The sequence below is a fragment of the Hyalella azteca genome, unplaced genomic scaffold, assembly GCF_000764305.2.
Source record: "Hyalella azteca isolate HAZT.00-mixed unplaced genomic scaffold, Hazt_2.0.2 contig2480, whole genome shotgun sequence".
NCBI classification, from domain to species: Eukaryota; Metazoa; Arthropoda; class Malacostraca; order Amphipoda; family Hyalellidae; genus Hyalella; species Hyalella azteca.
The window spans coordinates 488961-623735 of record NW_025932753.1 but is presented as its reverse complement, the minus strand read 5'-3'; the positions used below and the strand labels follow the sequence as shown (position 1 = coordinate 623735).

Sequence of the window (134775 nt, the reverse complement as noted above, 5' to 3'; positions counted from 1 at the left end):
GTTGAACAGCTGTAAATACTTCCCACAAGTAAATTGCTTCTGAAAGCAAGTAAATGGTAACCCCTAAAATTTTGCTTTACTCATTCGATCTTCCGAATAATAGTCAAAGGATGAATAATCAAAATTCCTGGAATAAGTAAATGGAATTAATTAGAACGCATTCACTAGTTGTATCAAAATTAAAACTCAAATCTGGCAGCAGTTTATGGAAGGTAAGATTCATTAAGACGACAAAACGGTCACTGTCCAACCCTGACGCTTTATGAGCGTCTAGCAGATGTAGATTGAGATACGCGAAGCCATAAGGTTATAGTATAGAATAGAATAGAAGTGTCGGCGTTGAAGACATAGGCCCATGGCCTGTTGCCGATTCTTGAACTTTTCGTGACTTGATTCACAAGGGATCCGGCCTTTGGAACCCGATCTTTCCATAACTGACGATTGATTGAGATAGCTGTTTCATAATCTTTAATCTTTCCTCATAGGACTTGCCTTTCAAGCCCGGAACTATCCTTGTTGCGCGTCTTTGAACACTCTCTACTAAATTTTTGTCTAAATTACTAAATTTAATCTTAATAATTGTATAACGGACATGAGATTATCGAAGGTGGCCTCATCGACGAGCGCCTCGGTGAAGTGACGTTGTTGCACGCGACGTCGCCCTCAGTTGACGTCGTCTCGCTCTGAGCGCCCCACTTCTGCAGCTCAGCCTCGGTGGGTAAGGCAAATATCTTGGCCATGAAGTTGTAGGCGTGGCGGCTGTGGCGGTACAGTCCCAGGCTTATGTTATGCGACGCGACCAGCGCCGCAGGCCTGGCGACAGCGACGAGTTCACCGCCTGCGCCTCAATGAAGCTCAGCTGGTGCGGTAGAACGTACTTCCCGATCTAAAGGAGAACGAGTCATTCCTTACATTCAATATTAATAAAGGCGCCATCGTCTTACTAAGATAAATAATGCAATTTGAAAATCTGTCAGGCCTTCTTAAATGCCAACTTAGATAAAATATTTACCACGAAGTCTTACTAATACAAGGTCCCAGCATATTATCAACGTAAATCACTATTTTATTTTTATTGACTTTATCAGCTCAAGCGTATATAAAAATATATAAATCAAGATGAACTACTAATAAAAGTCTGTGACAAACTATACGCAAATTTAGTATAGTTTAGCGTTCCCTAGTTCATAAATCATCCACATATTTGTCAGAGTTTGTGAGTGTGTCTGGCACCTTGAGTTTCATGATTCATTGTCAAAGACGAATTGCATAATTTAAATAATTTTCAAAGCTAAGTAAACACAATCGCAAGCTCGGCTGCTCATCACGGCTGAGTATAATTTGAGAAGATCCAGAAAGCGAAATCATTAACTTGAAAGCTGTTAAATCAAAGCTTAAGGTTGAAGTTCGGCCAAAAAATTAATTTTCAGATTTTTTAGGCTGTTCCGAGCAATTTTGCCTTAACTAGCAACAACTTTGCCATATGGTTGACAATTTTTATACACGCCTTAACGTGCCATGCATAGATCCCGATAAAGTTAAAATGTCAATAAAGATGGGACTTGGGTTTAGCAAAATTGTATAATTTTCGTTCACTTTTGTGTTAACTCTGTAGATCTGAATTTTACGTTACAATTAAACATCACTACAACAGAAACAAAACAGTATAGCATTTCATCTACTTTCATCAAGTAATCTTGTGAAATTTGAAATTATTGGAGTTTACAAGCAGTGTCTCAAAAATGTTTCAAGGGCAAGATTACACGTATGATGGAACGAAAAACACTGAATTTTCGGAAATTGTACGAAATAACAATATTGCCAAGTATAACATCATCTATTAAAATTAAACTTAGGGAGCGCAGCCGTGGGTAACAAAACTGACTCGTAAACAGGCCCTGGGCCCAACGCCAACCATCAGCATGCAATATCAACACATAGCCTCAGATCATTGAGCTGTGGGTAACTCCTGCTAACAGTAAATCCGCTTTGCACAACACAGCCACTGCTTCACAGAGTCGGAGCACAACTGGCCGGAGCGCAACAGGCCCTACCGCAACAGAGGCGCAGGTTAGGTTAGGTTACGTTAGGAGTAGACTGTTGCGGTAGGGCCTGTTGCGCTCCGGCCAGTTAGAATAGAATAGAAGTGTCGGCGTTGAAGAAATAGGCCCATGGCCTGTTGCTGATTCTTGAACTTTTCGTGATTTGATTCGCAAGGGATCCGGCCTTTGGAACCCGATCTTTCCATAGCTGACGAAAGGCTGAGTGGCGATTGATTGAGATAGCTGCTGGACTTATTGCCTGGTCCGTAATTTGCTAGGCATTTTAAGACTGAACATATGCTCCAGCATAGCTTCGTCTGGACTTATTGCCTGGTCCGTAATTTGCTAGGCATTTTAAGACTGAACATATGCTCCAGCATAGCTTCGTCTAGTCAGTTTTTGAAGATGTTCATACTCGGAGCGTCAACGATGCTATCAGGGAGGCTGTTCCACATGTCGGTGACTCGAAGCGAGAAGAAATGTTGTCGCATGGATGTGTTCCAACGCTGTTTTTTAGTTTATAGCCGTGGACCCTGGTGTTGGTTCTTGTTTCAAATTCTAGTAATCCTTCTGGGACCTTGTATAAGTCATGAGTATACATGTATACTTCAATGAGGTCCCCACGCAGACGTCGATAACTGAGGCTTGGAAGCTTCATAATCTTTAATCTTTCCTCATAGGACTTGCATTTCGAGCCCTCAACGAATAGAATAGGCCCGAGAACGCTTCCTTGTGGCACGCCGCTGCGCACTGAAGCCCAGTCTGATACGGACCCATTAATACTGACACGTTGTCACCTCCCTACTAGAAAATCTCTGATCCATTTGAGTACATTACTCTCAATTCCCAAAGACTTCAATTTATGCTCCGGCCTGGTGGCTTGTGGCTTCAGTTGCTCCGGCTTCAGTTGTGCTCCGGCCTGTATGCGCTCCTGCCTGTGACTGAACGGCGCTGTTGCGGTGGGCGCTTTGTGCCGAAAGCCGTGAAGATGCCCGGCTGCGTTACGCTCGGGAAGGTATATGAATCGCACTGTGGACTTGGGCTATGCTGACCTCTAGCTATCCACCCGGCCGTTTGCCGTAGCCGTAGACTGATTCGACACACGGGACAGATACGGACGGCTCTGGCTCGCTCCGTCCGGGTGGGGTAAAATTTATTTGCGTATTGGCGGATGATGTGGGCCATTCTACGTCAGGCTACTTTTCTGTGGGCTGATTGATCTAATTCAATGGATGTGATTTGTCTGCAGTCTGGTGGCTTGCGGGCCTGCGGCTGATAATATTACAGGCAAAAAGTGTTGTAGGCTACGTTCTTGAGGGAAGGGATCATGAAGGTCCATTCGATGCACGGCAGTGGTGGTCTCTGAGACTCTGACAGGCATCCCGCGGGACGCCTGTCTGAGACCACTACTGCCGTGCATCGAATGGACTGTCATGATCCCTTCCCTGAAGAACGTAGCCTACAAAACTTCTTGACTGTAACAGTGTAACATTATCAGCCACAAGCCACCAGGCAGATCAAAACCATTGAATTTAATCAATCAGCCCACAGGAAAATGGCCTGACGGCGTATGGCCCAGTGTCGTCTGCCAAAATGCGAAAAAATTTTACACCATCCGGACGGAGCGCGTCGGAGCCGTCTGTATCTGTCCTGTGTGTCGAATCAGCCGGGACGCCTGTCGGAGACCACCACTGCCGTGCTTCGAATAGACTTTCATGATCCCTTCCCTGAAAAACCTAGCCTACACTTCTTGACTGTAACATTATCAGCCGCACGCCACCAGACAGATCACATCCATTGAATTAGACCAATCAGCCCTCAGTAAAATAGCCTTACGTCGTATGGCTCAGCGTCATCTGCCAATACGCGAAAAAATTTTACACCACCCGGACGGAGCGCTCCGGATCCGTCCGTATCTGTCCCGTGTGTCGAATAAGCCTACGGTCGGGACTCGGGATTCGGGAATCGGGATTCCATGGCCGGCGTTCATCGCGTAAGCATCTCTGGGACTCTGGTGTCGAATAAACTGTCAATTGTAAGCAAAGATCTGGTTGCGTGATCGGTAAGAAGAGGTCATCAAATTCGTAAGTAACGATCTCGAACCTTGTTGCTTAAGGTGGTTATTTCATTCTTTTTTCGAATATGGGACGAGGTGGGAGTAAACGTAGGAAAAACGAGAACAACTAGGCTAGCCTTTCATCTGGGACGTCTGACTCTGACCCCGAGGCGGAGATTGAATCTCCCGTTTCGGAGTCGGTACCGATGACAGCCTGACAGGGCTGCTTGAAGGTAGTGCAAATAAACTTGGGGACTCTCAAAATCAAAACATCAACAAATCTGATGACTTTCCAAGCCTAGTAAGATGTGAGAAGCAAGCTTCTAGACTAGACAGAATGCTGTAGACAAATTGGCAAATAAGGAACAGTTAAACTACAAAGAAAGGCTGGAAATGCAACATGATGGAATTGGGGCAAACTTTGAAGGGTTTTTGTCTTATTCTGATTCACTGGGACTGGGAGACTTGTCTGATTCTGATGTGGTTCTTACCTGTAGGCTGTGGGCTGTGGCTGTGGGCAGAAGCCAACCTCTCATGCTCTCTCTGTCTCTGGTGAAATTACTCACTGAAATATGTGACTCTGAAGTCTCTGATACTGTTCTTAGCCTTACCTGTGGACAGAAGCAAATTTCTGCTCTCTCAGCTGAAGTACACTGAGCAAATCACACCCGCCAACCCAGGCAACCCCTTAGTTGTGAATTGTGATTATTGAACCTATTACCTATACCTGTACCATGGTCAGGAAGATGTGCCAGGTGCGCGGAAATTTATATTGTCATTTTAACGACCTGCGCGGTGCGCCGTATTATGCCGGTAAAAAAAATGTGCCGTGCGCCAGTGCGCCGACAGCGCCGTACTTTTAGAAAGCTAAAATAGTTTAAATATGGACGCGCGGCAATGCAAATTACGTAATCACACTGACCGTACTGTAACCGTACACACAAACGTGTATCCGCACTGTGTTGTGGTTGGATACGAGTTAACTAGATTGCTACCGCATCAACTCAGGACTCAGGTTCTAAGAGTCAGGCTCAGTCAGCACAGTAATGAATATTCATTCATAGATCACAATTCAATCGGACATGAATTACAGAACTAAAGAAGGCAACATGGCTTTAGATGTGCCATCGGTGCCTTCTAATGAATGACTGGACTGGTTGCGGCAAGTAGGGTATGAACCTGTATGTCAACAGTACAATCCTGCATGCCAATGTTGTGACTACATTTACATTACCGACATAACATAATGATGTCGGCGCTGAAATGTAGGCCTGATGTGGCCTGTCGGCCGGCAAAATCGACATCCTCCCGGCCGGCAAAATCGACACGATCAATACCTATTAACAATGCGCGTAAGTGGACTAAACAAATTAGGTCAATATGGCATAATTACAGAGCGTAATTATGCTATGTGATACATAATATGAATATATATATTTGCAAGATAAGTCAATGGTCTGTTGTTTATTTTTGCTTCATTTGAGCCATAATGGTTTCCAAATCTGGGTGCGTTATGTTATGTCATGTGTACTTTGAATGTACAAAAATTATAACTATCATATGAAAATTGTTACGTGGGTTATCATAGCACGAATCACAATAGAGTATCAAGATTGCAGCTCTGCCAGACTGCCACCAGCCTTCATTGAATTATCCCGCCTTTTTTCTAAAATTCAATAATCTCTCTTCCAGCAAAGTTTGCGAAATTCATTAGCTGCATAAAATACTCTCTGCTGTGGTGTTCGAGTTCCGGTTGACATGAAAACTTGCGGTAAAGTTGCGGTTCCAAAAATGGCGGGAAAGCTCAAATCGCGCCGCTCTGAAGGCAATTCATATAAATAATAATATAATCCACGCCTACGCTGGACGAAGTTCAAACTTCAGGGCCAATTGTGCTTGCAATCCGACGCTTTGATCATTCATGCAGATAGCCTGCAGATAAATGAAATCAGGGTTGGAACTAAATGCAGTAAATTTGCAGTAAGTCAGAAAAATACCAGATTTGGGCATATATACCAGATCTAAAATATTCATACCAGACACCTTTCGAAAATACCAGATTTGTGAAATCTGGTATAGAAATATACCATCTGGCAATGCTGGTTCAGCGTTACTTGAAATCATCTACAGACGATGTTGCCATTCCATTCAGATGAAAACTGTGTCTAAATCAGAACTGTGTCAGACGGCTCCTCGGCCCGTGCAGAGTGCTGCGCGGCGCGGAATCGATGACCGTGATTTGCACGAACGTCTGCACGAAAAAAATTAATTAGATTGATTTACGCGAGAAAATTCCCCGTTTATATACATCTTCCTGAGTGTGGTAACCTGTAACCTGATGAACGTCCTATCACCAAATTTCTAGCAAATGATTTAGCTCTTAGCAAAGCCCTAGCCACATCATATTTTGGAACCATAGGGCATAGGGGTCAAGGGAGTTCAGAAAAATGTTGGAAAAAATCTTTTGATAGTAACAATTGACAACCAAGATTCTGAATGTCTCACTAAACTCCTCTCTACTAATCAAATAGGATCTTGGAAAGTCAAATGCCGACTCCCACTTAATCACACTGTGTCAGCTGGAGTAATAGGACCTTCTGGCGATGAGACCTTGGAGAAAGAGCTCACCCAGGAGTTACACCTGGCTGGATACAATGGTGCCTTAGCAGCTAGAATTTACAAAGGCAAGGATAAAGTAATGACAGCTATGTTCAAGGTACTTTTTGCATCAGATCATCTACCATCCTAGTGAGTCAGTGTGGAATTCTGTATAGGTAATATATTCTCATGTCAATATAAGAAAACGTATCAAAAAACCAACCCTACCAGGCTACCACCACATTACACCACCTTCCACTGCAATGAAAATTGATAAACTGAGCTCATTAGAAACTGCCGCACTTCCGAAATCGCGCGTGGTTTGACATCCAATCCTGTGTTGGCAACACCTCAATCAAGTTAACTAGTCGTCTATCTGTAGGGCATAGTGGCAAACCAGAGCTTTTTTGGAATCAGTTAATTTTTAATTTCCTCAATAACTCAAGATTTATACAAATTTCTTATGTATGAAAGTATGATAATGCAGGTATTGAGGATACTTTACTGCATAGTGACAAACCAGAGATTTTTTTAGAATCAATTCATTTTTAATTTCCTCATTTACTCAAGACTTAAACCAATTTCTTATGTAAGATAATACTGGTATCCATGATACTTTACTGGTCTACTTATAGGACTCAAAAATGAACTTGAGGGAGAGTCTAAAAAACTTTCTGCATTGCCACTATGCTGTAGGGTAGACTGGGTAGTAGACAAATTTTTGCAATGAATACGTTCTAAAATGAAAAAACACATCCACATTTGTAAAAATTCTCACGATTGGACAAGACAACAAAGTTTTCGATTTCACACAAAATTATGAGATAAACTTCTACTTTTTTTACTGCGTACATTCACATCATACTTCCTATGTTTATGCATTACAGGATGCCGTCACACACGCTTTTATTTTGGTTGTGTCGTGTTTGATTTCACAATAGATTTGATCATGGTGCCAATCCATAGGTTATTCAAAAGAACCTGTTCTTATGTCATTTTGAACCGATCAACGCTTCTTTACGGACTGATCATAAAACACACCTTCACCGGCAAAAGCTTTCACACTTCTGAAGAAGGTGAGCTCTGACAGCTACACTGGCCGTGGAGCGTGGGTGGACCTAATTTGAATTTGAATGCATGCATCAATTCAAAATCCTATAGACTTTTGGTACAAAACTTACAAAACAACGTTGAATTATTGATTGCTAATTTCTTGCATTAGGTAAATGTTTATGATTCAAATTGATCATAGAAGTAGTACCCATAGAAGTAAAATTACCCATAGAAGCTTCACATATTACAGATGCCAGCGCTAGCAGCGGCAAACAAATGAACTACTTTATTGTTAGTATCTTCAGTCTTCACTAATAATATAATAATATCGTATTCTGTTTAGGTCCGGTCTCTTATAGTGTTCCAGCAACATATTTTCCATTACTAATTTTTTAAATGTATTGACTTGTGTTGCAGTGAGATATTGAATTGTTCGAATTCTAAACAAAGGTGGCACGCCCATATTCAGATGCCAGCGCTAGCAGCGGCCATCAAATGAACTATTTTATTGTTAGTATCTTCACTAATAATTTATTAATATCGTATTCTGCTTAGGCACAGTCTCTCAAAATGTTCCAGAAAAACTTTTATATTACCAATTATTTACATTTATTTGTTTGTGGTGCAGCGAAATATTGCTTTTTTTGTCTCCACGTGTTTTTGTGTGTGACGTCACCGTGTGACGACATACATCACCGTTTGTGACATATGTAAACATATGGCTAGCGTGAAGATGGGAGTCCAGTTCGGCATTGAAATGGATGGTTATTTGTGAATAATATTTTCGATTGTGATATTATAACATATTTCTGATTGTGAAATAATTTTGATTGTGATATTGACACTTGACACATATTCAACATTTGAATATTGAATATCTAACATCATGAATTACGAGGTAAGAGTGTAAGGACTTACCAAAGCTAGAATCATGGCTGAGGCTTAACCAATGTCATTGTAATTTTTTACGTCATTGATATCATTGTGGAACCAACGTAAGTAACTAAGGAATTTCCCAGTTCAAATATTTATTGATTTATTACTATCAATTTCGAAACTCCACATATTTCTAAAGGGAGTTGTGATGAGACCATGGGGATGGGGTCGAACTGTTGAGTTTAGACCATTATAACTTGCAAGAGGGGCCCAAGGGCCAAGGGCATGGGGCCTTGCGAAGGGTTAAGACCGACGCACGGTGGTGGATCGATAAGTACTCACAATAATTCCCTGCCACCATGGATTTGATTCACATTCCATTCTGAGATTTAAATGATTGAAAGTTTTTTTGAACTATAAAAACCCATTTATACATTCCAGATTTGAATATTTCCATTTTTTGCCCTATTATTTTGAATTTATCTTGATAAATTCACTTCAAATTCTGACTGATTTTGTCTGCCATCACGTATTTTTGAACGTTTTGTATCTTTTAGAAAATGTTCATTGTTTAAAATAGGAAACAATTTCATTATAGTCAAATGGGGTAAGACAGGATCGCAGGCTTCATGGGGTAAGAAAGGACCAGCCCATGGCATGCATTCTAATTGCACTGAATTTAATTTGATAAAAGAATATGTTAGAGCAATCATTGCCTGTCATTTCAGTGTTTGTTTCAACCCTCTTCTGCAAATAATAAATTTCTGGCTAATTTTTAAAGAAAACCTATCTAAAGAAGGGTCACAAAATAGTTAACCCTGTTTGGGAAATAAGCTCTGTCTAATGACAAAAAAATTTTTGGCCAAGTTTGTGGATGTAGGCAGGTAACCTTAAGTAATAGGCAACTTTTGAGATATACTAGGCATTCCTACCTGCTACCATCACTGCCTGACATCTATTCTAAAATGGGGTAAAAAAGGACCGGACATGGGGTAAGATGGGACCACTAAATGATCCTGTTTTACCCCACAAGTGGTCCTATCTTACCCCACAAATGGTCCTGTCTTACCCCACAAATGGTCCTCTATTACCCTGCAGTTTATCAAAAATAGTTTTTAAATGAATATATTATTGTGTAGTACATGGAGTATTTTGGTCAAAATTTTTATCTTTTGCTCAAACTTCATTATAACTTGTTAGCTTTATTAATTAAAGAAATTTAGTGCACTATTTTAAATTGCATCAAAGGGATATGGAAAATAGGGATGTCTCTTCCCATTAGTGAGCTGCAGAACTAGTATGTGTAAGATTGGCTGGGGAAAAAATCATTGTGTGAAACATGAAAAATAATTATGATCACAACTCTGAGAGAGGGCATGAGCTATGTTTGAAGAAGTGCACCACAAATGCAGTTAGCTAGAAAACACATGATGCCTGACACTTAAGTTATTATCCATTGGTTTCATTACCAATTTGATAAATTTTCAGGCAATGACACTAATGGAATATACATGAAGCATTTAGCAGTGCTCTACAATGAACCAAAGCCAACCCACTATTACTATGCTTAACAAAGTTTTCTCATTACAAAAACTCCAATGTGACTGATATTAGAGTTGACTTCCCACAACACAAAACAGGAACAATTGGTTGTTTAATCAAATAATGTGTTTCTAGATTGATAATATTGAATATCAGATTTGTACGTTTATTAACCCATTTATGCCGAAGGTAAGAAAAAAAGCTTGAACAAGGAAAAACCTGATAAAATGGCTTCATTGAGACACAACTAAGTAATTTATCCAGTTTATTCATTAAAATCAGTTGGAAATAATAAAATATAAGGTGTCCTACATATAGGACGCTAGGCATTACAGAACAAAAATGGCACAAAATTTATTAAGCTCTACAACAGAAAGACTCTACAGTACATCTACTTTTCGTGGAAGTTTTTGAAACACTTGACGTGTAATCCTTTATCACACTTTTCACACCTAGTTGTAGTCTTCTGGTGAGTGTGCACAGCGCGTCTGCTTGTCTTGAGGAATGACAAAATGATTGACGTTGTCAAACTGTTGCTCTGTTCCTATATCAGCAGGATGGCCTTTGCAACCTGGCTGTGGAGGTCTTGCGTAGTGTTCAAGATAATAAGACACAACTCGTCTACGAAATGCTAGCAGATCGAGCTTCTCAGCATATTTATTCCTTCTATGAAGAAGCCACGCGTTGTTCATAGAAACATCGATGAGATATGACACAATGGACGAGTACCATTTTTTACCTCTTATTGACACTCTGTGCTTCGATATGTTCTCATCCATTCTATCTACACCACCCATTGACTTGTTGTAGAATTTTACGATTGCTGGCTGCTCTACTTGGATCCGTTGTCTTGTCTGCCTTGAAAAGTGCGTCGTCTGGGTTTGGGGGTAAATTCCAACAGCATTTGAACATAGAGATACCACACTATTGTCATTCCATCGACAGATTATGATATTGTATTTTTCGTCGACTCTGAAATTATGGAAGCCTCGTGGTTTTTCATTCATCTCCTTGACATCAATGAGAGGACACTTCTCGGTTCTATTTTCTCTGACTGTGCCAGTTCCTTTCAGTCCCATCTCTTTCAAGGCTGATATAAGACTCACACTAGTTGTGAGTCTAATTGTAACATTGTAAAATTTAACTCTTAGTGAATAACTTCAAAACAGAGACATTATGAGTTTATGAACTAAAGTCTGAATTAGTCTAAATTTGGCAGTGTGTTGAGAGTGCAAGTTAGACATTTTAGATAGAAGCAAATTATCTGACAAAACAAAATTCTACAAAATGTACCCATGAATGGCCCTCTGCAACTAAACAATGATTCCAAATAGTACATCTATACATCAATATGCATGAAAAAATATGTACATTTGGATATAAAGCAAAAAAATTCAGAAGGTTTTTCCAATAAATGGATGTACTGAATGAAGCTTCCTGTGACAACTAGGTTCGTTCAATGCCTAGCGACCTACATGTAGGACATGGTTGTTTAGTATTACCTCATGCCTCAGGTGTTGAATATTTTGATATATCTCTATTCTCTATCTAATAACAGGCTATTATACAAGAAGAATATGCACCACACGACACAAAACAGTTATTCCTACATTTGGCATAAGTTACTTTTTTGGTGACGCCATGCTTTTTCAGGTGAACTGACGAATGTACACAATTTGAGCGCTCCTGTGTGACAACCTTCGTGTGCAATCTCTAATCTGCAACTGAAACTAGTTTTGGGAAAGAGTACTGAATAACATGCAATCGGCAACAATTCGTATTTTAGTTATCTATCATCTGTAAGCAACAAAACACTTTTGATGGTTAGCTGACCTACATGTAGGACGCCAGGCATAAATGGGTTAAAAACCTTGTAACATAAGAATTGCCAGTTGGTCCTGTCTTACCCCATGCATGGTCCCATCTTACCCCAGTGGGGTAAAATGGGACCAGCTCACTTTTTTTAATCTGTACAGAAAACTATGTTAGATGCAAAACGTCTGAGTTGTAGCTTAGAAGCTCATTGCATATATACACCTTGTGATAGGTTTAGGGTTTTTAGTTATTCTTGGTATAGATGCTACAGGCTTGTTAGTGATTTCGGTCCTGTCTTACCCCATCTGACTATATATACAATAAATATGCATGTACCATATAGTGCATTAATAATACAATTTAATTTAATAAATATTAATTTTTAATTTACAAAATATAATCAGATTTTTAATTCAACATTTTTCTAATAGAATTTAATTCTACAGCATGTACCATCTAGTGTATTAAATAATAAAATTTGATTTAGTACAATTTAATTTTAATTAATTTTTTAATTTAATTTAATTCTACAGCTTCAATAGGTAAAAATGAGCATCATAGGAATGAAAGTAAAACTGTCATTCATACATCACAAATTGAATGGCATTGGATGGATTTGATAGGTATTATATTAATCCTGTTTATATATATAGGAACGGAAATGACTCTTCTATTTCAGAATGATAATGGAAATGTTCCTACTATTTCAGAAAATGCTAAATTAATGATCCATATTAGAATTCAATAGACGTTACGATTTCTGGCTTATCTTCAAAAGATTGTTTTCGTTCGTTTGATCAGAAGTTTTTGTTTGTTTGATCCTAAGTTTTCGTTCATTTGATCAGAAGTTTTTGTTCGTTTGATCAGAAGTTTTCATTCGTTTGATCAGAAGTTTTTGTTCGTTTGATCAGAAGTTTTTGTTAGTTTGATCAGAAACTGAAAAGGTTTTCGTTTGTTTGATTAGAAACAACATAATTATTCATTCTCTTGCACTAAGTATACGAGTGATTAGTTGGATTCGGTTACCGTCCGCATTGATCATTATTCTAGATTATGCACTGGGAGCGGGATGCGGGAAAGAAACTAGGTATTTAATTCAGTAGCACGTTAGCTCACAGGTTATGTAGTTCTGCTCGTCTGAACTCTGAATTGTGTGTTTAGTGTGCATGATGGAAAACTCTGCCTAATGATTACTTAATGAAGTTTAGTTCATTGCGGTCAACTTAAGAGACAAATTTTCAACTAATACTTTTTATAAGTCTAATTTTAATTGCTGAGTGAAAGGTGCAGGCATACAACTTCCAAGTGATTAGGTACTTTATAGAAACTGAGCAAGTTAGCGTACATATTTTAAGCCTTTAAAAAGATCATTTTTTGCCTCAAATAACAATGTTGGGTAGAAAAAGTGGTCTTGGTGGATCAAAATAATATATGAACCTTTGAAATTAGAATTCCATCCTGCCTCCTACCTCTATCTTGGTTACCAATGCTTCAAGGGGGAGGCATTTGTGAGTAAGCCTTGGCAGTGTTATAAATGTCGGGGATTCAATCATAATGCCAGCAACTGCAGAGGCCCCTCCCGATGTGTAGGTTGTGGGGGACCTCGTAGTGTAAAAGACTGCCCTACTTCCAGGAGTCAGACCCCAAAATGCTGCAACTGTGGTGGCACACTACTGCTAACTATGGGGGTTGCCCTTGAATGAAATTCGAAATGTTAGTTGAGAAGACTCGTTCTACAAAAAAGATGTCATATAGAGATGCCCTTAATCACGTAAAAGAGACTACAACTATCACCACAACCAGCAACACAGCTGGAAGCACATCCCTGAGTTCACCACTCAACCCTTCAGCAACTACCTCAGTACCTCGGGTCAATTGCATGATGAGTTTGAAAACACAAGCCAGCTCAGAAAAAATCTCAGTATCCACGCAAACTGATGAAAACATCCCACAGACTCACTCTCAAGAAAATTCAGTCTCTCAACTCATTGAACTGCTTTCAAAATTGATATGCCTATGCCAAAACTCTGATAACCCAAATATCTCTGATCAAATTACCCAGATAGTTGATGAAACTTTTACAGTACCAGCCCAGACAATGCAAAATCAACAATGTGGAACTAAACCTAAAACAGTCAATGTATCTGCCAATCTCCCCCACAACAACTTGCTTCCTAATTTCAACAATCAAACTTCAGCAGCAATAGAAGTTCACATGCAAGCTCCTGTTATTGATCCTGAGATACCTGACCAACCACTCAACAAGACACTTCTGCCAAACCAAAACAGCCCCTCAGTAAGGAGCAGACCACACAAAATATCAAAATTACACAGTCCTGGATCACAGATTATTCCAGCTCCTCTTACTCCAGAAGTTATTGAAGTGCCCTTCAACCCTTCACCAATAATTAGCAGAAACCCGGACAAGGACAAGCTGAATACCATCAAAGGTAAAGATGCTGCTTTCAACACAGCATCTAAGTCATCATGTGGCAAGACAAAAGATGCTAGAAATACCTATAAAAAACTGCCATCACAAAACTTTTCCACAAAATGCCTTCCCAAAAAGAAATAAAAATAGTCCAGTGGAATTGTAGAAGTCTAAGGAACAATTTAAGCAACTTTAAACTACATACATACACAACAAAACCTCATGTAATCTGCCTATGTGAAACATGGCTATCTGCAGGGCATGAACCAAGATTTATTAACTACACACCAATCTACAAACATTGGGAGGATGGGACCATGGGAGGGGGTCTGGCAATCTTCATTAGAAGTGATGTATCCTATCTGCCTTTTACACTGCAGCCCTTCTTGCCATCCTTGTTAGAGGTACAGGGAGTAAAAATACTTTTGAAAAACAATCCTCCAATCTCAATCAACTTGTATAATCCTAACAAAGCAATATCACTCCCAGAGTATGAACATTACCTAAATCAAGTAGCACCTTCATCATTAATAGTGGGGACTTTAATGCTCATTACCCACACCGGGAACCCGGGCACGCATCTAATGCTGCTGGTAGAAACTTGCATAACTTTTTACTACAGTACCCTAATTTTGCTCTACTGACCTCACCTGCACTACCTACATATTTCAATTTTTACCAAAACTCCTTTTCAACTCTAGAACTCACCATTATTACTACTGACATTCAGCCAATTTCTTCAATCTCAACCTTAGCAGATCTTGGGAGTGATCACTACCCAGTGCTAACCACAATAGGAGTAGAACCCACACACATACAGTACAAGAGACGACCCACCTGGAAATTTGAGTAGAGCTCCTGGCCAAAGTGGCAAGCAGCCATCAATCAAATTGGTATTAATCAGTCCCCTGACCTTGAAATAAGCATCAACAACTTCAATCATAACATCATATCAACCAGTTCTGCAGTTTTCCCCCAAACAAAGACAGTAATAACTCCAAAGTATAATAAAGCCTGGTGGACCCCAGAATGCATGACAGCTGTCCAAGAAAAGAAAAATGCCAAACAGCTTCTCCTCACACAACCCTCAAGAGAAAACCTCATAAAATATAAGTAAAGTGAAGCCAAAGTTAAGTGGGTAGTTAGGAAAGCCAAAAAAGAATCATGGGAAAAGTACTGCAACACTTTGACATCAGACACTCCAATCTGCCTCCTATGGAAATGCATCAAATGACTTCAGACCCCATTCCATCAAAAATTTCAGCCTTTCATAACCCATGATGCCATGATCTCTGATCCAGTTATGAAGGCAGATGCTATGGCCTCACACTACCATAGTATCTTGAATTCTCCTACTCCAGCTTCTATCTCAGAAGCAATACTGCTTCCTTTGGCTCTTTCACTTAGCTGTGATGATAATTCATCCATAAACCAGCCATTCACATTGCATGAGCTAGAAAATAGTATGCATAACCTTAAAAACTCATCCCCGGGGCTAGATTACATCCACATAAAGCACCTTGCAAACCTAACCTTGGAGTACAAACTTTGGCTTCTCAATATCTACAATGACAGTTTCTATTCTAACACAGTGCCCATAAAATGGAAAACTGCACTAATAATCCCAATTGCAAAACCAAACAAGCCTCTGACAAATGTATCTTCTTATTGCCCAATTTCACTGCTTTCATGCGTCGGCAAGTTGCTAAAATCCTTGATCAACAAATGCCTGACCTTTTTCCTGGAACAAAGGAAAGCATTCCGACCAAGTCAAGGAGGCTTCTGATCTCGCGTGTCTGCTGTTGATCAGGTGGCCAGACTGACTACAGCAGTGCGAAACATGCTAAACAGCAAAGGTGTCATGGTGGCAATATTCTGTGATTTTACTAGTGCGTTTGATACGGTATGGCACAATGGCATCCTATCCAAGCTTGCCAGATGTGGTGTACAGGGAGTAATGTTGAGATGGCTCAAAGTATACCTAGAAGACGGACACTTTCAAGTTTTCTTTGAGGGGGAACTTTCTTCAATGAGAAGGATAGGCTCAGGAGTACCCCAAGGAGCCATCCTTTCCCCCACACTCTTCAACATACTAATGCATGACATACCCTCCATCCCTGGAGTAAAATGTATTGAGTATGCGGATGATGTGGCATTTTTTGCTACAGATAAGGATATTGGATCTGCAACTGCAAGACTGCAGAATCAGTTAGATGAATTTGGTAACTGGGCTTGCCAGTGGGGCCTATCACTTAACATCAGCAAAACAAAGTGCATGTATTTCACCCATAAGAAAGTAAACCCTCCCTCCCTCTTGTGTAAAGGCCAACCAATTGAAGTTGTTTACCAGTTCCGTTATCTTGGAGTGACTTTAGATGCTCCGAGACTGTGCTGGGGAGCACACATAGAGGCTCTCAGAATTTCATGCATTCCTATTGTAAACTTGCTCAAATGTATAGCTCGCAGACAGTGGGGAGCAGATTGTATGTTGCTCCTAAAACTATATAAAATATTAGTCGTCTAGATTATGTGGCTCCCTTTTATGCTTGTGCTGCTCAAACACAGCTCTCAAAACTGAACATCATTCAAAACAACTGCTTTAGGACTGCCCTGGGGTGCAGAAAAATCACTCCAATTCGATCTCTTGAAGTTGAAGCTAACATCCCTCCCCTCTCAATTCATCGTAAAGAGCTTCTGTGTAAATACTACTACAGACTCTCAACACTTCCAATATGTTCCATAATTCATGATCTCTTCCATGCCTAGCAACAGGACACACACCCTCCTATATCTGTCTCACTTTTACCATCCTTTGCCACTCATGCAAGAAAAACCTTCTCTGAACACAATTTACCTCTCCCCAGACCGTTGCGACTTCCCTTTCTTTCTCCCCTTCCACCCTGGTTCAACATCCAGCAGCACATCCTAACAACATTCTCATAAACTCCTGTATCGGGCCTCACATCCAACTCAGCTTCACAAACCTTCCAACTTTCCAAGACCTCCTGCAGACAAACTTTGCCAACTTTACAGCAGCATACACAGATGGCTTACGAGTAACTGAGCCTGTAGTCTCGTCATCAGCAGCCATGGTGGTGCCTTCTAAAGGTGTTACACTCAATTGGAAACTGCGACCTGAGGTTTCAGTCCTAGAAGCTGAGCTATTTGCTCTCCAAGAGGCACTTGAGTGGGCCCAGAACAACCTCAGTCATTGTGAAAAGTTTGCCATCTTCACAGATTCTCTTAGTTCATTATATTTAATCAAAGATAGGAAACCTCAATCTTATGTGCACCTTGTTTTCCAGATCCAAGACAAGTTGCTGGTGCTGGCAACTCGACATGAAATCAAACTCCAGTTTGTTCCAGGGCACTGGGGCATTGCTGGGAATGAGGCAGCCGATCACACAACTTCAACAGCTCATGCCCCACGGTATCATACCATTACTCCAATGACGAAGGAAGAGACGGTAAGGAAATTCCATTCTGTTTTTGTTGAGGACTAGCAGCAAAAGTGGCTTGGTGACACTCATGACTCTGGAACAGGCTTATTCCTCCTCCAAATCAAAGACAAAATAGAGAATTGGCTATGGGCATCAAACAAAAGCAGACTAGTTGAGACAGCACTAGCTAGACTTCAGCTCGGACATGCTGGCGTGAGAGCACACATGGCTCGCTTTGGGATGCTAGACAATCCAATGTGTAACTGTGACCTGCATGCTGAAACTATTGATCACCTATTGCTTCATTGCCATCTGCATTCCCTACTCAGAACTAATCTAACTAACACACTAACCATACTGAATGTGAATTTAACAATAAAAAACTTGTTTGGAGGAGGACCATTCCCACTGGAGGTGCAGACTAGAATAATCAAAGCCACTTCTGATTACCTGACAGCAATTAATGCTCTGAAGCAAATGTAATTCTAGTTTAGGAACTTCTGGTGTAAGGTATTCTCAATTGTTGCCAATAGTAAATAGAATTTTGATTATTAGCTAAAACCTAAAAAGCATCTCCTTGTTGACTAACTGTGAATAACAATCTGTGGCACTAACCTTATCTCGAATCTTCAATAAACGCACCCACTGGTGCACCCAGCAGCTCAAGTAGGGGCGCTCTGTGCAGATCAATTGACTAATGTAATGACTGCATTTGTGAAGGGTGCCTTTATTTGTCTGTCATGTATCCTCATCATCCTTTGCCTCTTCAGAACTCTGCCCATAAGAGATCCATTTTGTTTGCACATTTAAATTAGATATTACTTGTACAAGGCCTATTGGCCTCAAGAGGCTCCAGGTTGAGCTGCCCAGGCTGGACCCTTATCTAGCTGACTGGTTCTCATATGTGGCACAAGGTAGGGCATCCCCTAGATACTAACTGGGTTACACTAGCATCAACATTTGAATGTTTTCTGTACCACTTTCAGTATAATAGAGTAACACTTGTTTATAATCATTATGTGATTTTGAAATATATTGACCCATGTAATGTCCTCAGCAAAATATTCCCTGATTGATGATACTGGAACATACACCCTCGTTTTGAAATTGTTGATTAGCTATTGTTGCAATGCTTGCATTGCTCTGTGCTGTCAATCCTCTTCATGTATCCACAGTTGCTGTGGCTTTGTCTGCAACATATTCCCATACAGTTGTGGAGCTACATGGACAAGTCTTCAAAGCTCCAATAATCACCAATCACCACCACCACCATTTGATACAACGTTCAGACTCAGTGGCGGTCTGGTGGATAACCAGTACCCGCTGGGATATTCGCTTCAAAATATGGTGGCGTAAAGCTCCTGATATTTAAAGCTGGGCTGGTTACCGACGGATGGCTTAGTCCGCGGCTGATTGGTGGTCTTGTAATGCTGCATATACCGTCAACCGGGGCTACTTGGAACAGTTTTGAGCGTTTTTTTAATAACTCTTGATAACTTCTTACGATTAAACATTTCATAAACAAGTTTAGGCTCATTTTATAGCTCTTTGCAAGGGCTATCAAATGGCATCTTAAAAAAAATTCCATATGCTATTTGTAAGGTGCCAGAGCCAGACGCAAAGTAAAACCATCCCAAATTACGCCTGGGAACAGGGTAATCCAGGACACTTAAAATAAAACTCAATTTTAAAATGTTTGCAGCATGCAGAGTGTACTCATCCATTACTAACAGTACTCTGAAGACCTCCTTTATCATTGTAGATGATGTAGATGTAGAATAAATGACATTTTCTGTGTTTTTTACTTGTTTATCCTTTATTGATATGAAATCACCATATTCATTCATTACTGTATTATTGATGTGATATTACCATATCCATAAACATGTCACTGAACATTGACAATGACCTTTTCCACTGCAAGCTTCATATCAGCAGCTGCACAGCATTTCTTCTGTATCTGTAAGCTTACAGGATGGCTTGTAATTTCACACCATTTTGATTGGGTCAAGTGAATTCACTATAACAAAAAATATCATAAAAACATACCTGAAACAGAAAGGAATATTCTAGTGACAACCATCATATTTTTTGGAGAAATAAATCATAGTTTAGGCTAATTACTTTTCATTCTATGTTGCCCAGTGCACAATTCTATTGATGACATTCTTTGCACAATTTGGTAATGACTGATGATACATTAATTGTTCGTTATTTGAATTTTTCGCTGGGTAGGTAAATTTGATCAAATTTTTTTGTTGTTAATTGATTTTTTTTGATTAACCATAGCCTTTGCTAATTGAGGTTTTAGTATAAATGGGTTTTTAGAGGTGTCCCTTATTACCCCGTCTTGCAAAAATAGCCGCTGTTTTTTTTACTGAAATTTGCAAATTCTGTCAAACATCTTTTTAGACAACACCTGTTTGCAGCTTTTATGCAAGTAAAATTTTTTAATATGGTGTATATTTTTTTTGCTGAAGACCATAGTCCAGGTAAGTACTCTTCCAAAATCTCACTTGTCACACATTTTCCAGTTATTTTTTTAGAGGTAGTAAATGTATGATTTCTTAACTCCCCTTGTGCTACATTGATAGTAAAAATGTTGAAATTTATGCCACTATTATTAGTTATACAATATTTTGATAAGTTTAGCTGCCACAACATTTCTACGAAATGTGGGATGACTGGCACAATTTACCCCTTCCGTCCCCTATTACCCCATTTGACGGTACTAAATTATAGTATCTAAGTCAATGTAGTCCATTCCATTTTAATTTTTCTAAATGTGTTTTTTCAAGGAATTATGATTTTAGTAAGTTGTATTTTTAAATTTAATTCCATTATTTTTTACCTTTCAGACCCTAGACTGACTTGAAGAATCTAAAACTCTCTCTTTCAACAAATTGAGATCTTTTAAACTTCAATTATCTTCGTCAATGCCTAATGAAACCTGAGCATTTTCCTGCTGGTTTTGGACAGCAGTAGAAATTTTCATAAGTATTGATCATATATATATTCACATTGATGAAAGTTGCATTTGCTTAAGTGAGATTGTAATAAAACTTCAAGATGCCTCTTCCTAGTCTGTCAGGCCACTTGCCACATAAAAGAATGGCTGGCTCAAGCTCTGCTTTGCTTCCTGCTGCTGATGCAGATGTAGAATTTTCTGAACTTGATCATAATTGTGAGGACCAGAAACCATTTATAGGTCATCAACTAAACCTCAACCCTGAAATTATGGGAGGGCAACTGAAGCTCTCAGATTCCGAGTTCGCAGAGGATGATGAAGATGATGTTATTGATGATGATTATGAAGGAGAAATATCAGAAGAGCAGCACCAAGAAATGAAAAACCTAAATTATGCCTACAGTAGATTTGATTCACAGAGATCTGCTATGCCTCTGAGTGAGTAGTGATCAAGCTAGGTCTGCAATGGTGATTTACAGAATTAATATTCCATGTTTATTTGTAGCTTGTTCCTACTCTAATAATTGAAAATTATTGCTGTCATTTTTTATATCAGTTGCTTATTGGCAGTTAGATTATTGCTGATAAAATTATCATATTTATGATGTGGCTTGTTTTCAGAAATGGAGATTCCTGAAACTTCATCTCTTGGAGAGATTGAGTTCTCTGGGAGATTGAAAAATTACCAAGAATTCAATCAAAGAAACTCTTCCTGTACATCAAGAGCAGACAGCCCCTTCATCCCTGTTCTGTCTTCTGGCCATGTGAGCATGGGTGATAGTCAGAGCACTCATACAAGTGATTTTTATCCATCTGGCATATTGGAAGATGGCAAAAGGCTGCTAGAGAAACTCAGTGGTGCTCCAGATTCTCTGGAGAAAGCCCTCATCATCAACCAGGCTCTACAGCACAGATTTTCCCTCAGCATAGAAAGACTGGAAGAAACCCTGAAGAGAAACCTCCGTAGGCAGGTGAAGTCTTGAATTGCAAAGATTTGAATTTAAGCAGAATTTTCTTTATGAAAGAGCAGTATGTATTGAACATGTGATGAACTGTACTGTCTTCAGTTGTGAAGTTGCTTGGTAAATATATATATATATATAATTGAATTAGTCAAAATTTCTTGAAAATATTCCTATTACCATGTATAATTTATATTTGATAGTACTCCTTTAATCGTTTGAATTTCTATTTATAATTAAATTTAATCTGTGTAATGAAAGAAATTCTGTACTGTTCACAGTTAATTTTTAAACCATGCTTGATTCCTGCAAAACAGGGTGACTTGGACCATGAACCAGGTGACTTTGACCATTTTTAGCTCCTACTTTTTTTGCGACATAAATAGTCACATAGTACATATATAAGATTTATATCTTTTTGCATTTGTAGGTTATCTCATGGTCCTTTAAGAGCCATCAATGCTTATACATTTTGAGTATAAGGTTTTCTTTTCTTAAACGTAAAAACAGTCCAAGTCATCCCCTCAATGGTCCAAGTCACTCTGTTTTATGGTATAACTTTTTTGCCCTCCTAATGTTTTAATTTCAATTTTCAGTTGCTTTTACATGACCAAGAAGACATGGAACGGCTCACAATTGAAGATGAAAAGCAAATGCGTGCCTCAGACTCGCGCTATTTTTTGAGGATCTCTTCTTTCTGTCGACCATATTTCAAAACAAAAATTGGCATGCCAGCTCCGATGAATGAAGATGCTAAGGAGAGATTGAAACTTGGTTATTTGGACATGTACCAAACTCGTCAACGTCCATGTGGGTCTCCTAACCATAACATACTTATATTATTGACTATTAAGTCCATAATAAAAGTCTAAGTCCATAATATAGGGATATAATACCTATATTATTATATAAAATACCTGAGTATATAATACCATAATATTGGTAAGTCCATAATATATATGAATGCTTAAATTTTTTATTTTGGAATTTCTTGATTTGACAGATGACTACTTCACAGAGAATAAATTTAATATTAGTCAGCATGTTTTTTATAAAATCTTTGTATTTTTTATTAAGTTATCCTAATAAGAGTTTTGTCACTTTTCAGGGTCAGCCAAAGAAGACCACAAACTGCAAGAAAGAGTGAAGTTTGAAGCCAAGCAAGAGAGAATCAAGCTACTGCAGCAGCATCTAAATGCCCTCAAGAGAGAAATGAAAAAACTTTCCAACTCAGAATCATTTCAAGTATGTCTATCTATTCTAAATTTACTTGCTTTGTTTTCTACCTACCTTAAACTATGTATAGATTTCATCAGGTCATGTTTTAAACTTAAAAAAATTGAAACATTATTAATTATCATTGTTTTGGGAACTTAGAAGGTTATTTCTTATAATTTTAAGTTAGTTTTCATGTGTTAACCTTGATTAAAAAAATACCTTTAGGTTGAATAACAGTTTTCTTGTGTTTAAAATCATTTCTATGTAAGCTCTAGTTTTCCAAAAAGTTAGCCAGTCAATATCAATGAATACCCTTGAATAGATAAACAGTTCTGCTTTGAAATGAAGTTCTTCCTAACCCATAATAATCAAACCTAAAATTATTGCGTTTGAATATATGTGGAAAGATATTTATCCTAAATATAATATTCTCTGTTAATTATTTCAGTGGTTGTCTGAGTCTGACTATCAGTGGCATAGTTCCCATTTAGGATAGAATAAAATAGAAGTGTTGGCACTGAAGAAAGAGGCCCATGGCCTGTTGCTGATTCTTGAATTTTTCCTGACTTGATTCACAAGGGATCCGGCCTTTGGAACCCGATCTTTCCATAACTGACGATTGATTGAGATAGCTGCTGGACTTCTTACATAGGTCCATAATTTAGTGGATTTGTTCTGTGTTCAGGACATAGAGTTGGCTACGTTGTCAGCTGAGATAGTCAAGTGTGAGGATGACAAGAAGGAGTTGCAGGGAACGCCTGTACGCAACATCTCTGTTCCCGCTCACCTCAAACTTGACTGGATCAGGATAGCTGCACAAACGGTGGGTACAAATTTACTACAAAACCAGTCAAATATTCTTCATTTTCATCTTGGAAAAAATTTTTATCATACAGATCTATCTTGTAAGTCGAGCACTCCTTTTTAAAGAGTTGAATGTTTTTTGGTGAAATTTATAAACTCTCTCAGGTCAATAGTATTATTTCATCTCAATTTAATTTAGAAAACTGTATTCTTTACATAGGCTTGAGGAACCCAATTCTTTAGAAGAAGAAAAGTTTCTTTTGTGTGCATACAAAAAAATTTTATAAATGTATCCGACTTTTACAAAAGGAATGTCTATATATGTTGAACTTTTTTGTGTGCATATTATAGTAATTTCTCAATTTTATAAAATTACTTGATGTGGTATTGTAGGAAATTTCTAGATGTGAGTGGTCCTTTTGTATGCATATGTGTGTGATTTATACGCGTGCGATTAACGACCATAGAATTCGTTGATTTAAATTATCAAATTATCGTTAATAAACTAAAACTACTTCCTGATATATGCTTTTCGATCTACCAACGTCATCTGAAGAATTGCCCGACTCTTTGATAATTTAAATCAACGAATTCTCTGGTCGTTAATCGCACGCGTATAAATCAACTAATTCTGCCATCCAAAACTAATATGTGTGTGAGTAAACACTTTTTTGTGTGCATATGATAGAAATGTAATGTGAGTAAACACTTTTTTGTGTGTCTATGATAGAGATGTAATGTGAGTAAACACTTTTTTTGTGTGCGTATGTTAGAAATGTAATGTGAGTAAACACTTTTTTGTGTGCGTATGATAGAAATGTAATGTGAGTAAACACTTTTTTTGTGTGTGTATGTTAGAAATGTAATGTGAGTAAACACTTTTTTTGTGTGTGTATGATAGAAATGTAATGTGAGTAAACACTTTTTTGTGTGTGTATGATAGAAATGTAATGTGAGTAAACACTTTTTTGTGTGCATATGGAAAGCATGACTGAGCTGTAGTTTGTTCCTCTGTACCAGCTCATTATTACATATCATAAGTGAATGTAAAATCACATGATGGGCAGAGTGATGGTCACCGCTCTGCTGATGAGTGTCAGCTCCGCTGGCAGGCTCTTCTCAGCCCCAACATCAGCCAAAAGGTGTTCTCAGAGGAAGACGATATTGCCATATCGGTCAGTTAACCTATACTGTAATTATGCCAATGGAATTTACTAAGGAAGATTTTATTGCCAGAATGTCATTACTTTGATATTGATTACACATTTTGCCTGTTATTAGTTCATTGACATCATTTGAAGAAACACTAGCATAGTTTTCTGTGTGCTCCTCTTCTTATAATGTTAATGTGTGAATATTATATTGCATATTATATGCTTAAAGGGGTGGCAGGTATGAATTATTCATATGCACACTTTCAAATACATTTTCAAATGAAAATAAATTGACATTCTTTTTGCCAATTGAGAATTTCATTTTTATTGCTGCCAAATTTATTTACTTATAAACAAATTAAAATTTGTTCCTTATGGGGGCTGCATTCATTGCAGTCCCCTTTGCTTCATGAATGTAAATTAAAAATTTTATTGTTGTTTAAAGTAGCTAAATCATGATTAGTAAATTCAGTTGCCATGCTCACTTAGGCTTGTGACCAATCAATCATTGAGGCGCTGGAAGCGATGAACTATGATGGATTCTATCTTTGGTATTTTAGAGACGGTTAGCAATCTCTGAGATATTGTTAGTCATGAAAGAGTTTGTCATGAGTTATTCTTCATTTTACTGTACGTCCTGTGTTGCTGAAATTCGTTAAATACTGGGAGAATTGTATAGTTCTTAGAATTGCCAAGCCACTTTTTTACTGTTAAAAACCTTTCTTATTACAGGCTGCTGTTTGCATCGTTAAATACTGAGAGAATTTTAAAGTTCTTAGAATAGCCAAGAAATTCATTTACTGTTTGAAATCCTTTCTCGTTCCAGGCTGCTGTTCGCAGCTACGGGACGTCTAAGCCGGACTGGCAAGCCATCGCCAATCAACTCAGTGAGCCTCGCTCAGCCTTCCAGGTATGATCACAACTTTTGGTAAAGGACTTTCTATCATAAATATTTTGCCTTGAACCTTGCATTACGGGTATTGTACCTTGAACATTGCACCATGAATATTGTACTTCGAAACTTGCAACACTATTATCTAGTTGGGATTTCATTTCATGAGCCATGATCCATATCACTTGCAGTGCTGTAATTATTCGTAAAGTAGCATGGAGTGCTCTAAGTGTCCCTCTTAGTTATACATCATGCTTTCAATGTAGGCAAATTTCGAAATTTCAAGCATAATATCAGAAGCGATTTTATTTCTTAGAGTTTAAAACATGAATTACTGCTTCTGCAGTTTCTGTATTCAGCGGTTCATAGGTCTGAAATTTCCTTTTTTGATCTTGCACCAGCATTCAGCAGTGTCAGTTCTTCATAGATCTGAAATTTCCTCGTGTTTATCTCTCTTAGATATCTCGTCATCGTCAATATCAGTTCTTCATTTATCTGAAAATTACTCCTGTTGATCTCAGGTATTCCCTTGTTATCAGTCTTTCATTTATCTTCAAATTACTCGTGTTGATCTTAGGTACCCCATTGTTATCAGTCTTTCATTTATCTTCAAATTACTCATGTTGATCTTAGGTCTCAAATTGTTATCAGTCTTTCATTTATCTGATAATTACTCGTGTTGATCTTAGGTATTCCATTGTTATCAGTCTTTCATTTATCTTCAAATTACTCGTGTTGATCTCAGGTATTCCGGCGATATCAGTTTTACATCTATCCAGCCCTGAATCCTCCCAAATTCACACCTGATAAATCCAATCAGCTGCTCAAGCTCGTACACAACCTCAAAGTTGGTGACTACATCCCCTGGTCACAGGTAATTCTCTAATAAAAATATGCAAAAATGTTTCAATTAATGATTAAATTTATCCTTGTCTGTGTATCCTTACATTTAATAGGAGTTCTAGGTACGTTTGAATAATGCCGGCTATGTTATGTCATCGTTTCCTCATCACACGAATTTATTTGTAGCTCTGATCTATACTTTCAAAAAAGTTAAGATATCGTAAGTTCATCCGCCAATCATTGACGGCCTTTCAAGCAAAATCCACCAATCATAGATAAGAAAATAGAGCGTAAGTACTTACGTTCACTTAGCGAGTTTTGAAAGTATGGGCCCTGATTTATAAATGTATTAAATAATTTTAGATTTTGTAAATTTAAATTTTGTTGTGTTCTGTTGTTTTAGGTGCACCAGCAAATGCCAGGTTTCACTAGAACTCAGCTGCAAGGGCTGTGGAAGAGACTGAACCCGAACCGTCGCAAAGGCCCGTTCAACAAACATGAAGATACACTCTTTGTTCGGGTACTAAAGCTTCTTTCATTTTGATCTGTGCTGCAAATTTTCATTTAACTGTTGCGAAAAGATCCCTTAAATTTAATTATTTCAGCACTGGCTCGTGATGGAGCCTACTAATCTTGGTTCATCATCAAATGATGTTACAATCAGTTAAGTTAAATATAAAATTTTCTCTATTTTTCATTTCATTAAAAGAAATTATCAGCACCTGACAATCATCTTGAACCTATAATAAAAGCAGCAAGTGAACAGCATTACTATATTTTAATCATGAGTTATTTGGCTTAGTTCACTAAATGGTGCTGCAAGATCTTTTTTATATATTAATGGAATAAGGAATTGATGCTATACCTTGCATGTAGCTTTATTGATGTTTATCAAATCAATGTATAAATCAATTTATAAACAGTTCACTACTCTTCTCAGGGCCTGCACAAGTACGGGCTAAACCTGCAGCAGATTGTGCAGTTCATGCCACAACGCAACTACGAACAGCTCAAAGATAGATTCCGACGCATCATTGTGCCAATATTCTTGTCTCAATGGACTCAGTGAGTAGTTGCGATTCATTAAATGATATGAAATTAATTATTGTATAAATGAGATTATATTGACAGTTCTGTAACATTGTCTTCATTCATGATGGAATGGATCAGTTGAGTTCCTAACAAAAATCTAATGCTTTAACACAAACCGACTTTGGCTTACTGGCCTTTCTTAGCTGTTATAAGTATTTGCTTTTTTTAACTGTATAGTTTGGTGTTTTTGAGAAATCATCCATATTCCTACGTTTAGGGTAAATTTTTGAAAAGATCTCTAGGAATTAAAGATGTCATTTAACTTTATGAAGCCAGCTACATTGGGCATTCAACTTTTTATGATGTAAATCATTTCCGAAAGATTTATCAGTTGTCCCATTTGTTGGAATGTATTTTGTTAACTACGAATATCCTGAATTGCACCCTCTCTGATCCAAACATTTACGTAGCCTTTTTTCTTATTACTTGGCAACAAGACTCTCCTGCATTTTTCAGTATCTAAATAACCTGCCGACATATTTCAGTCAGATCAATGAAGTATGTTTGTGCATTTTGCACCTGCTGAATGATATTCTGACAAATTTCAGTGACCTGGACGAAGAGTGTTTGTGCATTTTGCACCTGCTGTATGTTATTCTTACGAATTTCAGTGAGATGGACGAAAAGTGTTCAGGCATTTTCCACCTGCTGAATGATATTCTGACAAATTTCAGTGAGATGGACGAAGAATGTTCAGGCATTTTGCACCTGCTGAATAATATTCTAACAAATTTCAGTGAGATGGATAGAGAGCTGCTGTCACTCACCAAGGCCGTGGAGCGTGCGAGTCTCAGCACGAGCTTCTGGCGACGCCTGGCGTCCGTGCCCGGCTTTGCGGCGTCCGGCAAAGACGCTGCTATGCTCAGGATACGCTACCTCATCCTCAAGCTCTGGCAGGAGGTCTCACTCTCTGACGAGGTCTGACGCCTTTTTACCACTTTAATAATTCAAAAGAAAGTAAATTTAAAATATTTCAATTTTTACAGCAACATTAATATTCTTACTTATTATGCACTGAAGACTTTTTTTCACTCTCTGACGAGGTCTGACGCCTTCTTACCACTTTTATAATTTAAAATAAAGTAAAATTTAAAATATTTCATTTTTACAGGAATATTAATATTCTTACTTATTACGGTATGCATCTAACCACTTGAATAATTTAAAATAAAGTAAAATTTAAAATATTTCAATTTTTACAGCAACATTAATATTCTTACTTATTATGCACCGAAGACTTTTTGACATTTTCGATGTTTTGTCATATTTCATGATTAATGTTTGAATCATTATCTTATTACTTCATATAGAAACAAGAATAATTATAAAATGCACTGAATATTATGATCATCTCGAAAATCTTAATTGTCTTTCTTTCCATTTGTGAAGAAATGGTCGGCCTTGTATAAAGTTTGAATCACTTGTGTCATTTGCTTGAGTCAAGCATTACTGTCTGTCATTTGCTTCGATTTGAAATTCATTACAAATTTAAAATAAGAGCAAATTCCACAAAAATTATCATATCTTTATATGAAACTATCATTGCTTCAGTCAAGACGACCGGAAAATCCTGCTTAAATGAGCTCTCATGTCTGTCCTATTTTTAAATCAGTGTTAATATACAGATTAATCAAAGCCTTACAACCATCAGTCATACAAATGAATAAATTTTGAGGAGAGCGTCCAGGTTTTCCCTCACTAATTGAGTGTCTATGTTACAGACCACAATGCCGCCCCTGTTCCCCGTGTCCATCACTCGCTCCGAGGAGGACATCGCTCTCTTCAAGTCTTATTTCCTCAAGTCTGACTTTGTCGAAATGCGTGAAATTGTTGATAAAGTCAATGCTGGAAAACACATCGTACGTTGCTTATTGCCAATGAGTAGTTGTGTAATTAATCTTGATTATATTACCATTTAAATGGGCATGTCCATCATTATTGGACACGCCTGTTAATAATATGCTAACGTTTTCTCTGTTAGTATTTTGTTACTTATTGAAATTCATGCCTATTTAATCCTTGCCTACTCATGATTTTAAATCCTTAAATGTAGTATTCAAATGTCATCTGGACTGATTTTATGTGCTTGAGTTCTGAATTTCTATTCTTGTTCGTAATATTTATTCTTTTATTTTAGAAACTTGAAGATTCGTGTGAGATCTCTTACTGAAACTTTTAATTGACTGTGCAGAAAGTTGCAATGCATGAGCTTCAAAAGCGTCGTGCAAGGCTGCACAAGCAGCACGACCACCACATGCGTCCCGTCATAGCCAAGGAGAAGCCCGTCTGTGTGGGGCTCCGTATCAACCATCTGCACATGCATCATCTCCACCAGCTGGCCACCAAGGTAACCACCTGCACATGCATCATCTCCACCAGCTGGCCACCAAGGTAACCACCTGCACATGCACCACCTCCACCAGATGGCCACCAAGGAGTCTTTCCTAATAAACTTAAACTATTTCATCTAGCTTTCTTGCTAGTTTATCATATTGTTCTGCACTGTGTATCCAGAGTCACTAGTTCTCCCATTTACGAGTGATATTAAAACATTCTCTTCTCATTTAATCTCAATTTCTGTTCACTAGAAATATTAGGTCCGATTAGTGATATACTTGCATCAAGAACGTCTGTTTTTCTTCCTCGTCATTTTTTTCGTTTACTAGCATAAGCTAAAAAGCAATTAAGATAAGAAATGTAATAAATTATAGGTACTTATTGGATGGGAAGTGATTGATTTTCGTAAAGATACTTCTAGAGTATTTTGCTACGAAAATTTATTGTTATTTAACAACACTTCTGCTACTAAAATTTCGGATTATTTGACTGGCATTCTGCTTTTTGAATTGCCAATTTTCTGTATAAAATCCCATGCTATAACTGACAACTATTTAACAAGAATCTGAGAATTAAAATCCTTAATTCTTTTACCAGAAAAATTCGTTTGGAGGAAAGAATTCCAAGGCGATAGATGGACGTCGGATCATGATGCGTACGCCGTCGGCGCTGACGTGGCCAGAGCAGATCATCATGGACTTCTTCATGCCTGCAAGGCACATCAGCAACAGACCCGTCAACTTTGCTACTGGTAACAACTGCTATTGTAGCAATAATTGATGCTGTCTTATGCAGTATTAGATACTTGGTGCTTAGTTTCTTGTAACTGCTTTGTACCAGGCACTTCAGTGACTTAAAAGTCAACTTCGTTACTAGTCATCTACTTGACTTATTGTGCTTTTTATCAATTTCCGATGTTGTCTGGTCTATTATTAGATACTTGGTGCTTAGTTTCTTGTAACTGCTTGGTACCAGGCACTTCAGTGACTTAAAAGTCAACTTCGTTCCTAGTCAACTACTTGACTTATTGTGTTTTTTATCAATTTCCGATGTTGTCTAGTCTATTATTAGATACTTGGTACTTAGTTTCTGGTAATTGATGGTACTTGGTACTCGATTTACATTGGTTCTCATTCAAGTAAATGCTTTTCGTTTGACATAAATGTTTGTGCTGTTTCTTCATGTCCGTTCAATTCTCGAGTTACTTTTTGCCACGTCTAGTTGATTTAAAATAGGCACCGCGCTATAAATCGCGTTTGACTCTCATTCGTGAACATTAAATTAATAATTATAACAAAATTTCAGACATGGCTGCGGTATCATCACTGCAGCTGCTGCTGAAGGTGTTTCAGCTGCGTCCCATGGCGCCGCAGTCTTGCAATCTACCCGCTCTTTCTGACGACTACAATGTCACTGAAGCTGAGCTCGGCCTCGTCGACCTCACCATCAACCATCACACCTGCAAGACTGGCCGCCAGGAGGACGCTGCCACCGAATATCAGTGTTAGCTTTGGCAATATTTCTTAAAGCTTTATTATATTATCATTTGTGATAAATTGGCGCGTCGTTTTTTGTTTGTGTCATATTTAATTGAATTTCCTTGTCATTTATTTCGTCTATGGGAGATCGTCCAGTATTTCAGACCTGTTGTAAACTTGTTCACTGTGTTTACACTTAAATGAGAAAAGTGTAGAATGTTGACAAGTGACCATTTTATGCACAACGTTAATGAAGAAATGTTCCTTAAGTGTCAAATCAAACCTTGATTGTAAATATGGATTTTTTTTGGCATGCATGTTGTACCGTGTTTTGTGTGTGGTTTACCGTGTGTTGTGTAGGTAGTACCGTGTGTTGCGTACGTTGTACCGTGTGTTGTGTATGTTGTACCGTGTGTTGTGTATGTTGTACCGTGTGTTGTGCACGTTGTACCGTGTATTGTGTACGTTGTACCATGTGTTGTGTACGTTGTACCGTGTGTTGTGTACCTTGTACCGTATGTTTTACACTCATCTTTCACGCTTATATCATGACATGATCAGTGCCGTGCGTGTGGTGCTCTGAGGACGCTGTACCAGAAAGCATGCCGTTGCTGGCGCCGTGTGCCGCGACGGTAGGCGCGCTGCAGAGCCTCCTCATGCATAGGAAGACCCTGCGCATCATGGCCAACAACTCATTCGTGCTGCACAGGTTCTTTATTTATTTTAAATTAACCTTATGAATTGAAATTAATCTGCTGATTTTAGTTCTTTATTTATTTGAAATTAATCTTATGAACCAACCTTAGATTTACCTGTTGATTTTAAATTACTTAAGTTTTGAAGTAAATTCTCAAATGATCATTATTTATAATGACAATGCTTTGAATATGCCAGATGGCATACGCGTATTCATTTGAATTTACAGTAGTCAGGGAAACAATAGGTTTAAGTTTACTGATTACTAATTTTTACTTACCTAATGTGAGTAAATTTATTAGAGGTTTTAAGTTTCTGGCTTTAAATTTTGGGTCCATTATTATGATGATTTGTATGTACCGTATGTGTTAAAATCTTTGGAGCTCGTTGTTTAAAAACTGTGGCAATTCCTATTTCTCAATTCAATACATATTCGATGGAAGTTTCTTGCCTCTTTCCATTTTTACAAATTCATATTTTTCACTTTTTTGATAAAAAAAAAGTTTTTTGTAAGCTAAAAGTTTTCATCGAAGTTTAGTGTTACTTAGTGCATTTTATTTGCGTTCAGCTGGCAACTAATAGTCATTTTGTTCAGGTTCAAGGGCCCTGAGCTGTACACGCTGGGTGAGAAGCCTCGTTTGCTACGCAGCCTCTCGGGGGCCTTCGATGATTATGTGAGTTTTTCTTCAAATAAAACAAATTGGTACTGGCGTAATTTCGGGACAGAATTGTTCTTCATGTTGTGTACATAATTGGTTATGCATTAGTATTCATTATATTCCGTAACAAATATGAGATTTTTGCTTGACCATAAGAACCTCACTAAGCTGTAGCGGTGGGATAACGTTCTTCATGAATGTTATCTTTTATCGTTTTAAGAAATCGTCAAAGAATGTTTCACATTTTATACTATTGATATTATTACTAGGTATTAGCTCGAGATTTTCCCTGATATTTATGCTTCTTGAGCAGAACAAAGGTCGTCTGCCCATGCCTGGCTCCGTGGGAAAGATACACGTCACGTCCGTGAGTTCAAAAGCAATTCCTTCGATCAAATTTTATAGAATTATTTTTAAATTTTATATAATTATTTTTCACTTAATATATTATTGCAACTAATATCAATAATTTTTCGAATCTGCCTCAATTAATCACTCCAAAAAATCAAAATTTTCTTAACGAGATTGATGGTTTTGAGATTCCGCTTGTTGTTTATAGCAGAATTTAAAGCCTTGATAACTTGCCTTCAATTAATATGATTCAGCTTCACAGTTACAGTTATTGATCAGCTTCACAGTTACAGTTATCATTCAGCTTCACAGTTACAGTTGATAACTTGCTTGTAATTAATATCATCCAGCTTCACAGTTACAGTTATTATGTTTGTTGTATATACAAGGAAATTTTCCGCCGTTCAGGTGATGCCGTCTAACTTGTCCATCAAGAACCAACTGAAGCGACCTAGAGGAGCCAGACGCCGCAACGGCGGCCTCAACAACGTCAGGCTGAAGAAAAAGAAGAAGACTTGGGCCAAGCGCAGCATAATTGATCTTTACAAGTCATACAAGACTGGCAAGAATTTATCCAAGTACCAAGGTATAATTTTCTTATTCTTTGAGTAATAGTTTAGCAACACAATATTATATTTATTATAAATATAATATATTATATCATGTAATATTTGTATTCAAAGCTTAGGTCATTGCTGTACATATGTGCAAAAATGACACATTTTTTGCGACGGTAAGTTTTAATTATCTAAAGTGCGCTAATTTTGATGGCTGACTGAAGCATAGTACAGAAACACCGAATTATTTTCAATATTGCTATCAACGATTGACCGTTGTATTTACGTGGATATTGATATGGAAGCTTTGTAAGATTTTATTCATTGTACGAGCTAATTGCAGCGTTTACTACTCTGCTTTATCCTGTCATCAAAATTGCTTCTTTCTATTTTACCATTTCTAACTCAATCTTGGTACCGATGTTTCATTTTATGCAAAGCACGAACACTGAACATCAGCTAATTTAAAGCTTAGTAAATAGTATCGAGCAAAACACGGTATATGAATGGATTTAATTGCAGATTTAATATGTCAAAGCTATTTCTAATATGCCAAGAAATGTTTACAAATACTGAAGTGCGCTGTTGCACAAAGTTTAGCTATTACATACGTGAGGTCATTGACGAGCGAAGAATTCAGGATTGTGCTCCCTTACACATTCCAGTCAGCACCAAATTTTTTGTATGTAATTGAATACGTAATTAAAATTAAATAAGTGATAGAGCTAACCTAATCACTTTGTACAGGGAAGTGGCAGATATTTAACACTCATCAGGCTGCATTATTTTACGTTACTATCGTATCGAGTGAAGGTACATTTGCACCTATGAAGTGCGAAAAGTCTTCAATACGAATTTTATTTAAGAGACAATAGACGAAGTACTCCTATAGACTAAAAAAGGAATCATAATGTCAGATTTACGCCATTAAACGAATAACAGTTTCACCTATAGACTATTCAATGAATTACAATTTCACCCGTTGACTAATAGAGGAATTATAGTCTCACCTCTTCGTCATAAAACAAATTTTAGATTTCCTAAAGTTATGACTTAACTTTTCCTTAATCTTGGAAGCTGTTGAGAGGCTGGCTTAACGTCTGATTGCTCTCTCCATCAGATGGAAGGATTTACTTGTGTTATTATTGTTTGTGTTCTCTTCGACATCTGCTGTCGGGGAAGTTTCAAAAAGGTTCAATTAGCATCAGCATTTCATGTTTAGAATCACGCTTTTTTATATTACTGTAATTTGAAACCTCTTCTAAAGAGATGTCAACATTAATTTAACCGGATATTGTTGGCATTATACATATATACTCAAGCATTTAAGTTCCACCATTACTTGTTGGTAGATGACTATCTCTTATCAAGCTCGAGTTCAGTATGAAGCTTCTTTTAGCTATTTAAAATAATAATAATTTTCACTGTCAGTAATACCTTACACTTCACTTAGGTCCCAAGGGCAGCCTGACGCCCAACGCGTCGTTGACTGCTGTGAATACCGACTCTACGGACGGTGAATCTACCGCCGTCGCTTCAGCCAGCACCGAGCATTCCAATACTCCAGCCATCTCATCACCTTCTTATGATCAAAATTATCTGAAGACTTACAAGAAACCCGACCGTCCTCTTAAGAAGTATTCTCTAGAAAGTCCGACAAAATATCTACTGCCAAAATCAAAGCTCAAACATAATGAGTAAGCCACGTTCCATTTTATGTGTTGCTTTTGACGTCTAGTTTTGGCTCAGACGCTACGTTTGCTGCGCTGATTTTTCCTACAAAGGAAGAATGACGTGCAGTTCTCTTTTTTTTTTATCACAAAACTCGATGAATCTACGTATTTTAACGTAATACATTCAATTAAAAATAAATTTGGTCTCACTTTATTTTAGCAAAATGTTATCATGATTAATGCTATATTGATATATATTATGTTATATTTATTCTTGACCGCACGTATGTTCAGAGGACACGAGTCTTCGTCTGACTCAGAAGAAGACGCAGCCGAAGAGTCGAGGCTGACGACGGAGGAACAACGCGCCCGCTCTGAGGCCGACAATCTCCTGTGGCATCGCTTCCTTTCCATCTTCCTTCTGCCTGCAGCTATGAGCGTCGTCAGGTCAGGAACTGGGACTTTATTGTATTTTTTCTTATTGCTACAAGGGACTTTATGACTGTTTATCGTAGTTTATTTGTCAGTATGCTGAGAATGGTACTTTTATCCGGAATTTGTTCGTAGGTACCTCATGAATTGTGATTGTTTATTGTATTTCGTGAGGGATTGTGTGTATTTAGCTTAATTTGTTCATCTTTGCTCACTTTACTCATCTTCTCCCACTTCGCTCATCAATATTTGTGTCTAACATTTGCAAGAAATTTAATTACTGGTTTCCTGCCAATGTATTGTTCTAATTATTCTGTACAGTGTACAGATATTGAGAACTATGCAGCATCATTGAACTTGTATTTTGTCCACCTTACATTTGGCTAGAATATCTACTCTATTTGCGGACACGAATTCTTCTGGATCAGAGGCTGTACTATCAGAATAGTTGTGAGTTCGTAACTCCGCCAGCCAATTACCGACTGATTTCACGCTACATTCGACAATCTCAAACGATAAATCGGCCGCTGCGTGTACTTAGGCCACTACATAATCTTTGACCGCTATGTGTAGTTAATCCAGTTCTGATATTACGACCCCGGATGGCCGGGGTCGTACAGCAAAAAATTCATGTAATATTTATTACCTAAAGCGCGTTAATCCATGTATTTTTTATTGCCCAGGCCTACTGTGGCGCAAGAGATGAGCGTGCAGCGCCAGTACGCTGCTCAGCAGGCAGACTGGCAGGGATCGAGAGAAAACAATCACGACGTCGACGACGACGATGCCTCCAGTCAGCTGAGCATCTCTGGTGCCGCGACTGCCATACTTCAGGAGGTGCTGCTTGCTCCCTTCCGAATCAAACTTACTACGAATTTTACATGTCTTGTTCTTGCGCTCTTGGCGATCTTGTTAGAATTTTTTCTTGATTAAAGTGGCTTCATTTGTAGCTGCACTGTCAAGTACCCCTTAAAATTAAATTTTGGCGCAATTTAAACGCGTTCAACATAGTACAGTGAAAGGTCATGACGTAATTAACGAGAGTACAGTGAAAGGTCAAGACGTAATTAACGTGAGCCTATCCTATAAGACAAGACTTTATTGCGAGTGAAATGTATAGAATAGTGCAGCTTTTCATGACATCAAAATATTTTGTGCCCTGTTATGATCACAACTTGAAATATCTTGACTTCGTCCGGGACATTTAGTAACCACGAATGCATACTCAACTATATGGACAAAAACACTATATTGTCTTTCGGCGGCCTCATTTCTTGTAAATCGCACAAAATGTGATTGATCACAATATGCTACTAACAATTCTTAATTCCATTTCATTTTCTTTGCAGGTGGCGCCCATCAGAGAAAGGTATGGACTTCTCCACTCCTCCTCTCATCTCTACTTCCCCAACTGCAGCTATTTTAATCTGCATTGAATATTTTTAGATTTTCACCAAAAAATAACTTGTTGTAAATTGAGGGCTATTTATTAAATTTCTTGGTTTTGTCGAAAACTTTTTTCAATTTTGTAAATAGTTTTCAACATTTGTTCAGTAGCTTTTTCACTTAGAATTAATTTTCTATTTCTGTTTATAGAAAACGCAAGAGGGCAGCGTCTCCTGGCAGCGGAAGTGACGCGGCCAAGGCTGTGAAGGGAACTCCGCCGCCCACGCGCAGCAGCACGCGACTGGTGTGGCGTCTCTCATGTTTCTTGATTGTTAACTAATCCATTTAATATTTTTAGTATTGTCTTGTTCGTAGATGCAACCTTGTTCTTTATTATTATTATTAGCAAGAATGCTTATTTGATGTGCTGGTGAATTTATGAAATCTGTGTACACTTGTTAAAAATAATTCACTCTTTTATAGTTATAAATATAAAAGATAAGATAAATATATATTAAATATATTTATATAATATTTATAGTGTTACTATTTATAAATCTAAACGATAAATGTATTTATATATTATTTATATAATATTCATAAATAGTGTTACTATTTATAAACACAAAAGATAATTATATTTATTTATTTAACCCCCCGTGCCATCTCGTCCTTGTCGTGGGGGGGGGCTTGCGTGTCTCGATGAGACCCGAGGCTGTACGGCCTCAGATGCAATCATGGCCGGGTGGCTCGGGTGGAGAGTCCAGACTAACAGAGATGGCAAAACGCCCTTTTCGGAAACGGCCTGGCTCTCAAATGGACACGCTAGACGATACCTGATGGAATGCAACCTGCTGCCAGAGATTTAGCATGACCCCGTAACGCCACCGCCGGTCGGTCATATGCACTTGCACCACCGCCTTTAGCGAGACTATAATCGCACCATGCCATCACCTAGACCAAGCCTCACTAAACTTACGCCGGAGTTGATATATGAAGTCGGAGCGGACCCTCGCTCCATGAGCAGGGAATATACCGCCCAGCCCCTGCGCCTAAAATGGATCAGGCTATAAGCCTTGAAGACGGAAGAGACCAAACATCTTTGACGTAGCTGAAGACCTCACCTCCGGCGCGAAATAGATAGCTATCTGAAGCGCTAGTAAATCTTTTACTACTACTACTACTACTATTTATTTAATTTTGTTATGCCTCTCTTCATTTTTCAGAGGAAGACTCCTCAGCTCGACTGATGAACCGGCAGACCCTTCGACCGAGTTCAAGCAGCGACATAAGCGTCTACCTGAAGAGCTTGGAATTTTTTTACGTTTATGTTATAGATAGCTAATGATTTGTTTAATCTTTTACGGAATATTTGTAATTTCATCAAGTTTTTGTCTGATAACTTGAAGAATTATTATCGAAGAAGGTTATCCCTAAATTTTTTCTCAGAAGCGACACCATAAAGAAGTAATGCTATTTGAGTTTATCAAAAATCACTTTCTTGCCCGGAATCAAGCAAGTTCTGTAGTTGGAGTGAGGTTGAAAGAATGTGTAAAACTTGATTGACGTTTTGTATAATTTCTTCCACCTTGGATGTTTCATATTACCTTTTCGTTTATCCTTAATTCTGACCACATTCATTTAACTCATATTTATTATTTGCAGCGATTTTTGCGATATGGCATTACATCAGTGTCGAGTGCAAACCATTGGTCTTGAAATTTACAAACTTGATAGATGATTTCGAAAATTTATTTGTTCCTTATTCCTTAGCAAATACATGCACTTTTTTGTTCGTAGATGTATAGAATTTATTGATATCATTACTACGCTTTTTCTTAATGGATGATCTAAATAAGAAAGGTCGATCTAAGAGAAAATTTTTTTAATTGAATAACTTCGCAAGGTTAAATACATTACCATGAAAATCTATATATATTTAAAGTTGATATTCCAATTAATCTTTCAAGATCCGTCGCTACAGTACAAGTGTCATGAATCGTCATTAAACCTCTTTTTTTTTTTACTTGAATTGACTGATACCTTCTTAATACTGACGTCCATATCGAGATTAAATTTTAATTTTGGTTACTTAACTCAACTTTCCAAATTCTCACAATAGTTACTGTTTAGAAATTTTTTCATCTACCATTACCAGCAAGATGGTATTTAAATTGATTGTAGAAATTGAAATAGATTGTATTTCAAATTGTAGGACTAGAAATAGATTGTATTTACTTGTAGAAATCATCATCACTATCATCCTGATCATCGGATGGCGCGCTAACTTTGTCAGACTCGCTCTCTGTCTCGTGGCTCACCACAGCCTGGGGTGAAGCCGCTGCTTGGCTGACCGTCGCCCGAGGCGCCGTGCGCGTGGCAGCAAATGTCGACTGTGAAGTCGTTGGCTCCACGCCATTTGGTTCGTTTGCTGTGGAAAAGTTGTTGTTGCTCATGACGTGTGGAAACTAAAACTTACTAGTTGGTTTCATTAAATAATATTTCTTGGGACTAATATTAAGTTTTTTTATCCAGTTCGGGTAAATTCTTTGAAATTTTTCAAATTGGCGAAGCTAAAGTCGAACAATTCACGCACTTGCGAGTGTTCTCTTAAAACAGCTTTAGTTAAGCCTGTTTCAGGAAGACGCATTTATTACATCATTCAGGTTAGTTTTTGTAATCCTTATGTGGTGAGAACTGTTTCTTTGTGTTCACTTGCCTTTTTTATTATCTCTTGCTTTCATTGCCTCTTGTATCTTGGCTTCGACGCTGTCAGAGCTGCTGTCTTCGTCTCTGTTGGAAGACAAACTTTCAATAGCTGTCTCGTTTTTGACGTTTATTTACTACGAATAACTTGAATGACTTTTTTTAAATGTGTTTGATAGTAAACGGTAATTTATAGAAGTATTACTTTAATCAAGATTGCAGGGCTTATCAGGTCGTGGATTGGACACTGAACAGTGCACATTTCATTAGGTACCTTTTCGTCCATGTTTAGTTGAATTTCGATGATAGATCTCCTCACTATTTGAGTTTACCGTGCCATTATGAATTTATTTTCTTATTACGTAATTTTAATTTAATGCTTATAAACCAGCCGATGCAAATAATTCTGTTTGTATTTTAAGAGGAAAAGATTGGTGATTATATACGACAAAATTACTCACGTTTCTAGCGGGGGATGTCCTCCAAAGCCTCCCGTAGTAATCTTACTGGCGAAGGGTGCTGCTTCTGCCCACGAAATTCAATATTCTTTAAAATTCTGAAACATAAATACTTGGCTTTAGAATAATTATTTTTTTTAACTAATTTAATAATTCTTAATGAACTTTCACCTGATTTTGCTTCATTATCTCAATTGCGATCTATATTTTCTACAAGATCTGAGTTGGCACCGCGTGGCAGTTTGTATTCGAATTTTAGTCGAAAACCTGAATCATTTAAGCTTCCATCTAAATCTACATAGCAGTATTTTTGCAAGTTGTATGTGCATCCTGTGTTCTACTTTGGTTCTATAACATTTACGAGACTCACTTATCGGCGCGCTGAAATCATCGAAGTCATCATCGCTGTCGCTCCGCAGTATGAATGTTTCTGCCTCGTTCTTTGCTCCTATTGCTGTCTCTATTATTTTATTCTTTGTTTCGTGTTCTTGGGCTTCTTTACCGCCTCCTTCACTGCCATTCTTTGACTGCATTGATGTTGTGTTGACTGAATTACTTTTCGAAACGGTGCTGGCAGTTACTGGCGTTGAAATCATTTCAGTTGTGCCCCTTGCATTTACATTTGTCGTCGTATTAATGACTGCTCGTGATCTCTGAGCTGCTACCGGTTTTTCCATCATGTTCATAGTTTGTTCACCTCTTTTGTTGTCAGTTGATTTAGCAATGAAAGAATCACTCGATGACATCCTATTTTCTTGCTGCATTTTGAATTGTTCAGAACCTGCTGGACTTTGATGGTTTGCTTTTTCGTGTGAAAATGAGATCTGCGACGGTTTGTTATTAGTTTGAATACCGTGTTTATCACCGTGTGCAGTAGGCCCCTTTGCTGAAGAGGATCTCTCCTGCTGCGGTTGATTTAACGTCGTTGTAGGCGGATGGCTTGACTTATTATTTTCTACCAGTTGCTCGCCGTGAACTTCCAACTCATCTTCGCTCACCGACCGATCCTCGGAATTGTCGAAAGATGAACCGTCGTGACTCTCTTTATCGCCATTTTCCTTTTCAAATACAAGACCGTCATTTTGTTGAGGGCTTTGCAGCTTGGTTGAGTTTCCCATGGAAATTGCATCAGATGGCCGAATTGATGACCTACTTCTCAGAAATGAGTCTGGCGCTCTAAGACCTGAGTCACTATTCTGACTTGCAGTAATTATTCCATGAGATCTGTTGGCTTCTGTGAGGGCTACAGCACCGTCGACACTGGCAGTCGTTTGTGTTGATGGAATGTTACTGATGATTGCATTATCCTCCACGGTCTTATTAGTTGTAGCCTCTAGGAAACTTGATATCATGGTATTATCCCTATGCAAGTCCATGTCTGGCATATTGTTTCCTTGTGTATTTTGTTGGGTTGGCGAACTTGAACCGGGGCCGCCATCATGAAAATGTGGGGAAGTTTGCTGTAGATTATCAATAGCGTTGACACTCGGAGAAAGTGATCTAAGATTTGAGCTTATTTGCGCAACTGTAATATTTTCATCGATGTCGAATCCAGCAGGACTTGTTAAAAATTTCTGGAAGGACGTCGTTGAACTGTAGGCTCCTCTCGAGGGGAACAGATTGTTGAAAAGGGGTCCATCAGGTAATGCTGAAACAAATACATTTATTTAGACTGCTCATATCGGGGAAGTCAGACCTGCAGTTGGTTATAGAGATGCAAGTGAGTCGTAATCGTCCAATTTTGAAGTATTGTAATAATTGCTGGCATTCCAGGCGTACATTGAATGATAACCTTTATAACTTACGAGCAATATTTGTCAGGTGAGAAGTAGAGGTGCCCTGGTCATACGTGGTAGACTTGCCACGGAACAGATCTCTCTGTGAAAGTTGGGAAGTCCTTAGCAGTTATCTAGTGCAAATTTTAGCGCGGATGCCAAATGTATCCTTGCGTTATTATTACTGCTGATTGAACATAACCAGAAACTAAATTCTTTTCATCCACACGTTTCCTGTAGAAGTTAGACTATAAATCGCGTCCCAGAATTAGTCATTTTATTGATGTTCGGCTGGATGCGATGACATTGAATGTTTATTCTTCCCTGAAAAAAGCGCAATTTATTCCGGAAATTTTTTTACTTTTTTTTTTAAGGCTCGAGTAAAGTAGACGTTGTCTTTTCTAATTTCAAATGAAGTAATTAAGTTGCCCCATATTATAGTTTGTATGTATAATATGGTTCGGTTGGTAGGAAGTGCCTAATTACTCACTCTGAGTTTGGTTGAGGACTCGTGTTGCCTGAGGCATTCCTTCGTAATCCTGTCAGCGTTCCTGAGCACATCCTTCACCCTGGCTTCCTGCTGTAGCTGCTGGTCCCGCACCCGACACTGCATGCGGCGCACTTGCTGTAGCAACGCTCGGTACCTTATAAAGTAAATATAATATTCAAATTGTGTCATTTTGAATGTTTTGCTACCCTTGAGTTCCCAATGTTTTCCCTAAACTTTATGTTCATCGAGGTTCATCACTTAATTGGCTACTATCAATATGCTCTTAGAGAAAAGAACTTAAACATGGCCCAAAGTACTTAACTTTGGTCCAAAGTATTTAACTTGTACAATATGTGGCCAAATGTATCCTATATATAAAGTTATTTATGGTTTCAAATGTTTTCAACATTTTTTATTTAATTTCTTCACTGTATAGGTTTGCTTTTAGTTTTGCCGAGCTGAAGATGCAAAGCAAAGATACAATAATCTCTCCTTTACACCAACAATCTTTACTTACTCATTTGCAAATTTTTCCTGGGCAAGAAGATGCTCTTGTTCCAGGCGGAGACGCTGCATGTCCCTGGAATACATTCATTTTGATTAGCGAAATCCTTACCAACGTAGCTAGGTTACGGTGATCTCTCCTGATGAAGCGTAATCACTGAAGACTATTTTAAACTTTTACTAAACAGTTTGCTTGGATGAGGATATGAAATAAATTTTTACTATTGCACTTCTTTTTGGCTGTTATTACCTTTGATGTTGTTCATTTTCGGCTTCTGCGTAGATGTTCATTTCCTCGCAGAACTGAAATTCTATCAGTGTTGTTGGCAAATCCGTTGCCATGGTAACTAATGCGTTAGCTAACGCTTTCTCTACGTAAACATTCACAATACGATTTTGACAAGTTAAGGAATTGGAAAATTTAGTTACATCGTAAGTAAGCTCGCACTCCGATTGCCTTAAGAATTTGGAACTTCAAATGTGATCAACCCCGTGGCCAAGATCCTCCCATGCTCTAACTAAACAAAGTTAGCAATCATAAACACTCTGCTTCAAATAATTAATTAGAGTAAACGGTTATATCTTGGCTGTTGAATCAAATGAGTTATAAAATGAGCAAACGTACGGTTGTCACTTAGAGTAGGACATTTTCGCGGCCAGTTTTTCGATTTGCTGAAATAGGAAAATGTATCCTAAAACAAAGTTAATTTCTAGAAACTTTGCCCGTGAAATTTTAAAGCCCTTTCGCTTGTGTTCATGTTGTAATATTATCAGGATTTTATTTTTATTTGCGGTTTATTCAGCTATGCCGATTCTACCAATACAAAGGATTTCCAATGGGGAAAAAGTAACCGATTCGACACTTCAGCGAACTCGCGTGCGAACTCGCCTGCGAGCTCGAACTTCATTTTCAACTGTGGCACTCATAACTCCTTCAATTATGAACGGATTTTGTTTCAGTATTTTGTGGCATTAACAAAAAGTAATTGACGTAAAAATCTGAAAAAATACCCTCCGCAGCGTACTGATATTATCTACTTATATTTTGAATTTGAAGAAAATCCGTCCATTATTGACTGAGTTATGCGTGCCACAGTTGAAAATTAAGTTAGGTTTTCCGTATTAAAAAAAAAAATTAGTGATGAAAAAATTTGAAAAAAATACCCTCCGCAGCGTACTGATATTATCTACTTATATTTCAAATTTGAAGAAAATCCGTCCATTATTGACGGAGTTATGCGTGCCACAGTTGAAAATTAAGTTAGGTTTTCCATTCCAGCTCGCAGGCGAGTTCGCACGCGAGTTCGCTGAAGTGTCGGACCGGTGAAAAAGTAACCCAGCGATCTCTGACTGACCTTATAATAAAATTTCAAATTCTTTAGTGCGTGGTGAACGTTATTAGCTTTTAAATTTAATATATAATTTATAGACGCGCAAAGCAGTAAAATTTGTGAATAAGTCAGGATAAAAAAAAAATCACTCAATCCGACCATTTTGGGACGAATTTTTTAATAATGGCTTTGTCAAATTGTAGCTTATTTTAAACGAAATAATAAAAAAGCTAATTATTCACGATACGCTCCTACAAACGTAGTTAAAGATTCTTTCATGTCTTCTTCGTTTCCTGTAAGCAATGTCATTTATGTCTGCTCATATCATTCGTTGCACCAACAGATCAGGGATTGACTGCACAAAATATATTGACTAATAATATATTTTCTAATTTACTACACTTCATGCAAAAGTTTATCTATTCAATTGTTGCTTTCGTGAATTTTTGTTGGATTAAAATATGGAGTAATGCAATTTCAGAAAATATTACAATACTCTCAGGAAATTTTCTTTGGAGAACCATCTCATCAGTTCGTCGCGGCTGATCTTTCTTGGTTGTGGTCCTTCGTTAGATCAGGCCGCATCTTCATTCAAGAAAACGCGTTGTTGCGTTAGGAAATGGTGAGTCGATTATATTGTTTTATGGAGTATAAAGTTTATCTGTCAACTAAGTAACACTGCTAATATTCTATCAGACGTAGCGCCAGTCAGCGTTAATCCGTAATGAAGTCTCTATTTTAGAATAATTTCTTTGTTACTGAAGTGCTCAGCACGTTGGCACAGAAAGTTGAAGCTGAATCTCGAAGGTGCCTCCAACTCCACTCCAAGTCGTCCATTTTCCTTGATTTCCTACGTTATGCGTCTGTTAAACTCTGTTCTACGTCAACGTGTACATTTTTTATCAACCCGTGTGATTTTTTATGAAAATTTGAGCATGAGAAATGGTGTCGGCCAACTTGGCTTCCTAGAATCCTAGCTAGGTCCGTTTAACCGACGGTACCTAGTAACCTACTTGTTAAAGTTGACGGCTGACAAGTGACGGTGGTCGGTGGTCGCTGGTTCATGCATTTATTATTAAAAATTCTTTCAGCTTAATCATAAAATATTGCTGATGGTATGAGAAATTCAGATTAATATTTGTTGTTTGACTTGTTTGAAAGTTGTTTCCAAATACCTGTGCACTTGTATCAGAATAGCGGCAAAGTAGGAGCTTTTTAGACTCTCCCTCAAGTTCAATTTTGATTCCCATAGTATAAATAGTTACTAGATCAGTAAGTAAACTATCATACCTAGTCTTCATGGATACCAGCAATATCTTACATAGGATATTGGAATAAATGGGGAAAAAATAAGGAAATGCAAAATTAAGATTCTAATTGTTAGTTTGCTATGTATGCAGCAGCAGCTATTCAGTGTTATTATACACAAAATAATGGATTTAATCTTGAGTATAGGAGTAGGCTAAATTATAATTTAGAAATGTGCTGATTCTAGAGAATGTCGAGGTACCTAGTTTGCCAGTTGCCACAATGGTTACAGCAAAATCAAATACAGGGGAAGATGTGATTTTTTTTAAGTAAATTTATTTCCAAGTTCATGATCTAGCCTACCTCTATTTGCTATTATTTTATGTATGTTGGACTTGTTGGTGCTGGTATTAGCCTATCAGTGATAAACTATACCTAGTCTATGATAGTTATGGTGTGGGTGATGCTTTACCAGTTTACCTTGTTACTTGTTCTGTGGTCATTAGGAATTTGATTGTTTTAATAGAAATTGTCAATTTTTGCATTATCCCTCATCTACCGTATTGTTGGAAAAATTCAGAAACCTGTTGCCTAGATTTACTTGTATACTTATAAGTAGAGTGAAGATTACACGTGTTTTATTGAATTTTTGGTAATGAGTACTAACTCCTATGGGGTACATAAGGCAAAATTGGTTAGAATTTAAAAGCCACCCATAGGCCATAGACTTGACAGAAACTGCTGTAGGCTACTCGCATAAAATTGCCTTTTTTTCATATACATTGCCTCATTTCTTTCATGTGAAGTAAGAAAAACATCTTTGCCTGTTACCAGAAAATTCTGCCACATATACAAGATGAGCTATGGGACAGAACCAATTTGGAATAGTAGACTATAATTCTTGAATTGCAAGGAAAAATTTCCCCGGACTGTTTTATAAAATTGGGGCGAGAAGGCACCCCTTGCTCTGAAGAGATGAGGCCTGAGGGCAATAGAAATGAGTGAAATTGTGCATAAACTGACATTTTGTCTTTTACACGAATGGCTGCAGGCTGATGCCTGATTTTCTAGTTCATGGCTAGAATCTTTCAAATCAAATGAAAATAACTTGCCTCTCATTGCCAAATTTCCAAACTTGATATATACTAGTTGTCTTGAATTTTGTTGGACATGAGTGTTGAAATTATGATTGAAATATGCTTGTGTTCTATAGCATTGTAAAGTAAAAGCAATGTTGATATCAGAATGCTTTTAATAAGATGCAACCCAACTAGGTAATGCAGTAATGCTGTATGAGTAGATTTCATGTGTACATAGGTATATTGAAAAGAGCATGGACTATGGCTGGGTATGGCATAAATAAATGAATTTGCAACCCATTGACATAAATACTTGACAAAAACTTGTGAACCAGATTTCTTTATTGAAACTCTGATAGTTTAATCTCTTGCAAATGTAGTGAGATATATGCATGTTTGATGAATACCTAGGATTTAAAAATTTTTTTTTTTTTTTTTGTTATGGAGGTATATTTCTCCCTGAAGTGATGTATTGACAGACAAGCCATCTTCTAATGCCCTCTTCTTGACTCCCACGAAAATAAAGTTGATTGTACTTTATTGCACTGTAACCCTAGATGGAATTTTGTATTGCAAAAGTGTGTATAGAGCGCAGATCCAAAAAAAAACCACGTCAATTTGGGTTATAAAAATCTACCAGTTATACAAGGATTATGACTAGGTCCTATAACTTGCTCTCTAATCATTTGAGATTGTCACCATACAAATCAAGTCCACCAAATATTACCTACATACTACAGTGGATTTTGTGATTTTCAGGAGTTAGTCTGAATTTTTGGAGGTCAAATTCATGGTCATTTTCATCCAGCATTGTAGAAAATATGATCTGCATATTGGTATAAAGTAGCTGTTATGTTGGCTACATTCAAAGTCTAAAACATCATTTACAACTTCTGTGTGAATCTTATTTGCACATTGCTCTGGAGGTTAAACGTAGAAAAAAATTGGTCTTGTAAACTTCTATTTCTTGATGAAATTTATGTAATCAAAGTTTTTCTGGCTGTAACTTTATAATCAATGTTAATTTTTCTGTAGACCAATTTGAGTCATTTTGCTCGTGTGATATTGCTCAGTAGCAGGTGATTTATTTGTATCAGACTGCATTCAGTATCTCCATCCCTTCTTGCAAGGCTTGGTCGTTCGAATGCAAGATTAATTCCAGACTTTATCGTTAGGGGCCACTTTTACTGTCCCCTGGGTCGACCCTGGATACACTCTATTGCTACGCTACTAATCAAGATAGACGTCTCTTGTTCTGATTTTGTAGTAATATCTTCATTTTGTCGCTCTCGTCTTGTATCCTGTGAATTGCCTTTCTCTAGTTCAATTATTCGGCTATCAATAGTATTGTTATTTTTTTGCAGTCTCATCGTAAGTTCAGCGCGCCCCGTCATGGGTCCTTGGCCTTCCTGCCCAAGCGCCGTATAGCTCAGCACAGGCCCAAGATCAAGGCCTTCCCCAAGGATGACCGCAAAAAGCCTGTGCATCTCACCGCGTTCCCTGCGTACAAGGCTGGCATGACGCACGTCTTGCGCATATCTGACAAGCCGGGTTCCAGTGAGTTCTTTTTTCATTTTGCAATCTCAAGATAGTCTCGGTATAATATTTTCGTACCTCTAGAGGAATAATTTGACAACTAGCTGACGATAGATATGAGTAACGGTAATTCAGTTGCGAGATTTGTCACTCCGCCATTAAGATACTTGACGAAATGTCACATTTTGTTGGATGTAAGATTTGCTTGGCAAAAAATTTGTTTAAAATCAATTTTTGAATTGTCTAAAAATTTATTTACGGACTTCGAAGCATTAAATTGTTTATGGGAAGTCGTCAATCTACCATATATCCTTCCGATACCTATATTTTTAATCACTATGGATTTTTTAGCATTGCCCTAGACCTAGATACACGATGCTTATATGAAAGTGTTCAATCCTTCTAATTTTAAGACTGAAGTAATGATACCATTCAAATCTATTAACTAACATTGAGTTCATGTCAAACTCTTGTTATGAAGGCTGGAGGAATGTCCAAGTTTATTTTTTGAAAAGAAATTCATTCAATAAATGCAGATATTTAAGATTTTAGTCGCACTTCTAATTCTCCTTTTAGGCATTCCCATAAGGGAATATGTTACTTTATATTTTTTATTCTCTATGATGATTCCATCTACCGATTTAAGAGTGGAGATGCCTGCGTTTTGCATGGAGCTTCACCCATGATTATTACTCGAGGCATTTGTCTGATTTTCTTCAGTTGAAATTTGGGTCTGCTTGCTCATATCAGCACAATTAAGTGATTTTTTTTCTTTTCAGAGTCCCACAAGAAGGAGGTGCTCGAGCCCGTTACTATCCTCGAGACGCCACCCATTGTTATCGTTGGTATTGCTGGCTATGTGGAGACACCCACTGGCCTGCGCTGCCTCAAGACTATCTGGGCTGAGCATCTTGGAGAAGAGTGTCGTAGGAGATTCTACAGGAACTGGTGAGTTTTTCTGCCGTCTTGACTTGATAACTGACTAACTTATTGAAAGTAATTTTTTATAAACTCGTAAACCTCGTTGAGATATCTGAAACCCGAGTCAGGCCTCGGCTATCTATTGCAGTATTTATATCAGCTTGGCTATTTGATCTATTCACTTTGTTTACTTTTTGAGCAATTTATGTCGATTGTCTTGATGAAATTGACAATTGTTGTTGCTGGCCCAGTTGTTTGCTCCTCTGATGCTTGCGTCATGAGCACGGCTGTGGTTTATGGGCTTCTGAGGCTGTCGGTGTTGATCACCGTCTAGCTGACGGATGAACTCTTCCTCCAAGCTTCGTGCTTGTCGACAGAGATCCCAGTAGCATTTTCTTTACCCCTCTTTGTTCCGCACGACCATTGAAGGCACAAGTCGAAGAAGCGTGCTTTTGTGCACGCCACCAAGAAGTGGCAGGACCGTCTGGGTAAGCTCTGCATCAGGCGTGAACTTGCCAAAATGAAGAGATATTGCACCGTCATCAGGGTCCTTGCCCACACTCAGGTATTAGCATTTTCAAGTTTTCCAAAGTAGAACGGCCGTTTAAGTAGAAACAGATTTTTTATTTGAATTTAGATACGCCCGTTTCATTGTCATGTCAAGTCTGTTCTTCCTAATTTGCTTTACGTGTAAGATTTGTCCTGTTCACGAGCTCCTCTCAATTGAATGATGAATTATTGCGAAAGACAATTGTTCTACGCGATTATCGTGTAAAACAACTATGGTTAACACTTAAGCCTTTGACCTGATAAAAAGCTGTTTTAATGCGCTCGCTATTGTTGCATGTACTTTTTGTGAAAAAATCGTGTCATCTCCACAGCAAAAGCTGCTCATGAAGCGCCAGAAGAAGGCTGACCTTCTTGAGATCCAGCTGAACGGCGGTAGCGTTGAGGACAAGGTGAGGTGGGCTTTCCGCCACCTCGAGAAGCGCGTTCCTGTGGCCGATGTGTTCGCTATGGATGAAATGATCGATGTCATCGGCGCCACTAAGGGAAAAGGACGCAAAGGTGAGCTAAGTCTTAGAGGTATATCATATAGAAAAGACTATTGTCGGCGTGAGTGATAAAGTGCTCAAGATGCTCGGACTCGTTGCCATTCAAAATGTGAATATACTGATCTGTATTTTTATCCATCTCGTGTTGGACTCAACGCACCCACAATTGCATTAGAAGTTATTCACGAAAATTTTTTATTGCCAGGTGTGACGTCACGTTGGCACACAAAAAAGCTGCCTCGCAAAACGCACAAGGGTCTGCGTAAGGTTGCGTGTATCGGTGCCTGGCATCCTAGTCGCATCCAGTACTCAGTAGCCCGTGCTGGTCAGAAGGGTTACCACCACAGGACTCAGATAAACAAGAAGATCTACCGCGTCGGTGCCGCCATTAAGGCCAAGAATGGCAAGCTGGTGAAGAACAGCGGGTCTACCGACTACGATTTGACTGAGAAGACCATCACGCCAATGGGTGGTTTCCCCCATTATGGTGAAATTAACAATGATTTCATCATGATCAAGGGATCGTGCGCGGGATCCAAGAACAGGATCCTTGTCCTCAGAAAGGTGAGATACTGTTAGCAGTGTTGCAAACCTTGTATGAATATTAGCAGTGTTGCAAACCTTGTATGAATATTTTAAAAGTTGAAGTGGAGGAGTCACTAAATATAATGCGTAATTATCAACTTTCTATTATAATAACTGTAATATTGATGAAACCGGCATTTCCAGTCACTGATCCAACAAACGAAGCGATCGGCTCTGGAGAAGATCGATCTGCACTTCATCGATACCGCCAGCAAGATGGGTCACGGCAAGTTCCAGACCAGCGCTGAGAAACGCAGCTTCATGGGACCTCTCAAGAAGGATCGCATCAGGGCAGAAGCTGCTAAGGCTGCAACCGAGGCTGCCAAGAAGTAAACTTAATAAAATGTTTACTCTGATGCGATTTTTTCTCCCTGATGAAACAGTGTACTGGAACAATGGAGGTGAATTCGTAAGCGAGTAATTTAATGATAACCTGATATTTCGTCGTCCTGTTGGATTACATTATGTAACGTGGTATAACCTCGACTGGAATTGTTCAGATTATATAAATATAATATTTAAAAATAAGAATATGAAAATGAAATATTATGTATGTGAAGAGCTCACTACAGACGTCAAATGTGATTCGTAGGTTAGTTCGGAATTCTCGGTTTCGTACTCCCGACATTTACTGATTGCGTAACAAGAAGAAATTGTGGTCAGTTGCGTGAACTCTTGCGTATTAGGAAGTACTGGTGCTGTCTGCTGAGTTTGGCTTCGGGTCTTTCTAATCGTTCAGGGGGCGAAGAGTCAAGTTCTTTCTATTTTATAGCTCTTGTTTGTCCTGGAAATGGGAGGTAGCACGCGACGTGCGGAGTCAGGTTGCTCTGGGTAGTGAGGGCTTGGGGATCTTCGTTGCCCTGCTGCACTTTCTGGGGGAGTTCTCATAACCCTCGGACGAGAGCTGAAGATGGCAACGTACTCTTTCGCCCTGAAATGTGAATCATTGCTGTTGAATATCGGTATTTAAATGGCTTTAACTACGCTCTAGTATATCATTTTTTAAAGTTGTTACTAAGAGTTCATGCGTACTGAAGAAACGATTGAGTATAGGCTGATGATAGCTTGAAACGTGAATTCATAGTGTGTTCATGGTGTAAAATTATTCAAGATTATGCACTCGCTATTTTGGTATTGTTCAAGAATAATAGCAATGAATCTATAAAATAAGAAATTCTTGTCGTTAGTTTGTCTGAAAAGCTGACGTGTTGGCCGGTAGAGAGCGCAGTAGTGGATCGTTCTCTAGAGTGGACGTTCTTCGCTGCGTCTGGATGACGGTTCTTACGGCATTCCTGAGATTTTCTTCTACGTTACTTCTTTCGACATCTGCGGTAGAGTTTTTAATGCTTAATGATATTCTTTTAAAGCAGGGCATTAAAGTGCCGATTATTTAATTCAAAAGTAAGCCTTTCAATGCTATGCTGCCTTGCCTCTAGATTGAGGCTACAAATGCTTATTACTCAAATTCGCCACCGTCAGTGCGCGGGTCCACAACCTTCGTTTAAAATATTCCTTGGCAGTTATTTTTATCATTGTTCTCTCGTTGAGCATAGAATTTGGCGTAGTTTTATGCCATTACCTTCGGGATCGTCGTTGGCGTCACGAGGATACGAGTGCCTTATTCGACCGGGTTGCTGTAACGATATAATTCTATGATAAATTGATGATTATATGACCGAAAATATTTCCCTGTACTAGTTAGTCTATTGTATTGAGCTAGTGTATATTTGTATACAAGATTTAAAATTATGCCCACATAAACCTGCCAAGTCATCTTGAGTCCACGTACCTACTGACGCTAGAAACTTTCATTTAAATGAAGGTTAGAAAGCTTTTAAGCGGTAGTATTTGCTTTGAAGTGAGAAGTTACCCTCTAAACTACTTCAAAAGTAGCAATATCACAAAAATAATCTATTTCACACTAACCTGCTGCTTTTGCTGGCCAGAATCCGCAGATGGAAATGATGAACGAGCGCCGTTTTGTACGCTCATGTGAAGATCCTCTTCAATTCTTCGCTCCCGAACCTCGTCTGTGTCATGGATCGTAGCCATTTGGCTGTCTGATTGCCTAACGTTGTGATCATAGTCCATCTCACTCTGCCCATCGTAATACTTTATTTGGGAATCTTGTCTCTCGAGCGCTTGTGTTCCTCTGGGATCATCGACGTACCGAGGAACTCTCTCGGTGACTTGAACATCCCGGATAGGTTTCGTCTGTTCATACTCAACATAGTCATGAGTCAGAAGCCGCGTTTCACGCCTTATGTAATTTCCGTTTGAGCCTTCAGAACCATACTCATATTGAAGGTTTTCCGGTGACGTGTTCAAACGCAGGGCTGGGATTTGGCTTCGATTTTGCAGACGACGTGCAGCTTGCTGGACGGAATTTGTGCGTCGCAATCCACCGGCCTGAATTGCTTGGTTTTCCGACGCGTTTAGTTCAGCATAGTTGGGAGAAGAGTCTGGGTAAGAGGCGGAGTATTCTCTGTTGGAGTGGCATGGCTGCGAACTGGCTAGCGCAGCATAGGGTTCTTCTTGTTCTTCCGCTGCAGAAATGCATATTATGGAGGATAAGTCAAGAATGAAGATGCCCTACGCGAACAAAATTTTGGGAAACGCTTTTTCTTAAAAACATTACAAAAGCATTTTAATCTTGAACGCACATTACTTCCGAAGTATTTGTAACAATCTACAACCTGCTACTCACCTTCAAATTCTTAAACTTAAGAGAGCTACGACAATTTAAAAAACTATCATTATTATAGAACCTCCCTAAAGCGACACTAAATTTACGTGAGTCAATTAATTCTCACCGATTGGAACATTGCAGTCCGCTTTGTTGGGAGGCGTTATCTGAAGTGAGTGTCTGCGACTTGTATTGGCGGTGAAGTGGTTTTCAGATTCCGCTGAATACTTGGATGTATAAGAATTACTCTGAGCATTAGGTGAATATTGTGAAGTGTTGGAGGAATAATTCTGAAAATTGGGAGAGTTTGTTTGCGAATATGATGCAGAATTTTGGTCGTCCTTCGTTCTGTGGGAATCAGCTGCGTAATTATCTGCACTGGGCTCTAAATTTTGAGAATTGGATTCAAAATGTTGTGGATAATTGTGCGTATTGCGAGTATGATTCTGTACATTGGGGGCATAATTCTGTTCAATATGGTCATAATTCTGTGCATTGTGAGCATAATTCTGAGCATCGGGAGCATAACTCCGTGCATTGTGAGCATAATATTGAGCATTGGGAGCATAACTCTGGGGATTGGGAGCACAATTCTGTGCATTATCAGCATGCTGCGTTGCGGTAATATTGTCGAGCTGAGGTTGTTGCTGAGGTCCCGGGAGATGATTAGCTTCGGTAGTAATGCCTAATGCTGACGCATATCCAGGATACGGCTGCGTTGGATGGACATGACCGTCATGGGGGAGATGTTGGGTCTGGGAGTGATGTTGGGGCTGAGGGAGGTGTTGTGACGTCGTAGTAGGATAGGGCAAGACGGACGGGTGTTGTGATGTAGAGGGATGTTGCATCGCAATGGCTTGTTGAAAGTATTCCTGAGAAGGCCAAACTTCTTCACGTTGAGCATTCCTGCAAGATATCGTTCAATATTACGATGTTGCTTCCATATTATCTTCAATGCAAGGCAACACGATTTCAAAATGAAATATCAACAGTTATTTTTGCAATTACGAATGACACTAAAATAATTGAACAAGTGATGATGTTCACGGACGATAATCTAATCACTTATTGAGGAATCCGATGTAATCACACGCATCTGTTGAGTTTTAAGGTAAGCAAGATATTTAAAATGTTTTAACGACGCTCCAGTAAATCATTGTCTCATTTGTATTAGAATCACACTCGTTTAACGAGGTATGCAAGGTAACCACACGCACCTGTTGAGGTATGTGGAGGTATGCCAGGCTATCACTCACACACACCTGTTGAGGTATGTAAGGTAATACTTAATGAGGTATGTAAGGTAATACCGTCATACATACGCACCTGTTGATAGACGATCTCTCGTCACGTGGAGGGTAGCGCCAGTGGACGCTTCCAGCCGACGCTGACCAGCGCTGCAGCAGTGAACAAAAAAGTTGAAAATTAAATCGTCGTTCTGCCTGCGTTGGCAATATTGCTGTCAACTATAATTTAACGCAAATATTTCCATGCTGCTCGAGATATTACGGTTTCTCTGCGCATTATCATTTGAAAAGATACGTGTTCACTCATACTTATTTTTACATGTGCGCCAGAGGTTCAATATATTATATTATATTAAATCAAGGTTCAATATAAAATCAACAAAGAGAGACACGACAACTAGAAATATTAAATTATTAATCACGAAGGAGGATCATTGAGTAATTCTTACCGAAATATAGCCTGGAGGAGACTGACTGATCCTTTTAGAGGCTACCGCGTTAGGCAGAAAGCCTCCCTCAGACAGAGGGCGTGACCATCCCATGGGCGGAGTCCACGGGGTGACCATGTCGGGTCTGCTCGGCAGAGGTGCTGACCTGCGAATGAAACGGCAAAACATTTCAAATATTCACTCAGAAAAATGAATGTCGTATTTATCAAATCGTGACACACTTTCAAAACGTAGCACTGTTCCGTCATTTTGCCGGCCGGGCCAAACTGGGTCATAATACATATACAAGAGCAAAATCTGCATCACTATTTAGACAATCTCACTCACTTCTCTGAGTGCTCATCAAAAATGTGTTATGGTTTTCAAAAACAATCGAACTTTTCAGCGCCCTGCACACTCATCAATCAGGGTTACAAGGAGAATTGATTGATATTGATCACATTTGACTGCAATGGTGACATTTGACTGACTATTACAACACTTCTCTTTAACTTCACTTCTTGTTCGTCTGCTACAAATCTTATAATCAATATTTAACACATTTCTACCTGTCCAATTGATCAGAAAATTTGCACACTTGCGTAAAGTCGGAGACAATGCTTGAATCGATTGACAGAATAAATAATTTTATAAATTTTTATATGTTAAAAAATTTTATAAATATTTTTTTACATATTTAAAAATAAAATAAGAAATTCTTTGTACATGCGTAACATCAGAGACACCGGCCTCTTCAGAAGTGTTGTCTTTACAAAATAATTTTTAAACGCATATAATTTTTCATTTAATCACATTGAATTTATAGGATAAAATGTTTACGTACCGAGCCGTTCCTGCAGGATCCATGCTCAGGAAGCTCTCTGTTAAAAAAAAAAGATTATGCAGTTCTTATTTTCTAATGTAAATTAGACAAAAACTAGAATATATTTTACCTACTATTCATTGCGCAGATGATTGCAAAAAAAATGCGTCTGAACATAATTACTATACAAAGGAAAAGTTGCGAGAACAAAGAGCATAATAACATAGATCTGATACTTAGGCAGTGAAAACGCTTCATTATTCCAAAAATAATTGCACTAGAGCCGTGATACTCAAAATAAATGGAAATTATAAATTTTCGTGGGTAATGCAATGTTTTTAATTTAGTCCTATATACAAATAATGAAAACTTCTGTTGAAGAGGTAAACAAGCTTATCGCGGGATATAATATTTGTGATCAAAATAATTTTTGTGTTAAGAAGTATAACTAATAAGAAATGTAGAAGTATTTAAAAATTATTTCTTGTTGTAACGAATAAAAATAAATAAAATAGTAGAAATACTTTTCGTGTAAGTAGAAGTAGTAAAAATATATTTCTGATTATAACAAATGAAATTAATTATAGGTAGTATAAATACTAGAAGTATTAAAAATATTTAAAAAGTATAAAAAATGAAAGTATTTTTCCTGTAACGAATAAAAATGAATAAAAACAATAGAAATAGTTTTCGTGGTTGACGCACCGTGCGTGCGGTGGTCGGAGTACCGCCGCGACAGCAGCACCTCGCCAGTCAGCTCCCCAGGGGCGGCCTGCGTCAGGTCGTTTAACTCCAGCTCGTCATCCAGAAACTCCGGCACATCCTGCAAAAGCAATTTTATTAATTAATACTGGGAAAAGATTTAACAATAAATTAATAATCTCCCAACTTCATTTTATGTGCACATCTTTCATAGTTAATTTTATGTTTTGTAATTAATCAAAAATTTGAATTGCTGTGGCGCTTCTGCTGGCTTCTTAAAATCATTCAACAACTGTACAAATGGTGGAATTATTTGCCTTAATATTGGATAACAAAATTGATCTCTAACTGGCACTAAATTATTAAGTATGGATCTATTAATAATTCTAGTCATAGAGTAGCATATACTGTATTTATCATGGCAACTACATATTTATCATGGTAACAACATATTTTTAATGGAAACAACATATTTATCATGTCAACTACATATTTATCATGGTAACAACATATTTTTAATGGAAACAACATATTTATCACGGTAACAACATATTTATCACGGCAACAACATATTTATCACGGCAACAACATATTTATCACGGCAACAACATATTTATCACGGCAACAACATATTTATCACGGCAACAACATATTGATAATGTTTCAACAGTAGTACAATATTCTGTGCCAGGGTGCAAGGCCATACCTGTTGGTGCTTGGGGGAAGTGGGGGGAGATGTGGGGGGCGTGGAGGGTTCCTCCCTCTGCAGCTGCGCCACCAGGTGCTGCAGCTGCTGCTGGTACTGCTCGTCTTGTGACGACTGAACCTCAACAAATACATTCTTGTTAATTATATCTTATAAGAACCTAATAAGATATATAACAAGATAAGTAGCCCAAACGTAAATCTTCATCTAGGTGTTACTAATCGATAGCTTTTACGAATTGGTGTTTTAAGTTTATAGGTTAAATTTTAAGAGATATTTAGTGATTATTTAGCACGACGAATTTTAATGATGAATACAATTTGAAATCGTACATGCACCGAAATTGGTTCAGACAATGTGAGCCTGAATGTGTGAATTCAGGCTCACATTGTCAGGCACCTCGGTTATTCTTTACAAAAAATCACTGCAGGAATTTTCTGATTGAATTTGAATAAAAATTAATTCAGTTATTTATCATACGTTGTTCATGTGTTTACAATGAAATTCCTCCTTAGTTGGCTCCCTATGCGCTCAGATTTCATCTATAAGAAATTAAACAGAACTCAAAATACGTGCTAATATTTCTGCCTAAATGGCATTTCAACACTAACAATTTTCACTGTTATTCTTGAAATGAAATTTTTCTACTATCATAGACAAAATTTCAGCATATATCACAATTCACTTCCTAATTAAACTGTGAATGGAACTGTTCAGAATTAAACAATAACTTAGCTAACTTTGTTTTTTGTTCACCTGCGCGAGTTGCGTTAAAGTCACGTCAAGTTTGTACGCCAGCGCCTCGTGCCGGAAACGTGGTTCCGTCGCCAGGCTGAGAAGAGTTCCGCACAGACACGTAGACTGTAGTGAAGAACGCAAGTTATCAAAAAGATACCAACTTTTAACAGTTGCAATTAAAAATAACAATTTAGATTAGAATACCAAGTAGTGAAAAGCGCAGCTTATCAAAAAGATACCAACTTTTAACAGTTGCAATTGAAAATAACAATTTAGACTAGAATACCAGGTAAGAGAGGAGGTTATTAAAAAGATACTAACTTTTATCAGTTGCAATTAAAAATAACAATTTAGACTAGAATACCAGGTAAGAGAGGAGGTTATTAAAAAGATACTAACTTTTATCAGTTGTAATTAAAAATAACGATTTAGATTAGAATACCAGGTGTGAGATGCAGCTTCAATATGGATGTTTCAGGGGACTTTGGGGGGGGAAATGTTCTAGTAATTGACATCGAGTAATTGAATGACTCGGATGAGAATCAATAGACGCAGGTTCAACAAATCCACAGCGTCTTTTTAGCGCTTTTTCTCATTTATGGAAAAAGGCGATATTGTGCTCGTCATGTTCGTCCGTCCGTCCGTCCGTCCGTCTGTCCGTCCCTGACTTCACGTTTTCGTCGACGAGAAAATGCGTTCTCTGTCTTTCACTGCAGTGAGAACTGAGTTATACTTTTTCTAAATAATAACAATTTTGATATTATAACACTAAATTTTAATAATGTAAATAACGAATAACACAAATACATATTGTGTTTCGATATGGTGTCAAGATTACCAAGGTTGAGAACTAACTTAAGAAGGCAAGCGTTCACCATGAATATTAATAGAATTCACGAGATTTATCAGAACAATCAAAGGGAGAAATAAAATTTTGAAGACCTAGGCCAACAATAGAATCCAAGAAATTTGTTGCTACCAACTAATTAATATCTTAAACGCGCGCATACATCCATCATTCAGTGAGTGGTATATGGTGAACCGAGGACATACGGCAGGGTGTTTGTGCGCGAGTAGCTTGGCAGCGAGGGACACGAGAGGGGCAGTGATGGGCAGAACAGCAGCTCGCCCCTCAGATGTGAGGGTCAAGTTAAGCAGCAGAGCAGCACAATATTCCTGCGATGTGAGGGAGAGACAACCCTCGTCTAATGCCCTCACGGTCCACGCCACGCATCCGCCCTCAACCAACCGCTTCTGGACGTCGCCTCTGGAGAGATTTTATACTGTTATTTTTTTCTGGTATATTGAATAAATTATTAATAAGTTATCTAGGTTTGAAAGACAATTATAAGGAAAAATGCATTTTTCCTTGATCTATTCATTAAAAATATAATTTTTTAACGTTCAGCTCAACTGATAGTATTCTTTACTCCTCAGGGTTAAATTCAAGCTACAAGGAAATTAATAATTGTTTATAAAGAGATTGAACTTTAAACTTTGGCAATATCCCTCCTCACTCAATTTCTCATAATTTGTATGAACACATAACTGTTCATTTTTAGAGTTGATTTCACACGCATTCAAAAATCTAGTGTAAAAATTTATTTTCAGCTTATACTCTTATGCACGCCTACAAAAATGCAGCGGTTCTACATTACGAGCCGCTAGTGGTACACAATGCCCTTTTCGGTGGTGCGCGAACAATTTCGGTATCATGAAATATTTTTTGTTACTTATTTCTTACTTTGCAACAATTTTTAATGTGTAACACAAGATAATAAGTCATGGATTTGCAACCATTGCAAATCCATGCCGATGTTCACGAACTTAATGCCGTGATTATTTGCACATTAAGTAAAGTGAATAACAGGAAACGCTTATTAGTGGCTAATAGGTGAAATTAGTGATAACAATTGGTTTTTGATCTCAGAAAGTTTAGAAACTCCTGTCAGTTAAATTCTAAATTTGTTTGAATGCAGTTAAGCAAGCATAATTTTATTCGAAACAAACGGTAGTCGTAGCGTTGAACCTCCGCCAGCCAATGATAAATAGAATAATAAATTTATAAATTAATTTTCTCCAAAAATACGTTCCTCTATGACGTCAATTTACTACACAACTACCTCCCGAATAGGAGCGCCAAAAGGTTCTTTCAGTTATAATGGCTCAACATTGAGAATTTATTGATCAATCGGGAAGAATTCGTTCAATGCCAGTGCAGGGGAACATCGACACGGAACTCAATTGACACGAATGACTAGCATAAGAAGTGTTAGACTCAGCTTCTATAATTTTTTAATTTTTCTTCGAAGTAAAATTTCTAATTATTTTTTTCCAAATAAAGACTTTTTTATTTTTAAATTTTTCGAAATAAAAATTAGTGACGAAATTACGAATTGGGTTTCGATTTCGAGTGCAAATGACTAAAATACTTAAAAAAAACTTTTTAAAATACCACGTTTTTCTTGTGGACTAAAAAGTAGAAAATAAATTATGGTTCGCCCCAAAAAAACGTGTGTCGGGCAGATTTATGATTAAAGCGAAAAGCACACAACACACGAATTTTGGAAATTTAATGGTGAACGTACAGCCCGACCCACGTTTTTTTGGGGCGAGCCATAATTTATTTTCTACTTTTTAGTCCACAAGAAAAACGTGGTATTTTAAAAAGTTTTTTTAAGTATTTTATTTTATACTTTTTAGTCCACAAGAAAAACGATTAAGACTTGACTAAGTATGACTTGAGCTGCGTATCGATGATACGCAGCGTTAGCGCCTGCTCGTCTATGGCCCGTATGCTAAATGGGGCACTAGCACTACGAAGTAGCACTACGCACTACAAGCCGTAGTGCGGTACTAGTGCGACTTGGAACACTACGGTTGGCAAGCTAAATAGGGCACTAGCACTTTGAAGTAGCACTACGCACTACAAGCCATAGTGCGGCATGGAACACTACGGTTGGCATGCTAAATAGGGCACTAGTACTATGAAGTAGCACTACGCACTACAAGCCATAGTGCGGCATGGAACACTACGGTTGGTATGCTAAATAGGGCCAAAAGCATAACGCGCACTACAAAAATCTGAAGTGTCCTACACACCGCCCTTCACGACGACACTACGGTATATTTCACATTGTTTACTTCGTCAGCTGTGGATCTGTTTGGCTTACAGCAAAGGCATCATCGCGTAAAAACCTCAGGAACAGCATGCCATGAATATAAAAAAGTGTACCGCTTCAGTGAACAACATGTTATTCTTATGGCTGACATTTTCCTTGGCGAAACAGATGAACAGCGTAGAAGTAAAAAATACTTTTCTTGTTTTTGATACCATGTTTTGAATTTTATTTTTTTTTTCTGGAGTCATTTTGAATTCTTCTGCAAGAACTTTCCATGCTTTAATTTTGGTCTCTAATTGCTAGTTTTTATGATTGTATCTGAAATTGTTAGGCGAAAATAGCCTGCATGCCGAATTTCAGATCTCTAGAGCAATCAGAAGTGGGCTAATTTTCGTTGGCAATGTTAACAACAAACAAACAAACGCGAAGCTAAGTTAAGAAAAACGTGTTAAAAATAGTAACAAAATTACAGAGTGGGTTTCGATTTCAAGTGCAAAAGAAAAACAGTAACAAAATTGCGAATTGGGTTTCGATTTCGAGTCCGAATAAAAATTGTGACAAAATTACGAATTGGGTTCCGATTTAGAGTGCAAATGAAAAATAGTGAAAAAATACGAATTGAGTTCCGATATCGAGTCCAATAAGGTGGCACCTGACAGAAAGTTTCTGCAGGGCAGCGACGCAAAAGTCCTGCGTTGAGACGTCGCCGAGGTCCTCCAGCAGCATCTTCTTCAGGGCATCACAAACACCGGCATTTCTGTCGAAATATTTGAAGAGTTTTATTATTATTCTACTTTTCCGAATAGGAACAAGACTTTATCTACTTTATTCATAACAAAAATTGAGAAATTTACTTTATTTCATACCGAATTGGCTGATGTCGGCGACAGGCCACATCAGGCCTACTCTTTAGCGCCGACATCACTATGTTATGTTATGTTATGTATTCATCGAGCATAACATTGACATCAACGGTTACGATGGTATGTGAGTAGTATTCGCTAGTTACACTTTAATTACACAATTTATTTACCAATCTAACTTGAATGCTTCAGACCTGCCCAGGTATTGACGGCCCAGATGGAAGCTCGCCAGGGCGCTGAGCAGCCTGGCGACGCTGTTGCCCAGCAGGTTGCCTTCTGCACCCCACAAGCCCTGGTGCAGCCTGGCCCAGCTTCTACTCTCTGGAAGGTCCTCGAGCCCAGGCTCTGCTCATCCCATGTTCTCATATTAATTTCGGTTGACTCTGACAAATATTGCAGGAAATATTATCCATAACAAACCTGTTGACCACCGGCTTAGTAAATCATTGCTTCGATCTACATGAATGAAGCGTAAGTAATACTGATTTTAATTTAGATTCTAATATTAAACATAGCTTATGTAAGGTTGTGTAGAAGGGACCATGTTAGGGCTGTATTAAGCAATTACAGGCAGGATGTGACTTGACCGCAAAGTTGGGATAGAAAACCTTGAGGGCGAGTTTATTTATAGTTCAGAATGGCCGAGGGTATCAAAAGGGCTGACCCTTGTGCAACTCGAAACTGTCACGGCGTCCCTTGGTAGGCTCATGCTTACGCGGCGTCTGCCTATTTGAGGACTCTAAAATTCGCACCAAAAACTTGTTCTATTGTCCATCATGCTAATACAGTCTGCAGCTTTCTCTGTAGAGTAGGTGACGGCCCCAGCCGTGGGTTGTAGGCGTCAGAAATAACGACTGCGCGGTACTTTACGACATTCATAACAATACGACTCCGATTTAATAACGTCAGAAATCTACGAGTAACGCCTGCAACTTGGCTTATTTGTACGGCCAGTATTCAAGGCTACGGTTGTGAATTAGCCGTGAGACAACGCGAGGGACAACAAGGCCTTCAATGATTATAAAGCCGGCAATGAGAACCTTCAAGTACCGAACACTGCGTAGAAATTCTTATAGGTACGGTCATCAGCACAGTATGGCCATTTACTTCATCAGCAGCAGCATTACGGTCACATTCATCATAAGCACTAGTAGCATATAGCAACAAGTTTGGAGTAACACCATGGACGATGAAGATGGACGCCACCATTCAGAAGTACGGTCGTCATAAATAAAATCTACGGTTAAAGCGACCGTGATACAACTTATTAGCGGTGATACCTACTGCTACTCTGCTAGAAGATAGAGCGAGTGCGAAAGACGACCGTGGGAACGCGTGGAGACAGCTTCGATACGGTCGCTGTTAACAATACCTACGGTCGCGAAAATTTCGTATGAGGTACAGTCGTTTACGACAGTCGTACTACTCAAGGGAATTGTACAACGGAACAACGTTTTGGGTAAATAAGACGTTTGAGTGATTGAAACTGATAGTTTTCAACATTGATTGTGTTCGGATTATGCTTTTCCTGTGCTAAAGAATTTTGTCAACGTATGATGTTAATGTGAATTTCCTAGTTCAATATTGAATGTACCAGTGTTTCATTGCAATCCTCTCTCTAAACAATTTTTGCATTAACCTATTTCATACGAGTACTTATACGCGAATACTCCGAGTACAGCCTGAGACGATACGGTTGTAACCTGACCAAATTAAAACAATTGCCGACCAATAATAAAATTATAACAATTAAACCAATCGTAAAATTCTATAAATTAATCATACACTGCAAAGATATTTCTGCGAATACCATTCATGAAAACCACTTATCCACTGATTTGGTATATAATAATATTAGTTTCAATCGACACAAACATATATTTCTGAGAATATCGTCCATAAAAAACCTGTTGACCACCGACTATACAAATCTAAAAAAATATAACTCAGTACTCACTGCAGTGAGTGACAGAGCGCGCATTTCCTCGTCGACGAAAACGTGAAGTCACGGACGGACAGACGGACAGACGGACATGGCGAGCACAATAGCGCCTTTTTTCCATAAATGAGAAAATGCGCTAACAAATTCTTTGCAGTAATAAATAACGGCAATTAAAAATACAATAATACACGTGATCAGTTTTAGGAAATATCATGAGTAGGTATATAATAAGATGACTCACCCGTAGACCCCGCAGGCTGCGTCAGGCCCAGCACGTCGTTGCGTACGTAAGCGGCCACGACCGCCTGCCGCGCAGCGCCCTCCGTCACGCGCGTTATACGCTGCATGCAACAAAAATAAATATTTTATGGATTTTATGTGTTTTTGTACCTTATTTTACAGTTTTTGTGGGACATAGGATGCATTTTACGTGAAGAACGATTTTACGCGTTTTATGCGATCTTACAAACATTTATGCGTTTTGTGTGACTTTAAAAACATTTAACGCGTTTTATATGACCTTAAAAACATTTTACGCGTTTTGTGTGACTTTAAAAACATTTTACGCGTTTTGTGTGACTTTAAAAACATTTTACGCGTTTTGTGTGACTTTAAAAACATTTTACGCGTTTTGTGTGAGTTTAAACACATTTAACGCGTTTTATATGACCTTAAAAACATTTTACGCGTTTTGTGTGAACGAGAACGTACTTTAAAGAGTTTTGTGTGTGCTAGAACGCAACTCACAGGTTGCGTAGCGAGTACAAAATCTCAAATTACTCTGGCCCTTGATGAAAAATTTTAATTTAACTACCGTAAGTTGCATCAAATGCTGATCAGCATAATGGGCCGGCCATAACAAAATAAATTACATAAGACAAATTCAAATTAAAATCTAAGAAAATCAAGCAAAATCATCAAATTAAACCAGCAGTGGGAGAACATCTGTTCATTATTTAACTTCATCGTCGCGTCACTAATTTACAAATTAATACAAAATTTTTCGTTCTGTTTCAGTAAACTATTCTCTATGCGATTAAGTATCACTGTGACAGGACCTAAGGATCTCTAAGGACCTCAAGATGAAGTAACCTGCACGCAAGTATTGAATACTAACTGCCCTGACCTGCCTGAGGGCCTGCAGCAGCAGCAGGCAGTCGTGTAGATCACCGTCAGCAAGGCAGCCCCTGACAGCGCAGTAGTCTAGGGCTGACACATGCGTCCTAGTGACGCTCTGCTGACGGTTTCTGCTCATCGCTTCCAGTAAAATCGTCGTTGGTGGCGCCTGATGTATGCATCATATGAGACGCGTAACATAATTGCGTTATATTGATTACAATTATAAAATATTCAACACTTGTCAGACTTCATGGTTACATTCGGAACGATAATAACGTTGAGAAACCGTTGAACAAAATCAACACGTAATCAACGTTATTTCGACGCGACACTAACGTTCAATAGAGCACATATCATAATAAATACGAGCCGATTTCAGATAGATCTGTTCAAAAGGCCAGTCCTCAGATCTACAAGAGACAAGTCAAGAACAATACAAGAGTCGGCTACAGGCCGAACTTGGCCTATTCTTCAACGCTGATATTAATATACAATACAATACCATGCAATACAATATAATAATATTTTAAAGACGGAACTATTTCGTAGAGCCCATGAATCTAGTGCATAGTCATTTTATCCGTTCCCATCCTTTCTTCTGTCTATATATTTTTTACTTCTTATTACCATTATGTGTGACGTGCCCTCGAAGTTCATTTGAACTTGACGCCATGATAAATGTTTCGCAAAAAAGAATAATAATACCATACTATGCATCCCTATACCATACAATGCTCTATTATACAATACAATACCACAAAACAATACCATACAATACTATACAAAACAATACCATACAATACTATACAATACAATACCATACAATACCATACAATACGACCTGTGTGTCAGACAGTACAGGCAGTATGAGGTCAGGGTGCGTGTGTACGCACGCCCCGAGCGTCGCCTCCAGGTCCACCGTCTCGCCTGCCACCGTCCGCTGCAGTGCCGCCGTCACCTCCAGCGACACGCCTGCGCGCGGTGTTGTGAGTCAGACAATATTCAAGGTTTAAATGCAGGGGCTGAAGCTATAAATTCAGATGCTGAAAGTCTAAATGCGTGAACGAAGTTCTATAATGAAGTTGCTATAGGTTTATATGCAGTGGTTCTCACGCATTGTGTAAGAAGCCTAGGTCGAGAGTCAAACTTTTGAAACAATATGAAATGTTAAATGGTTTCACAAGCTGCAGTTGTATATGCATAAAACTGTTATTTTTTCTCGGAGGCCGTAATCTACTAATTTATGTACAGCGGTACTCCAAAAGTCGGAACACGACATAATCGGAAGGCGATGAAATTTTCAAATAAAATAACTTTTTCGGAAGTCGACCCGACCCATACTACTCATCAAACGCCACAGAGATTCTTTCACCCGCCACTTGTAGGAGATTCTATCATCCGCCACTTGTAGGGGATTCTATCACCCGCCACTTGTAGGGGATTCTATCACCTGCCACTTGTAGGGGATTCTATCACCCGCCACTTGTAGGGGATTCTATCATCCGCCACTTGTAGGGGATTCTATCACCTGCCACATGTAGGGGATTCTATCACCCGCCACTTGTAGGGGATTCTATCACCCGCCACTTGTAGGGGATTCTATCACCCGCCACTTGTAGGGGATTCTAACGTCGATGGGTTCCACAAAAGTTCACGTTCAGAACATATTTTTCAGACATTTCTCATGGGAAACAGTTTCGGAAAACGAACGTTTCAAAAGCTAACGCTTCACTTGTAACTGATCAACATCGAATTCTGCGATACTTTCATAATAGTAAAATTTTTCCCGATATTACTCTGAAGTCGAGATACTCAGTTTCAGATATAAAGATACATTAATTAATAAATTACATTTTGTATATACATAAATTATAATGTGCAATTTAAGATTATTACATTTTAATAGGGCGTTTTAAGCACGTAATTACCGAGCAGTCTGTTGTAGTGGTCCTGCAGTTTGTAGAGCTTGCGTGTGATGGCTCGGTGACTCCTGCGCGCCTCTGCCACAGCGCTACTCGCTCCCACAGCCACGGTGCCACTGCTGCTGCTGCGCCACACAAAATTAATAAACAATTGTGAACAACTTAAACATTATCTTATACTGAAGTATTAACATTTTATACTGAATAAAGCCCTTTCATACTGAAGTAAAGACATTTTATACTGAAGTGAAGACATTTTATACTGAAGTAAAAACATTGTATACTAAAGTAGAGACATTTAATACTGAAGTAAAGACATTGCATACTAAAGCAAATACATTTTATACAGGAGTAAAAACATTTTATACTGAAGTAAAGACATTGTATACTGAAATATGAACATTTAATACTGAAGCATTAAATAATGTTGAATCCGTAAAATGCGAACATTATCGGAGCCACTCGATAGTTGCCGTGACGCTGAGCTGTGAAAATATTCAAAATTTGAATAAGAAATAATTTAGTTAACTTGAATTTTACAGTTACAAAGCGGAGAAAATCATGCACGTCTTTCCACGTCACACACGTCGCTATGGTGACCGTCACCTCCTACGGGCTCTCCTGACGAGGGTGACGAGGGTGGGGGGCGGTGACAGGCACTCCTGCAGCCAGCCCTCTAGACGCGCCCTCACGCACATCACCCACGAGTCCTGGCACATTTATTTATTTATTTATAACCTCCCCCCGTATGATTTTTTTGTCACAGCATTTTCATAGCACATTTTTTGCACTCTCTCACGGTACATGCTTTTCTTCACTCAAAATATTTCAGTATGGATACATTTTTGCAAGGTATAAATAGTTTATGAGATATTATCTGCCCCGTATCATTTTTTTGCAAGTGTTTCAAGACACATTTTTTTCAATTATTTTATGGCAGTTGCTTTTTAGTTAAAAAAATTCAGCATGAATTCCTTTTTGCAAGGTATTTTTTGAGATGCTTTCCTCATAAATTTTTTCACACAATCTAAAAATTGAAAGTTGCCTTTATAAAATGGAAAAGATCTGTAAAACCACATAACTCCGATTTTTACTACAATTCAGTGGCACTAGGCTATATAATCCACGATTAAAATTATTGATATGAGTAAAGACGCAAGAGGTACTTAAATTTTGGGCTGAGTTTCCGTAGATTTAATGACAGTCTCTCGTCTTCATACTAATAGATTAGAAGTTTAGAGCAGACAATTTTATAGATTTAAAAATCGTCAAATGAACCGACTTTCATGCTATATTATTGCTTTGAAAACTAAACCGATATCATTCAGAATTAGAATCCGTTTATCACAAGAAAAACAAACCCGTGGAAAGCTTTCATCAAGTATACAAGGTTATTCTAGATGATGAACCCACTTTAATAAATTCCTATTTACTACCAGCAACTCTGTTTACGTCCCGCCTCTACCAGCAACTCTGTTTACGTCCCGCCTCTACCAGCAACTCTGTTTACGTCCCGTCCAGCAACTCTGTTTACATCCCGCCTCTACCAGCAACTCTGTTTACGTCCCGCCTCCACCAGCAACTCGGTTTACGTCCCGCCTCTCCCAGCAACTCTGGTTGATCTGAAGAACCGTATCACTGCTACGGTGCACTCAGTAACAGAAGATATGCTTTCTCGTGTGTGGGACGAGTTTGGCTGCCGTTTAGATGTTTGCCATGCAGCACAATTGGACATATTGAACATTTATAAATATGTAAAAAAATCGAAACTTTTTCTTTACATTGGTATATAAATTATTCATTTTGAATTTATATTCAAATGAAACGAATTTATTAAATTGCGTCCGTCATTTAGAATAACCATGCATTTTACTGGACAGCATCCTATGATAGACTCAAAATGAGTTATTTGACACCTTAATAAGTTTTATTTGAAGGCCAACACACAATCTTAGAAACGAATAAATTAATTTCAATTTCAAATTTTTCATTAAATAAAATAAGGATTAATGATCACTTGAAAGACGACAGCGACGCAGCGAGCCTGGCATGGTGATCAATTAATTAATTAAACCGAATTAAGAGTAATTATCAATCACTTGCAATAAAAAGTAAATACCAGTTAAGTTATGATCACTTGAAAGACTGGAAGGAAGGCAGCGTGCGTGGCATAGTGATCAATTAATTAAACCCAATTAAGAGTAATTACCAATCAATTGAAATAAAAAGCAAATATTACTATATCTCAGTCAATTCATTAAATAGAATAAGTAGTTATGATCACTTGAAAGACTGGAAGGAAGGCAGCGTGAGTGGCAGGCTGGGGCACGTATGGCAGGGCGTAGAAAGGCAGCAGTTCGGGCACGCTGCCCAGCAGAGGAGAGCACGCGTCCAGGTATTGCTTGAAGACCTTCATAGCGGCACCGTGGTCCTGGGGCATGGGGAAGTATGGGTGATGGGTGACCAGAGGGTGTGGGTGATAGGTTACCAGGGGGTGTGGGTGATGGGTGACCAGGGGGTGTGGGTGATGTGAGGGTATTTGGGGCGTGGGTGATGTGAGGGTATTTGGGGCGTGGGTGTTGTGAGGGTATTTGGGGCGTGGGTGTTGTGAGGGTATTTGGGGCGTGGGTGTTGTGAGGGTATTTGGGGCGTGGGTGATGTGAGGTTTAGAGGGAGGTATGGGTGTTTGTGTCCCCGGGGTGTCATGTGTGCATAAAAGGGAATGGGTATCACAGAGCCCTGCAGCGGGTGGCAGGAGAATACATGGGCATGCATATGTATGTGCATTGAAATTTTGTAATGCCCCGTACATTCCATGTAAGTTCCAGATGAATTTGTATACATAAAATTGCAATGGCATGAATTCAACAAGGAAAATTTTCGAGCTACTTACGATTCCGGATATTTCATCACGGAGATGAACAGAAAATGTTGCTGTCCGAAACATAAACCTTTAAACTCTTATAACCCCTGCAATATCCTTGCTTAGCTATTATTTTAAGGCCTGAGTATAGAAGGTGCACATGCGGAATTAAGAGTCCGCAGTCTCGTTATCATCGGCTGATGTGTACCATGTGCTTAATGAGCCCGGCTTAAAAGTTCAAGGCCGAATCCTTGAGGCTCTTTTTACAGGGTGAAGAAGCTTCATGCTTGACGTGACCTTACGATAGAAATTATCGACTGGGATCATCATAAAAGCGGGTAAAATTTGAGGTCATCCTCACTTGAAGGTTATAAGCCGTTATAGTCACGTACTGTTATGTCATTAACTATAATATTATTAGAGTCTATGAGGATCACGTGTCGGTGCTTGGCTGGTCGAATTTGTCATCATGAGTGGTGCGCAGGATTGACGTTTTGATGATATATGATTAAAATCACAAAAACGCAAGTTAACAAGGAATTTGAAATCAAAAACAATACCACAAAAATTCACCATATCTTTATAAGAGAAAACGTTTCGGAGTCCAGCTCCATCGTCAGTTCACAAAACAAACTTTACTTCAGAAGAAGTTCCGTCCTAGAAACACAAATACAATCAATTAGTAAAGTAAAATCCACGGTCAGATATTAAAACGTAAATAAGCAAATGAGACATGAAATAAACGCTAGTAAACGATCCTATCTATTCAATATTTCAATAGGATAAGAGCTAAAAGCGGCATTTAGACTATGTGTAAAACGCTGTTCGTTTTGTTGAGTTTTGGTTTGACGTAAGTCCGCGTTTTTTAGGATAACCACGGTTTCAACAACAAATATCCCGTTTATTGGATTAAAAAGTTGTATCTGTAAGAACAAACAAATATATTAGCCCTATAAACTTCATTGTATGTTTATAATATTCAAATATAACAAATAATCAGAACAATAAACAACTTATATGAAGACATAAATCAACGCACCGAAATATTGTGGGCAGTTTTGACGCGGGCTACGAACTGAGCTAACATGAAACTATTGATACGTTGATCAACTATACGTTGATCTATTGATACGTTGATCTACACACTCTAAAGGTCGGATAAACAAGTAAATCATAGGAGCGCATAAAAAAATAGACTTAAAACTAAGCTAACAAAAGGTTCGCTAAAAATATTTACACTAGGCTTCTGGTTGAATATAGGCAGGGATTGTGAAATTCGTAGATCAGTAACACCGGATGTGGAAGCTAGAAGTTTAAAATAACAGATAGTGGTTGTAAAAATTTATTTGTACAAGTTTGCAAGAGAGGAAGAAAAATCATTAAAATTAAACCAATCATTTAACATTACAGGAAATAACTAAATAAAGTTATACTTTATGATCAATTTATCAATTCATGATCATAAATGAATATGAACGCCATTGTCTTCACTCCCCCGTTATAACTCGGCCACAGCGACCTTGTCTTCGTTGGATACGAGGCCATTTAATGCACGTCCTTGTGACTCATTTGTTGATTTATGTCCACCTAATGCTTCATAGCATACTTGAATTACGTTTACCCATTAACACTGGCATTGTCGCGACCATTACCGAGATAATTACGTGTTCATGTAGAATTTAGAGCGTCTAAAATTTCCGAGATTAAGAAATATATATTCATACATGTAGCGTGCGCACTGCGCAATTATCATCCAGTGGTCGGGATACGTGCACAGAGATTCTGCATTTCTATTCATTAACATATTTGCGTTCATTCTCTTATTTAGAGAAGAGCCTGAAAATCTGAGTACATGTAGCCACGATGAAATATTTATCAGACATATGTAGCATATAGCTGGCGAGGTCAACGGTTAGCAATAGTGACTTCGGAATGTAATGCGAGCCGATCAGAGTTCCGCAATTCGCCTCGGTAGTCCTACAAGTGTAGTTAGTTCATTCAATCATAACTAGGTCGAAGACATCTATATTTCTGTGATTTAACTGAGAATCTAAATGGATGTTCAGTTCTCCCTCAAATTACCTCCACGCAATCCAGTTGCGTTCAGCAACGACCGAGATAGGGTTCACCTCAGGCAGTGGTAATGGACAACACGCAGCGGTAGTGTTCATCACTGGCAGCGGTAATGTTCTTCAATGGCAGCGGCTCTAGGTCAATACCAGCTGCAGTTATCGCCAGAACGTCGGCACTTATTGCCAATAGCAGTGACACTTGCAACCGATATCACTGGCATGCGTACAGAGACAAGGCCTGCAGTCATAAATGGCTGTGCTCATCACTAGAAGTAACCGTAGCTTTTATAGCCAATTGCGCTAAAATTTTCGGCCAATATCTGCTGCACTTTTGTCAATGGCACAAGAGTTGTAGCAAAGCAGAGACATTTATTACAAATAACACCAACAGTTACAGCTAGTCGCAGCGGCAGATAGCGCCAGTTGCAATGGCATTCATCAGTAATGGCTGTTATCGACTATTGGCAAGTCCATTAAAGCCAAAAAACAGCAGCGACTATCAAGGACAACTATCACCTTAGCCATGACACGCACTCGGTATCACCAACTCAGCCACCTTCAGAGGCCTGGGGCCGCACTATCAAAAATAGGTACGAATTCGTAACTCTGTCAGCCAATCACTGAAGATTTTTCAAGTAAATTCACCAATTGCCGACGGGAAGTTGGCCGCTACGTGTACTTAGGCCGCTACGTGTACTTAGGCCGCAATGTGTACTTACGCCGCTACGTGTACTTAGGCCGCTACGTGTACTTAGGCCGCAATGTGAACTTAGGCCGCTACGTGTACTTAGGCCGCTACGTGTACTTAGGCCGCTACGTGTACTTAGGCCGCTACGTGTACTTAGGCCACTANGGCCGCTACGTGTACCTAGGCTGCTACGTGTACATAGGCCGCTACGTGTACCTAGGCTGCTACGTGTACATAGGCCGCTACGTGTACTTAATTAGGCCGCTACGTGTATCTATGACGCTACGTGTATCTAGGACGCTTCGTGTACTTAAGCAGCTATATGTTCATATAAGAGTTTTGAATTTAAGTGCGGCCTCATTAAGTAAGGGACAAAATCTCATTGGCCTCATTTAGTATAGAGTTGTAAGAACATCACGCAATAATATTGAGCCGAAATCGTGGATTAAAGAGACTTGAACATAACAGCTGCGCAAAAATATTTCAACAAAGCAGTTGACTTATTTCGCATGCATTTCAGGTTATTAAGAAAAACAGTTTTGCTAGCGCAAACAGAACCTAGTCTCATTCAAATTTCATTCAAGGACGCTTGATTCCTTGAGTGAATTAATCACAAATCTGCCTCACTCTGAACAATTTAAATATATAAGTCGTTTTTTATACCTTAGGGTGAATATATATTTGTTCACCAATCATAGTCCCCGTTTATAATTCGCCCGCTAATTAAGATTTGTACTCTAAATTTCGGCTCATCGTTGAGCTTTTAATTAAGTTAAAAAATCCGCGTTCATAATTTTTGATCCTATTTAAAATTTGTACTCTAAATTTATGTCAATCGAAGAGCTTTTAATTAATTTAAAGATAAAACTAGAGCTGACCTCGCAGTTGCCAGCGCGTAGAGGCGAGGTAGCGAAGTAGACGTGCAGGTGAAACTGCAGCGTCAGCAGCGTCAGGTCCTCATCAGCCCCGGGCTGACTCTGCCACACCTGCTGCAGGAGCTGGGGCACCAAACTGAACACTCAGAAATATTTTTAGCGCATTTTCTCATTTATGGAAAAAAGACTCTATTGTGCTCGTCATGTCCGTCCGTCCGTGACTTCACGGTCGGACGAGGAAATACGCTCTCTGTCACTCACTGCAGTGAGTCCTGATATAATTTTGTAGGTCTTTCAAATCATTGAGTAGGCAGGATAGAAGTTAGACAGATGATGTTTCTATTTTGTAACGAGCCGTTTATAGCCAATGAAGTAATAGCCAAACAAAGGTAGTAATGAGCTCAATGAGTTCGCTCCAAATTGTGATAAGGATAAAGACAAATAACACTTTCATACCATTTGAAAACAGCTTTGTTTCTATGTGGTATACCCATGTACCATATAGAATATACGTGTTATATATCCATAAAGAATGTCTTACATGGTAAAATCATCACCTGGAAGAATGCCTCGCCGTCAGCCCGGTCAAAGAGCTGCAGCAGAAGGGCCACGGCTTCAGGAAGCGCGAGTTCTGCCGAGCCTCCCCCAGGCGTCTCGAGGTGCAGGGGCGTCGTCCGTCGTGGGGCTCCGGGCAGGGCAGGTACAGGAGCCCCGAGTGTCCTGCACGCCTCTTGCAGGACCTCACACGCCTTCTTCAGCCCGCACCAGTCCAGGAACTGCGTAAAGTTTGCTTATATTACAAACCCATCGAGTTCCGTTAGAAATACTGAGTTAACTAATTGAAATTTAAATCGTTAGTGGAAAAATATGCGCTTTGTGCGCCTCTGGTGGGCGATCGTACGCCTCCTGCAACACGGCGCCAGTCCAGGAACTGATTACTAATAAAAGTTCGCTGATATTACTTTTTTATGTAATTGGTTTCAAGACTTGTGGTGTCATAAGCACCTTCCAGCCTGATTCCTGTCGCTGATACTACGCACACTGGAAGAACTTTAGAGTTTCATGGTCCGTTGGAAAGGTGAAGTTGGCTAATTGAACTTCACCACTGTAATAGAAAATTTATGACATTCTTAGCGTGCCTTTACTACTAATAACATTGAATCTTTTGCAGAATAATTTATAAAATTAACAATTAACAACAAGTAAGAGTTTTATATTTCTTTGGCGAGTGAAACTAGTCCAATAAGTTGAACCAAATGATGCTAATTTCTTATAGCCATTTCGTGTTAAAATTTCACTTGATTTATCACTAAATACTGTAAAATCTTATACTTTTCATGGTTCAGAGCAGCCATAAATTCAAAAAGATTAGGAAATGCAGCCCAATTCCAAAAAACCTGCAATTAAAATCGAAGTATCTAAAATAACTCCATAGAACTCTCGTTATATTCGGCTTGAGCTCGTTACCTGTCCTCGAATATCGGAGAACACAGTCACGCAGTAGCATCGAATACTTCCGACCACGAAATTTACATCCATCGATTGGCGTGGTCGATGCGAATGTAGATCACGCGACCGATAAGCACAAATCCCAGTCAAGCTTTAAGCAAATAAACATCATAATCATAGTAAATTTACTCTTAGAAGAGAAATCAGGGAGACTTTGTCCGTGTAGCGATGCATGGTTTGCCCGGATGTGGGTCATCCTGACCCAGTTTCATCCAGGGTAAAGGACGTATCAGTGATGTGCAGGACGACTCAGAGACGGAGGACGACGAAGGCGGCGCATCAGCGTGACTGGGGACTATGAAGTCCCAAACTCAACATAAGGTCATAAGGAGAAAGTGTGCCACTATTTGGACAACATGATTCACTTATTTAATGAGTGTTCAGAACCTAATGGACCCAAAAATAAATAATTGCATCTCCATGCAGAAAGCATGCTCATAGTGGTATGTTTCATACATTATACATAGCCATAAATACGATTGTTTTTTTTCCTTTCTATTGCAATTGAGCTGCATTAATAATAATATGATTTATTACGCTGTCATTGAACCAAGGTTCAAACTGCTTGCCACTAATTTTCCTCGGTTATTTCTGCCGACTCCCTTCCATTGATGGAAAAATGTACGGCAACAGATAACCTAAATCGCCAGGCTACTTCAACTCCCATGTTTAAATCCTGTTATTATCATTGGGAAGGAACTTGACTCGAGATAATTAGAATGCTCATTGTCGTAACGCTACCATGTTTTGCTATGACCAGATGAGTACAGTGGATGAAGGGAGACAGGAAGAAAGGGAAGGTGTCACTCAGCGTGAATAAGAAGGCAGCCTCAGAGAACCAGGATATTGATCACTCATGGTGTACTCATCTAGCCCGGCCCTACCCACCTCACCTCCCCCCGTGGGTACTGATAACCCACCGGGCCAGTCACGCTTCATCTGATCCGTAGTCTTGTGACTTACATTTTAATAATTCGCAGGCAATTATTAAGGCTATATGCATATGGTATGCGTCATTGTTAAATGGATCTTGCGATGGATTTATAATATATTCGAAACTAAATTTTTTCGCTAGTAGTTCATTGATTTATTATCATAAACCTATTCAGCTTGAATCAAAAAAATTATTACAACACTACTTTTTGAAGAAATGGCGGTGTATGCAGAATAAAAAACGCGTATTGAGGGAGCGTAGCTGCTCAATTTTGTTTATTATTTATTGATAGTTTCGAAATTTCAAATGTCTATTATAATTTACACCATTCACGCACACAGTTCGATGGTCACACAGGATCTATTTAGACATTAAATTTCATTAAACACGATAATTCACTACTGTAATTTTCAGCACAAAATACTAGAAGTTTAAGAGAGCCAGAATTTTCCAGGAGCGATTAACGAGATAGCGAGTCTCACGCGATACGAACGTTCACTAGAACGAAGTCCAGTGAACACAACTCAGAACATTTCCATTAACTTAAAGGAATTATCATAGGGAAGAATTTTATTAATTAAAAACAACAGCGGGAGAAGTTTTTAAGTGAGGTAGCACAACGATCATTAGTGATTAGGTTCTTTTTAGCGCATTTTCTCATTTATGGAAAAAAATTATAACTCAGTACTCACTGCAGTGAGTGACAGAGAGCGCATTTTCTCGTCGATGAAAACGTGGTCACGGACGGACAGACAGACGGACAGACGGACGGACATGACGAGCACGATAGCGCCTTCTTAGCGCATTTTCTGAATTATGAAAAAAAGGCGCTATTGTGCTTGTCATGTCCGTCCGTCTGTCTGTCTGCCCGTCCGTCCGTCCGCGACTTCACGTTTTCATCGACGAGAAAATGCGCTCTCTGTCACTCACTGCAGTGAGTACCTACTGATCTAATTTTTTAAGCGTTGCACTAATGCCGCAATCACTCGAGACAATTAAGTCTCACGTATATATAATATGAAGCCGAAGTCCTAAAAATTTTCCAACCTATATATTCCAAATAGAACGGATTCATTCCTTTGTGCATTTTATTCTAAATTATAGACAATTTCAAGGCACTAGCTTCTCTCTTGGTGTTAACCATTAAGTTCAAAAAACACATATACTATCAGAAACCAACTAATACGAATAAAGTTCTTGTATTGTCATCCTATCACCTATACATATACTGAGAGAAGAAAACGTTCCGAGCATGCATCTCAGCTGAAGTGAAATTTTATACCAACGAAAATCCTAACTCTCACCTCCAGAATCATTTCGTTGATATCAGTAATTTCCTTTGTTACAGTCACAGTTGCATTTTCGGAAGTTCTACTTTCTTCAGTAACATGTTCTTTCTGATCGTTCCCACTCTCAGTTATATTTGAATTATCATTTGTAACCTCCAATGTTTCCGATGGGGTGCACTCAGCAACTGGACATGCACCCGACTCTTCCTTATTCTTATCAATTTTTATTGAAGCTCCAAAAGGTTTTTCACGTAAGCTTCTGCTAGATTTTGGTTTTTCGGTGTTGTCTTTCGCTGATTCATCTTCAACTTTTTCCATTTCGCCAACTCCACTTTCTTCGTCTCCCATCATGCTATGTTCCAGATAAAAAAAAAGTTTTAAATTGAATTTGTATTCAGCATTTGTCAGTATGCCTGAACCTGCTTATCATAATGTCAGGGAAACACTTTCATCGGCATTTGAGCATCACTTTCATTCCAGGAGTATCATCAGCCATACTGCGGCTACATTACAAAGGAAAACACTTTCACCTTACTTCGTACAAGATCAGTCGTACGAATCATGTCCGTGCACGGCTTCCAATGAACAAAGCTTCTCAATTCCATAATTTTCGACGGTCGTTGATCGCTGAAAAACTTCGCAACTTATTATTCACGTAAAAAAACAAAACAACCTACCAATGCTAAATGCCTATTAAATATTTTAAACTTCGGGGCAGTTTATCATAATAATAAAAAATAATATTATGAACTTATAACACTAGTCACTGGAATAAACCTTCCTATTTAACTTTTCCCGGATGAAACTGATGACAGTAACTCGAATTTCCCACACGGCTAAGAACTTTACCACTTTATTTTATCAGCGAACCATGAGCAAATTGAAACTCACGCCGTTGGTGTGGTGGGAAAGTTTAGGAAGAAATAAGCTAGCACCGTTTCAAAGAGATTTTTATCGAGAAAAAGAGCCTAATTGTTGAATTTTAAAAGCTAGAATTTATAAGTACCAAGTATTTTGTTTTGCGACTGACTGAATAATCCGCCACGTAGTTGATACCCAACCCAACCTTAACCTTCACAAGCTTCATTCCACATCGTCATCAAATATATCTTCAGTGACAAAAATTTTGCAGTAAGCGTTAAATGATCCAAAGATTTTAATTATGTAAATATTGGTGAGGAAATATCCAGTATTCTCAATTTAAGATTAAATCACGCTATATATAAATAAAGGCACTCTAATAACATTTCATAACATACCTACTCTCATAACATACGTTCAAACTAAATTTCAAAAAGGCATCGTCATATTGTATCCTAACAGACATAAAATTGTTTCAAGTGATCATTTTGAAGAAAGAATTCGTGATAAAGCAACGAATTTTTCAAACATCTTGATGAGAAAAGGAAATTATGATAGAACACAACAGTTACAGTTACAGAGTAGGTATAAGTCATCGAATTCAGTCATTTGGCTTCTTTCAAATTACTCTGCTCTGCTACTCAATCTTTCAATACTACCTACCACTCTGTAAATATTACTCTGGTCGAGTAGTGTAAGTTATTATTATTATTATTATTCCACGAAGAGATTGTCGTGGCGTCTCGTTCAGATCGAACTTCGAGGGCACGTTACAAGCGGCTAAAACACACAAGATGATAAAAACAGATGACATCTATGCTAAAACAGAGGACATATGCCAAGACTGATGACGTCTATACTAGAACAAATAACACCTATGCTAAACCAGTAATATCCATGATAAATTAGATAACGGCTAGGCCTAAGATTCAAAGGCTCTACGGAAAAGTTCTGTTTTTAGGCGTCGACGAAACACCGTCAGCGAAGAAGCAGATGTCACCGATGCTGGACGACGTGAGGACGGGACGACGAGGTCAGCCTTCGACGAGGAACGCAGTCGCCTTCTAGAAGGCAGATCCGACACGCGCTGTAGGCCTTCAGCGAGATAAGGTGGTGCTAAATCATGGAGGCAGCGAAACGTCAGAACAGCGACTTTAAACTGCGTGCGCTGCTGGATGCGCAACCAGTGAAGGTCGCGCAAAATCGGCGTCACGTGGTCGAATTTCCGCCGGGCACAAACGAGTCGCGCGGCAGCGTTCATTACGAATTGCAGTTTGTTCAGAGCCGTGATGGGAATCGAGGCGCGACATTCGTCGTCAAACCACGGGTCGGAGGCTCGCTGGGGGACACGAACAGTTCGTGCAGGAATGAGGTCGTCGAGCAAAGATGTCAATTCGATATCGTAGAGTTTTGCTTCTTAACTTAAACTGTTATTAGAAAATCATTGAGACCATTCTGATAAACAGCATACGAACATGAAAAATCATGCATATCAGGGCAGGAAAGTTATAGAATTATATTTGTGCTTTTTAGTGGCAAGCTTTATTTTGGCGGACACCTAAGTTGGCTCTAGCTTTTCATTACCGTTACAAAGATTGGTGGTAAGAAGAGTTTCAAACTTGAATGAGTTCGGGTTACGTATACGTATCTGACTTACGTTTGGAAAAATTTAATGAAAATGTAGTCGGGTAGTAATGTTTAACACTAACTTCCTCTCTCGACTCAGGAATATTGCCATTGAACAAACGGAAATTTCTTTCACAGCTGGAGCCCAGGAAATACTCGTTTCGAATGGCGTAATTACATCAGGGAATCAGACAAGTCACAGTCTGAGGCAATGGATGATAGAGATCCATATAAAAAGTTACAGCAAATCGGCAATCATGATCAAGAATCAGGAGGAGAGATGATCTGAATTGCGTAATAGGATTGGGAGGAGAGATTCTCGATGGTTTTGTTATGACAGGCTAAAAATCCCTACACTGATTGTTATGAATAAAATCGTTAGTTGAGCATAAATTAAGACGCTATAAGTTTCCTCTTTACCGTTAAGTTTAAGCCTCCGCATTGGATTTACTCCACAAAAATTTGCTCTAATTTGCGATTAAAAATTTCATTGAGAGTTCGTTTGCTGTTACTTGAAAGTCAATAAACACAAAATATTGCAAGTTCAGGAGTGAGCAAACTGACACCGACACGTATTCAACAGTTTATATTCACTTTTTCACCCTTGTAAGTTGTAATTCCTCTTCATTAGAAATGGTAAATTAATTTATTGACCGTCTATTATTTATTTATTGACCGTCTTACTCGATTGCTTCGTGAATCAGGAAGAAAGTTACATTGGTAAAACATATATTTCTACAAATACAGGTTCTTAGGTACAATGAAGTCACTTAAGCTAATTTTCCGCCACTGCGAGACGCGCGCTTTTCAATGCTGTGACCCATTGCCAGTAAAACTAAGCGCCATAAACTTGTATTACTTCATACGCCAATAACTAAAAGAAATTTGAGGTAAAAACCTCAATTCGATCAAATTTTTTACTTTTATGGTAGTAATTCAAATAACACATGAGTTTTAATCATCCTCCCTTTCCTGAAGTAATCCAGTCTGGATTACTGTGCGTTCTTCAGTTCATGGTTGCATGGTAACGGATTAGGTAAAAATTTCAATACAATAAAGACTGTATTAAAAAATAAAACAGTACTTAAACCACAATAGGGATAAGAATGATATAATTCATGCTTAATATTGCGGGTATTGAAAATTTATCGTCTTCAAGTTCTATGAATCTCTTAGTATGGAAGGGCGACAACCAGACACATGACATCACGACCACATCTGCCGACCCACTAACTGGCTCAATATCGTTGGAGGCACTTGGAGCTGCAGCACTGCTAACAGCATGCGAGATGATCAACAGGTAGTGGTAAATAAATATTGCAGACTTGATACTGGCACCATGAGCAAATGACGAATTTTCGCCAATTGCCTTTAAGGCGGGCTTATTAATTGGGGTATTTTCGAGTAGTAAAAGAGCCTGGACAATACATCCTTCAGTTATTGCGTTGTCAGTTGAACGTTCTGTAAAAAGCAGTCAACTGACAGAACGATCAATCAATTCACTTGAAGTTCATGTTAACCCGCGTAAGCAAAGCAAGCTGTGAATATTAGCAAGATAACTATTAACACTGGTGTTAAATGGTAAAATAAATGGAGATGAAAGAGAAGAGTTTAAAAAATAGTAAGAAGCATGTGTACGAACAGAAAACAAATGCGCATGGTGAGATGAGCAACTGCATAACAAAGAAGATAGGAGGGGGACATGAGTGCCAGAGTGGTCTCATTGAATAGCCCTCCACTTTTCCATATCCCTTGCATGCAAGTCGTAAAATATATTTAAAATATGCATTACAAACTACATCAATATTAAAATTTGGTTCTCTCGTTTATTTATTTGACCAAAGCCGTTCGGTTGTATGTACATGCTTAAGAATAATTCCGTAATTAGCGATATAAATAAACTTGCGAATTAAAATTTAAACATGGAGTTTCAACACGACAACATTTTCACACTTTCTTGAAGTGTTTGATGATGAGAAATATTGTAAGAAAGCTAACAATACGAGAGGTCATATGTAGCTGCAACGAGAACACGTTGAACGCGATGATAAAAAAAATCGACAATGATAGAAGATTTGGGAGTTTATGTCGACAAGGAGTTGAAATTTTCTAACCCTATTGATATCCAAGTTTATAAAACCAATTGACTGCTTGGACTGATCAGATCATGGATCAGACTCTCTTGCGTGTACCTTGATGCAGTATCGATAAAGCTGTTTTTGTCGCTCTTGTGCACCTGTATACCATGAGATTGGAAACGCCATGTGGTCGCCAAAAGCTAAAAAAGAAAAAAAATTGCCCGAAAGCTTTAAAAGGCGTGCAATGAGGATAATTTTAGGCTCTAAGAGCAAGCTTTATAAAGAAAGTCATCCATGGCTTTGTTATCGACGCCTGAGTGGCGACCCAATTGAAGTGTACAAAGATACTCATCGTTTATGCAAAATTCTGAAAGGATTTCAAGATTTTGAATCAAGAACCAACACAAGGGACCACGGCAACAAACCGAAAAATATTTCGGCGCGACTCATCTATGCGATAACACTTTTTTTCGCTTCAAGTCACCGACATGTGGAATAAACTCACTGCTAAACGATCAAACGGCTTGAGTCAAACGACTGCCTCGCCTTTCAATCTACCTCAATCAGGTCATCGATCGTTTAATCGAAATGTCTCCCTCATGAAAAATGGGATCAGTGCACACGTGTTGTCAGTTCGCTAGTGATTGTTTTTTTAATTGCTACGTCGATTTTGGTGGCGAGCAATACCGAATCGACACTTCAGCGAGCTCGCAAAACTGATTTGACCGTCTTCTTCCCGAAATATGCGTAACTTCCCTTCAATCAATCAAACCTTCCATCAATAGCTGAGTGCAAACCTTCCATCGTCTAACGAGTGCATACATGGTCAATCACGCTGAATTCAATCGATTGACTCAAGCTTTTGATCAAGCCGCTTGATCGTTTAGGAGCTCGTAAGAAAGGATGTTTAAAGAGGAAGGTATTATTTGCTATAATATACTGATGATACCGTGATTATGAACGCTTAGGAGCTATAGAGTATGCTCTGCCGTATAACGGAGTACTAATCATATAGCCATGATTTTAATGTACATTTTGGAATTGAAAATTTCCTGTTGTGAACTTGGACAATAATACTTGTAGAATTTTTGAAGGCAATAATGAGTTGATTAACAGCTACACGCTTCAAGTAGCCTGTCACTGAAATCTGTAAGAGCATCTTGCTCTAAACTTCAATTTCCACATGCCTTTTTTTAAACTTCACGAACCGATATCTTCAGACGAACTTCTGTCAAAACCATTGTAGATCAAGTGCACAGAGATGTAAACAAAGCGATCTACGACTTTGAGCGCTTGACGAAAGACGCAGGTTTTTCTATATTTAATTATCTCAAATTGAATTATGATGAGTTAGCCCTATATATTGTTGTTGCCGGTATGATATAAGATGCTGATTCAAGGTTATTTCTTTATATTAATTAGCTATTATACATCAACTTGGTTCTTTTCTTCGTATTGCCTTGCCAAGTTGCCAGCTGCCCACCTTACTTTGGTCTAGACTAGGAGTAGGAGTATGCGACACCGCGCCAGTGCCCGCCAGCCCCGCCACAACGTCTACCGTCTACGTCTACCGTCAGGCTGCCTGCGCGGCTGCGCCTGGGTATCTGGGTTATACACTAAAAAAAAAACAATATAAACGCTAAAATACACTAAATATATCTAGATTAGCTTAGCAAAATGTACCAAAACTTTCTACATTGATGGGAATTGAGAGAATTTCATGAGAATTAATCAATTCCGTGGCAAGATATAGATATTCCTTCTAAATCAGTTGCTGTATGCTAAAGCAGAAAGCCCAATTCCATTTCATGTACTGAAATTACTATGTTTGCCTGGGAAGTGAATCTACAGTTGGGAGGGGAGGGGTGGCTGTTGGCTAATTTTCCAGAAATAATAGTAATGCCACTAATGGGCTTATGAAGGAAGATTGACACTTCTTGTCTGCAATTTAAAAGAAAAAAGCTATTTTAGCTTGCAATTTTGCTTAAATTCTGCCTGATAATTCCAGATTGGCTAACTTAGGGGATACATGCTCATTTTTTGTGTAATGAATTGATTGAATTCATTATTACAAGCTTTGCAAATTAACTTGTTTTACTGTGAACTCATTTGCAAACACATTGGTTCTAAGTCTAACCATTAATGTAACTCAATGGTACAATTAAAAAATTAATAAACACTTTAGGAATAAATTTTGCAGGTTTTCACATGAACATTGACATTCAGCCATTTTTGTTGAAGTTTCATTGATGTTGGTAAATGGTCTGACATGATTTTAAACCAGAGCAAAGTTTAACGTGTGTCATACTTTGTCCAGCTCTATTTATTTTTGTCTTTCAGATATGCTACTGAATTCATAACTAGTGTCATTCTTGTTTCATTTTCTGTTCATATTATTCATCATGGCTCAAGTACCTACATCTAATTCTCTCAGTATTTTGGTTTCTGATGAAGGTGTCAGAATCCCAATTGCTCTTCAAAGTAAAAATAATAGAAAAACTTTTGAAACTGTGCAAACACAAGCTGTAGATTCCATCAAAGGAATGACTTTGAGTAAAGTTGAAAACCACAGTTTAGACTCTAATAATTCTTATATTATTTCAAACTCATCTACAAGAAGTGAGGAATCAATGGATTTGATGAGCTCATATGCAGGAGAATTGGCCACTGTCCAAATTGTTTGTGGAGATAAACACCAACCTGGATTTCCTGCCTCACAAACCATCATCATGACTGATGGCCAAGCATTTGCATCTAATAATCATACTTCTTCTAATGCTGGCTGTCCAATAAGCATAGCCAATGATGTCCAACACCATGGCTTAAAGATTGAAACACAATCAAGATCAGCAAACTCACATACAGACCTATCAGTTCATGGTTCTCTTGAGTCACATGAAAACATGGGTGGTGGCAGTGTTAGCATCACAGAAGCTGAAGAAGAACCAGGGCTGGAAGATGTTGCCATTACAGAAGTGTGCTCTGATGGAGTGCCATATGACCCCACCAAAGATCTTTATGATCCTGCTGAAGTTTTAGTTCCACTTTCAAATACATCAGATGCTAGCTCTGCATATGTGTAAGTAGTTTCTATATTTATTTTGATTTATATTGTAAACTTGCAGCATTTTTACATAACTTTGAGTGTTACGGTACTTTTGTTTTAAGTTTTAACTGAAAATGTTTGGCAAAATTTTTCCATTATTATTGATGGAATTTATTTCAAATTTTAACTTTTAACAAAACTCTGAAAACCTTTGTAAATTAGTCTTTATGTTCATTCTTATTCTTCGGAGAATTAAGCTTGATTAATTGGTTTTATTTTCAGATCAGATAGTGTACTGAATCAAGCCAATATACAAAAATTTATGAAGACTCATGGTTATGAAGGTGAGTTCTTCTGATGTACTATATAAATAATTTTAAGGAAAAATATCTACTTGTTTTTTTTTTACTCATTTCATTATGGCATTAATATGAAATTGCAGTACAATAGTATCTACCTGTGTTAAATAAATTTGTTATATCCTTGTGTTCAATGTTGTTGTTAAATTAATTTTTTCATGTTAAATTGTATTAAGTGTTTTTAAGTATTATTTAGTATTATTTCTTTAGTGCTTTTTTCTAAAGCTTCAGTTAACATGTGTAATAACATCTCGCGATGCAAACTAACCATTATTTCAATCATCTTATTGGGATTTTTGTTCAGATGTTTTAATGGAAGTAAGTGGAGAACGATACCAGGCTTACTGCCGGGCCTGTGAAGTTGTGGTAAATGTCAAGTGCTTGCTGGAGCTAGAAAGGCATGTGAACACCATCCGGCACCAAACCAAAGTTGGTGAGTTGCATTACTGGGATATTGATGTTCAGTCTTCAGTGCAAGTTCAGTTGATCTTCCAGTGCTGTATTATTCTTTACTGAACTGATGGCATCTTTTTTAATGCAAGTAAAAGAGAAATTTCAGTGATGGAATGGAGGTTTTAATTTTAATCTTTTGTTGTGAATTTTAGCTATCATATTGTTGCTTACTAGATAATGATTCTTAATGATTCATTTTTATTCCTGATTGAGTAATTGCCTTTCACAGTACTGAAGTTTTACCATAAGTTCTTTTGTGTAATAAACTCTACTGGAAATTCAACCTTTTTTTTCAATTCCTGTAGAAATTTGTAAAAAAAATTCCAGTACGGTACTCATTTTAACCTCAAGCACTTCTTTGTATGGTTCCAAGTATTTGATGTGGTAATAAAACAATTTTGTTTAGAAAATTCACTAACATGTTAATGATACAGTGAGGTTTTGCAGTGCAACAAGAGATGTCGCCATCAAATAATCAGTGGTCAGAAGACTCCTGTCGAGCACTCATTATGGCTGTTAAGAAGCACCACCACCGATTCCTGGAGCGGCAAGCACCACGGTCACCCATATGGGCTGACATACTGCAGGAGATGCATGAGAACACCACGTGTCAAGTTGACGTCAACCAATGCAGACACAGATGGCTGACGCTTAAGGTCAGTTATTCATGAGTCATTTGTTGCGGCTTCTGATGAGTTACCAAAATTATGTGATTACATGTTGCTTGTTCTCTTCTATAGTTCACTTGATCAGGATCTTATTACTTATTAATAATTTTAGGTATGTATATTGTCATGTAATATCAAGTTGATTTAAAATTATACAATGATCATGTGCTTTTTGATGTTTATTGCTCAAATTATAATGTCGTTTAAGTTCAGTTTATCTAAAGGACATTTCTTCATAACTATGGACTAAATTGTACTTATTACAATTACACAATCTCAATCAGACACTTCAGAGAGATAGAACTGCTAAGCTTGTGTTATAAAAGGTTTTGACATACATTTCTTGATAATTTATGTATGTAAGTTTGGATAGTAGTTACGTATTTACGGATAATATATGTATATGATATCTAGAGCAACTATGAGGAACTCGCCAACAACATCAAGGCCACATTACTTGAAAATTTATGTATGTAAGTTTGGATAGTATTTATGTATTTATGGATAATATACGTATATGATATCTAGGGCAACTATGAGGAACTCATCAACAACATCAAGGAAACATCTCTTGATACAGTGATTTAGGTATGTAAGTTTGGATAGTATTTACGTATTTATGGATAATATACGTATATGATATCTAGGGCAACTATGAGGAACTCACCAACAACATCAAGGCCACATTACTTGATAATTTATGTATGTAAGTTTGGATAGTATTTACGTATTTATGGATAATATACGTATATTATATCTAGGGCAACTATGAGGAACTCATCAACAACATCAAGGCCGAGAGTGATGGTGCTGACTCCACAATTAGTATTGCTGCCAAAATAGAAGATTGGCCTGAGCTCATGCAGCTCATGCACGAGGTTCTTGCCCCTGTTGCTGATGACGATGATGACAAATTGAATGAGTGAGACTTGGAATATTTTAATTTGTTTAATTAATTTTAAGTCAATAAGAATTGTCCCTCGGTTTTTCGGTATTGAATATTTAATCTTTCTCATGCATGTAAATTTGATTTTTTTTATCTTGCATTATATTGACTAATTGAAAATCACAGCTTTGGTCCAAAATGAAAAGATTTCTTATTTGTGGTGCGGGATTAAAACTGAATGGACTCAGAATAAATGCAACATAATATTATTATTTATATTTGATTTGTGTTAGAAATTGGATTTTCATGTACCTGTTATTACCACAACCATTGCTGTGCAGGAGTGGTGCTGTGACATCTTCCTTGTTGGACTATCAGGAACTTATTGAGGATGGTAAGTAATGCAATTCAGATATTCATATATGTTGATCTAATTATGTTTAATGCTGCCGAAAATGATGACGAATCATATTGGGTGATGATTTGGTTTACCTCATAATAGAGATTTCCATTTCACTTCTTATTGCAGTAAAGGCTGCAGATTATCAACAAATTTTTTATTTTCAAGGCAACTTTTTTTCATGTCCCAGGAATTATTTTTGTTTAGTGTTAAACTTTCATGGGCATCCCATTTTCTTAGTTTTTTTGTGAAAGTTTGATTACTCTATATTTATCTTCAAACTCATTTATTTTTCTCTCAAATTGTTCTTGGCAATTTGATTGCCATTAAAGCCTTTTATTTTTTGGTGTGCTTTGTTAATTTGAACGTCATTTGACTGAATAACTTGTTAACAGGAGACTTCAAGTGGACAGAAGAATCGGAGGAGGCGCTGCTGTCGCTCCTGGAGACCAACTCGTCGGTCATCACAGACACTGGCAGCGTTGATGGTGCTGGATGGGCGGTGAGCAATGCCTACAGATGGGCCAAAAATGTGTGAGGAGACTGAGAAGTCTGTGACTTCTAAAATGTGTGATGAGGTCGAGAAATCTGAGACTTCTAAAATGTGTGATGAGACAGAGAAATCTGAGAGTTCTAAAATGTGTGATGAGACGGAGAAATCTGAGACTTCTAAAATGTGTGATGAGACGGAGAAATTTGAGAGTTCTAAAATGTGTGATGAGATGGAGAAATCTGAGACTTCTAAAATGTGTGATGAGACAGAGAAATTTGAGAGTTCTAAAATGTGTGATGAGACGGAGAAATCTAAGACTTCTAAAATGTGTGATGAGACAGAGAAATTTGAGAGTTCTAAAATGTGTGATGAGACGGAGAAATCTGAGACTTCTAAAAAGTGTGATGAGACGGAGAAATCTGAGACTTCTAAAATATGTGACGAGACGGAGAAATCTGAGACTTCTAAAATGTGTGATTAGACGGAGAAGTCTGAGACTTCTAAAATGTGTGATGAGACTGAGAAGTCTGTGACTTCTAAAATGTGTGATCACGGAGAAATGTGAGACTTCAAAAATGTGTTATGAGACTATCAATTTAGATTGAGAAGTCCAAAGTGCTAGTGTTGCCATATTGTAAACCTAAACGCTAGTACGGAAGGATACCACAGAGGGGCAAATACTTGAAGTATTTTATATTCTCCAACATGGAATATGATACTTCAGTTGAAACAGGTGCTGAAAACTGAACTCAAAAACTTGTTAGCCATTTCTAAATAAAATGTAACTGATTAGCTAACGAGCTTATATTGAAATTCAACAATATACTATATTTCCTGTTGTAAAAGTCTCAATGTAAATAAAAACTACAAAAAATGTAAACTCTGCATTTTGAATTGATTCATTGTTTCATTGAATAAATGAACAAAAAATCTTTTATTTATTTACGTTCTAAAAATAACCTCCTTATCTCCTCTCATCAGTCATTCTAAATGACTCATTTTCAGGCGTTGAAGGAGGCTCTTGCAGACCAAGGATTTGAGCTGTCAACAAGTCAACTACAACGCAAATGGGACAACCTGCGCACCGGCCACTGCCACTACGACCAGCTGGCGCGGCGTCACGGCGCTACCATCGTGTGGCAGCACTACAGCAGACTGGACAACCTCCTGCACCACGTCGACCTCGTGCAGGAGCAGGGCCAAGGTCAGCATGCTCATGAGAACGTGTTCTGCAGGAGCAGGGATAAGGTTAGCATGCTTATGAGAACGTGTTCTGCAGGAGCAGGGACAAGGTCAGCATGCTTATGAGAACGTGTTCTGCAGGAGCAGGGACAAGGTTAGCATGCTTATGAGAACGTGTTCTGCAGGAGCAGGGACAAGGTTAGCATGCTTATGAGAACGTGTTCTGCAGGAGCAGGGACAAGGCTAGGACGCGCGAATAGGGTTATACATAGGATGTGTTGTGCAGGAGCAAGATCACGGTTAGGGAAATTTGATGATATTTTCAGCCGCAGCATCACGGTTAGGGAAATTTGATGATATTTTCAGCCGCAGCAAACGTATGTTAAGGATATTTTGACGTAAATTTTGCTGCAGCCACACGGACGGAGAAAATGGCGTCTGCCTACGTAGTAAACTATTTGCAAAGTTTTATTTCACAAGCCTTACAACTTTGGTGTAAAAAATATGTACCGTCTAGCAGTGTAGCTCTCTAATTATATATGATAAAGTGTAGAACAAATCTGGTTATGTTATGGTGAATTATTATTAAACACTAAGCTTACTGCTGTCAGACCATTCAATAGCAAGTTAAATAACATGCAATTAAATAATTAATGAAGATTTGTACTTGCTGTGATCTATTCTTCGTGTCAACTACTTCAAGCTTTAGTACTGCATGTTGTAATGGAAGCCCCGATACTTTTTTTAATCAGATAGCGATGAAGACTTCGACCCCACGCGCGCGGGAGTTGATCGAGGTTCAGGTTCGTACCGTCGATACAGAGGCCGAGGTCGCGGTAGAGGGAGAGGCAGAGGCCGACGAGGGCGACACCGCAGATACGCTCTTGATTCTTCACCTCCTCCTTCGGCGTTACGAAGAATACCAACGGGCAGTGCGCAGTCTGGTTCTGGTCGTCAGCGGCCGCAGCGTTCCACTGCCGGCCGGCATTATAAATACGAGAGCGATTCTGCCGAACACGAGCTCGATGAAGCTGAGGATAACGAAGACACTAAAGACGTGCTGTCTCGCATCAAAGAGCGACAGGTGAAAACCTCTCCAAATCACACAACCGAGGAAAAAGTTATGGTTGTGGAAGAGAGTTTTATAGAACAGCTTATTGAACGTAAGGTAAATGAACGATTAGAACAAGCTTGGAATTTTAGAATGAGTCATTTAGAGCAGCGTATTGCTGATTTAGAAAATAAAATAATTGGCGTGCGAGTAGAGGATGTCACTGAAGATAATTTTGCGGAAATCGACGCTGAATCTATGCCTCTTGAAGGAAGTTATACTGATAGCACCCACAGCGTCACTCTCCCTCACGTCCATGTCAACTCCAACGTCATAACCTTACCCTCAGACGGTAATATCACCTCTTTACCACACGTCATGAATGACTCTTCTTCAACCGAATCCCAAGTGCAAGTGACCGCTTTGAGTGACGATCGACACGCAGGTGAGGCCTTCACGTCGGACAGCATCGTGATCTCCGCACCTCAGCAAGCCTTAATGGGATCACACAACACTCGCGTTCACGGTTTTATTCCTGGGCACAACTCTGCGGGTACCCACACTGTCATTTACGCCCCGTCGTCCCTTACAGAGACCGGACAGACCGTTAGCGTGCCCTTCAATGGGCAACAGCACATCACACTCTCCATAGGCAACAGTCTCGCTCAGTCCCTTCAGAACTCTTTAGATCAGACCAGCTCTGCCTTATCTAACCATGCTGGTACTAGAAGCATATTCCTGGCGACACAAAGTAATGGGGCAGCCGTCCCTGCCACTCACGCCTTATCTCCTCTAATTCCTGCCTCTAAAGCCATCGATGGTTCCTCACTTGGCATGGCGCAGGGGCAACAGAAGAGGCAACTCGTCAGTCTCCAACAATCTCCACAACAGCTGCCCAGAAAAAAAGGACGTGTTAAATAGATGAATCTCTTTAAATAGTTGTTAAGGTTAATCATTCTAAATAGTTGTGTAAATTCCTCGGCATTTTGTACGATATACTTTAAATATTGTGTTATTTCTTCATTTAAGTGCATGATCCGAGTTTTAGGCCGTCGTTATAAAATTGTCGAGAAATCATTTTTTCCCAGAATAGAATAATGTCTCAAGGTGTTTCGAAAGATCAGAACTTACTCAAATATTGCTACTATGACCACGCTATGCTAGGTTTGGACCTTGGTCGCAGTACATTTTTTTCTGATGTACACATTTTTTTCTAGGTAGACTCATGCACGGACCAATTTATAAGCATGAGTCATTATTAGATATTGAAATTTAATAGAATGGTTCGTTTAATTGACTTGATTGTTGTTTCATCATGGTTTGAAATTGTTTAGCTGGTTATCTGTTAAAATAGTTCTATTCTGTTTGATGATCGTTATCTAACCACAGGAGACGGCGTCTTCGAAAGTACAAGAGAAGTAATTATAGTTAATCCTCGCTGTGAATATCTGCTTCACGCGTACGGAGACAAATGTATATTATATAGTACATTTTTATGCAGTTACTACACATTTTTATGAAGCATCCTTGAACCGAAGAAATTTGATTATATATTTATCGTTATAGAGGAGCATTTCTTTTGATGGATGACAGCGTTTTTTCAATGCTTATCACACCAATGCTACTGATGAGAAGGATGAGTCACCAAATCTTCGCTTCATTTTAACTTTGGCACCTATCTTGAGTATCGTGCATTAGCCCATGAATGAAAATCCTTTCAACTTCATGCCATTTCATAATCTGACATAGTTAAATATTGAGCAATTTTTCTTTAATATAGAATCGACTTGAAGATCCTAATTTTATTTCGCCTGAAGATTCCACAATCAATTGATTTACAGTAACAAGTCGCTTAATATTGTTGATACTTTATTGCGAAAATTTACGTCGAGCCTGTCTGAGAATTACTCGTCTTCGCCAAAAAAGTTGATAATTTTTATCATTTCTTCCTCTTCTTTCAGTTACCGAACACAATTACCTTGCACTTTTTTTGCGTTAGAAATTTGTATGCAAAAGACTACGGTCAGTATCCGCTATTCGGGAAAAATCAGTATCCGCTATTCGGGAAAAATCAGCACTTACTTCGCCGCTCGTCAATAAACACCGTACAATACTGGGTCAAAGCTACGAGTTTTGAGGTTCGATAACTATAAGTTGACAACAAAGCTGTTTCGAATACGCTAGAAAGACGTGGTTCAGTTTTATTAATTGTATAGATCGTTTCTATAGTAGACCGGCGACTTGAGTGATGTGGCGACGTTAGTGGCAATGGCGGAGAGGTCGCTTCCACAGGGGGCAGAGAAGGCTCTGCTTGGGGCTCAGGTGTCACTCCCCTGGCTTCCCTGGACCAAGTATGGGTAACTCGTTTATCCAAAGTCTCCTCAATGTACTTATTCAGATTAATAATTCGATTAAACTTTTTTTCTAACATAACTGAGAGTGGTGCCACTAGGTTGAAAGGACAGAAAAATAAGTACACTAAGATTTATGATCACACTAGAGTTAATAATGACTGGTTTTATGATTATTTATTTAAACTTATATTTAAGCCAGAATATTTAGTGTTTGTCGGCATTTTTGGTACAAAAAAATATGTAAATAAATTATTTAGGGGGCTGAAGCTCCCAAAAATAGGCCTAATGACGTCACTGCAACAAGACTTTGTTCCCATGAAATTTGAGCTGAAACTTTTCAGCCTCGAAGTAATAGTGTGATTCAGCTTTCACATCTCTTGCTGATGAATCATTTTGGATTTTTGATGGCCGATGGGGTTTGTTAAACGCTGTTAAAACTTTAATTTTTCATGTTTCACATTTAATGAGATGTAATGTTGCTCTTTCTGCACTTTAACCCTCTACCGCCTGACATGAGTAACCGGAGCAATATGCCTACTTCCCAAAAAGGATCCGTTCCAGTGAGCGCCAAATGACTTGCACCTGACGGTTGTTGCCACGTACGACAACTTTAAAATGTTCTCTGTTGTGTACAAACGTTCTCAGGTTGCTACACTCAATAGTTTACGTATAATTCAAGTTGAAAGTTATGTTCTCAGAGAGTGACATACGGCGCGGTAGAGAGTTAACACGTTGAATGCGATTCGACCCACCGGAGGGCCGGCCGTGTCGTGTTAAATTATGTTCGACGCTAGATTTGTCTTTACATTAGAACTTAGGCCCTATGTTGGCCAAACTGGGTCAAGATGACCCACACAGGGGCAAAAAGTGCATAGGTATTTGGACAAAGTCTCACTCATGTTACCGAGTGTTTCTTTCACAGAGTGACAGACACTGCGACGGTGACTAGATCCTGTCAATCGCCAATTAGTGACTCTTCAATCCCAGTGACATTTTTTGATCATTAAGACTTCAATTTTAAGCCCCAATGTGAATTAAATGCCGTAAACTAAATTTTGATTGGCGCTCACAATGCTTACGTCAATAAAACGTTTTCGTGCCTATAAGAAGTAGTAGTAGAATGGTTTGCTAACGCTCCAGCTATCAAGCTATTTCGCACCGGAGGTCAAAAGATAACATCGCCAACAAGATGGAAGGCCTCAATTATGAAGCAATCAATTATGAAATGAATCAAATCTCAAATTCAAATGAAGGGGGCGGAAAATCTCAATTGTACAGCTGCCTGAAGCTGGCTCGAGAGAAACAGCGTTAGCACCTCAAAGAGACGAAGTGACAAGGAGGGACAGGGGAAAAGCGACAGAAACGAAGATAATCGAAAAAGAAGTCGCTTACACGGGACGTCGGCCGCCTGCACAAGAGAGACAGAGAAGAGAAATGTAAAGAATCCTACCTACATAATAACTTTAACCCCTGCACAACTGAGATCTGCAGTCAGACACCGCGCTCTCAGCGGTGGGGCGCTCAGGAACAATCCCCCTGGGAGCGCGAAATCTCATAGGACTTCTGACGAACACAGACACGCGTCAGAATTCTCCCCTGAGGGAGCGTGCCTATAAGCTATACCCATTATGTTGCAACGTAGAAGATGGTGCAATAAGTCTGTGAATTGAAGAATTTCATGTCAATTTCAGTTTTTATGCAGATTTTAAGTCCGATTGTTCGTGGAGAGTGTAGGCGACCGTCATCTCGTTATCAGTTCCTCGGATGACGCGGCTACAGGCTCCGCCTCTGAGCTCTGCTCTCCGGGTGAGTTCTCATTTGAAATACAGTTAGGCTATGACTAGCTGAATTTACAAATTTAAAAGCTGACATTTAAACTCATGTATGCCTGTCTAGCTGTCAAATTTTTACATTTAAAAGCTGAGACTTCATTATTCTTCAGGATTGACTTTCGTGTCTAGTTTTCCGTAGAAAATCGCATGTACAAATACAATTTAAAGCAGTGGTTCCCAAAGTGGGCGATGGAAAGATTTTGGGGGGCGGTAAGGAAGAAGAGGGCGATTGGGGGGCGACAATCCGAAGTCAGAAGTTCGAAAGTTTGTTTGACGATTTGTACACAACACGTGCAGCGCATGACTCTCAGCGATTGTTTTTACCCAGATCTGTTTTTAACCTCTCCTGGGTTTACGTCTCGGACAAATTAACGGCCGGACTCGCGGCCGGTCTCACGGCCCAAATTCAATGATCAAGGAATATTTCTCAAACTAATGAAATTAACTCGATGAAACTTAGTACACGTATTCATTAGGACCTAACAAATGTTTAGCTCGTGAAAATTGCTTGAATTTTGCCATCGTTTGTTTTTGTCATAGTTATATGGCAATACGGGCCGAAATTCACAGTGATCACGTAATTTCTTCGAAACTACCGAACAGATTCGAACGAAATTTTGAATTTGCAGTCCTAACTGCCGAACGGTAATGTTTAGCTCGTGAAAATTTTTTCGGTTGCGCTTTCGTTCGCGAGTTTTTTTTACCTTTATGCGTGATTTAAACAGCAATACGTGTTTATTTAAATTCGCAATAATCTAGAAATTTTTTCCAAACTGCTAAACAGATTTGAACGAAACTTAGTATTTAAATACCTAACTTCAGCAACGGTGATGTTTAGCTCGTAAAATTTTTTCGTTTTGCCTTCGTTTGCCAGTTATACGGCCTTATACGGCTCTTGGTTAAACCGGCCGGTAGAAAAGCCGGTCGTACCTCCAATATCTGCATAACTCGCGAACGAAAGCAAAAAAGAAATCGTCAGAGCTAAACATCACCGTTGAGAGGTTAGGTATTTATATACTAAGTTTCATTGAAATTTGTTCTGTAGTTTGGAAGAAATTTCTTGATCGCCTCGAATTTAAGTGACGAATTACTCGGCGATACGGGCCGAATATAGGGAAGTGTGAAATCAAGAATGACGGTAAAAAAAAAATTTCGCAAACAAAAGTAAAATCTTAAAAAAAGTATAAGCTAAAAAATAACCGTTTGGTATTTAGGAATGTATATTCAAAATTTCGTTCAAATCTGTTCAATAGTTTGGAAGAAATTCTTTGATCACTGCGAATTTCGGCCTGTTTCGCAATATACGCGTAACTCACGAATGGAAGGGACATTTAAAATAAATTACAAGCTAAATAACACCTTTAGGTTCTGATGAATACATGTTCCAAGTTTCATAGAGCTGCGTTCATTAGTTTTGGAGATACTACTTGAAAATTGAATTTGGAGATTGGTCGTGCGACGGGCCACGACTCCGGCTGTAAATTCGCCCGAGACGTCCTAGGTTTCTAGTGCTGAAACAGTTAAAACAGCTGAAAAACATATTGGTTCAGTAAATGGAGTTCTATTTGTGAAATACACATTTGTGTTTAACCTTTCTCTTTTAAAATTGAAGCGTACTAAATTTCAAGAAAGAGGCGTATGTCTGTAGGGGGCGCTAGAAATTCACTAGGGAGCCAAAGGGGGCGCCAGCCTGAAAAAGTTTGGGAACCACTGATTTAAAGTAAACATTTTACAGGAACTACAGCGTACGGGCGTGCAGTGCGACGTGGAGGTGCAGTTCGGTGCAGCTCGAGCGGCGCTGCATCGCTGCGTTCTGCTGGCGCGTGCAGCGGCCGTAGCGCGCGTCGAACTAAACACCCTCACAAAAACAGTCATCACGCTGGCTCCTTATGAAGAGTCCATACACGGTACATTACGTTCGATATTTAATTATGTGAAATTTATGATGAGATCTCTGCTGATGAGATTTAAGATTAGATAGTTGCAAGTGAAATACATCGCTACTGATATGAAATTTGTAACTTTCCTTGAAAATAATGGTGGTTTGTTTTCTTTAGAGCATGTGTGCTTAGTTTACTTTTAATAGCGTTTATTATCATTTTACAGACGTTGCACGTCAAAATGAAGTTCTCGAGAATTTCGTCGACTTCATTTACGGTCTTGAAGTTTCACTATCCGACGATGAGCTGCCGTTACTGAAAACATTCTTGGAGAGCGTGGGGTGTCTGGACTGCTTTGGACGGGGCCTAACCGAGCATGGAGGAAACTTGATCAATTATGGAGGAAAAGTTTCAAAAGAAAATGAATGGGAATCTCTCACTACCGAAGTATCAAATTTCAATGAATTCGATCGTGGAAAATTAGGAAATGGTGAAGTGATTCGAGATCGGGAAAAAGGCGAAACCGTGTTACCGAAGAAAGATAGATGCAAAATTGCGAAGCCACCTTTTAATAAATCATGTGAAAATAATGCCTTGAATTCATGGAACAACAAAAAACATAAATTTAATACAAACAAAAGAGTTAAAACTAAGAAACCATTAACGACTGGAACTTTCAGTTCAATCAAAAGCTCTCCTGGGCACTCCCGAACAACTAGGTCTGTTAAAGTTTCCCGAACCAGCACTGATGTTGAAGAAAATAAAGATGTTGTGATGGTCACAGATGTATCTGAACTTGGTAAACCTACTTCATCTGACGAAAATATTTCCTTAGACAAAAAAACCACTTTTGACTATAATAATTTGCCAAACTTGTTATCGCAGCTCCCTCATTCATTAATTAAGTTTGATAACTCCGAATATTTAGAGCAAAATAGCAAAGTTCATTGTGCTAATTATTTTGCTGATTCGAAAGAAAAGAATTCATTTCATGCTGCACCTCCAGAGGAAGAGCATCGAAATTCAACTAATTTTCACGATATTCCCGATTTCGCTGTGGTATTCTTAGATGCCTTAAAATTTTCTTCACTTTTAAATAACAACGAATGCAGAAATTCAATTCGTGTAGAGTCACCAGCCAGAAGCGAATTATCTACAACTGCCCCATATTTTGAAGAATTTACGAAAGATATTCCGCCTATTGTTGTGTTGGATATTGAACCGGACGGTGAATTTTCTACACTGGATAATGGAATTTCAAAGGGACTCGTGGCAGAGTTCCCGGCAGCTCCGTATTCTTCGGAGTCGCAAGTTGATGAAGAGAACCTAAGTTTATCCTGTAGAGAGAGATTAAATCAACGATCTTTTGTAAATACAGACGCATCCAAAACCCAGATGCTTTCATTTTTTAGCGACGCTCGTACTCCTAAAAACACTCTTTACATTACTGGAAATTTACCAGCAACATTCGTCTCACCAAACAACATTCCTACTAATGAAGGCAAGATGCTCACATCAGTGGACTGTGACGTTGACAGTGACGTACCGGAGACCTATGACGTACCGGAGACCTATGGCGGTGTGTCGTCTTCGGCGCAGGGGAGCCTGCAGTGCAACGAGTGTAACGTCTCTTTCAGGAAGTGCTTGGATCTGGTCAAACATGTCCTTGCTTACAATCACTTCTCGGTCATTTGTCCCATTTGCCTCGTTAAGGTTAGTTCGGGAACCTTGCTCACCTATGTTTATTTTCCAATCCTCTCATTTATAAGCGAAATTTGAAAAGCAAGCGCTTCTTTAGTGCAATGGTTTTTAAAGTGATGACGTTGATCCATTGTTGATATCGGAAAATTCCTGAATTTTTTGCAGAACTTTATATGATAATACTTACATTTGAATGATTTAGACTTTATATTACGTTTATTACCTAATTTCTAAACCAAAATTGTAGTCATGAAAGTCACAATATCGGCATGGACGGTTTACTGCAGCACCAAATTACACAGAAGCATGTGCATAAGCTCGTATATAATTATCAGATTCCTGGTTGATATTATCAGTACTCCGTCCTCGCGTGTTCTTCTTCCTTACCAATCCAGGCTTCGGACCGTGAAGATCAGCGCCAGCATTTCGTCCTGCACGACTCGCCGCTGCCGTTTTTCTGCCAAAGCTGCGACCTGCGTTTCCGGACGCGAGCTCACCTCGCCATGCACGCACCCAAACACTCCAACGCGAAGCCGTGAGTTCCTACCCAAGCAGCCATGCTATTGAAAGTTACGTGTTTTTAACTCAGTCAACCAGTCACTGACGGCTTTTCAATCTAAACTGACCAGTCACAGAGAAGAAATCGGCCGCTACGTGCACTCAGACTGCAACCTAAGCGAGTTGTCATAGTACGGCTCCCAGGTTCTTGGTGTCAAGTCTTTGGGCAGACAATAATAAAGTGGACTTTTGATCTTTAGATAAATTAAAGATCAATTTTGGATCAATTAAATTTGGATCTTTAAAGAATAATCTTTAATTGCTCTGTTATGTTTTGTTGGAGGATAGGTTCAGCGTAAGCATGGTGGCCAGTTTTCGTGTCCGGAATGTTGGTGGCAGTTTTTCATGCGAGGAATGTTTGTTGCAGGTTTTCATGCCCGGAATGCAGTCGTGCGTTCAAATGGCGTCACGCGCTACAGGCGCACATGCTCACACACCGCGCCATGGGACATCTTCTGTGCGACGTGTGCGGGTTCTCGTCTAACTACATCACGACGTTCAAGGCGCACCTGCAGCAGCACTCGGGCGAGGCGTTCTCGTGTACCCAGCCAGGCTGTAGCTTCAAGGCGTTCAGGAAAGACAACCTCAAAGCCCACCTTGCCACGCATTCAAACGTGAGTGCTAAGTGACACATTTGATTTTTTTATGAATCTATGACGGGAATCATATTTTGTACTACTTAATTGCATTTATTCTGTCATTTTGTGGATACGAGTAGTCATTGATATCAGGTATTCAGTATGGAGTTTCCAGCTCCCTTGTATTAATATAAAAATTCCGAGCTTTAATATATAGCAGTCTGAGTTGTTGGTCACGGTTATTATTCGAGTTGCTGGTGGACAATTTTACTCATGGTATTTGCGTCAATCATGAAGAATTAATTGTAAAGTAATTCGGGTAAAAGTGGAAGATAACTGTTTCTACACTTTGACTTGAGTCATGTCGGTTAAATTAAAGGGCTTTAGGAAAGTATTAGTTCATCGCACTATTATAGAAAATAATGCGATGATTATAAAATGAGTATATAAGTAGAGGGTATCAAATAATAGAAACTACGAAAACTCGTCAAATATGTGATTATTAATTAAACTTCAAAATCGATACATCAGATCAACGATAATTCTATCCGGTGACAAATAATAAAACGGATCTATCTTCTTTATTTAGCATGCATTTCCGATAGTGGCTATTTTACATGCAGGTTCGACCTCATCAGTGCGAGGTGTGCGGAACTTCGTTCTCGCTCGCCCGCAATCTTCGTCGGCACATGAAAGTGCACTCGTCTCTTCGTCTGCAGTGCTCGTCCTGTCCATTCACGACCACGCGCGACGACAAACTTAGATGTCACGTCACCACCAAACATTGTGTTGTCAACGATGCGTCGGAGTCTCGAACAAAAGCTACGCTCAACTTTGACCTTGAGCCCACTCTGAATTCTGTTCAGAGTGACTCTTTTTCCGCCTTAAGCCAGTTTCAATTACCAAGTAATTCCATAGCCCTAAAAAAGCGCAGTCTAAAAACTAGGCGGAAAATCAATGCCGTTCTCAGAAGTGCTCCGGTAAAACTAAGTAGGACCAATCACTTTTTGCCCTCTGGCAAACGAAAGCTGCGACCTATTTTTCCGAAGCCACAGACACTCTCGGTCGATTCTATGGCTATTGTTACGCAAAATAATGACAGCTTAGGAACAGGAAACATCGTTTTCGTGGAGAAAAATGTAGATCTGGTCTAATCCTCGTGTTCTTATAGGCATTAATACAACGCTTTGTTGATCTTAAAGGTGTCTAAAATAATTGATATGAAAAACCAAAATGTTCACAATGTATTCTCTTTTATTATTTTATTTCACTTCCTTTTTGCGGCGGAGATGCGGACTCATCCGTTTAACTCCGCGCAATTTAGTTTTCTCAAAAATTTGTTTCTGATGTTTCTTCATGAGAAATTGTGTGATATGTAAATTTTTTCCTCAGTCATTCATCATTTTTTGATGATTTTATAATGTGTACAATAGACACCATCAGCTACCACCTGCTGGGATATCTTTGCTCTCTAAACCACAATAAAATATCAATCAATTAATACTTTTATTTTAAGTTTGTGTTTCATGCTATCGGGTAATCATGGCGCACCCAAATAAAATTGATTAACAGCTGCTCTTGTAAAGGAAATGTGACGAGAAAATGTTTCCTTCGTCGTCCTCTTACTTAAAAAATAATTGAGGTACAAGTATTAATCAGTGGATCACTACAATTTTGATAATAAATTTTTTTCCAACGCTTAGTTCGTTCCTAGCAATGACTGCCATGACAACGTGGGTAAAAGAAATATATTAATTATCTTCACTCATTTCCATCAAGTTATCTTTAAAATTGTTAAAGATCAACTTTGATTTCTGTTACAAGCGAAAACTTAGAGCAAGAAGATATCATAATTTTATGTCATTGTCTCATGACCTTGAAGACGATCCTTATCTTGCTGTTTCAATACGAGAAACAGCAAGCTAGAAAACACTAAATATACTACCGCGGAGATGTTTATGAAATGTCTTTAAGAAATTTCAAGAGTCAAGATAAGGAAAGACCTCTACATGTGTCGGTATTTGTGTGTTCTGTCACTAATGAATTATGTCATCAAATACTGCTTGAAAAGTGATCATTGACAAGCGACGTTAGACTAGAAATGTTTCAATGTATTATATTCATCTGAGAGGCCGCAGAATTGTTTCGATTTTTGAACGATGTCAAAGAAACTGACAATGTGAAGTGTGGAAATGAATGAGATATTCGTTAAAAATTGTGCATACGTGCATAGTATTCAACTGACCATCGGGGCTTCACCGATGCTAATTCTTCATACTGGCCTTGGAATTGGTCTCTCTCGTGTTACGGTCAAAAAGTTCCGGTTCTCAAGCTCTAACATTTAGGCTCTTTACAGCATAACTGGCTCAAACTGGCTGGTGATAAAAAGTATAATTTAAAACAGATTCCCTCTACGAAATGCAGGAGAATTCCCCCGCAATAATGACATGGCATCGGGAGGAGCTGCAGCCTCTGCTCTATGATTGACATTGCTGCTGAGTCCCGGTGTATCTGCGTTCATATTCACGCTGTGTTCGAACTACGACGCAAGCTTAGAAACCCCATACCAAATGAATGCCCGCATTATTCAAAGACAAGCTACGACCTAGCAAGTAAGTACCTCAGTTTCTTTCGTACAAGTGCCAGGAAAGAATTCGGTTTTTGAAGAGGTTTTTGTCTTTGACACTGTAAACTTAAATGCATGGACGGTATCGCCAGAGCTCCATGCCAACCGTCAATCAACTGCGACGCGCCTCCGGTGCTGCAGGATGGGCCGAGATTCGCCGCTGAATTGATTGCTTCCTCGACGACTACAGCGCATCAAACGTACATGCGTATTGCACGCTGTAGTTAAATATATATGACTGCGTTTGTTCAGAATTTCAATATAAACAACAACCTGGAGTTCCTAACCTAACCATAGTATCCACCAGGTATTAAAAGCGCCGTTTCAAATACGCTGCGTTTTGCTTCTCTGTTTGTTGTTTTTGCAACGGTGTCGCCACGAGCGCTGTTTCCAAGTGAAATTGCGTTCGGCGGACCAAAAACCGTGTTAAATTTTATGTAGCATTATAATGTGCATTTCTTTAATTGTATTGAAAATTTCAGTGTTTCGGGTTAAATTGCATTGGGTGTAGAAACTGCGCATAATACAAGCTATCGACAGACACAGCCTACTTGTTTGGATGCCCGCTCTCAATTTCGCATTTTCTTAATTAATACCGTAGCACATTTGCAGCTATCGCTATTTGGCGTGAAAGGATTCAATATAGTTAAATTGATGTACTAATTAATATAACAAAGGATGCGATTAGCTTCTGCGTATCGCTGAATACCGCGACGCAGAATGTAATTATAGTCAGCCACTATCTTTGTGCAGAAAATATGAAGACAGGATTATCTTCTGCAAACTAAGACTTAGAAGACGATATTTATGTTGACTTAAAGACATTACTTTAATCTCGCAGCTCAATGCTTACCTGTATGGAAAACCTCAAGTCAGCCGCTAATTGGGCTCTTAATTCATGCTTATCGTCATTCCGTCAGGCGGGCTGTCTAACTGGTAATTACTGAGTGGTTGTTGAAAGGTATTTTCCGTCCGACTTCGCTCGGTACACTCAAAGAAATGAGTGAGAATTGTCCAAATAACGAATCACTTTTTCTACATTTTGTGGATCATTAATTCTGACCCAGTTTGACCCAGCAAAAAGGTGTATCAGTGCGATTTGCAGAAAATGTGTCACTTTCTGGACAATATAACGCATTCATTTTTCTCAGTGCATTAGGTAGCGCCAACACTATGCATGTGACCGCATGCCTTCCTCCATTCCTTCACTCATAATAACTTGTGGAGTAAAGCTGATTTGAAAATGGTTTCATAATTAGGCTCGACTGGGCAACGTGAGGCATGTAAATTAAAATAATTACGTAATGATCGCAAGAAGTAAGTTATAATGTAACGAATTGAATACTTAGAAAAGCTTATTTAGTCTCGCATTTTTTTTAGCGTCCAAACTGGTTGAGCGATTGTCATTGTTATTTTTGATAACAATAGCTATGTATCAATGTTTTCAGTCGCTGATAAAACAATTGACAAATTTTCGCTGTACAGAACACGAGTTTATCTCAACGCAAGGCTTCAACATGCAAGTTTAATGACCTCGTTCATTTGCACGTGTCATCTAAAACAGACTATCTCGATATTCATAGCCTCATAGGACACGAAGCTCGTGAAGGAACCCGCCTTTTATAGTTGGATAATTGCCTTGTCCTGCGCACAGAGTGTGGATAACCGCGAGAACCGCCCACCAATCACAACACTGCTATCGCATGCCGCCCCTCACACGCCCCTAGCTATGCACCAATCACAGATAATCAAGGATAATACTGATATGACACTAATTAAAATTTAGTTCATTAAATCACATTAACTATTGAATTGAAAAACACGTTTAAACGACAATAGATAGAGCAGGCAGTGGCTATACGTTTATGTATAACATAAATTAATTTGGTAATAGTTTCACTTTCGGTTCTTGGTGATGGCAATTTGTATAAAAAACGAAACGAAATAAAATAGACCTTATGGGAATAATTTGGAATAATTTAAATAGTAAATTTCATCGATAACGGGAAGCACAAGGTACATAGAGAAGATATTTCTGAAATCCCTTCAGTAAATCTGCGTCCCAAACATAAGTGCTTTTACAATGTTTCGAATATCAAAGACCGGACGGAAAATTGTCCATGAACACAAGACCTGCAACCTGATGCTCATTACCATACATATTGCTCCCAGGTCGACTCTGATTCATCACTATTCGTCCGAAGTAGCAATTGATGTTCATAAACAAATCAGTTGCCGGTCACCGATAGGATCTAATACTCTAGCACAAAAACTCTTTACCAGCCAAACCTCTTCGTGATGTAACTATTTCTACTCGTGCGCCAATTAAGAGGCCCATACAGTTGGTATCACTGCTACGCCCATCGTGCGGAGAGTGGTTAGGTTACTGGTTAATCTCAAGCTGCGTCCACAACGAACCTTGTAACCTGTGGTATCTGTTAGAATATAATAGAAGTGTCGGCACTGAAGAAATAGGCCCATGGCCTGTTGCCGATTCTTGTACTTTTCGTGACTTGATTCACAAGGGTGATTCACGTGACCTTCTGAAACCCGATCTTTCCATAACAGAGGATTGATTGAGATAGCTGCTGGACTTAGTTGTCTAACCTTTGTATGGTTATTTTCAGGATTTCCGTGAGTTCGTTCCTTGTAAATGTTGTGCAACATTTTTCCTCATGTTTGTCTACAAGTGCGTCGGTTTGAATTTACGCTTTAAATGGAATTGAGCTGATCTTTGGTTGAGTCAGCTGATAAGCGGTCATTTTCGGAATGAAATATAACGGTGTCTGAATTTGTGACGCTAGAGGCTAGACCATTGGCTGTTGTCATGTGGATCTTTGGGATCCCTGGCTGCCGCAACTCTTGAGGCCGTGGCACCTCTGCGGCTCATGCAACCCGTAAATTTGAGACATCCTACAAGATATATTGCTATAAATTTCACACAAATTTAAACTGTAAATTTTTATTCTTGCGTAACTAGGGTGCAGCCTCATAGGTCACTGCTCTAATATCAAAGGAACATGCGTCAAGTTCATTTAAATTCCACAGCATGATTGACGTCCTTTGTAAGCATTCATCGCATTCATTCTTTTTATTCATCACGAATTGTAATTCTCTTGCCACGACATCCGGCCGCGGCCTATAATTTCTTTGGTCTTTCAGCCACGCCAGCCGCTGTTTAGAGGATACCAAATGACCGAGCTGCGTCGAGTCTGGCATCAGTCATACGCATATAAAAACACGTTGAGTTATAGACGAGCAATGACCATCAAAAATCTGTAGGTCATTTCAAGTTTAAATGTACAACTTGGTTACGGTAAAGCGTACAGTCTCATCTACGGTAAAGTTTAAGAGTACTGAGTACCTAAGGTTTCAACGCATCAAAAGTTGAAACGTACGGTTACGGTACAGTTGTACTTTTTTCTTTGTTGTAAGTGTGACAAATCTTGTTGAATCAGCTATCCATACGCCAGTGATATTACAGGCTTTAAACTTTTAATCGAAGTTTGCAAGAACATTTTACCTGATATTGTGATGATTTTTGTCAGAAAGGTGCACCGCTGCACCGCGATCATCATGAATGTTTCCGCAATTCTTTCATTCATAATACATACTAGTTGCAACAAAGGAGGCGAGCGCAGATGCCTTCCTTATTTCGCCCTCTTGAAGGGCGACTCATACATTCTGTGCGGGCGACCTTGATTGTCGCATTGCATATACTCAGTCCATACTTACCCAGCCTGAGCATGGATATTCCTTTGTATACTTCTGCGGTAATACGTACCCCATGGCAGAAATTTTATAAATTAATGTCATTTCCAGCTGTTGACTATTATAGAACGTGCCGATTTTCTTTAAAACTGGAAGTAAAATTTCACACGTTAATAATATACAATAATTTTTATCTGATATACACTTCAGGTTGATTTTTGAATTTCATCATAAAAAAGTAATAGCCTTCATTGGCGCTTCCTAAAGAAATAGAGTGCAGTCTTACTTCCACTCATCCACATGCTATAAGCCATTGACGTCATACTGTAAGTGAACTTTAAATGTCGGCGAAGTACCTTGGTTATTCATTACATGTTTTTAATAGAATAGAAGTGTCGGCGTTGAAGAAATAGGCCCATGGCATACCTGTCATTATTTTCGCGGTGTGTTTATTTTTGATTTTAATTCTTGTATGCATTTATGAACTGTATTCTTAAGTAACCCCTAAACCTAAACGATCACGTAGGCTTGTTGGCAAGCCCCTTTAAAAAGCACTTATAAAACATTTAAATATTCATTGTTATTATGACGTGCGTTGGAAGGCGCACCCATCTTTTAACTGTATGCATGAGCTGTAACTTTACCTAATTTGTTTTTGTACATGGCGAAATTCTTGTTCCTGATGACGTCACCCAGCGATGGCAACGCACAATCCTCGCTCAATCGCGATGCTCCCCGGCCATTGCAAAAAAATAAATCCACGTACCTACATGAGTAATATTGAATTTACGTACGTGTCGCCAATCTCGCTGCTTTTATCCTTGGAAATTCAGTATTGGCTGGATCATTCTGCCTCAAGTTTAAAGCACAGATTGAAATGTCATGGGTAGCTTGCGGTAAACAACGATACCTGGATCAGTTAGAGAAGGTCTGTATTCTTATAAAACAGGGTACGAGTTGGCGATATCTCGTGTCGTTTGCTGGCCGTTCTGCCGGAGAGACCACGCGCGATCACGCTTCTTCCTACGCTTTTGCTTCATAGAAATAGAAGTTGTATGAAACGTAATTTAGTCGAACAAGTGTTTGAATCGAGTGAGTTCGACCTTTTTCTCTGATAATTATAAAGAAGAAACTAATCAATTCAAACTGGTTTGAAGACTCATTGTTCGACCGACGAAAAACGCAATGAGCGCTAAAGTAAGTCTTAGAAACGAATTGTATTTTTTAGAAATTATATTAGTTATATGGTGACTGAATGCAGAAATTTTAAAAACTAGCCCTCAAAGAGTGGCGTTGAAGCAAAAATTACACAATACAATGACTGCACGTTTATAGCCATTAATATCATAATCACTCGAATATTATTGTTGATTTTTAACTCAATATGATATACAAATACAGAATGTAGTGGCGCTTATTCTATAACTACTCTCATGCATTATCAAAACGTCCGCAATTCAGTTAGTTTCATAATATAGTTCTAACCTGAGATACTATTTGTATTAAGGGTTGGTCTTCGGTTTTCTTTCAAAATTTCCTTGATTTTGAGAACGTCGAGTCTTTAAATTTGCATATTAGGAAATTTCATTTATATTTTTAAAAAGTTACTATAAATATGACGACTTTTCAGGTTTGGGTTTACTTAGCAGTGCTGTGCGCCGCCTTCGTGTCAGGAGTGCTAGCTGCGCCCCATCGCCTTGATGACAGAACTCATGACCACGCAGACGATCATACGAAACTGCTGAGCCATGACGGTCTGAAAGAAATGGACGTTAAGGAAGGCTCAGATATTGCTCATGAACATCCAGCCAACGACCAAGGAGATACTGTAAACAATGATCAAGAAGATTTAACTAACAATGAAGACCGAGCCAATGGCCAAGACGTTATTACTGAAGGTCAGGAGAAGCCAGCCAAGAGTCAAGACGTAATTGCTGGTAGCCAGGACGAGTCAGCCAAGAGTCAAGATGCCATTGCTGGCGGCCATGACAAGCCAGCCAAGAGTCAGGACGTAACAGCTGGTGGACAAGACAAGTCAGCCAAGAGCCAAGATGCTATTATTGAAGGTCAGGACAAGCCAGCCAAGAGTCAAGACGTAATTGCTAATGACCAGGAAAAGCAAGCCAAGAGTCAAGAAGTAATTGCTGGTGGCCAAGGCGAGTCAGCCAAGAGTCAAGACGTAATTGTTAGCGGTCAGCAAAAGCCTGCCAAGAGTCAAGACGTAATTGCTGATGGCCGAGAGAAGCAAGCTAAGAGTCATGACTTAACTGCTGGTGGCCAAGACAAGCCAGCCAAGAGTCAAGACGTAATTGTTGGTGGTCAAGACAAGCCAGCCAAGAGTCAAGACGTAATTGTTGGTGGTCAAGACAAGCCAGCCAAGAGTCAAGACGTAATTGCTGGTGCTCAAGACGAGTCAGCCAAGAGTCAAGGCGTAATTGTTGGTGGCCAAGACAAACCAGCCAAGAGTCGAGACGTAATTGCTGATGACCAGAAGTCAGCCAAGATTCAAGACGTAATTGTTGGTGGGCAAAACAAGCCAGCCAAGAGTCATGAGGTAATTGCTGGTGGCCAAGACGAGTCAGCCAAGAGTCAAGACGTAATTGTTGGTGGTCAGGACGAGTCAGCCAAGAGTCAAGACGTAATTGTTAGTGGTCAGCAAAAGCCAGCCAAGACTCAAGACGTAATTGTTGGTCGGGAAAAGCCAGCCAAGAGTCAAGACGTAATTGTCGGTGGTCAGGACGAGTCAGCCAAGAGTCAAGACATAATTACTGGTCAGGACAAGCCATCCAACGGTAAAGACAAGATTCTTGTTTCCAGTCATGAAGGTCCCGTTCTCGACCATGACGACCACACTCGCGCGCACCAGTTGCACGGTACCAATAACATCGGCCTTGACAAGCCCGACGCAGCAAGCGGAGCTGCCGAGGAAGTTTCAGCGTCCGAAAAGAAGCGCGCTGGAAAGAAGGAATCTATTGCAACTGACAGCGACGTCATTTCCAAAAGCCTCCACGATACCGAAAGAGACGACCACTCTCCTTGCTCCAGGCGGTGCTTCGGTGCTGATGGAAGTGGCTCGAGCTGCTGCGATTCCAATCTCGGGCATTAGTTTTTTTCTGGTTTGATGAAACGAGACGAATCCATTACGGAACCCTAAAATTAAATGGTTCATGAAACCTTGAAAACTATGTAGGCTTCCTAAATTTTGGTGACTAAAACCGTTAGGAATTAGAATACAATAAATATCTCAGCTCGCTAGTGAACATTATGGGACACTTGCCTCAATTTCTTTTCCTGACTCGAGACTGCGTTGTCTTAGAGTCTTCTTTGTTTCTCATGTGACTTATTTTTGTATTGCATGTCAGCGACTGAGGAGCAATACTATTAATTCGATTACCCTTAGTAATCATTTAAAATAAAAAATTTAAGTTAATAATGGACTCTTCTATAACTCGTAAAACCTTAATAATTAATAGTTCTTTCCCGCTGTTTCTGTAAAATTGTCATTCTTCATGTGAGATATTTTGCCTTCGGTTACCATGCCGGCTAAATTAATCATGAGGAATAAATTACACTGAAATGGTGAACATATTCCAGCATTGTCCAGCCAAACATGTACAAGTTCTAAGTATCTCATGCTTTTTGTGATTCATGTCAACATTTTTTCTATTCAAATTAATTTTCGTGGAATTTAAAAATTCAGAATTTCTTGAAAACATTACCAACCATCGATGCTAAAGTTCGTCTGTACCCTGTCTCTCTTGACTGAATTTCATCGCAAGACTCAAAAATAATGTCATACTGCCGAGTGCCGACATTCATATTTAGTGTACTAAAACGTACCAGCAAATTCTGTATCTATAGGCTTATCAGTGACCCGCCAGAATATTAATTATCTTCTTTTAAGTGTTATCAGGTGAGGGCCCAGCTGATAATAGGCCCATACCTCGACAATGACACTCACTGTGCTGTGAACGCTTCAAATCTATCAAAGTCTTTCATAAATACAACATTAAATGAAACTTATGTGGCTTCAGAGCATGAAAGATGCGTTTGCCGCACCTAGACTGAATTTTTGACACGGAAAGATTAATAAATTGATGAATATAAACGACAGACACTTTCTTCAGCATTGTTTTCCACAAATATCGATATTCTCATCACAATTCCGTTCGCGTATTACACGGGTTGAAATCCAAATATAATAAATGTTATATTCATTAAATTAGAACGGGTGGTCATATTATTTTAGAACATTTATTGACATTTAAATACCAGCAGCAATCGTGTGACAAGAAATTATTTGAACCCGAAATAAAATCAGAAAAATAATCGTATATTTGAGCTCAATATATCATGTGTCGCAACTGATTGTGATTTAGAAGGCTTTATTATTTGATGAGCACGATTTAAGTCCCGTTGACATAGGTCATTATAGGTTATGATTGAGGAGCTATACCTATGTTCGATCATTCCATATTTTTCAGTAAAAAGGCACACGTGCATATGTGATGAAATTTGTGAACGTTGTCTTCAGTTTGCGCATGTATCTAATTCATCTCTCTAAATAATTTGTACATATTTCTATCAGAGCTTCGATCGTTTAACTCTGACGCTGACTTGAGACGTCCCCTGTTGTGGCCCGATTACCCGATCGAATGGAGGAGGGCCATAGCCCCTGTAGTGCCAGGGTTATCATGTCATATTGTACTCGTCCAAATTGTCTGAACTTCGAATAGTGAATTGAATATAAACCCAGATTATGTATGAACTGCAGCTAGAGATTGGCTTGAATGCATGACTCGCAGCTAGAGATTATACTTGAAATATCACACAGGTTAAAAACGATACGTTTTCATGGAGTCACTGTTACATCCCAAAAAATACAATTTTGTCACAATTATTCTACCCATTCTCGTACGCACGTGTACTCATAAGAAGGTCAACTGTCAGAAGAGCAAGCCCAATTTAATCGCTTCAATTCGCATGTTGCCAAACGTTTGCTACGCCACAAATAGACTGGCGCAATATTGTCTTTTGCTTTCATTGCGCCAAGAAGTCTCGTATGGCAACTGCACGTTGCTCCAAAGTCCAAGCAGCAACAAATGTAATTTTTATACCTTATATTAATTAATTAAAAAAGGAAATGACTTTTCCATCTCTTCTTATTATATTTTAGATAAAACGCGAGCTGACGCTTTTTTTTAATTCTCAGCCCATGATATATTATGGAAGAAGAGTTCAAGTTTCATTTACGATGACGCTCATTAAAATGCGTTATTATTTATCTTATTCCTTGGTGATAACTGCATGAAAATTACAAAGTTAATTGCTACCACTCTAGTTAGATGGTATCTCATCACGTCCCAGTTAACTCACTTGACCTATCCTTATCAACGCGTTTCGTCAGCGCCTATTTTGGCTTCTGATTATTTCCCTGATGAAATCAACTCTTATCGGTAGTGGACAGGCTCTCTAAACGCCGAAATAATTCGAGATATATTCTGTGTGTCACCAATTTGGTTCCTATGCTCAAGGAGAAGTATTATGAGTATTTAAAACAAACATATTTGTAATATGTCATTTTCAACAGCTTACATAAGATTTTTTATTTTCGATATGCATTATGTATCTTAACAAACTTGTCTAATTGAAAGGCTCTACCCTAACTATGCTAATTATGTATATTGTAAATAAAGGTACAAAAAATTCTGTTTTAGATCTTTTATTCACAGCAGCCTTGAGCTTCAAGTGCCGCGCAGATGCCAAGTAGTGTTTTCATATTTTAAATTCACACAAATCTGTTACGACCACACAGGGCGACCTAGATTATCTATTTGCTTCACATGATTAATTGATGGCCGAAAACACATAATCAAGATGAGGTAAAGAGAAAAAATATGAATCATTTTGCATTTGCACGGTCATGACAGTGTCAGTTGTTCCGGGCAGTCACAATACGATACGCGACTTTCGATTACAGTTATTAGTCTTAAAATTATTATAAATTTAAAACCAAAGAGGATTCCACAGAAATTCGCCATAGATTTCGGAAATACCATATCTTCGACAGAATTGTGGCGAATTTCTGTGGAACTTTCTTTATAAAAAATTTCTAGTGAATTCGCGATTCAAGCAAACGAGCGACATTAATGTGTACTATAATCATTAGACTTACAATCATTAGTTGACCTACGACCATCATTGAACTGAAGATAATCATGAGAACATGTCCGACTCTTACAGCAGTTTACAAGACCGTCGAGTTTTTGTATCCGAATTGAAGATTTCGGGCCTTCTCAATTACCCGTATATTTCCCTTTTTAACAACGCGATACATTATAATTAATTTTTTAAACATCACGGAATAATATTAAAGAATAATTACGGGTAAATAATTTATTCTTGTCTTTATTATTTTTCATACCACACTGCTATTAATTTAATTTAGTGTTAATGTTTTAGTTACTCAGTGTTGTAATTTGTGTGATAATTTACACGGGCTTTTTCGTATCCATGATATTCAGTCCGTCTTGGCACGTAAGTAACTTTGGACTCGTGCACCTTCTCGCCTGCTGCAGCACGTATAGCAGCTCGCCTGCTGCAGCACGTATAGCAGCCCGCCTGCTGCAGCACAGATAGCAGCCCGCCTGTGCAGCACGTATAGCAGCTCGCCTGCTGCAGCACGTATAGCATCCCGCCTGCTGCAGCACGTATAGCAGCTCGCCTGCTGCAGCACGTATAGCAGCCCGCCTGCTGCACCACGTATAGCAGCCCGCCTGCTGCACCACGTATAGCATCTCGCTTGCAGAAGGTATAACAAGCACGTATACCAGCTCGCCTGTAGAACGTATAGCATCTCGCCTGCAGAACGTATAGCAAGCACGCATACCAGCTCGCCTGCATAACATATAGCAAGCTCGTATATATTATCTCGCCTCACATCTCACCACAAATGCTGCTCGTCCCACCGACCTTCTCGCCGCTCGACTGCACGCGAGAGAGAACAAGCGCTTCCCTGCACGTGGGCACCGCGTGCGCACCTCTGATGCGCGGAATTTCTTGTGTTGTCATAATAATAATTGTCATTGATAATAATATTGTTTTTATGGTTACTAAGAGTAATTAACTGGAGTAGGTATTGAAAATAACACTGGGAATAAGCTTGTAAGTTTGTCATCGCAATAATAGCTTTGTGCCGAAGTCAAATATGTTTGACTTTGGCATAATAGTCAAAGTCAAAATATGTTTGATTTGTGTCCGCGTGTTTTATTATTCTAATCCTGTTTTCAAAATCAATTTAATTATAACATGAAGCAATAATAAATGTAAGAAGATATGTGCAATTATATTCTGCTGGTATGAGTGTTAGCACACAAACGATAAATATTTATCTATCAAAAATATTCTTTTACATGCTTTACGAATTTCCTAGTCTATCAAAATAGAAAATCTACGAGTTTTCTGCGTCCAATGAGATATCTTATCTAAACGTACAGTTTCAGACCTCAATGTCTAAACACACAAGCCTCTGTCCAAATGTAAGTGGGTTTCAATAAAATCAAAGTATTGCCTTGAAAATGTGCGCATTTTTGAAGCTCTCGCTTAGCAGCTAAATGCGTGTTTTTGACATTTTGTTTTTGTTACGAATATAAAGAGAGAGAGAGTTAAGAGAGAAAAAATTTTGTTTAATTTGAGGTGCATTTATCTTTGTTCATTAATGTTTAATTTGGCTTTTTTGAGGAGAACAATTATGATTTACTTCTGCAATTTTTTCTCTTATAGTCATCATTATATAATATTGTTAATTTTGAATTTCCGTTGGAAAGGCAGCAATTTCAGACAGTTCAACAGCGTAATTTTTATTAGTTCTTCTAACGCGATTTATTACCATTAATATGATACTAATTCACTGGCTTTTATTCTTTCTATATCAAAACTTTGTACCCAGAATGCAGGAAAATAAAATTCTGGTATGGTATAATCAAATATTTACGCGAAATATGTATGGAGGCACTCAAGGAACAAGTATATTATTACATATACAGAAAAATATTACAGTCCATGCGCTAATCTATTCAATATACTTGTATAAAAAGCATACAGGATATGCCCTCGATGGTATGCTCTTCCTCATCACCTTGACTGGCGGACCACCGCGACCTACAGACGAGCCTGCAGTTGCCTGCATCGTTCTGGCTCATGTAAACAAACGTTCATATGGAGCCGTGCTAACAAACGTTCATATGGAGCCGTGCTAACAAACGTTCATATGGAGCCGTGCTAACAAACGTTCATATGGAGCCGTGCTAACAAACGTTCATATGGAGCCGTGCTTACAAAAATAGCTACGAGTTTGTAGCTCCGTCAGCCAATCACAGTCGACTTTTCAAGCTGAACCCACCAATCACAGACGAAATATTGGTCGGTACTTGCAATTGGGTCGCTACGTGTACGTGTACTGAGGCCGCTGTCTCATCAATGGATGCACTCACGGACTTTATATTAACGATACATAGTTGAGTATTCATGATTCATATGAGTACATTCAGGATTCATATTCATGATTCATGTTGAGTATTCATGATTCATATGAGTACATTCAGGATTCATATTCATGATTAATTTTTGAGTTGCTTTCCGTCTTTAACTAATACCCCCATTTATTGCCTGAATTCATCAAAACTTTCATGCGGCTCGTCTAGAAAGTTAGCAATGTTTAATATTATTATACATGAGACGAGGAGCTTTATATTACTTAGCAATAATAGCAATGGTCTTATCATGTGCACGGTTTTTTAATTACAATCCTATTTATAGAATCATAAAATTGTATAATAGAACTGTAAAAAAATCCAAATGACCTTCAGTTAACTTCCAAAATAAATACAGCGAAGCTCGAGTTTTTTTGTGAGGATTCTTTTGTGCATTCTTATTCGTGACCAGATTCGTAAATCCTTTCATGCACGCTGCGTGACGTGAAAGTCCTACACAATAACGAATTATGCTCCGAATTTCATTGTTAACAAACTACAGCGGAAGCAGTGCAGTGCCGCGCAACTTCCTTCACTTGTGCTGTGAAGGAAGGCGTTGTGACATCAGGTACACTCAGAGAAATGGGTGTGTCTTTGTCCAAATAGCGATGTTCTAATAATAGTATAATAATAATAATATAATATATATAATAATATATTATGTATATAATATAATTTATAATATTTAATATAATAATAATAATTGTTCTTTGGCTCATACTGACCGAGTACTCTAAGGCAAAAGGTCGCATCAGGTCCACGTGCAGAAACTGTGTCACTATTTGACGATAATATAACTCATTCATTTTGTGTGAATGTAGACGTTGTGAAATCAATTACGTTGTTGTCTGTTTTGAACTGGATTACGCCACAATGAAAATAAATTTTTTATGTTAAATTATTTTTTTCATTGTTGTCTGTGAGCCTCGATCCATGATGCGTCATGTTTTGGAGAAGCTGAGAATTAATGGACAAGCAATAAAAATTTCATCATGATATTCTTACAACACAAACACAATTTCTTACTTAGAGTTATTTTTATAACCTTGCAGCACTCGAACCCAAAGAAAAAGTTCTCTAGTAAAATAACATTATTATTATTTGGACAATAATTTGATGATATTTTTACTCAAACGCAAAGAAAAAAGTTCTCTAATATAATAACATTATTCAAATTTGGACAATAATTTGATGACATTTTTTATACTATTTATCAAATCACACTCCCGATCAAATTATTTAATTTATAATATACAAAATCTTTTAGTTTAATGCAAATTATTTAATTTATAATATACAAAATCTTTTAATTTAATGCAATAACTTATAATCACTGGTGACTGCATCGCTCATCACGTGATCACAGCGTGCAAGGATGATACGCCGATCGTCACGTTGTCCCGACGCGATACCAAAATAACCAAGAACTTTACTTCTTTCTTATAAATTGCTAACTTCTCTCAATATATCATAACAATTTATACTACAATAGAGCCTATATTGTATACCAGTATAATGTTGACTAACACATCATATGTTGCGAAGACACATATACTAAACTATGTCAATGTAATATGTTGTCATGACTGGCAGCGACTTATCACACATAAAAAAACATCGCTCAATATTTTCGTCTCTTAGAGAACGTCTATTGAGGTCACTTCTAACCTTAGAAAAAAATGTATGCTGAACGCTGAACTTTTGTATGAACTTCCTTCTATTATATTGTTGTTGAGCTCATCGAAGTTGTTATGCTGCATGATGTCGTAATGTCGTAAATGTTGTTATGCTGCATGATGTGAAAATGTCGTAATTCGTATCGTACTATAAAAAATATAATTGGAAGTGTCAAGGTTCAGTAAAATTGTAAGTCTCTTTTACCAATTATATAATATAAATATAATTCTCGTCATCTTTACACGCTCAAACACTAGCATTTCATTTCTATATAATTGATATCCTTATCGGCAACGCATTGCATTTTTTACTCAAGTTCTAAATGCCGTTAAAATTTCTCCCGATTAGTAGACTTTTGTGAATCTGAATGTTATTAGATTCGTTGCGGTGACAGCATCTCGACTTATTAATTGCTTAAATTTTAAATTGCTTAAATTTTTAAATTTTAATTGCGAGTGCGTGGCTATACATAACTGATCAGGACGAAATATCAGACAGAGGCTTCTATAACTAACAACATATTTACATGTCTATGGCACGAGTTCAAACGAGTTCAGAATCGAATTTTTATAATTTGCTTTTTCATAATGACATTTATTTGAATGAAATATGAATTTTAGTATTATTTTTTATTTTCAATATCATTTTTAATTTTAAGCTTTTTGTTTATAGTAATATTAGTATTTGTTTTATTATTTGTTTATCAAGAATATAGATTTTAAAATCATTAATATTTTATAAATTGGTGACAAATTAGATTCCAGTAATATTCTATGCATTTCCCTCCAATTTTTCAGAAATTTTTCGTACAACTTCTTGCTATTTTCAATCATTATTCATACATTTTTCATGCATTCCACTTTCACTGCCTTTTTATTTTCAACCAATTTTTTCATCTAGACTCAATACAATTTTTAGATTATTTTTTATGTACGTTTATTTCTTTTTATTTAAAGCTTATACCTGCAACTAAAGCTAGTTTTCATTTGTAGCGCTCTTGTAATAAATTTTCCTCTTATTATGTTCATAGAACTAATTTCTATACACATTATGTATGATGCGTGGTACTGGAAAATCAAACATACTCATCAGAGAAGGAGCTTTACATTACTCAGTATCGTCGGTCAGTATTATCAGTCGGTCATGGTGAATGTTCCCTTGACAATCAATATATCATCAAGATGATAAATTTTATATCTGATGGACCTATATTCGCCCAAAAAGTATGTCAGATACGGATAAACAATTCAAATAGAGCAAAGAACTTCCAAACGCTTTTCTCTATTCTACTATAACATGCAGATTATATTGCGCAGAAACTTGAATCACCTTAGGTATTGTCTATATCCATAATAATCACTAATCTATTCATATTAGATTTGAACAATAATTACTCAAAATTTATATATTTTACATTGTTGACCAAAAACCGCGACGGGATTTCACGTGTTAGTGCGAGTCGTTGACTCGGGCAGGTATCAGTCGTGTTCAACAAGTGAAAAATTAACGAAAATTAACATTAATTAACGTTCTTTACAATTTACTCAGGGCAAGTTCGAAAAAAAGTTCATATATAGCTCACCAGCATGAGACTTAGCATAAGATAGACTACATCATGCTAACTAATTTGAATGTCGTTCATAATTAATACGAACGTCAAACAAATTAGTTTGCCAAATTTGGGGCATATATTAACTGCGTCGCCCTGTGGTGAATGGAAAAACAAGTTTTGGATCTGTTTTTTGTGGACGTAGCAGCTCGGGGCCAGCTGGCGAGCTAGAGCTGAAACTGGTTCTACTGACCAGTTGTCTTCAATGAGTACCTATGGATTTTTTATGTATGTTTTAGTCCTTCCATTGCTACCAAAATATCTTGGAAACTTCCTTTGATTTGAGCCTATGGGGCCAAACTTGAACCGGGCCATACAGATTCTAACCCAAATTGCATACATTAAAAATTTTTGCAAAGGTTTTTACAAAAATTCCATTCTTATTTATCATATAAGTAACTGTACACTTCATTCCTAATTTCAAAAGGAAAATTAATATCCTCCATACCGTTTCAGTGCCCAATTAAGTACGTAGGTTAGTTTAGTTTAGGTTCGTTTATTATGATGCAATAACAAATTTAGCGCAGTCGATTTTGAACAAAATATCCTGCATAAGAGGGCTCCCTGCGCATTAAATTCTTATATTCTCCTTTCTTGACTTAATTTGGATACTGCAATCTTTCTCCTCTCGTGAATAGGCGAAAATAATGAGATAAGGTAATTACATGTTCCATTATTTGTTTGAATAATATTTTAACCTCGAATGACCATCAGACCACAATAAAAATAGAAAGTTTTGCGTACATGAATAATATGAGCAACACAATTGTATTCGAGTGCGTGATTCGCGAAATTATGGGAGATTTCGAGTCAAGTGTTACCTTGTTGTATCATATACGAGCCAGAGTCTAACCTTTTTACTGTAGTGCTACATGTAGCGTATAGGAAAAGGTGAAAAATGTATTTTTTTGACGGGTGATTTGGTACGGTTCACTCAGACATGTCCATTCTAGGGCATTTTTTCACAAAATTCCACTCGAAAGTCGTTGATTCTTCGAACTGGTTTATGATCGTAATAGCCAAAATCGCGCATGCCGAGTGAAGTAACTAAAGTGTAGCATGGTATTTCTCGGAATTTTCCCAAGCGCATCAATCAAGTGCATTGTCAGAAGCAGTTGGAAGGCGAAAAACAACAGTTGCCAAGTTTCGACTCATGCCAAGTTATCTGCGAACCCTTGAATTTTTCGTTGCGCAGTGCCTTCGAGCATGTAACGCTAAAGAGAAAAAGAGAGCTTTCGTTTTATTACGCATGCTCTCGTCTAGCTCTTCGTTCGCGTCACACGACTCTTATGCGCATGCTCGAATGTGACGTCACACACCGCAGTGGCTTATAAAATGCTGAGTTTGGTCGATAGCGACATCACATCAGGCAGGCTGCGTCAGCGGGTGGACGTAGCATAAGTTGTTCCTTGTAAGGTGCAGTGTTTCATAGCAAACGTCGCAGTTTATCCATGGTCATCAAGCTCTAACTGCACGGTCAAGGTCTCATTGAAGAATTAAAATCAGTAAGTCTGAGATTTATTTTCAGGAGGAAAGTACCGTGTTTATTAGTGAGCTTTGCCGATTATAGTGTTCGAAACAAGAACTAAATTGTCTGCCAAAAAACTCGGCGATAGCGTTATAAACTAAAGCATGAGCTCACAAAGTAGCCAGTGGTCGAAGTAAGGTTAATGCCTCACGGAAAATATTCTATTGCAATCTTAACTATAAATGCTCCACTCTTTATACCCGGAAGAGTGCATGCTCTGTCATGTGAAAATAATTATCGTGAAAATTTGCTATTCCTTCATTAATGGTTATTCGAAGATCAGAGCGACGAGTCTGGGCTTGTGTCGCAGTTCTCTCATTTAGGCCTAGGTATAATCGAACGTTTTGTTACCTGAAAGACATCGGCGTGGGTCATAAGAAAACGAAAAAATGACGGAAATAGTTCGTTCTTACGTCCTAGCACAAGCCTGTTTTCGTTGTTTAGGCTGCCACAAAATTTGTTAAGCCATAGCTGTGATTCCGAACCCAATATGCGAGGTTAATTAAAATTGAATATCTGTAAAATATAATATGATGGTACTTGCGATAAGTATTCGAAGCTAGACCTTTGGTTAACATAGGGTGAGGTGAATTTGCCGTTTCATATTTCATTGATCAATTCCGTGTTAATCTCGCAAACTGCACAACGTCGATCTCGTTTACGTCTTTGAAATGTAAACTGAAATCTCACTTGGATACTCAGAACATAAAGCCTGTACTATAAAGTTATCTAGATTCCTTCCGAAATTTTATACAGATAACACCCACGTACGCATGTCATTTATGGTCGTGATTTATCTAGTGGTCAAGGAACTCCGTTGTGCCAACTGTTCCATGTCGCTAACGTCCTTATCTTATCGTTCATGAGGCCGCTCTTCGCCGTGTCAAACTATCTTTGTTATCGTCAGGTCGTATTTTATCATGTCTATTAGAGTAATATTATCACTACTTTTATATGCCGTGAGTAAGCCTTAGCCCAACATTTTTGGAGATCTTTTTTTTTTATGAAAGCGAATGGTTTTGAAATGGTACGTACTACGTCCGCCGTTCCGGACCAAGTCATTCAAAAACTATATATATACTGCAGATTGTTTTTCTGTAAAATTGAAATTGCTGCGCTAATACTGTGCTTTGGAGCTGTTGAATTTGTTTCCAATAAATTCGTACAGGATATAGAATAATTGTCGATTTGACTCTTTTTTGATTGGTCATCTCGCATAATATTGTGTGCTGTAGGGCTCTAATAACGTAAAGTTATCTCAATTCAGTTATGGAATATTATACAAGTGAAATGTTTGTCAGTATTTTATTTTACGATGTGCTACTGAAAAGTGCTAAATTCTTCGTGTGATACCCGCGCAAGTCCTGTCATATAGTGTGGTAGAGCTGTGGTCGAAGAAAGCCTCAAAGGATTAATTTTTAGTGCAATCTCGAATTAGAAGTATTAAACTCTGAAAAATATTCGCGCATTATCGAATTCTTGAAAGCCAGTAGACCAAAACGAGCCATGTCTGATAATGAAGAGCCTAGATATCTATCAAAATATGCACAGTGAAATCGTGTGTTGGTTCCAGAGATAACGACAAGAGGTAGTAACCAGACGAACTTTTGTATCTATTCACGCACAATCAGTTACGATAACGGTAATTGACAAAGAGTGGCGTTTGACGACAGCTCTGGAAGTCAAATCTGTCGAGAGTAGGTTCGTTCCGATATTCTACATTTGATTCTCCCAGGAGAATCGAGTGTCGTCAAATTTTTGCTGCACACGTAGCCGTAAAGCAGTCTTCCAATCATCGTAATGTCCCATTTCTAATTAACTGCGTATATAAAGTCTACGGTTCAATTTTTTATGGTTAATGGTATTGACTAAAGATAATTCGAATACAAGACGATCGTGTAGAATTTGTATTAAATCTGTGCCTATATGAAAGCCGTAACGAAGAACGTATATTAATGTACTAGTACACGCTAACACACTGCGTCATGGGTACAATTATTCCATCCACTTCGCAGATTAGTTGCTAACAGAATTAAAGTCCAACGGAATCTTGAAACAATGATTTCTTATCTAGCCTTGCGAGATATCAAATTGTTCCAAGTTGCACCGTTCGGTTTGACAGGAAACCAAACTTCTTTAAAATTGGACGATAAAAATTAAATTGCATCAAGGTTTTTCAAAGTCCGCATTAAATGTTTTTCTTGTTCTATCTAAATAAGATTTATTAAATGTTGTAAATATCGGTGTTCACTTCAAAGCTAGAGGCATGTTTTAGCTCACCGTCTGGTCTATTACAGAAGTCAAGATGGCATCGACGTTAACGAACAAAACCATGCTGGACCGCTACATGCGGTTGCCCATCCCAGACGAGAAGTGCCAAGTCATGTACGTCTGGATTGACGGTAGTGGCGAGGGCCTGAGGTCCAAGACCAGGACTGTCAACTTCATTCCTAAGACACCATCAGGTGAGAATGCTTATTTTAAATTCATTTAGTTTATTGCATGGATAGATTTAAATGTTTGTTTAAAGAACATGATATAAATCGCACTTGTTTGTAAAAATTCGATTGTTGGGTATCTAACAAAGCAATGTTTTTATAAATGCCCAAACCTTACTTCATTTAAAATTTGGAAATTATCCCAAAATATTTTCCTTTTTTTTTAAACGTTTAATTTCTCCTGCAGAGCTCCCCATCTGGAACTTTGATGGATCTTCCACTGGACAAGCTGAAGGAAGCAATAGTGACGTATACCTTCACCCCGTTGCCCTCTACAAAGATCCCTTCCGCCTCGGCAACAACAAGCTCGTCATGTGTGAAACTTACAAGCATAACAAGAAACCGACTGAGACCAACCATCGCCACAAATGCCTCGATGCCATGAACCGAGCTCGTGACCAACATCCCTGGTTCGGCATGGAGCAAGAGTACACCCTCCTCGATATAGACAACCATCCGTTCGGGTGGCCGAAGAACGGCTTCCCTGGACCTCAGGGGCCATATTACTGTGGAGTTGGGGCGACCCGAGTCTTCGGTCGAGACATTGTTGAAGCTCACTACCGCGCCTGCTTGTACTCTGGCATTAACATTTCCGGAGAAAACGCCGAAGTCATGCCTGCACAGTGGGAATTCCAAGTAGGGCCTTGTGAAGGTATCGCTATGGGTGACGATCTCTGGATGGCGCGGTATTTCTTGCACAGAGTTGCCGAAGATTTCAACGTAGTGGTATCCCTGGATCCCAAGCCCATTCCCGGGGACTGGAATGGTGCTGGCATGCACAGCAACTTCTCTACCAAAACCATGAGAGAACCCAACGGTATCGTGGAGATCGAGAAGGCCATTGACAAGCTATCGAGACACCATATTCGTCACATCAAGGCATACGATCCAAAGGAAGGAAAAGACAACGAGAGGCGTCTCACCGGACTTCACGAGACCTCTTCAATCCACGATTTCTCTGCCGGGGTTGCCAACAGAGGCTGCTCCATCAGGATACCCAGGGAGTGCGCTGAAACGAAGATGGGATACTTGGAAGACAGGCGACCTTCGTCCAACGCTGACCCCTACATGGTGTCTGAAGTTCTCGTCAGGACCATTTGTCTGGACGAATAGACATCGTGTCGGAAAAGCAGGAAGATGCCGTTAGTTTAGCAGGAGAAAATACATGTCCTTAAATTACAGTACCCAAGATGCATTTCGTTGGTGAATGAACATGAAATACTTTCAGGCATGATGACGAAGGTAGAAATTTGTCCATAATGAATGCGAAGGCGCCGCTTGGTAGCTAATGACGCGTATTATTTCTTGAAGCGGTTAGGCCTGCGATGCACGAACTACAAATGTTGAGCCAATCGGCCAGAGTTTAGTTTGATAAGATTTATATCTTGTAATTTTAAATTTGAACGGAAGAGAGTTGACGTTTATTAATTATAAAACTATTGCGAACACAAGTGTGTGAGATTGGGTGCCAGCACCCCTAGATCCGAATGTACTGACTCGCCCAATTAATATAGATTACTGGCCTCTAAATATTATGGATATTGTTATCTGTTAATTATGTCATTTGATCCATTAACTGTCTGAAGATTTATACTCAGATTTGTGTTTCCAATCATTGACTGGTTTCCGTAAATTTTAGAGTAGCCTTTTTTTCTATACACTGCAAGTTTAGCTTTGAATTGTTTTTCTCTGAATCATAGACGATTCTTCAAAATATTGTTTGTAAGGCTCGTAGTATTGGACTGGTTGACAGTTTCTGACACGGATGGGAACCTGAAGATTAATTTTATCGTCTGATAAGTTTTATTTAAACATTATTACCATACCATTAATTTGAATTTTAAAAAACAATAGCCGTAAGCTCGTGACGCTGATTATTTATCAAGCACACTTTTAAATTTTTTTATTCCAGCATTATACCTGAAGTATTATTCCAGATTGATATTTTTGCCACGTTATATGCCTGTGCAAAGGGTTGATTAGAGAGCGATAATTATACAAAAGCATTAATTATTCGATTTCCTAGGACTCTGAATTTCTTCTAATGGTAACCTCTGAATTTTGGTCCCCAACCCTGAAGCGCATCAAACTCTATTCTGTATTGCGCGCAAAATATTCCAAGTTAACTTGTGTACACAAAGTGTCTCGAGTATCAGGAACTTCCTGAAATCCTTGATTACGTGGAAGAAGCAAACGCACAACCTTTCTAGTTACGTCCATTTCGCAGCCGAGTTATTGTTAAATTATTCAATTTCATTTTTGTACTATCGGTTCCCATTGCCAGATCTGAGATGAACTTTCCAGACTCGTCCAGTCTAAATTGTTACGTGAACTGAAATACTTCTGTGCCGCACTGCTGCCGTCTGTCTGTAGTCTCTTGTACGATTGTGTTAGTGCACCTGTGATGATGTACACTAATTATAACAGAGTGAACGACAAATTCTCTAGCATTTTTACTGAATAATGAAAAGACTTTAAATCTATCTAAATGTGAACCACAATGTATTTTATTTTCCTGATAAATTTGAATTTTTCACAACACCGTGACCACAATGGAAGAAATAAATCTCTGCGTGGACCAATAGTTGCTAAGGTCATCAATTTCTCCGACATCAGGAGTAAAAGCAACTCATTAGCTCCAGCAATTTGCGCCTTGAGTAACTCATTTGTGTTAATCGGATCCTAATGGCATGAAGGACTTGCTTAATAGCATGAATAGTGTAATAATTGCAAGCCTGTAACGATTACTTTAACACATTACCCGTCAGCAATAATTATCGTTGACGTATTATTCCATTATCGTATTCCAATAATATAATGAATGGCCGCACATATAATGCTTGAAAGGTACAGAGCGCCTGCCCTAGACTTGACCACTTGCTCATTCAACTTAAAAAATCTATTGCTTGAAATGGTAAAAGCGCTGCTAGTTTTTTTTTTTACCTGAGTGCCACGGATGGAAGACTGAATTTTGAACCTGCGTGCCACGGATGGAAGGCTGAATTTTGAACCTGAGTGCCACGGATGGAAGGCAGAATTTTGAACCTGAGTGCCACGGATGGAAGGCTGAATTTTGAACCTGAGTGCCACGGATGGAAGGCAGAATTTTGAACCTGAGTGCCACGGATGGAAGGCTGAATTTTAAACCTGCGTGCTACGGATGGAAGGCTGAATTTTGAACCTTAGTGCTACGGATGGAAGGCTGAATTTTGAACCTGAGTGCCACGGATGGAAGGCACGACTCTGTTCTTGGCTTTGTGTACACAAGTAACCATGGCATGAAATACATAGAAGAAGCTATTATCACTTCTCTAAGTCGAAAAGCCCACGGCAATGAGCTGGACTTAGATCGTGCGTTCTTGTACAAGGCCAGTTTTCAGATGGTTCAAGATTTTTTTTCCGAGCTCTGAGTGTAAATACTCTACATGTCTACAAGTTTTTATCTACAAAAGTGAAGAAGGAGTAATGTTGAATTGAAAAGAGTTCGAAGTTTGGTTAAATGAAATCGTGTCATAATTAGAACGTATATGCCTAGAGTAACGTGATTAAAATCTTTCATTTATTCTGGCTAAGTTATGAGCTGTAAATCCGCAATTACAATGATACGATACTAGGAAAACTAACTACGCATGGTACGTGACCGTACGTCACACTCACGCTCAAGAATTCGTTCCTCATCCTTGCCATTACTCATCACATGGCACATGAGTGTAGTGCATAACTTTAGATTTGCGACAGTGAATAATCGTGATTTGAAAACCAAGAGGGTAATATCTTCGCTCCCGCCGTATATAAGCTAGTATGGGATTGAGAACGCCAACGAGACTTGCTGTGACTCTTGTTAAGGAAACACACGCAAACTGTCGACCCTGTTGGCGGGTTGGTAGTGCTGGATTGACAGTGGATTCACTCTGAAGTTTAAATAATCTGCTAACATGGTGAGTCTGCTTGGCTACATCTCTACATGTACACCAATGATGTGAGAATATTCGGTGGGCAAAAATTTCGCTCTCCGATTGAGCCATTTGTTACTTTCAAATTTTACAGGGAAATTTCAATTCTTCATTTTATTATGTTTAAAATAATAATCGGAATCTGCCACAAATACAGAAGCGACACTGTGTTCAATTTAAACTATATATCAGTGCTACCAATTGACTAAAAAAAGTATGAATCACACTCGTGCATTAAATTGATTTAACATGTAAATGTTTTCTCAGTATGGAAATATATGCGCTATGTTCTAGCGTCGTGTGGCACCGCACCAGTAAAACTTTTGCGAATATTCTTATTCAAATAAAAAACTAATAGAGCTTCTATAATCTTGCTTTTTAAGTTACCAAGGCAATTATACAAATCATGTAAGAGGATTTTTTCACGACTCTCTTTTGGTTCGCTGCCCAGTCACCTATGAACACGACCAGCGCGGCGACCAACAAGACGATGTTGGACCGCTACATGAGGCTCCCGACACCCGAGAACAAATGTCAGGTCATGTACGTCTGGATTGACGGCATCCCGTCACCATGTATCCCGACCCCTTCCGTCTGGGTAACAATAAGATCGTCTTGTGTGAAACCTACAAACACAACAAAATGCCTGCCGATACTAACCGACGTAAAAGCTGTTTAGAGGTGATGACACAAGCGAAGAATTTCCACCCATGGTTCGGATTGGAGCAAGAATATACTCTCTTGGACGTTGACAATCACCCCTTCGGCTGGCCCAAGAATGGTTACCCAGGTCCGCAAGGTCCATATGCCTGTGGAGTAGGAGCAGACAAGGCATTTGGGCGTGACGTCGAAGCGTGTCATTACCAAGCGTGCCTATATTCTGGTATCAACATTTTTGGAACTAATGCCGAGGCCATGCCAGCTCAATGGGAGTTCTCAATTGGAACAAGTGAGGGAATTGAGATTGCAGATGATCTGTGGATGGGCCGTTACTTCTTGCACCGCGTGGCTGAAGGCTTCAATGTAGTTGCCAGCTTGGATCCTAAACCCATCAGTGGAGACTGGAATGGTGCAGGACTACATTGCAACTTTTCCACCGAAGATATGAGGAAGCCAGGTGGCATGAAATACATAGAAGAAGCTATTGAAAAGTTATCAAAAGTACATGTGGCTCACATCAGAGCCTACGACCCTAACGAGGGCGCAGACAACGCGCGTCGGCTCACCGGACTTCACGAAACATCTTACATACACGACTTCTCGGTTGGAGTCGCCAACAGAGGTGCGTCTATTAGGATTCCTCGCCAGTGCTCAGAGGATGGCTTCGGCTACCTGGAGGATAGAAGACCTTCATCTAACGCCGATCCCTACGCTGTGACCGAGATCATCTTGAGGACAACTTGTCTTTAGGTAATGAACTTGTACTGAATAATTTGAGTTTTTTTAAATCGGGTTCAGTACAGTATATCTAAAATGTTACGGCAAATATCCCCACGAAGAATTTTTACTGTCACATCATTCATTTGAGCATGAGTCGCTGAATAGCATTTACATTTCCTGGTGTTACCAACTTAGTTGCACGTAGCATCAACTGATGTACCGAAGATATGAAAACAAACTTAGGACTTGGTGGCTGAAACGTTCATGTGACGATCGCGAGAAATTGAAAGTATTCGTGAGTACTCTTAAGTTTGATTTAGGATTTCAAATAAAATTCGTCAAACACAAAATTTGTATTTGTTTGTCTGTCTGCTTAGCCTTGAGAAGCGCTGAGTCGAAAAAGGGGGTTGTCGACAGAGGGATTTTCAAAAGAGAGGTTGTTGAAAAAGGTGTTTTTGAAAAAGGGTTTTTTGAAATAGTGGTGTTTGAAAGAGGGGTTGTTGAAAGACGAGTTGTTGAAAGAAGGTTGTAGGAGAGATGTTGAAAGAGGGGTTGTTGAAAGAATGGTTGTTGACAGGGCAACTGCTCACCTCGAAAGCCTCAACCAAAACACTCTTGTTTCGTGAACGTCAAGAGACTTATCGATCAAAATTTTATATCCCATAAGTACTATATGTTAATATTGATAGATTCTAAGGAGATTCGTGTTTTGAATTCTTGAGTAAAGGTTACCAAGAACAAAATTTGTGTATGATATGATTCGCATTTTTAAGCTCACAATTCAGTGTCTATTGGGATGATCAGTAAAAAATAAAAGTATCGTAAAGTTTCATGCTTCGATCCTAGCCCAGACGAGCTGAAGTTATTAACGTGTTGTAGGCCGATATTGAAGCAAGTAACACTCACAGGAATCACATCTGTGCGTCGGTTCATGATCACATCGATCTTACTTTTGAACAATCAAACGAAAATTAATGCACTACAATCAATGAATATTCATTCTAATATCGAAGCGTATTTTCCAATTAAAATTTGCATCTTTTTCACGTTTAATGCAAAGAAAAATATTTCCTGCAACTTACGATATTTTATTCTTAATTGTAAAGAAATAACTAATCTATCTAAATTTCGTGTCAGTCCAAGCGTACAAGTGGACATTAAAATAGGCCCGTTGTATGTACCCACGTTATTATGATGATCAATAAATTTTTAATTCGTTCACAAACTGTGAGTTCAAAGTATAGTTTCCATGCTATACATGTACATAGGATGAATTTCTTCAATGACTTGAGATTCATTTTCATTCATTTATTAACTTCTAATTCTATTTAATTCTATTTCTATTCTAATTTAACTTCAGATTCTAATTTTTTCTTATGGCAAAGTAAAAATCGCCCAAGGATTCTTACACTAACGTGTTTTTATTTCTTGAACGCTACACTTCAAACCAATTTATTTAAATATGAGTCTTCAGCTCGAACATCAAGTATTCTACACGATACGGTGGAGATAATATTTAGCGATGATATTCTACATCAAGTATTCAACACGATTCGGCGATTAGTATTCTACGAGCGATATCAAGTATTCTACGTGATTCGGTGCAGTTAAATTTAACGATAATATGTCCCAGCAAATATCTTATTGCACCAGTCACATGATTGATAAGATCCGCACATCTATAATTCGTTGACGATAATAAATAATAATAGTCTTATTTCTTTGACTGCATTTCCAAATTATTTCTTCAGTATGTATGAAAAGTTCCATTCGTTAAACAAATTAAATGAGAGTTAATTATTTTAATCAAATTTATTTACGCGTCTTTTCGTGTTTATCACGATGGCATCTACGATCCAAACGTTCAGTGCACAAAATTTTAGCTGGCGCACTTTCGTACATGATTATTTTGACTGCAACTTAGTTAATGGAAAAACGTTTCCATGTGCATGTATATATGCCGTTTTGAATAAAGAATACTGGTCAGTTTTAATTTTCGGCTTCTTCCCAGATAACTATAAATTCAATTAAATTAACTACTCTAATTTAATTCAAGCCAAGAAAGTAGTATGGCCGGTATTAAAGTATTTTTCCACGAATTAAGGTACGATAGCTGAATAGTCAAATAAAACTTTCCATCTAAAAATCAGATGCCATTCCCACCATATCCACAAATTTTTAGGGTTTTTCATGATTTTCCCAACATGAATACGCGATGGCGATAAATACAATGTCAATCAGTGAACAAGTATTAAGTGAACCTCGCTGAGAAAAAAAAACAAGGATTAGTCTCATCGCGGAGGATAAATTTTACACCCAAAAATTAACTTTCATTAAAAGATGCAAATAGAACAGTGGATTACTCAGATTGTTTGTATCAGTAACATTGCGCTTACTAATTTTCGATCTCCATCAACCTAAAATGAAACAAATCCAATTAAGTAAAAATGTACTTTATTTTCCGCCGTTAATAAGTAGACGTTGTGCACAGCATGATGGATGAGCTGATAGCGCTGTTGCTGCCTGACAAGCACTATAAACAATTGCTTCACAATGAACGATAATGATTTACGATACATCTTGGTCAGTTTTTTGAGACGTGGCTTTATAGCCAGAGTCCTGCCCTGGCTTCCGGAAAATACCATTTAGTCATTCCTGTCCCAAAAAGCATGAAAATTTTTGTACAAAAGTATCTCACCTCCGGCGAACAACATTTTAAAATCTTTGAGCTCATCCAAGGTCTTCAAAATTATATCAGGTTCCAAATTCCCATTCATCAAAGACATATTGCTAATGACTCGCCCAGATGCTATAAGCAAAAAATATTTCGACTCCATCGCGCGAAATCGTTCAGCAGTGAACCGTGTGCGACATGATATTATAATATAAAAATTGAATTCTCGTGAAGTGATAATATGAAATACCCACGCAGCGTTGAAGGTTACATAGTCACTTCATTATGTAATAGAATATCTCGGAAGTCACAAGGAATGGCCTTTCACGAGGAGCGATTGGTCGCAGAAGGTCAAGTTCGAATCAACACAAGGCGGCATTTATGGGCCAGGATCAAGGGACAGACATAAGCTTTTTTTATTTTATTGCTGTTCAACAGTCTGCATGATAATCTTATGCGTATCGCTTGTATTAAGATTTTATGTTCATCGAGAAAATAAAAATGTGAAACGTTAACTCAGAATTTCTGATACATGATCGGTAATCAATGCCCTACCTCTATAAAATTAAAGCCATAAAATTCCAATAGCAAAATATTTTGTTCTCATTATTATCACGAATAAATAAACTACTTGCTCAACTGTAGTAATACTGAATACTACCGATAAGCAACATATAGCTTCCCCTGACGCATGAGCGAGCGTTGGTTGCGCATTACCAAACACTTCGTGTACACGAGGGGACTGCATGCATTTTGATGGGTTACTTTTGGTAGAGTACGATCGTGCTTAGAAGACCAAATAAAATTCCTTTTATAACAAATCGTATGTGCAGTGCTCTGCCGCTCTTCCGTGGTATATAAGCCATTGTGGCATCGAGAAATCTTGTGAGTCTGACATTGACTCTCTGTGGGGAGATACAAGCAGGCTGCCAAGAGGCAGGGTTGTGATTGTTGCTTTCTGACTTTGTTCTTCTTATCAGGCACTTGTTTGCGCTTAGGTTTGATATCTCTACTAGACTCCTAGTAATCTTCAATCATGTTGAGAATTTAACCTGAGATTTTCTTTGCTCCAACTTTGCCACGGTGGGAATTTTTTTTGATTGACAAATCTGCGCGAGTTGAGTCATGAAGTGAAACAGTCTTGTAAAATTAGAGGAGGATTATTTTATAATAAATTCAGTCAACTACTCGGACAAGATTATCTTCGTCAAGATATAAATTTCTTTCATTTCTATGAAAATATTCGAGAAATGAAACACTGATCAGGGACGCTGGTAAAAAAAAAATCAAGAGAACCCTAAATAAATTTAAACTCTTAAATGATTTAGATAAAATAATTTCACAATAAATGCTATTTTTTCACGACTCTGTTTTTGGCTCGCTGTCCAGTCACCTTTGAGCACGAGCAGCGCGGCGACCAACAAGACGATGTTGGACCGCTACATGAGGCTCCCGACACCCGAGAACAAATGTCAGGTCATGTACGTCTGGATTGACGGCACCGGAGAAGGTCTGCGTTCTAAGACCCGGACCATCGACTTCATTCCGAAGAATCCAGCTGGTAAGAGTGGGGCTCAGAATTGTATTCAATAGCCCTCTCAAAGGCAAGTTTCTGAGCATATTTATTTGCCTTTTGAATGGAGTAATGTTGCACAAGAAAATACATACGGTTGCGCTGAGATGAAATACCTGTTGTTAATAAATATTTACGGTTCTTATTTTGACGGCAAACTTCACGCTGCAATTGGCAAAAAAAACGTAGAATTGGTTTAGTATCATTGAAGCAGTGATAAAGTATTATTTGACATATTTTCTAAAGTATAATTGTCGATAAAAATCGTGCAAGTATACATAATTCTAAATGTCAAACTAATGTGAAAAATACCCCTTTTTATTTATAGTTCCGATGTAAACGATCGTTCATAGCGAATGGAACTTTTTCTGTCACGCGCAGAACTGCCGATCTGGAACTTCGATGGCTCATCAACCGGGCAGGCAGAAGGCAGCAACAGCGACGTGTACTTGTATCCCGTCACCATGTATCCCGACCCCTTCCGTCTGGGTAACAATAAGATCGTCATGTGCGAAACCTACAAACATAACAAATTACCTACTGACACGAACCGGCGCAAAAGTTGTTTAGAAGTGATGACGCAGGCGAAGAATTTCCACCCATGGTTCGGAATGGAACAAGAATATACTCTATTGGACATAGACAACCACCCTTTCGGCTGGCCTAAGAATGGTTACCCTGGTCCACAAGGTCCCTACTACTGCGGGGTAGGCGCTAACAAAGTCTTTGGACGAGACGTTGTCGAGTGTCACTACCGCACTTGCTTGTATTCTGGTATTAAAATATCTGGATCTAACGCAGAGGTTATGCCTGCTCAGTGGGAGTTCCAAGTTGGACCTTGTGAAGGGATAGAGATGGGCGATGATCTGTGGATGGCTCGTTACTTCTTGCATCGCGTGGCTGAAGACTTTAATGTGGTGGCCAGCTTGGATCCTAAGCCCATCACAGGAGACTGGAACGGTGCTGGAATGCACTGTAACTATTCCACCGAAAAGATGCGTCAACCAGGTGGCATGAAATACATTGAAGATGCCATTGAAAAATTATCAGGAGCTCATGTGGCCCACATCAGAGCCTACGACCCTCACGATGGTAAAGACAACGCTCGCCGGCTCACTGGAAGCCACGAAACTTCTTCCATTCACGACTTCTCAGCAGGGGTCGCCAACAGAGGTGCATCCATCAGAATTCCTCGGAACTGCTCAGAGGATGGTTTTGGTTACCTAGAGGACAGAAGGCCGTCATCAAATGCTGATCCTTACATGGTGTCCGAGATCATCGTAAGAACGACTTGCCTCTGAGTTACAATATTTTCAATGCGCTTATGCGAGAAGCGATTCATGGCGCCCTTTATCACATTCCCTTTATGTATTAGATTGCGCTTCCGAAAACATTATAATTGTTGAATATCAAGGCGTGGCTTCAGATTAGACTACCTCAGGTACTCCGGTAAGTCCGGTTTATAAAACTAACTCCTGATCTTATGTCGAAGCTTTTAGAGCACCCAGACTGCAGCTTAGTTTTCCTTCCTCATGTACATAGTTTTAATTAGGAATAGTGGTTTCAACTAACTTTAATCTTAAAACGTTTGTATATCATGCAATGTAAGACAGAGTTATCAGAATTTCTAGTTAGGAATTTTTAAGGAATTTCTATAAACTCATAATCCACCCCAATGCAAGTTCCTAGACGGTTGACGATATGGTGCAAAGAGTGTCGCTCAACACACCCAAAGTAACAATTAAACACATCTCAGTCAAATTTTTTTGTGCAAATCCATTCAATGAAATACTTTTTGTGAACCGCTCATCCAACAGCAAATTTCATGATATATATCAAAGAGAGATTATTCTAGATCGCCAACTGCATTTCAAGTTAGGATTTCTCGCTGCATGAATTCTTCAAGTACTTTTAATAAAGCACCAGCTTATAGATATCCAATGCACCTGTCTTCAGAAATTTAGTATCATTCCATACATTTATCGATATTGACCTCTCTGTTTTAACCGTGGTTTACAATACATAAGAATCTAGATCCATTTCAATTATTACACGCAGAGTTGACAGTAACTCTATCCCTAGTTCATGGTTTCAATCTTCATTTTAAACCGCGCACTGAATCAGGATGCGGTTATAACGGCAGATTATTATCTATTTTAATCTATAGCCCATAAGTAGTTGATAGTTACTTTAGGCTTATGTAAGTTACCCATCGGCTGCTTCCAAGAACGCTCACGTGATGAGAAACAAATTAGCACGGCAGGCTAACCTTGCCGTACGTAGGGTTAGCCTTCGGTTAACCTGCGGATCGATGGCACAGGTCTTGAGGTGTTCCTCGAGATAAAACTTATCTCGCGTAAAGATTCTATTCAAATACATTGTTGCAAGAACCAGGCGTGATGCCTGTTGAATAACCATGCAACCCATGTGCTGGGTTGCCTGGTCAATCGCGCATTGCTGCAAGAACCAGGCTTCAAGTGCAAATTAGTTTTTACTGTATGTATAGACCAGTTTCGGTATTTCTATTGTTTTTACATTAATTAATGCATAGAATAGAAGTGTCGGCGTTGAAGACATAGGCCCATGGCCTGTTGCCGATTCTTGAACTTTTCGTGACTTGATTCACAAGGGATCCGGCCTTTGGAACCCGATCTTTCCATAACTGACGATTGATTGAGATAGCTGCTGGACTTATTGCCTGCTCCGTAATTTGCTAGGCATTTTAAGACTGAACATATGCTCCTGCATAGCTTCGTCTAGTCTGTTTTTGAAGATGTTCATACTCGGAGCTTCAACGATGCTATCGGGGAGGCTGTTCCACATGTCGGTGACTCGAAGCGAGAAGAAATGTTGTCGCATGGATGTGTTCCAACGCTGTTCCAACGCATGCTCGCTGGATGTGTTCCAACGCATGCTCGCTCAGATTCCAGTAAAATTCGACATGGTCTTCTATCCTCCTACATACACGCAAGATATTAAAGACTTTAATATGACTTCAATATTAATATTCATATCGAATAAATAATCAAAAACTGTTCGTTTCTTAGTCTCCATTGCATGATTTGTAAATCCCGATACCTAAAAACACTCACAACTAAGTTAGCAAGCCGTAGCAATGAATGTCGAGACAGCATCGAGTCGCAATCTAGTCACTTTAAATTATATTTATCTCAAGTATATTCAGGATGAAAAAAGTAGTAACATAGGCACATCAGAGCGAAGTGGGGAATAAGGAACTGAAAAAACAGCCGTTGGCTGCAGGGCGCGCAGCAGATTCGCTGTAATAAAGAAGAAAATTGCTGTTGCTAAGGGCCGGCGACCGATCACGCGACCTACGTATGCATGGTCGCCGCAGCGAACGTGCGGGCCCAGAGCTCATGGTCGTTCAAATTACGCAATCTTTTCTCGTTGTCATGCGAAGCATGAACGAGGAAAGAT

The 134775-nt window shown here is 38.7% G+C and overlaps 9 protein-coding genes across 13 annotated transcripts; 7 read left to right on the top strand and 2 right to left on the bottom strand.

The window, feature by feature from the left end:
* The first annotated feature begins 20687 nt into the window (after positions 1-20687).
* LOC108679526 lies at positions 20688-43521 on the top strand. The gene is made up of 25 exons (XM_018168157.2): positions 20688-21259; positions 21443-21792; positions 22380-22593; positions 22892-23028; positions 23687-23824; positions 24873-24980; positions 25786-25869; positions 26597-26725; positions 27098-27214; positions 27635-27759; positions 28524-28704; positions 29508-29645; positions 29978-30133; positions 30721-30874; positions 31429-31626; positions 32163-32310; positions 32893-32971; positions 33270-33323; positions 33716-33893; positions 35318-35561; positions 35832-35984; positions 36653-36806; positions 37319-37338; positions 37566-37659; positions 38582-43521. Exons 1-25 carry the CDS (start codon positions 20923-20925, stop codon positions 38603-38605), a joined length of 3714 nt encoding a protein of 1237 aa, XP_018023646.1. The 5' UTR covers positions 20688-20922; the 3' UTR covers positions 38606-43521.
* On the bottom strand, positions 39590-42394 carry LOC108679527 (suppressor protein SRP40). The gene is made up of 5 exons (XM_047885591.1): positions 42325-42394; positions 40890-42167; positions 40523-40586; positions 40075-40148; positions 39590-39786 (listed from the first exon to the last, which is right to left on the bottom strand). The coding sequence occupies exons 2-5, from the start codon at positions 41902-41904 to the stop codon at positions 39590-39592; spliced, it is 1350 nt and encodes a 449-aa protein (XP_047741547.1). The 5' UTR covers positions 41905-42167; positions 42325-42394.
* A 1620-nt stretch (positions 43522-45141) lies between the features above and the next one.
* Positions 45142-51399, top strand: LOC108679533 (60S ribosomal protein L3). Its single transcript, XM_018168170.2, has 7 exons — positions 45142-45241; positions 48311-48503; positions 49262-49430; positions 49833-49968; positions 50285-50471; positions 50664-51022; positions 51188-51399. Exons 1-7 carry the CDS (start codon positions 45239-45241, stop codon positions 51374-51376), a joined length of 1236 nt encoding a protein of 411 aa, XP_018023659.1. The 5' UTR covers positions 45142-45238; the 3' UTR covers positions 51377-51399.
* Positions 51400-51637: 238 nt separating this feature from the next.
* Positions 51638-77919, bottom strand: LOC108679517. The gene is made up of 23 exons (XM_047885590.1): positions 77587-77919; positions 74397-74615; positions 73843-73962; positions 69626-69772; positions 67948-68051; positions 67348-67466; positions 66261-66391; positions 65427-65585; positions 64542-64641; positions 62553-62703; positions 62148-62252; positions 59427-59640; positions 58392-58496; positions 57636-57749; positions 56933-57050; positions 56249-56285; positions 55426-55570; positions 55056-55126; positions 53857-54635; positions 52970-53589; positions 52623-52677; positions 52249-52369; positions 51638-51974 (listed from the first exon to the last, which is right to left on the bottom strand). The coding sequence occupies exons 1-23, from the start codon at positions 77917-77919 to the stop codon at positions 51794-51796; spliced, it is 4248 nt and encodes a 1415-aa protein (XP_047741546.1). The 3' UTR covers positions 51638-51793.
* Positions 77920-84467: 6548 nt separating this feature from the next.
* LOC108679544 lies at positions 84468-92179 on the top strand. 2 transcript variants are annotated; one of them, XM_018168186.2, is made up of 10 exons: positions 84468-85215; positions 85465-85526; positions 85846-85974; positions 86442-86650; positions 87424-87584; positions 87890-87942; positions 88344-88450; positions 89447-89632; positions 89853-89865; positions 90376-92179. In XM_018168186.2, exons 1-10 carry the CDS (start codon positions 84539-84541, stop codon positions 91593-91595), a joined length of 2817 nt encoding a protein of 938 aa, XP_018023675.1. In that variant the 5' UTR covers positions 84468-84538; the 3' UTR covers positions 91596-92179. The 2 variants fall into 2 exon arrangements, with proteins under 2 accessions (XP_018023675.1, XP_018023676.1); XM_018168187.2 differs by lacking the exon at positions 89853-89865 and having other exon boundaries at positions 89447-89645.
* Positions 92180-94575: 2396 nt separating this feature from the next.
* LOC108679521 (zinc finger protein 236-like) lies at positions 94576-100803 on the top strand. The gene is made up of 6 exons (XM_018168150.2): positions 94576-94834; positions 96596-96767; positions 96967-98453; positions 98837-98976; positions 99367-99613; positions 100201-100803. Exons 1-6 carry the CDS (start codon positions 94793-94795, stop codon positions 100729-100731), a joined length of 2619 nt encoding a protein of 872 aa, XP_018023639.2. The 5' UTR covers positions 94576-94792; the 3' UTR covers positions 100732-100803.
* Positions 100804-106899: 6096 nt separating this feature from the next.
* LOC108679539 (golgin subfamily A member 6-like protein 2) lies at positions 106900-111640 on the top strand. Of its 2 annotated transcripts, XM_018168178.2 has the most exons (3): positions 106900-107111; positions 107545-108523; positions 108647-111640. In XM_018168178.2, exons 1-3 carry the CDS (start codon positions 107100-107102, stop codon positions 109018-109020), a joined length of 1365 nt encoding a protein of 454 aa, XP_018023667.1. In that variant the 5' UTR covers positions 106900-107099; the 3' UTR covers positions 109021-111640. The 2 variants fall into 2 exon arrangements, with proteins under 2 accessions (XP_018023667.1, XP_018023665.1); XM_018168176.2 differs by having other exon boundaries at positions 107545-111639.
* A 7441-nt stretch (positions 111641-119081) lies between these two features.
* On the top strand, positions 119082-124258 carry LOC108679530 (glutamine synthetase). Its single transcript, XM_018168163.2, has 3 exons — positions 119082-119236; positions 121557-121724; positions 121945-124258. Exons 2-3 carry the CDS (start codon positions 121565-121567, stop codon positions 122868-122870), a joined length of 1086 nt encoding a protein of 361 aa, XP_018023652.1. The 5' UTR covers positions 119082-119236; positions 121557-121564; the 3' UTR covers positions 122871-124258.
* Positions 124259-125591: 1333 nt separating this feature from the next.
* Positions 125592-133735, top strand: LOC108679528 (glutamine synthetase-like). 3 transcript variants are annotated; one of them, XM_018168161.2, is made up of 3 exons: positions 125592-125695; positions 131154-131325; positions 131719-133735. In XM_018168161.2, exons 1-3 carry the CDS (start codon positions 125693-125695, stop codon positions 132636-132638), a joined length of 1095 nt encoding a protein of 364 aa, XP_018023650.1. In that variant the 5' UTR covers positions 125592-125692; the 3' UTR covers positions 132639-133735. The 3 variants fall into 3 exon arrangements, with proteins under 3 accessions (XP_018023650.1, XP_018023649.1, XP_018023651.1); XM_018168160.2 differs by lacking the exon at positions 125592-125695 and adding an exon at positions 130653-130803; XM_018168162.2 differs by lacking the exon at positions 125592-125695 and adding an exon at positions 130653-130847.
* Positions 133736-134775: the final 1040 nt, after the last annotated feature.

Coding starts and splice junctions, on each gene's coding strand:
- LOC108679517 (XM_047885590.1), bottom strand. CDS start 77,919: ATGGGAGACGAAGAAAGTGGAGTTGGCGAAATGGAAAAAGTTGAAGAT. Junction 68,052..69,625: donor CCTTCCTTCCAGTCTTTCAA/GTGATCATAACT, acceptor TAAATGTGCCAG/GACTCGTGGGTGATGTGCGT. Junction 55,571..56,248: donor GATCCTGCAGGAACGGCTCG/GTACGTAAACAT, acceptor TTTCATTCGCAG/GTCAGCACCTCTGCCGAGCA.
- LOC108679527 (XM_047885591.1), bottom strand. CDS start 41,904: ATGCCAGACATGGACTTGCATAGGGATAATACCATGATATCAAGTTTC. Junction 40,587..40,889: donor TGATTTCAGCGCGCCGATAA/GTGAGTCTCGTA, acceptor TTTCGTGGGCAG/AAGCAGCACCCTTCGCCAGT. Junction 39,787..40,074: donor AGCAAGAGATAATAAAAAAG/GCAAGTGAACAC, acceptor ACTTTTCCACAG/CAAACGAACCAAATGGCGTG.
- LOC108679530 (XM_018168163.2), top strand. CDS start 121,565: ATGGCATCGACGTTAACGAACAAAACCATGCTGGACCGCTACATGCGG. Junction 121,725..121,944: donor CATTCCTAAGACACCATCAG/GTGAGAATGCTT, acceptor TTTCTCCTGCAG/AGCTCCCCATCTGGAACTTT.
- LOC108679528 (XM_018168161.2), top strand. Junction 131,326..131,718: donor CATTCCGAAGAATCCAGCTG/GTAAGAGTGGGG, acceptor TGTCACGCGCAG/AACTGCCGATCTGGAACTTC.
- LOC108679526 (XM_018168157.2), top strand. CDS start 20,923: ATGCCTCTTCCTAGTCTGTCAGGCCACTTGCCACATAAAAGAATGGCT. Junction 29,646..29,977: donor TCAATGCTGGAAAACACATC/GTACGTTGCTTA, acceptor TTGACTGTGCAG/AAAGTTGCAATGCATGAGCT. Junction 32,311..32,892: donor AACTCATTCGTGCTGCACAG/GTTCTTTATTTA, acceptor CATTTTGTTCAG/GTTCAAGGGCCCTGAGCTGT.
- LOC108679544 (XM_018168186.2), top strand. CDS start 84,539: ATGGCTCAAGTACCTACATCTAATTCTCTCAGTATTTTGGTTTCTGAT. Junction 87,943..88,343: donor TCAGGAACTTATTGAGGATG/GTAAGTAATGCA, acceptor ACTTGTTAACAG/GAGACTTCAAGTGGACAGAA. Junction 88,451..89,446: donor TTGATGGTGCTGGATGGGCG/GTGAGCAATGCC, acceptor ACTCATTTTCAG/GCGTTGAAGGAGGCTCTTGC.
- LOC108679533 (XM_018168170.2), top strand. Junction 50,472..50,663: donor TAAGGGAAAAGGACGCAAAG/GTGAGCTAAGTC, acceptor TTTTATTGCCAG/GTGTGACGTCACGTTGGCAC. Junction 51,023..51,187: donor GGATCCTTGTCCTCAGAAAG/GTGAGATACTGT, acceptor CGGCATTTCCAG/TCACTGATCCAACAAACGAA.
- LOC108679521 (XM_018168150.2), top strand. CDS start 94,793: ATGACGCGGCTACAGGCTCCGCCTCTGAGCTCTGCTCTCCGG. Junction 94,835..96,595: donor CTCTGAGCTCTGCTCTCCGG/GTGAGTTCTCAT, acceptor AACATTTTACAG/GAACTACAGCGTACGGGCGT. Junction 98,454..98,836: donor GTCCCATTTGCCTCGTTAAG/GTTAGTTCGGGA, acceptor TTACCAATCCAG/GCTTCGGACCGTGAAGATCA.